This window comes from Meriones unguiculatus, assembly GCF_030254825.1.
Source record: "Meriones unguiculatus strain TT.TT164.6M chromosome 13 unlocalized genomic scaffold, Bangor_MerUng_6.1 Chr13_unordered_Scaffold_34, whole genome shotgun sequence".
Classification (NCBI taxonomy): Eukaryota; Metazoa; Chordata; class Mammalia; order Rodentia; family Muridae; genus Meriones; species Meriones unguiculatus.
Window position 1 is genome coordinate 11,466,136 of NW_026843646.1, and position 144,179 is coordinate 11,610,314.

The 144,179-nt window shown below is 40.5% G+C and overlaps 1 protein-coding gene across 1 annotated transcript; it reads right to left on the minus strand.

Annotated features, from left to right (window-relative positions):
• Nucleotides 1-3,455: 3,455 nt before the first annotated feature.
• LOC110543785 (neurocalcin-delta) lies at nucleotides 3,456-84,775 on the minus strand. Its single transcript, XM_060376252.1, is given in 8 exon segments — nucleotides 3,456-6,246; nucleotides 9,479-9,584; nucleotides 23,371-23,483; nucleotides 23,486-23,778; nucleotides 69,755-69,996; nucleotides 71,996-72,445; nucleotides 73,147-73,437; nucleotides 83,384-84,775. Coding segments are annotated over 4 exon segments (591 nt in total). The 5' UTR covers nucleotides 23,760-23,778; nucleotides 69,755-69,996; nucleotides 71,996-72,445; nucleotides 73,147-73,437; nucleotides 83,384-84,775; the 3' UTR covers nucleotides 3,456-6,148.
• Nucleotides 84,776-144,179: the final 59,404 nt, after the last annotated feature.

A 144,179-nucleotide genomic window follows, 5' to 3' on the forward strand; every position in this document is an offset into this window, starting at 1 on the left:
GCTCTTCTCTCCGGTTTCTGGAAAACTGCCCATCTCCCCCGAGGCAGAGGACCAGCTGGAGATGGCTTTGCCTTTGTCCTGAGTCACTACAGTCCTTGTGGTAGCCAGAACAAGGGACATGAAGCCAGGACCACAAATAGGGGTACAGCGGCAGGTCCAGGAGTGTCTGTTGGTGGACTTCTCTGCATCCGTCCCTTGCTGCATTAGCAGAGCTTTGCTGCACACCCAAACTTTTTTTTTTTTGTAATCCATGAAAGGTTGGGGAACACATGAAGCAGGTGTTTTCATTCTATGACCCCACTGAAACTTCCTCAGTGTTTAGAAATTGGAACCAACAACAACAAAAATACACAATGGGCTGCCATCTTGAAATCAGTTCCTAAAAGACTAAGGCATGTCCCAAAGCAGAAACCTGGGAAGCATGAAATGAGTTAAAACATTTATTTTTCATGCAACAGGAAAAGAGGGTTTGTGCCAAATTCTAAAAATGGCCCTTTCTGAAAGACAAACAAGGGGAGACTGATTTGTATACAATCTACTCCCACGTAAAAAAAGAGTAAATGTAACTTAATAGTTTTGTAAATGGGAGAGGGGAATCTATAAACTATAAATATGTTATTTTATTTTTTGTACATTTTTAAGAAGAAAAAAAATAAATATTCACAATATGCGTCAAATAGCTGTGTCTGCTGCTTTCTGGGCAGTGGCTGCTGGTGTGGGGAAGAGTCACCAGCCTGGGGTCTTGGCTGTCCCTGCCCCTTCAGTCCTTCATACGGTGGAGACTTGCCTACCAGTGCTCTCCCTCCTCCTTACGCCAGGCTTGCAAAAGAAGAGGGCCAAAGGGCAACAAGAGGCCTCCAGGGTGGCTGCCAGCACAGCTGCCCTTGACTGGCCTCTCAGGTGGGTTCTTTCCACTCCCTTCTCTCTGGCACTTTGTGGTTATTTCTGCTTCATTAGATCTGTGCCAACCGCTACGGAGAGGCTGAAACCGCACGGCTCCTACTTCAGTTCCGTCTCCACACGCTCTGACCCTTGAAATCCCATACTGGGGCTCCTGTGCTAGCCACCTCATTATGCAGCATTCACACTGCTCCAGCTGGTATCGTCAATGATCTCCAGGAGCAGCCATTCCAAGAGGCAGAATGCTAGCATTTTCTACAGCACCCTTCTCTAAGGCACAGTACTAAAATCTTGCCTCAAAAAAGCCTTCCCTGGCCTCACCCCCAATGGGATCCCTGTCCTTTGTGCTCAGATCAGTGCTAGGGAAAAACAGGCCTGGGGTGGATGGAGAGTGTTTATTATGGAAAGTTCTGGAAAGATCATGTAATTAGAAATGGGCCATGGTCTTTTTTTATTGCTACCCATGTCCTTCCTCATCTTTGGGTCTGATTGTTCTTCATACCTGCCTGAATGGGTCGTTTGGGAGGATGTGAGTGTTATCACGTCTTCCTTTCCCTGTGGACATCAGTGAACTGTGCTTATCCCCTCCTCCCCCCTCCCCTAGCTCCCCAAACTGGGGGAGATTTTTGGTGACATATTCCATCTATTCCAAAGGGTTCTTCAGCTCTGTGCTCCTAAGCAACTCTAAATGGGTCCATGGTTAATACTGGGAAGTCAAGAATTTGAGGAAAGACGGTGGGGGCCTCTGATGAGCCAGAGGCAGAGAAGAGAAATGTGAAAAGACACCAAGGGTGAGCACCACCCATGTTCATTGGGCATCAGTATCCATCACGTGGTACTTGGGAAAGAACATTTCCCATTCGCCATGAAGTGTTTGTAGTGGTATTTGATCCTGAGTTAGGTATTCCCCTCCGGCCACCTCCTTTGCTAACAAGGCCTCTCTAGCTCACACATACACTTCCAAGCCTGCCACACTTATGCTGACTGGCAGCCCCATCAAACACTCAGTATGAGTCCAGCCAAATGATGAGATGTTGCTATTGAGGTTCAGCGAGAGGTCTGACTGGCCATTTGCCTGTCTTCCTGGGGGTGGTGTGTACTGGTGAGGATTTTTATTAGCATATACTAATTTAGATATTTACACACATGTCTGATTTGGTCATTTTCATACCTCATTACTCTGGTTTGTTCCCCTTCCACTCTTGTTGATCCCTTCATTTTTCCTAACCAGGCTCCTTTCACATGTATCCCACATTTCCATGTGCACCGTGTGTGTGTGTGTGTGTGTGTGTGTGTGTGTGTGTGTGTGTGTAGACTCAATGAGTTTAGAGTTGCTTATGTGAGCATGGGGAGAAAGTTATTTAGAGCATGGGCATGGGCAACTTAGTATCACTGTTACACCAAGTTACACCGCTAAGGAAAATGTCTCCCCTTCCTCCTCAGGGAGGGGTGGAGTCTCTTCCCTGTCCCTACCCCCTACCCCAAACCCCACCCGTGTTAGAATGTCCATGGGCCCAATCTTGGGCATAGGAGGGAATATTTAACTAAGTGGGGTTGGCAAGTCCAGCTGCATTGTACCTTAGAGTGTTTTTACTGTTTGTCACAGAGAAATACTAAAATATCAAATATTCCCTGGAAATTCATAGAGCTAAGCCTTCCCATGGCCTGGGTGTTCCAAGCTACCCCCTAGTTAGCTCCTGATGGTCACTATCTCTGCACCCGAGGAAGGTCTGGAACTCTGCACCCGACGTTAACACTCAGTACAGAAAGTCCTAGGCAACAGGCATATTGATGCTACAAAAGTGGGGAAATGGTTGAGTTGTTGGTATACAGGCTCCTCAGGGCTCTGGCCACATTCCCATCATCACCTCATCATCACGTGTTGTGTTTCAGATATTGCTTACACACAGAGACTAACTGTGGAGGAGGAAAAGAGTCTCCTCCACATCTGCACCCCAAAGGTCTAGCTGGCCTGTGAGGAGCCTATTGTACCTCCTAATCTAGGGAGCAAGTTAGTAGCTCTTGTTCATACAGCATTAGCCTTTGGGGCTGTAGTCAAGGCCAGTGATAGGAACAAGACGAGAAAAGCTTGATGTGATGGCTTTGGGGGAACATTTAGTTATCTCTCCCACTAAATCTCCAACAGAGTGGGAAGGGAAAGGATTATATTGCTGTTGTATTTTTAGTTTGGTTGGTTTTTGAGACAGGATTTCTTTGTGTACCCTTGGGTGTTCTAGAACTCACTACATAGACCAGCCTGGCCTTGAACTTACAGATCTGCCTGCTTTGCTTCCTGAGTGCTTCCCTGATCCTACTGAGGAGTTTTTCTGAGTTTTGCTTTGGTGCTTCATGTTTGGAGAAGCACAAAGTGGGAGGGAGTGAAGGCCAAGCTGAGAAGGAAGTAAGGAAGCCACACATGGACCAGAACTGCTTTCAAACTCTTCCACCCTCAAACCTGGAAGACACAAGCTTCCACACTGTCACACACACTGACACACTGACACACACTGTCAGCTGAGGCAGCTTAGTAAGAAAAAAATCTCATGGTCCAGACAATGATATTAAATAATAAACATGCTTTAATGCCAGGCAAGAGCTATACAATCAACTGAGAATGGGACCACTTCACATAATATGACATATATATATAATTAAATCCATTTCCAGAAAGTCCCCCTGGGGAGTACCACACCGCCCCTTCTCCATCCTGAGCGAGGTATGAACAGTCAAGCACTCTGAAATGTCCTCCAGTCCTGTGGACAGCACAGACTTCCTTTACTTGGAACAAAACAGGCTCTACCTCCACCAGAGGCCCCTGAACACAGCACAAACACTGCCTGGCCACAGGAGTGACAGATGTCTTCAGACACTCGGCCCTCCTGATGCTGTGACGTTCGTTGGTCAAACATGCATGCATAAAATGACACCCAATGCCTTCCTGGGAGAGGTGGAGAAGAGGAGGAAACATACAGATAGGTCTGTTATGTCTGTGTGTCTAGCTGGTCTGGAGCTCTCCAGGCCTTCTGGGGACCACAGGGTTCATAACCTGTGCATCTGGCTCTTGAATTCTGAAGAGCTGGAGGCCACCTCTGGTTTCCATCCCAACTTGGGTTAATTTTGCTTTCCAAAAACAGACTTTATCATTTGGCTCACAGGATTTGCAAGCCTTGCTACAAAAGGTAAGGAAATGACACTAGGAAAAATTAAGATTACAAAATCTAGGTCACAAAATTTCAACCTATGGAGACACCATTAAAGTTTGAACTTCTGCCAGTTAAGAGTATCGCCATGGGTGTGGGGGGACCTTCAGCCAGCAAAAATTGCCTGGGCATCATTTCTTATAGCTGTGTTTAACTTTTTGCGGGTTTGTTCTACAGGAAGTGGCTACAGGCAGCAGAGACCTTCCTGACTCCTCTTAGGCAGGCTCTGCCACCAACATCCTTGAGTGTCTGGGCCTTGTTGATGCCACTGTGTGTGAGGCTTTGGTTGCCTGTAGCCAGAAGTTTTTGCTTCCAACCCTTATTTCAAAGTAGTGTATATGAGGTGACCAGCCCAAGCAACAACTCAGCTTTGCTAGATTCAAATAACACGGTGAAAGGGAGTGCTGTTGGGACCCACGGTGGCCTCAGACACTGCAGGCTCCCTAGCCGGCACCTACAGTGGGTGGGTGAACTGCCTGGCTGGCCCACACCTCACTACATGAAAGATACCCGGGGGCAGAAAAAGAAGATTCTAGGCGTGGCTCCCCCACTGAGGATATAGGTTTACACTGTTAGGACCAATCTGCTTTTCCAAGTCTAAGGAACATTCTTCTGCTTAGAAAGACAGCACACCTGCACCTGCCAGTGCGCTGCTGGACCTTGGCCCCTTCTCAGAGCTGCTGGTGGACAAGACGCTTGGAAACTGCCTTCCTCTGGCCACCTTGACTCTGTAAAACCATTCGAAATCAAAGCTGGGCCTGAGAAATGGGACCATCCCAAATTAGAAAGAAAAACAACTGGATCTTGAATAAGGGCCAGCTAAAAAGAAAGAGCAAGTCAGGCAATTTAGGGGAGGACTGTCCTTGAAGCTATGAGTTCCCCGCTACAGCTGCCAACCACATAACTGCTATCTTTTCTGCTAACTAATCAATGTAAAGGCCTGAAATAAAAACTCTGTGCTTTGTATGCTCGGGGTCGTCTCCTGCTTTGAAGGGACGACCCCCATCGCGATCGGAATAAACTGCCTCTTGCTTTTGCATGGAACCGCGGTCTGTGAGTCACTTTGGGGGAGGGAGCGGTACGGACCCTGCACCGGGAGTGCAGGTTTTGCAGGCCCTTGTCATCATTCTTTTGTAATTTTATGGAGTATATAAAATACACTTGTTGACTGGTACATTTGTGCAAAGACAGGACTTTAAAACAAGACACTGACATTCGTTGTAGTTGGCTTCACAATAAACTGCTAAAACAAGTCTTCTGTAGTAAGATTGCATTAGCGCTCACTAAACATGCATTTATAAGGCAAAACACTTAATTTGGTCTGCAATACCCAATATTTTATATACAGCAGTCTTTTTATGAATCACAAGTAGGTAGCAAGATGGGTCTGGTTTTAGAATGTTACCATCTGTGTTTGATTTTTCAAAGGACCTCATATTAGCTCACCTCTGTAAACCTGTGGGGTGGGAAAACCGCTGAGTCATCTTTCCCCATCTCTGTTAATTTACCTTGTAATGTTCACAGCTTGGAAACTACAGCCTGCTGGGGTGGAGGGGAATGTCCCAGCTGGCTTTAATAGCTTTACCCCAGGGGGTAACCTGCTGTTAGAAAACCTAGCCTCCGGGTGCCTGCCATAGCCCTGAGGGCATGCGTGACAACACACCCAGATTAGGAGTTTTGTCTTTCAAACAAAACCCCTCAAAGCTTGCTGAAGGATCTCAGGGGCAGAATGGAATTCTTTTCTCTGGCCCCACCAGTCTTGGGTTTTAAGACAGATACATTAGAATCAAAGGGGAAAAAGTAATGATGATTAAAAAGTCATCCAACAGGGAACACCACGAAGTCTGTTCATGCTCTCCACAAGCGCTCTGGGCATTCACGTCCACGACGAAAGAAGCAAGGGGCAAGGGTGTCACAGCAGAGCGCGTCTGACTGAAGAGGGGACAGCTTCACCATCAATATTGTTTGGCAAAAAAATACAAATAAAATAAGTTTAAAAGCCAACTGGGAGAGACCCAGGCAGCTGTAGCGTCCTTAGGGTGCGGGGCTCAGAACTGGCCGGCGCTGCTGGGGTCACACTGCAGGAGACGCACTATGGATGGATCTCTTTTGGCCCCTTGGATGAATTCTTCCAGGGAGAGTTTTCCTAGAAGGCAAGAGGACCAGTGAGTGACGGCCTGTGGTCCTTTGCACTGCACACGGGGCACAGCAGAAGCCCACAGCTTCACCCACCAGAAGCCAGGAGACCATGAGGCAGAGACCCCAATTCTCTGTTTACCATGGCATTCCCCCACCTCGCTCAGTGCACAGGGCCATTTAACAAGACCTCCAGGACAGGACCCAGGGCCTGGGGAGGGTACTGGCTTACCCTGACCTGAATCTTTGCCCTAGTGGCTCTTCTGCCTCTACCTATACCGGGGCCTCACCCCACTCCTCGAGCCCCTGTGCTCATGCTCAGCTTCTGAGGACTGAGTAGCCCTAGCTCATTTGCGTGTGCCAGGCTCAGGCCCTTCAGCCCCTGTGTACTGCTGTATTCTGGTTTGCAGAAGACTCCTCCCCCCACCCCGCTCCCAGTGGGCAGAGCAGGAGTGTAGGTTCTTTTTAACAACTTTTGAGGATAGCACCACCGTCATCCAAAGTCGGGAGGATAAAGGAGTGTGTTCTAGACAGAAGGTGATACACTTCTGTCAACCCAGGCGGCTTGAGAAGGAAGCCAAAAACCTGGATCTCTCACCAGACGGCTTTCTTTCTTCTTTTTTGATATGGACTCTACTGTGTAGCCCAAGCTTCCTTTTTTTACCTCAGGCTCCTCAATTTCCTGGATCTTCAGTATCCTTCCTCCTCAACTCTCTGCCAGTAAAGGTCTCTGTCACTATCACTTTGGAGAAATGGGGGTGGGGGTGGCTTTCCTCATTCCTGGCACTTCCATGGTGACCATTTGATTGAAGTGACTCATTGACTGATAGTTGGAAATAGAACTGTTGGGAGCCGTTACCTAACTACCTAACTTTGCCCTCTCACCTTCCCTGCAGACTTAGCCCCATCTGTTTTTCCAAAGACAGATACGAGGCTGCCAGGCTCCTCCAGGCCTGTGCACTTCAGTACCTCCTTAGCTGCTCTTCCATGCTACCTGCTCAGCCCCTGCAGGATGAGAATGAGGGGATGGGATTGGAAGCAGCATCTTCTAAACACTTTAAAGCTGCAGGCACAAGCACAGGCATCGGGCACCACAAGCTGTAGAGCATTTGGTACCCCATATGAACTCTGCCTCTTGCACAGACTCCCAGATTGACTTGCTTGTAGGTGCAGACTTTCCATGGCAGAGGCCAGCAGTGGGATGCAAAGACCCTTATCTAAGGAGACTCTGGTGGCAGCAGGCTTCACACCACGCCGGCTCTGCTCCAAGTGAGGAGGGACAGGAGGCTCATGCCCGAAGCACTGAAGCCAAGCCCTGAGCTGAAGCAGTGTGTTTTTCGGGTGCTCATCAGTCCCTGCCCTCCTGCCCTCACTGCCTCCATCCCCATAGCTTTCCTTGTTTAAACAAATCTTTCCTTCTCAAAGCCCAGGGCAGTAGTACTCGGCTGTGCATTGGGCAAGGGCCCAGGCAGAGCTCTTTGATCCCATAGAAACAGTCCCAGTGGAGAGGCTCTGCCATTGCCTTGAGCCAGATATCCAGAAGTGTCTTTCCCCCCATCATTTAGTCCTCTAAGGAAGAGGCTGGGTCTTAAAGCCATCATGTTCCCCAGATGACCAAAACCTGTGGTTCAATATCATAAAAACAATCCCATGTTTGTTTAAACTTGTGAAACAAACTATGTGCTGTGAATCAGGGCACATGAGGGAAAACAGCTCTCAGAGGATGTCAGGCAGCTTCATGGAGGCAACTTCTAGCAGTGAACAAGCTGGCTGTGCCACCAAACCAAGATTCTCAGGGAGCTGGCGCCCCACGTATGGGGGGAAAAGGAGGCTTATTCTATGCAGAACATGCTATCATACACACCACGAAGGACCTGGTATATTTGTACACAGCTCACTAGAATTATTAAACATCAGGTGTGAGGGTCTGGGGCTAGTGAGCTGTCTCAGTGAATAGAAGTATGTGATAGGTAAACCTGATGACCTGAATTTGATTCCTGGAAACTATGTAAAGGAAAGTGGGGGAAAACGAACTTCATAAACATGTCTTCTGCATGTGTGCACCATGGCACACTCATACATGTCATGTAATAATACTTGCAAAATTCTACACTGTAATATTAAAATGAGTTTTATGTTTTAAAAATGAGTTGGCTGGAGAGATGGCTCTGCAGTCAAGAGCAGAGGACCAGTTTGATTTCCAGCATTCATGTTGAGTAGATCACAACCACCTGCAGCTCCAGTTCCAGGGAACTGTATATCCTCTTATGCTCTCTGCAGATTTCTGCATGCGTGTGATGCATATAAACTCACACATGTGTGCAGGTACAAACATACATGCATGTAAATAATAAAGAAATACATGTTTGTTTAAAGAGCTGTGAAGCTTTTGGCAGCATTGGGTCATCAATGGTAGGCCTTGACTTAGCACTGTAAACTCAGGAACTATTTCTGAATAGCATTTCAAGATTTGGCAATAAAAATAATGATTCTAAAATAACTTTAAATTTCAGTTGAATAATGATCAATTACTTAGCATACGTATGCCCCAAATATTGCACAGATAGAGATGCTATAAAGAAGTCATTATTTTTCAATTGCCTGGGGATCCTGTATCTTACTTGGTAGCCCAACATGCAGAAACCATATCTATTTATTTGATTTTGCAGATAGCTTCAGACTTGTGGTCCTCCTGTGTCACCAAGCGCTCTTTGGTTTGTGCACCTGCTGGCTGCATCCAGGCAGCACCCTCACCCAGTGGAACCAGCAGACCACTCCAACCTGCTTCCCACTACCTGAGCTTTCACTTGGACGCAGCATTGTAGAGTCTGCTCATAAGATCACTCAGGCAGGCTGGGATAAAAGCTGTTGGGGTCTTTAAGAAACAGCAGGCACATCCCCATACTCTGGCCTATTGGCCACAAGGATCCAGACTTCTAGAAAAGGCCCATCCTACCTCAGTGGCTTCTTGGGTCCTTTTATTTCTGCTCCACAGGACCCATTCTATTCTGGGGAAGGCTAACTTAGGAGAAAGCTAGAAGGGCCTAGAAAATAAGGCCTTTGCTCTAGACTGGGACCAGCTCCAGGGTCTACCCACTTCTATTCCTCCCCACCCAGCATAGGTGGTTGTCACATATCACTGTGCATAAGGTCCCTGTGGTTGACATTTGGTCCTTTTATAAAGCCACCCTGCCCGGACTCCACCAGAAGCTTGACCCAAGCAAAGTCCTTTAGCCTCTTACCATCTCTATTGGTGTCCATCTGGCAGAAGATCTTCTCTGTCCTTTTTTCTGGGGTTGATTCATCTTCAGGCATTTTCATGACAGAGGAAACCATTTTGTAGATAGCCTAGGGAAAGAAGCAGCCGGGTTGTGATATGGAAACAGTTCAAGCCAACAGTAGCTCTATCAAGAGTCAGATGCTGGAGTAAGGGGAAGGGCCCTTTGCTCTGCTGGAGTGCCGTCTGTCCCTGAGCCTTTTACAGGACAGAATGTGAAGTCTGTGGTAGAAGCCAGGCCCTCAAACTTGCTCTCCACCAACGACACCCTCGGTAGTGCCAACTGGCAGAAAAGCCCATCCTGCTGCCTCTGATGTGTTATACGTGTAAAGGAGCTCTCAGCAGTTGTGTCTCAGAGTCATTATTACAGGAACTGGGGTGAGGGTGGCCATGTGTATGTCATTATCTTTCCCCTGGCAGACCCTATCAGTCCTCTCAACCTGTGCAGCACTGTTTTCTCCACAGTGCGTGGCTATGGGCTCACTCATTCTCTGAAGATCCAAGTAGCTCTGAGAGGGAAGGCAGGTGCTGTTAGAGTTTTGGATTATAATAACTTTGCAATCTCAGGCTGAGATAGACTTCTGTGAAATATGATAGAAGAAAAAGAGATTTGACTGAAGGACTGAGTAAGTGGAAGTGAAGATGCACAGGAAAGGTTCGAGGGCCTCACTCATCAAAGGTACTTTGTATTTAGGAAGAGCAAGATGAAGTCATTGTTTAGATCATGACATTGTTAATCAATTTTACTTTGGGCACTTCAGCATGGTAAAAACGTTTAAAAAAATAGATTTTGTCAGAAAGTTCTGGAACTTTCTGGAGTTCTAGGTACATCAGTGTAACTGGGAAAAACAGGGAAATAAAGACAACTAAAGAGAAGAGGAAATGCCAGGCGAAGGTGATAGTAAGGGTTAAATTTCCCTGCTTTACATTCTTGTTTAGGATCAATCCTATCAGAAATACCTAAAATATTGTAGACATGTTCTAATCCCAGCCAACAAAATAAGAATGAAGGTAGATTCACCCAGTAGAGGTCCCCTTGGGCAGATACCATCCCTCAGAGACCCCTGCGGCAGACTTCCACATCCCTTGCTGAACTCCAGGGACACCCCATGGTCAGTCACTCTAGGCCAGCACCGTGGCCCAGTTTAGAGTAATGGCCAACACTGGATAAACTCAGCCACATCCAGCTTTCCTGAAAAGTGCTTGCTAAAGAGTTCCTGCAGGCAAGAATAGGGCTGTAATTAGTTCTTGTCCCAGACCCTGTCGGCTGTTCTCGGCTGTTCTCGCAAGCCTCCATCTGTGTCTCCACCTGTGCTATGGGTTTAGAACCACAGGCCAACCTGTTGGCCATAGAGGTAGTGCTCTTTTTAAAAGTGGGAAAGCTTTCCTGCTAACTCCAGAACAAGGCAAGATGGGACCAGGCAACACACACACACACACACACACACACACACACACACACACTTCGAGCTTCTTTGTGTTCTGTGAGTTCATAATCTCAGGGATCTCAGAACAGCAACAGCAGTGCAGTGTCTGGACCCCACCGGTTCACCCCAGCACAGCCTCTGTCCAGGGCAAGCACTGCTCCGTCAGCATGCGTAGAGGTGTCAGCTGAGGAATATTTACAGACAACAGAGGCATTTATTTTTTGCCTCAAGACTTCAGCATACTGTGATTGTCTTTCCCCAATCTCTTTTGGACCCAGTTGTTTCTCTCCTGAGTCTTTTTGCCTCTTGGGGGCTCCTTCCTGGTTTGTGTTTGTGACTGTCTTGCAGTCAGGTGCTCTCCTGTTTTCCTAGATGAGTGGCTTCACTCGCACTCATTTCTTATCTGAGTGTTCACCTGCTCACCCCCAAGCCTGGCCCATGTACTAAGGATAAAAGAAAACGGGACCCTACCACAGGAAGCCACCTATGCCTTCCCTTCCTTCCTCTTCAGCGTGCACTCTCCCTTCCTCTGCACAAACAAATGGCTCTATTGCAACGTCTCTGGGAGCATTTCATTCCACTTACCCTCAATTATAGTTGGCCAGGACACCCTCCTTTTGTGACGGGCGATCATGCCTGGCTACTCATCAGGCTACTGGCAGTGGCTACTGCAAGGTCTTGTATAGCACCAGTGTAAAGAATTTGTTCCAGAGTGAGAGCCCCACCTCACTTGTCTTCTTTCATATATACATTTTTAAGATTTATTTATTTGTGTATTTTATGTATATGAGTACACCAGAAGAGGGTTCAGACAGGTGAAAGCTGCCATGTGGGTGCTGAGAACTGAACTCAGAACCTTTGGAAGAGCAGAGAGAATCTTTGCCACTGAGCCATCTCTCCAGCCCAGCTCTCATATTCTTCCTCTCTTCTCCTTTACTCTGCTTCTCTATATAAGGTTCCCTCTTTGTCTCACAGTTTTTGTTTCCCACCCTTTGTTTCCCACGTCTCTCTCCCTCTGTAAATGTGTATTTATACATAAAATCTAATTCTTGTAAGCTCCCTACACTCTCGGAGTCTGCCAACAGCTGCAGCTTCCCCCTTTGGCGCAAATGTTTGTGGATACATATCTATCACTGCAGACAACTATGCCGACCTGCGGATTTAGGAGCATATCCACCAACACCCCAACCCTGTAAGCCTCTGCTCCTGACTATCCCCTCCACAGGTCTCAGTTACCATTCATTTTCCCAACCCACTCATTCACCTGTCATTTTCTGTCTTGAGTCTGACACACCAGGATACTGCGCCCAGCCCTGCCTTTGTCCTGAGGGGTTTACCAGGAAGCAGGCAGAAGGATGAGATGCCCACTGTGGGATGGGCAAAGGGACTGTGTGGCATGATGACAAGAGGTGTGGGACTCTGGGTCTGAAAGGAGGCTAGGGCAGGCCGCCCTGAAGGCTGACTATGAAGCAAGACATGAAAAGAGCACAGACCTTCCAAAGAAAAGCAGTTGGCGGGGTTTGTCCTCTCACATCTCATCTGCCCTTTAGAAAGAGCTTGGATGCTACCACACTGAGAAAAGTATCCCACTTTCCAGAGACCACCCTTTAGATGGGCTTAGGCACACCGGCAACGCCTTAGTAGTTGTCATGAAAGCCTTCACTTCCGTTCTTCTCAGTCCCTAGTGCTCCCTTAGAAACCCACTGACCCTTTAAGAACCCTGGGCCTGGAAGGCTAGGGCTAAATGGAATCCTCCTTCTTGGGACTTTGATGACAACGAGCAGTAGCAGTATGGAGGTCAGTCCTTTAACACTTCTGCTAGAGTGGAGGCGTGAAAGCTGACACAAACACAGGGCGTAAGAGGAGACTACCTCTACAGCCAACAGGTTGGCCTGTGGTTCTAAACCACAGCACAGGTGATGACACAGATGGAGGCTTGTGAGAACAGCTGAGAACAGCCGACAGGGTCCTGAACTGTTACAAAGGAATAGAACTGGCTCAGAGAAATGAGGGCTCTACAAACAGCTCCCTCGCCACATCACCAGCCCACAAAGAACAGAGTCACTGAATCCTCCACAAGACGATGCATTAGTAGCAGTTGCAAACTGGGCACCTGGATGTCTGGATGGTTAGGTTTCCTTTAAGAGGCTGGTCTTTGGCCAAGCATAATGGCTTTGTTATGGCAATTAGATTAGATTTGTTCTTTGTGCATCAATTAGCCAATAGGATGAATGCAGTGATCCCCAAACCAAGTTTGTAATGTGGTTGGCCCCAGGGCAGAGCAGACAGGGGTGGCTTCAGGACCCAGGGCAGTGCACAGACAGTGGTGTGGGGGGACTTCAGGCCCCAGGACAGAGAAGATAGGGCAGGTGGGGCTTCAGGCCCCAGTGGTGTCAGTCTCACAAGCTTAGCTTGGAGGGATGATGGCTTCCTTCTGTTCCCCAGAGCAGGAACAACCAAAACTGACTACTGTTGAGCTTCAGTCTAGGGCTCTAGAGCCTCAAGAGAAAAGACACAGTCCCAACCAGTGCTCTGAGGCAAACCATGTCTTTTATTATCACCATTTCCCCCAAACTTAATGGGATTAAGCCATAGAGAAACCAAGCTGCTTCCGCATGTTAGTTTTAGCAATGTCAGTGAAGACCTGGCAGAGGTAGCCTATTTTTAAGTCCTGTTAGAAGGACGCTGTCCCTGGGTATATGTGTACCTTTGGGACACTCAGAAGCCCAGTAAGGTTGTTCCCTGTTAGGCTCACTGTGGCCTTCCTCTTTGTGGTCTTTCCTCACTCCTCCTTACTTTCCCTCCTTCCTCCCTCCCTCCATTCCTTCCATCCTGAAAGAACAAACTCTTAGAAACAGTCACATCTGGATTGACAGGGCTGTGGATCGACCAAGGCCAGGCACAATTTTAAGAATCAAGGCGTTTTCTCTGAAAGACACCAAAGCGACTCTTTTCACCAGAGAATTTAGACTCTTCCTATAAAGCACCAGACATTCAGTGCTCTCTGATGGCAGCGGAGGTTAGCTGAGCAGTGCTGTCTGTGGATTGCAGATAAGGAAAAGCATCCTACTTAGAAAGATTTCTACACCAGGATAAGAGACCCTGAAAACCTTTTCTGGTAATAATTTTAAACTGCAGTCGGTGTCTACATGCTGGAATGATATGTCATTCAGCTGGAAAGGTAAACTACATCAATGTCCATCACCATGTCCTGCTGAGGTATTTGAGTACCATTTCTGACAAGAGAACAGCATTCCCATCTCCTCTTTTATTTTATTATTTGAAACATTTTTTATTTATGTGCATGAGTGTTTGCCTGGTGACCACGAAGGCCAGAAGAGGGCATCAGATCCATTGGAAGTAGAGTTAGAGAATGCTGTGAGCTGCCATGTGGGCTGGGACTCCATCTCTACCCTCTGAAGAGCAGTGATCTTAACCAGTCAGTTATTTCTTCAGCCCCTCTTGCTCCCTCTCCATAAATGACATCTCATTCTTATACTACATTTCATGAAGGTTTTTACTTAGGAAAAAATAAACTATCAGTTTTTCCTGTTCAAAATAGGGTCTGTCCACTTTGCATATTTTTCCCCATACAAGCCTGAGAACTTTGAAGATCTTAAGTACAGATTTATAAACTGACTCTTCCTTCCTACACAACAGATTACTATTTAAAAGGCCAGCACGATGCCTTTTTATCATTTAAAGGTGATAGACATTAGATAATCTATAGAACCAAGTGTGTGGAAATTAAAGCTATACACACATAAGCGGGACAAACTCTGCGATACAGTGCTTTCACTAAAGTTTTTTGTTTTGTTTTGTTTTGTTTTTTCTTCTCTCCCAAGATTGTATTTCTCTGTGGAGCCCTAGCTGTCCTGGAATCCTCTCTGTAAATCAGGCTGGCCTCAGACTCTGAGTTCTGCTTGCCTCTTCCCTCCAAGCCCTGGGATTAAGGTGTGAGCCAGTGCCAACGTGCCCCTACAGCTCTTTTTAAGAAATGTGTCTTTCAAGATGCCCTAAGACCACCATCACCCAAACAAGGTGAGAAACACTGGTTTATGCTGACTGAAATGTATTAGGACAGAGAGAATTAACTGGAAAATTACTGAGTGCTGGTGGTCCCTAGCACCACCCCAGGGGCTTCTGTGCCAGCACCCTTCGATGCACTGTGTGCTAGTTTTGACTGAGTCCGTAGCTCATATTTATCTTGAAATACTTCAATTCTACCTATCTGTAGCTTTTCAAATATAATAGCAGACAACACTGACTTTTAGTTCATGTAGAAAGTAGAGTACTTAGGGGCTCAAGTGCAGAGATAGGCTACCTTTCCACTTCTGATTACAGAGATTGAACAATGTATATTTCTTATACTTTAAATAAAATCAAGTTTTAATAGAAGAATAATGAGAAAGTCTCTGACTTGACCAGAGTCAATTTTTTTGTAAAATTAATATATTATAAAATGTGAACAAATGAATGAAATAGAAATGAAGAGAGATCTGTGAAAATGAAGCTTACAAGTATTAAAGAAGGGTAAGAATACCACAGCGCAAATGTTAAAAAGGCCCTTAGAATCTCTGCACTGAAGATGCCCACTAAGTTGAATCCAGCACTTCCCAAACTGGTTTGACCAATCCTTTTGTTACAAAGCATTGGTAAAATCAGCACCCCAAGGAGAGTCTCTCTGAGCCAAGACCAAGTCTGATGCTAACACCTTCTCCTGGAATCCTCTGTTCTTTTCCCTCTTCTTCTTGGCAGAACTAATGATCCAAGACCCATGATGCTTCTCCATGAGTTTTCTCTTCCCAGTGGAATCTACATTGCTTCATAGGATGTTTATTCATCTGTGTATGTTTTGTGGCTTAGTATTTGCTTTGGTTGATGAATGCATGCTGGCTTTGTGATAAGCACAGGGACCGTACAATATCTTTCAGATTTAGAAAAGGAAAGCATGGTCCAGGTCAAGAAACTCACAGGGGGCAGAGAGACAGGCATTCAGACTGAATGTGAAAATGGAAACAGAGAAGGTTACTTCCAACCAGGATTCTCAGGGACTGGACTACCCTCCGAGTTAAAGCCATCACCAACAGAAACCAAACATGTTCCATAGATGGCACTGGTTAAAGCCAACGGGTCACAAAGCAAAAAAACCATGAAAATGGGAAAACAACTTACATGGGGGGAGGGTAGGTATGAGGACAGGAAGGAGGTAATAGAGATCGAGGTGTGAGTAATCAGAATGGATCATCTACACACAAGAAATGGTTGAAGAATATTTTGATTTGACAAAGACCAAATACATCGAACCTGATGTATAAGCTTATAAGATCTGTAAATTAGGCAGCCAATGACAGTGATTCCTGAGAAACTAGAACCAGAAGAAGTAAGCCCTGGACATCTCCACTGTGATGCTGTGACAGTTACTGACTCACCCCTATGGAAGGAGCTTTATAGACTCACTGGCGGGTGGACAGACCAAGGTGTTTAGTCATTCAAAGACAGTGTAAAGGAGAAAACCACACAGGCAGGAGTCCAGAGCACTGTTGAGGCTCCCCATGTGTGTCTGGCTGAGTTCCTGTGCAGAGGAATGAGAACTAGCAAAAAACAGGGTTGAAAGAATCAAATGGGAAGATGGATGAGGAGAGCCTGACCGTCAGCTGTGGTCAGGAAGAATGTCACCATCCATGGAAAACCTCCTGATTTGTGGGGTCTGTCTACTGGGAAATAGTTAGTCCCGGTGATCCCTGCTCAAATTTTAAAACCAAGATCTGGAAAGTTCGAGCCATTTCCTAGAAACTTAACTACTTCTCCGAACAAAGCATAAGGACATTAAAAAGCTGGACAGAATTTATATTTACAAAATATACCTCTCAACGGGTAAAATTCACAATGTCTTGTGCCCTCCCACCCAAAGCTATCAGTCTCCTAAGGAAGCAGTATCATCCACACAGAAGGAGGAGTAACTCCATCCAGTGGCCCAGAACTGCCACAGATGTTATAATTAGCAGAAAGCCATTTAAACCCATACAAAAATGTGCTCCATCTTTCCCCAAAAGAGATGGGAGAAGACATTACAAAGAACCCAACTTGAATTTTTAGCAATGAATTCTACAATGTTTGAGGTGGAAAATGCACAGAGTGAGATTGATGGCAAATCAGATCTACTAGTAAAACAAGTACTCATGTAGACATGAGGCTAAGTTACCCAAGATCAAAGGGAGAACAGTTAGCATCTGCAATGCTGGTGGATTGTGTGTGGGCTTCAGGCTGTACAGTATGTCCATAATTAAAGACTGAAGGAGGGAAGAAAGAGAGCCAAAAGCATAATTACTAAAAACATTCCAAATCTGATAAAAACCATAAGTCTACAGATCAAAACTTTGATAGACAAAAACATAGCATCCAGAAGGAACTAGATGGTTTGTGCATTCCACTAGTCAAGAAAGTAGACTCATGGTTAAATTTCTTCTTAAGGGACCTGCAAGGAGCACATAATAGATGCAAAAGGAGGATAGGGGAACCTGAAGTTTTAAAAAGAAGGGGACATTGGCCTGCTTTCCTCAAGATGCCTAGCCATCATCTTTACTTTGGGTAAAGGTGGCTGTTGCCTGCACTTGTTTGTTGCTCACGTTGAGTTATGAGGCTGACGCCTGTCCCTGTAACCAATGACAGTCCTGCCGTCACATCGGCCTTGCTCAGTGACTACTTGCAAACAGACGGGAGGCAAGCGTCACTCCATCTCTTACACTGGATGCTGTATTCCCATCCCAGCTTCTGTCTCTGACAGCTCCAGGAAGTTCTAGGCCACAGGAGAACTGGTGATGTCTTTCAGGTATCACTTGGCCCTTTCCATAGACTCAGCCTGTGCCATGGCGGGTGTGTGGGCATTTAGACTGCCCCCAAGCAGGGCAGGGAGCTGGAACTATGAGAGGAAGAAAGGAATTTCCTTCCTCATAAAGTGACAGGCAGCTGTTCCCATGGAGAGCAGAGAATCCAGAGTATGGTGGGGAAAGGTCCCCGTTTCAGCCTGCTTTAAGCTGCAGGAAGTGCTTCTGTACAATACTAAAAACCAGCCTAAATCAGGATCCTAAATTTGTAACTAACAGGAAATCAGACACATAACTGTAAAAAAGAAGTGTTCATTTAAGGTTCTAAACCAAATTCACAGATGTTTTAATTTATTCATCCAGATGATGGTACATCAAAAAATAGTGAAAATAAATAGTTTTCTTTAAAAAGAGCCACAACTGTCCTCCAGCATATGTGGTAGACTGAGTAATGAACCCCCCCCACCCCCTGTGGATGTCTGTGTCCTGACGCTTGAAGCCTGGAGCTGTCTTACCTTACATAGCAAAGAGACTTCTCAAAACTGGATGAATCAATCACAGATCTGGAGATGGGAGGGTACACCTGGATTCCACACATGGCCCCGGAAAACACAGGAACCAATGATTAACATTCATAACTACACAAATGCATGCATGAACGGAAGAGACGATCAGGGTTGCAGTCCCAGGGAGCCAGCATCTGTGCAGCTGGATTTGAAGGTGAATGAGCAGGCCTGGGAATGTAAACTTCTTCTAAGAACTGGGGCAGATGAGAAATCTTTTCTCCAAATAGCTCCAGAAGGGGACACAACCATAAGCACACTTTAATTTTAGTCCAGTGAAACTGAGGTCAGACTTTCAGAACTATAAGATAATATATTTGTGGGCTTGTAAGCCATGAGCTTTGGGGCTCCTTGCTGTAGCAGCCATAAAGACTAATTCAGCTGGCTTCAGCACAGAATTCATGGTAGTGTGGTAAATTCTAGTCTTTCATACCAATATCCGGAAATGAATTCTAGCCTTTTTGTCACTAATGCTATTCCAAAACTAAGTCGAGGGAAAGATCTAAGTACAACAAATGGATGATTTCTGAACAGCGTACGTCCCTCCATCTCTATGCAAAGCCTAATTAAAGACTCACTTTCATCCTGGTCTACGCCCTGACCCTGTCAGCATTTGTAGGTAAATGATCATAAATTTTCCTCCCCTCATTCCCCATTAAATGGCTTGAATTGCTGAGTCTTGAAGGGATGGTGATTCAGCTAGGAAGTTGCTTTCAGAGATTGTTATTAAGCTACAAGTGTTCCTTCAACAATGAGACCCTCAGTCCGCTTATGGTGCTCCCTAGCATAGCTGGCCCCGCCTCCCTGCTTCCAAACAGCTGTTTGCCCAGCTTACCACAGACACTCAGCAGACAGTGACTGCTTTGAAGTAAATCAATGTTTTCCTAAGTGGTGCAGACCAGCTAGGACAAAGACAAGAATATCCCCACAAATAGCTTCCTGTGACAGGGCTTAGAGAGTGTAGGCTTTCAAAAAGGGAAGGAATAAAAGATTAAAAAACAAAAAACAGAAACAAAAACAAAACCAGACCGTGGAGCTCAGTGAGGTACACTGAATTCCAGTTCATCCCAAATAACTGATGATAGGGATCAGCCTAAGAATGTGATGGACTGTGTGGACTGTCAGCTTGCAAAATAGCCCTGGGTATGAAAATGGTTTGAGATTTAATTTAATCTCTTCGATGATCTAAAGTCACTTCAGGTGCTTGTGGTGTTCGCAGCCATGAGTATTAACCATCAAAGGCATGGGGGTGTCCAACGGTTGAAGAATTTGAGTCTTCTATTGACAGGCTTCTTAAGAACCTCAGCCTTACACACACATGTCTGAAGTTCAGGTCTGGACACTTATGAGGGCCTGGGAGTGGCCTAGGGCACTTTACAGTGAGGGGCAGGCCTCCATCAGGTTGAGCACACCTTCATGTTTCTCACCAGGCTTGAACATGGTGGAAGACCCTTCAGGGTCTGGGGTCTGCTGTCGTGTTCTGCATGTCCCAGCGTTCTCCTACCTGCTCTTCCAAGCCACATTCCAAAGCACGGGGCAATGTGACCTTCCTGAACACTGTTCCCCTTGCCAGGGCCTTTGCTGAGCTATGGATAGCAGATGAGTGCATAGCTGCATCTCCATTCTCGTAAGCTCCTTACAGTCTTGCTATCTACAGGTTCATCAACAATGGCTGCAAAAACCTCCAGGAAAATTGGGCAAAACCAAACCAAAACAAAAAACAAAACATTAGAAGATAACACCATGGCTCTTGGGCATTTCTGTTTCAGATTCCAGTTAGGAAGAAGTTTTGTCCAAAATGAGAATAGCCCTTTCCACTCTTCCAAGGGCAGAGCCCAGCGCTCTGAGATAGAAAGGCCTGGAATGCAGCAAAGTCCGTGCTGGGGTGTGTGGGAGTTTGCCTAGTACTCATGAACCCCCTGGTTTTGTTCCCAGTACCAAATAGTAAAACAACACATAATAGCAAAAAAGCCTAGTTAGGATGAAAGCTACAACTGAATGTCATGTGTTCCCGAAGCTCTGCGCCTGAAGGTCTGGCCCTGCTGAGAAGTGGTAGACTCTCTAAGAGGGGGCCTGCTGGGCTCATCTTCAGGTAGTCCGAGTGAGTCTTCAAAGGAGACTGCAGCACCTCAGTCTTTTTCTCTTTCACTGCTTGCTGGCCGTGAAGTGAATGGTTTTTCTCTGCTTCACACTCCCGACCCTGATGTAATGTTTTGCCACAGGCCCAGACTCACAGAGGGGACGAAATCTACAAAACTGTAAGTCAAAACAAACCTCCTTGTAAGTCGATTGTTTCAGGCATTCATTATAGTTACAGAAATCAAACCTTGGAATTTTAATTTTTGTTTAACTATCAAAAAATAAGGGAAATCTAAGGTGCAAAATGATAAGCAGTTGTCCTACCTCCACTTGTGGGGGCATTAGAAAAACTACTTTGATAAGATGTATCAAGAGATCTTAGAAATATTGACCCAGCTTTTGGGATTCCATCCTAAGAATGGAAAGAAAAACTTTATATAGAAAAACTTTATATAGAAAGATTGACTTTTTTTTTAAGACATGATTTCTCTGTGTAGCCTTGGCTGTCCTGGACTCACTTTGTAGATCAGACTGGCCTGAAATGATCACAGGTATGCACCACTCTACCTGGCAGATTTACTTTATTTTTAAAGGATAAATCATTTATAATGAAAACTGGAGGTAACCTAAATATCCAACAGTAGAAAATTAAGTAATTTTAATATACTGTAGGATTATTATGCATTTTATTAAATATTTTTATAAGACATCATTATAAACACAGAAATACTTGTGTTACTCTGCAAGATGAAAATGGCAAGGTAGAAAATAACATATACCTTACAGAAGTAACTGAATATTTTTAATGCATGGTAAGAGGACCAGGAAATATATAATTTAAAAATCATCATATTAAAAATTATCAAGAAATATATCATTTAAGAAACTGTCCTACCCACAAAAAATTTTTAAAAATAAAAAAAAATTGAGGGTAGGATGGAATAATGAATACTTTTCTCTTAATATTCTGCTTTATTGTACAATATGGGTGCTTTGGGTGCATGTATGTCTTGTGCTTGCAGTACCTGTGGACGCTAGAGGAGGACAGTGTATCTCCTGAGCCTGGGGTGACAGACTGTTGGGAACCACCATGCTGGGAATTGAACCCTGGTCCTCTGGAAGAGCAGTCAGTGGTCTTAGCCACTAAACTATCTCTCAAGCCCACCCCTTTATCTGTCCATCTTTTACATTAGCTGTCCCCCTCTGCAGAGGAGGGGAAATGCTTAAGATCTATATCACTGAGTGATTATTTTGGTATGGCCTGTTACCCTCTGGTGGAAGGAGAGCCACTGGTGGCCATTCAGAAGAGAGAAGTGCTTGGAGAGCGATTCCTGGGTGAGGCAGTGTCACCAGAAACCCTCATCTTGCATCTTCCTAACGTTTGTGCTGTAACTGCCCATGCAGGCTCCACCTGAACATGACTACTGTTCAGTCACAGCTCTATTGTAGTCTTTTCAGCTCTGTCCAGCTTGTCATGGTCCCTTGTCATTGTCCCCAACATTCTCCGCAAGCTAGCCATCCTTTATCCTAACCCCATTCCTACAGCAGCTGACTTCTTTCATCTCCTTGTTCCATCCCTTCCTACCCAACGCTACCATTTTCCCAGGGCAGCAGCTCTATCTCAATAGGACATTTGCCCAGAAGCCCTGCAATGAATGTGACCTCTGAGCTGAGCCCTCCAAGAATCCAAAACCCACGCCCTTGACCCACCTCCACCACGTGGTTCTCTACCGAGTTTCCCTCACCTACCTAGAGGTGAACGGCAGCCAGCTCCCGTGGTCTCTGTCATCATCTAGTTCTTAGTAATGGCGGTAGCAGAAGCTCTCCAAGTCTCTCCTGAGTCCTCAGTGAATCTCCTTAGCTTTGTCCCCAGACCCCACCCACTGCTCAGCAAGCTGCCATTACCACGAGCCTACCAGCACCACCTTCTCCTGTTTGCTTCAGTGAATTTACTCAAACTGAGTGGTTTGGGGAGGCCAAACTCAGCGTTTCTTAGTAAAATGAAGAAGCTCTCTGTATTTGCATCCTGGATAGGATAAAGAGTCCAGACCCTACAAAGCTGTAAATTAAGAACAGTGATCTTGACTATGTGTTTGGTCCTGGGCATTTGTGGTGGTTTGAATAAGAATGGCACCCATAGGTTCATATGTTTGAAATCTTGGTCCACAATGGAACTGTTTAGAGAGGTTTAAGAGGTGTGGTCTTGTTGGGCTCTGAGGGTACAAAAGCCCACACCAGGTCCAGTCTCTCTCTCCCTGATGCCTATGGATCAGGATGCAAAGCTCTCAGCTACTGCCCTAGCGCCATGCCTGTCTGCTTGCTTCCTACTTTGATGATCACGGACTAACCTTCCAGAACTGTAAGCAAGTCCCCAATTAAATGCTTTCTTTTATGAGAGTTGTCTTGGTCACAGTATCTCTTCACAACAGAACGGTAACTAAGACAGCATTTCACATGGGGAGGTAAATCTAAACTTAAACGAGCCCCATGACAGGCAGTCCCACTTCACAGGTGAAGACACTGCTTGCGTTGACTGCTGATCAAAGCCACAGAGGTGGTCCCTGAAAAACGCAGGTGGGGACCCAAGCCAGGGCTTTGTTACTCACGCAACTTCAGAAGACGTGACCGTAAACTCTATGACTGAGCAGGACGTTATATTGACCAATGGGAAGACTATAACAAGGGTAGCCACCAGGGAGAGCCCTGGCTCTCTGCAGTGTGGGAGTCACCCCAAAGCCCAGGTGACTGCTGACAGGAGAGCATGTGCAGGCAGCAGAGTTGAGCTCCTGGGTTTGCAGGAAATTCTGACCAGTGGAGATTTTTATGCCATTTTTGGGCATGCAAATTCAAACTTTTCAAAAGTTAACTGCCTCAGAAACACACCAGATTACACACTCAGTCCCAATTCTCCCGGTGCCTCTTGAGTCTTTCTTGTGACACATGCTTCTCCCTCTAACATACCAGGGCCCCTCCCTGCACGATCTCCAGCATTTCTGCCTTGCTGATGTAGCCGTTACCGTCCAGGTCGTACATGCTGAAGGCCCACTTCAGCTTCTGTTCCAGCTTGCCCCTCAGGTCACACTCAGGGCTATGATGAACTCTCTAAAGTCTATTGTCCCGTCTCCATTTGCATCAAAGGTACGAAAGACATGCTCTGCAAATTTGGAAGCATCCCCATAAGGGAAAAAGTTCCCATATATTTTCTTAAACTCTTCCATTGATAAGTGTCCACTGGGGCAGTCTCTCAAGAAGCCTTTGTACCACTCCTGGATCTCATGCTCCAGGAAGTCCGTGATCTCCAGTAAGTCCTGCATGACTTCAGGGCACATCTTGCTGTTCTGCTTCACCATTCTGGCCACGAAAATTCAACTGCAGAGAGAAAAGAAAATACACATCATAGTTTGTAGAGCTGTCCTACGTGATTATCAGGTGTTGTTCCTTGGGAAGAGTAAAAAGAGCATTTTCATGCAGCCTTCCCTGACTGTGTGCGGTGGGGCTGCATGTGTGTGTGTGTGTGTATGGCAGCATGTGTGTGTGAGGCAGCATGTGTGTGTGTGTGTGTGTGTATGTATGGCAGCATGTGTGTGTGAGGCAGCATGTGTGTGTGTGTGTGTGTGTGTGCGTGGCAGCATGTGTGTGTGTGTGTCTGTGTCTGTGTGTGTGCGGTGTGTGGCAGCCTGTGTGGTGCAAAGTGCGCACATGGCACCTCCGGAGCCAATGCTACAGTGGAGTCCCATGACGCAACTCAAGCAAGCTTCACCAGGAACATCTCAGATTCACTATGTGTTTGATTTTGAGTTAATTGAAAACTATTTTTAGATTTACTTGTTTATGTGCTTGAGAGTTTAGTCTGCATAATGTGTTTGATTTCATCCTCCTGTGGTTAGTGCCTGAGGTTAGAAGAGGGATCCCCTAGAAGTGGAATTATGGATAGTTGTGAGCAGACTATCCAGGGAACTGAACTAGGGTCCTCTGGAAGAGCAGCAAGTACTCTTAAGCCCTGAGCCACCTCTCCAGACCTGGAATTAATATTGCCAATTGCTCACATCCTCCATATTCCCTGGTGGGATCTTCTGTGGAGTCCTGACCTACAGCAGAGAGCTTTGCCCTACAGTGGCCCGGGAGGCCGGGATGCTGGGCAGGTGAGATGTATTTGATGCATTTTCCACACAAATCACAGTCTCACAGCATGCATGGGTTTAGCAGGATTTATCTCCACTGTACATTAAGGAGTGTTTGTATTTTTAAATATTTTTTCATAGAAAAAGGTTTATTCACTTATGTGTACGTATATGTTTGAATATACGGAGGCCAAATGAGGGTATCACATGGTCTTTGCTGCTACCCTTCACCTATTTCTTTAAGAAAGGGTGGGGGCAGGTTTTTTTTAGGCTAGGCTGGAAACCAGCCAGCAAGTTCCAGCTGAACTGGAACCCATCTCCGCCTCTCCCAGAGATGGGGTTACAGATCTGTACTGTATGTCCACTGATTGCGTGGTGCTTGGATCTGAGCTGGGAACCTCATGGGTATACAGCAAGGGCTTAACTGCTGAGCTGCCTCCATAGCACCATGTTTCCATTTGTAAAGTAAAAGTATACACTCCCGTGTTACTCGTTCTTGGCACGGTGTGGGGGAGGAAGTGCCTTCCATGGGGGTGGAGGTGTCGCTCTCAGTACTGGCTTCCACTCACATATCCAGTTAGTGTTCATTCAGCCTTTCTCAGACTTCCAGAGATGTGGATGCCAAGAGTGAGATGTGACCTTTCCCTTAGGACACTCAGCCATTGGTACACAGGGGGTGGTGGTGGCAGTGAGGGGACCCATGGAGGCAGAAGACTGGGTCCGGTGCGGTGGTACATGGAAGAGGGACACTCTGGGGGAGGCTAGAAAGGGGCAGAGGTGCCATCACAGGACATTGCTCAGAGGGGGTAATGCCTGACTTGAGTCACGAGCTTTCGGACTGTTGTGTAGTGTTCTAGTTTCCTTTCTGTGAATGATAAAATTCTCTAACGAAAATCAGCTTAGTGGAAGAAGGGTTTGTTTCAGCTTGCAGGCCACACTCCTCCACTGAGGGAAGCCAGGGAAGGAACATAAGCAGGAACTTGAGGCAGGGACCGTGACAGACTGCTGCTTGCTGGCTTCCTTGAAGGCTCAAACCATCTTAGAGAATGGTGCTGCCCACAGTGGTGTAAGGCCTTCTATATCAATTAGCAATCAAGACAATTCTCCAAAAATATACCCATAAGCCAGTCTGCTCTAGGCAATTCCTCTCCCAATTGCCTCTAGGATGCTTGGGTGACAGGCAGTGCTCAGTAGGACTTGTAGTCTGTATATACCCCTTCACACAGAAGCGGCTCTGCCCTTTCACTTCAGACGACCTGAAGGACAACAACCTGACCTCTGATTTTTCGTTTTGGGATACTTGTCATTTGTATATGTCTCTCCTGCTGCTGTCTACTCTGCAGGCAGATCTTAATGGCTGTTAGGCTTTGCCTCTCCAAGGTCCATCACAAAACACACTGTGAACTAAAGGCACACAAACAAACAAACAAACAAACAAACAAACAAAAAACAAAACTAAAGAACAAGTAGGAAAAGCATCATGGGTAATCAGAAGGATGACTAATTACTAGATGGACACAGATGCTAGACTTGGAAGACTTGTCTCCCGGAAGCAGGCTGGCTTTCTGGTGCTATTCATCGTGCTGGAAAGCACCAGGTGCTTGGAGTTACACCTTGGTCTCAGGGCCTCTGATACCAAACTGTTTCTGAGGCCCTCATTCACGAAATTCCTACCGGGCAGCATTTGTGTGGCTCACAGGGCTCAAATTTCGTTTGTAAAATCCATAGATCAGGAAATAGGGATCGTTATCAATCACCTGACTGGTTAGTTTTGACTTTAGGTACTTGTAACTGATACATAAAATTGAACATATGTGGCTTCCAATGTGAAGTTTTTATAGAGACATGCCTAATGTGATGATTAAATTGGGCATACGCATATTCAGCCTCGCAAACACTCACCATGTCATTGTGATGAGAGCATTCATCTTCCTTCCTAGCTATTTGAAAACACAATACATTAATGATACCCCCTACTTTGCAGAACACCGGAGCCTAAGCCCCCCATCGAGCTGTGGCACACCCTATCTCACTCCTTTCTAGGATCTGAGTTCTGCATTGAGGTGGGAACCTGACTCAGCTCACATACAGGCTACCTCTGAGGGGTAGGTTGAAGAGGGTGTTCCTTCAACCTACAACAGCTGCAAGGAGACCTCATCCAGGTCCCTACATTTATACAGAGACAAATTAACTTACAGATGAAGCCCAGATTGAATAACAATCCAATAATGTTCACTTTCCTCCTCTGGAAGTGAAAATCCTCCCAAATGAAGAGGGAGTGGTTTATGAGAATTTAAAAACCCTCATTTGGTTGTGACATTGGCAATTTGCCTGAGGCCAGAATTCAGAAACAAAAGTTGATACATAATGCATAGGTTTGAAGGGAACCAAAACACTTAATGAAATTTACAAGTGATTTCAAGTTCTTTCAGGATCTCTGTAGACCTCCCCTCTTGGTGGATGCCATGGCTTCCAATCAGATTGCCACTATCCAGTTTTGTTATATGCAAATCATCCGGTACCTGAGTTAGGAGGGGATTGCTATTTTAATATTTCAATCTACCTATTTAAATAAATCATTTCTTTTCCTGTAGAAACAAAGTTCTATTTCTTAAAAACCAACTTAATGTCCTTTTCCAACCTTTACAGAGTACTTCTCACTTATTAGCTGCTTTATACAAGGAACAAATTGCCTCAACATTTTGGCTAAGTCTCTCACAAGACTAATCTGTGTGCAGCTATTTTTCAGTAAACACTAATTAAAGCACATTAACAAACTCATTAACACAGAAAGACCGTAACACAAAGAAAAGAGCATAGCTTGGCTGTTTGGGAAGCAGGTGTTTGCAGCTTAGTCCAGTCTTCATCTCTGTAGTTGTCAACAAATACTTGACTGAGGACTGGTGTCTCAACCTGAGGAAGCCATCTACCCTTGCTTAGTCGGACACACGACAAAAGCCTGAGAGACCCATGACAGGCTTTCGTTCACTGGGTAGAGAGGCCTGAAGGTTGTTTGCTTGTGGGAAACAGGACTATGTGCCTATTTGAATCCAAAGAAGGACACAGAGAATACTGTCAGGGAAATACTATATTAAATAACAGTCGGGGAAAAAAACTGCAGAAGCAACAGTTTCACTTGGGTCAAATCCTCTTCATCTCTGCACACAGTCATTAACTGATTTTGAGCATAATGGGACAACTGCTCAGGACATAGAAGTGAAGTGCTTGTGTTCAGGGACTGGAGAGAGTTCATTAGGAAGAAGCACTCCCCTTTCAGAGGACGTGAGTTCCATTCCCACCACCCACAGTCCACATTAGGAAGCTCACAATTGCCTGTACCTCCATTCCTAGGATATCTGCCATGAACAACGGCACACACATGCACATATATAGACATAAACAAAATAAGATTCTTTTAAAAAGAAAACATTTAGGTTCAAAGGCTAGTTCTGTTGTTTAATGGTTGAACAAACCATTTAATTTGGGGGTGCATCTCAGTGAAATGAATTCAATACTGCAATTTCACTGACTTGATATGAGAATTCAACGAGGTGGTCACACATATAAAGTTATAGTATTGAATTAGGAATGGTTTTCATCATAACCATAAAGACTGGTGTGTTGCGAGTTTGGTCCCCAGTGGTACTGAAATGAAAGAGCTGTTAAAAGTGAGGTCCAGTAGAAGGTAGGTAGGTAATGGTATTCCTCCATCACAAATGATGTAATGCTCCTTTGAAGGAGAGAGGGTGAATCCCATGGATTACTTCCTGAGACAATGGGTTATTACAAAAGAGCTGGCCTGGCCTCTTTCCCAGATCCCGGTTTCTCACCTTGCCATGTGACCTCCCTCTCTGTCATATGTGTTTCTACCATGTTGTGATATGATCTGAAGGCTCTAACCAGAGGTCAAACAGACAGAATCTGAGAATCTGCCCAGGTGAAGTCCTCAACTCTAGACTTATAAAAGTCTCTGTGTCAATATTTACCATCTAATCGTAGTCTTCCAACCTCTAAAACTATGAAGTAAATGTCCTTTCTGTGTGAATACAGCCCCAGATATTTGTTTTTGCAAAATAAGAGACTAAGACAATGGTCCCTCACACATTACTCTGTAGCATCTTAGCCACCTGTGATAGGCAGGGCAGGCTTTCTCCATTTTATAGGCAAAGAGATCAAAACTCAGAAAAACTAATTGACATGACCTAGGTCAAACAGCTTGTGGAGAAGCCATGAGCCTAGACTGCTGTCCATTGGCTTTCACTCTGCCCTATATCCTATATGAACATGCAGAAATTACAACAGTTTAATAAAAAGTTAGAAGGAAGCAGATGAAAAGGAGCAGACAGTCTCCTGTTGTAACCCCTTTACACCACAAATAGGTACTGAGTATCTGTCGGGAGAGACACAAGACAGGGGACAGGTAGGCAAAGAGCCTTTTATGGAGTTTATAGTTGGCGGCAAGAGACATACAGAAAGAAAAAAACAGTAAGAGAAGTGTTGGGTGTACATGTGCAGTGGAGAAGGTAAAGAGTAGAGGGGGGAGTACCCGGAGGGTTAGAATTTCAAATGAGAAGTCAGAGAAGACCTCACTGAGAATGTGCCATGGCCAGAGCAGAGCAGTGAGAAGGTCACGTGGGTAGTGAGAGCAGCTAGCTAAATTGTTCTGAACAGGGTCTTAGCATGACCCAGAATGTGGCAGAGTGGAAACATGAGAATTGAGAACAGTGGGGCCATTGGGCCAGTGCTATGGACATTGTGCTGAGACAGACTAAAAAGAGAAAAACCGAGGGGGGCCAGTGAGGAAGGCCCTGTGTTGGAGTAACCTTCCTTCACATTGTGTGAGGAAACGTCTCTGGACTGTTCTGACAGAGAACTCAGTGCTGGCAGGATACTGCTATTGTCAATTCTGTGTCCCACCACTGGGTGTTCTAGTTTGTGAATGTTTGACTTTCCTCATTTACCTAGAGGCACTCTAAAAGATGTTCAAGTGTTCTCTTACTGCTGTTTGGTTATAATAAAGAGCTAATGACCAATTTCTGGAGCAGGAAGTAGAGGACAGAGCTTCGAGAGAGAGAGAGAGGAAGTCTGGGATAAGAAGGCAAATATGAAGGTTTTGGAACAGACACAGAAGAGAGCAGAAGGGCAGAGCGGAGCAGAGGTCATAGGCAAGAATAGTTGGGTCAAGTCTAGATGGTAGATGAGAATCTGCCCAGGTAAAGTCCTCAACTTTAGACTTATAAAAGTCTCTGTGTCATTATTTACCGCTGGTGGGTTGGAGGAAGTCCTATAGCCCTTCAGTGACCTAGACACAGGCTGTGCTGGCTGGAAGGGTGGTTACAGCAGGAGAAGGGACATGTAGCTGGATTCCAGGCAGCGGCCTTGGGTTGTAAGGTAGAGAACAATAGCAACAAACAGAACTTCAGCTGGATGCTGAGTGTCTGGCCTCAGTAGCTCCAAGGATTGACACAAAGTTGGGGAAAATACAGAAACAGGGCTTTTCAGTGAGTCAGGGCACATGGTAATCCCTAGATGTCTACTAAAAGTGCAGCTGCAGAAGACGAGCTGCTGAGAGCCCAGAAGTCTGGAGTCAGGAGTCCATGGAGCCAGCAGCAGACAGAGCTTACAACACTCAGTCTCGGAAGCCAATTCTCCTGAAGACTGGGTCCTTATCACTGTGACATTCGGACCTTAAACAATGGGATGGAACTGGCAAAGGAGAGTGAGGAGGCAGAGCTAGTGGGAACATACAAAGAGTCTGAGTCCTACCCCTCAGTGGGCATGCTTCACACCCAGTTCTGCCCATCAACCCTAGTTCAAGGCTGCCCTGAAAGCTCCTGGCTTCCTACTGAATCTTGTCAGCTTTCCCAGATTCCCATCTGCTCCATCTCAGTAAAGGCCTCCCCCCTGCCTCCAGTTGCTCACCCCAGGACTCAAGGATCGCCTGTGACTTTCACTTTAATTCCATTGGCATGGGACATTGATTTTCTAATCAAAATTTCAAATCCACCTTGCCTACCATCTTCATCACCACCCCAGTGAAGACGACAGTGGTCCTCATTGGTCCTCTAAGACCTTCCTTGCCTGAGCTCTTTTCATCTAATTTCCTTTCTTCTTATCCCAGTTCTCATCTATTTTCCACTCAGCGCCTACGATGACTTTCTAAAAACACAAGCCATACTATGTCATACCACTGCTACGTTCTCTCTCTTGCTTGCTTTGGATTTCAAGATAGGGTGTAGGAGCAGAAGTTGGCTTCAAATTTGAAATGTTCTCTGTGCCACATGCCTGTCTTCTCAAAATCCTACAGGGCTCCCCATTACCCTCAGATTGTGTGGTCTGTACTCCCTCTGCTTGCCCACAAGCTGTGCAGATCCTGAGTAGACTCCTGCAGTCTTTCCACTGCAGACGCCTGGCTCACTTAATGATCTTTGTTTCAGTTCCGCTTTTCCCCAGGTGGGTCCATGTCCCGCAGGTGCTTCATTAAACACTGACATCCTATTTTCAATAGTTTCCTCCAAGAAGGGTAGTGTGGAATTTCTTAACTTATTTTGGGCTACACCCAATCTTCCAGGGGGAAGAGAAAGAGATGAAGAAAGAAAGAAGGAAGGAAGGAAGGAGGGAGGGAGGGAGGAAGGAAGGGAGGGAAGGAAGAAGAAGAAAGAAAAAAGTGTAGAGTTTGGTCAGAGATGGAAAAGAAAAACATGTGAAGCCAGTTTTTCCATCAAAGAAGAAAAGAAATCACAACCCCAAACAAAATAAACAAAAACCCCACCCCTCCTCCACTAAAGGCAATGGTGACTAGCCGATGTTCTTTCAAGGGCAAGACCTCCCTTCTTCCCTTCTGCATCTGTGCAGGGAAGGAGGAAGCCTTGCACTTCTGTGATTCCCCAAAAGGTTTTGAAAACTCTGTAGCTTCATTCCTCAGCTCCCAGAATTAGATTTTCCAGGGAAAAGCCCATAACTTACCCTAGACAGCCTGGCTAACTTTGGAGGGGAAGTCTCAATGTAAGCTGCACTGTGGTCTCCTAAAATGGTATTTGTAAGGTGCTAGTGGCTGAAGTCAAGTCTGCTGCATCCAAAACAAAGAATCCCCAGAAAAGAGCAAGGTGATTAAAAATGTCTGTCCCCCGTGGAAGCTTCATCCTGTCCACTAAGCATGGTTTTGACTCTTCTGTTTCAACTACAAAAACACAACTAGAAAAATGTCAGGAAAATTATAAACGCTATGGATGAATGGAGAGGTGTGCTGTTTTTCATGACTTGTTTTAGATGCCATCTGACTGATGGTTAAAATCCTCAAATTCATTTCTAGGCTGTCTGTCTATGGTTCTCAGTGGAGAAAAGCATGACTGGGCAAGAAGCCGAGGGACCTCTGTTCCCTCAGAACTTCCCTTCAATAAACTCAGCGGAGTGTGACAGGAGGCCACCCAAACCAACACAAGGACACAGGCAGATTAGGAAATTAAACAGTGATGCCTCAAGGAAGAGGTGAGGTATGAAAGGAGGACTGGGGAGCTGTGTGATAGCCCTCGACCACATTTTTCTCCTCCAGCCTGTGGTATGGGCATAGGACTCGCAGCTTGCTGAAGAGGTTGGCGAGATGGCACCACAGTTAAATGAGCTTGCTGCTCTTGCAGAGGACCATTTCAGTTTTCACTGAAAAGTGGACCATTCAGTTTCCACACCCAAATGGCAGCTCACAGCTACAGTTTTAGGGGACCTCTTCTGGCCTCTTTGGACCCGTGCACACAGGTGATACACATAAATTCACACAGGCTGGCACACAAAAATGATAAAGAAAAAGAAAACTTATGTGGCTTGCTGAAGTCATTTGAACAAATGTACAAAGCCACTGCTTACAGTGAAGTCTCTTTCCCAGGAGAATGGCCCGTATGTCTTGAGTGATGTCACACGCCTGCGCCCACTTTCCCTGCAAAAGGACATCAGCTGAACTGGCACAGAAAATGCTCTTGCCCTGGAGGCTTGATTGATAGTTTTTTTTATGTCCCCTGAGGCATGAGATGAGGCCCAGGTTTGCTCTGGGTGAGCTCAGGGGTAACAGTTTCTAAGGCATTGGAGACCTTGCATTTTAGGCTAGGCAAGGATTGGCCTTTGGCTCTTTCCAAAGTTTTCTTTTTTACATTAATGTCAATAAAACATGTATTTTGATAAAAAAATCTAAATAAAGCATTGTCTAACAATATTCTAACCTCCTCTTAAAATATAGAAACATTACTTTTAACTAAGCTCATCACCAAAGACTGCATCATTTTGGTAGTTTCTTGCTATCTGCATGGGATACATTCTGAGATCCTGTGTGGATGCCTAAATCCAAAGAGAGTACCAATCCTATTCATAGCTATGCTGGTTTTCATATACATATATATCAATGATAAAGTTTAATTTATAAGTTGGAAACAAGAGATTAATAAAAACTTACAAGAAAATAAGGCAATTGTACTGCAATAAAGACCATTGAATTGTTTGTTGCTAGAGTTTTCCATGAAGCAGTTTTGGATGTAGGTGGACATAGGTAACAGACACTGCCAGCAGGTGAGGTGGAGGAACAATGTGACTGGCTGTAAAACATTTCACAACCTGTGCTTGGTGGCTCACGCCTTAACCAGCACTCAGGAGGTGTGTGTGGGGGGGAGAGGGCTCTGCAAGCTCAGACCAGCTTGGTCTACTAGTGCATTCTCGGCCAGCTGGAGTCATATGGTGAATAACTTTCTTTGAAAAAAAAATCTAAGGAATAAGAGGCTGTAAAAAATGAGAAACCAACTAGCCTGAAAGCACATTAGAGAAAACAGCCAGCTTCTCAGGCATCCCTTCTGCCGTCAGCTGGTCATCCAGCTCATGTCTGGTTCTACCCTTCCTGCATAATCCATGGTCAGCATTTGGAGGCTCATTTACCCCGTCCATGTAAATGAGCCATGAGTTAGTGGACAGGCCCCATGAGATGGTCACTGTCCAGGCCTATTCGTACTATACAGCTGACCCAGCACAGAGACCGTGTGAGTGTCAGAAGTCAAGAGCTTTGGAGAAAGTCCCTATGTCCATGGCCACTTGACTGCTGTGGCAGACTTGACTACAGCCACATTATGGGGTAAGGCTGGGGGTACACTGTGGCCTCAATAGTCTCTCAGGGTTGCCGCAGTCCAACCAGATGGAGTTGCTTAGAATTCTGATCTCAAGCAATGTCTGCTCAGCTTAAGGCACTAAATATTCTTATTTTTAATCACAAACTATGGCTTAACAGTAATCACTGTGACAGCAGACAGGGCACGGAGCTTCCTAGACCAGGGGAGCAAACAGTTCAGTTTCAGCCATCCAGGCCAATTTGCTTACCAGCAGCTGGAGAACCAGAGGCTCATGTCCCCAATTTTAGACTTCCTCTGGGGGCCACAAATGCATTTAGTAAATGGCTCCAGGCCCCATAGAGTCCAAGAATAGTTCATAATTTTTAAAATTTATTTGGCATATGGCTTCCGGGCTTAGAAGGGATAGTTCTATAAAAATACTCCTACATGGGGTAAGGAAGTAGCAAGAGTCTGTGGTTTGGGACATAGTTCATAGAAGTTTTATTAATATTTTTCTTTGAAAGTCTGTGATTTCACTCCAAGGATGAGAGTTATGAAGCAATGAACAGCCGTGACATGCAGCTGTGGTCCCAGGGGAGGGTGACCTATCTGCTCCCACCTCCACCCCTGCTGTTTCCCCTGGCTGGGAGGTTTCTGTTGTTTGAATGGCTGATTATGCTAAAATGTATTCTGGGATTCCTCATCCTGACTAGCATGGCAGGATATACTATCTATCTACAAAACACATACAACAGTTGTGTTTTGGATGTAGAGCACGAGACACCCATTGACCAGATAGGAGAAGTTATGGAGTGCCTTATGTGATGCTCCTGCAGGGTAGGTGACAACTAAATCAGAGTCACTATTGTAGCAGTGTATCATGTGGCCCTGGGGACACGTCTCCTCCTCTTAGTTACTATACAGTAATTAGGCACAATTGACACCTATGTCCTCATGCTGTCCAGAGGACTGAATGAGAGAAAGAGAACCTCCTGCTGCTGAGCAATGGAAAAAAAAATCAACATCATGCCTGGCTCCAGCAGATGTTCAATAAACACCATTAACCTAAGTAAGATAAGGGTACTGTCCCATTGGCATACTTATAGAAACAAGTGCTCCAAGGGTGTGAAGGAATTCTCCCTCTTGCCCAGTGTCCAGGAAGGTGATGCACAAAGAAAAAGAGCAGGAGCCATTTCTCTCTAGCCTGACTCCCATTTGGGTCATTACCTAGCTATGAAAAATCTTTGTGGGTCTGTAGTCCAGGAGGCTAGCCCCTAGGTCAATGTTTTCCATGTGGTGGTCATTATGACAACCAGAAATGAAGCGCACAGGTCCCCTGGGAGTTGTAGCTGATGAGAAGGGCTCTGGATTTCATCCTGCCTTCCTCTCTGGTTCTGGGGAGGCTATGGCTCTGTAGCAAGATACCATGGATGCTTGATGAGCGCCACAAAACAATGACTTTAGCCATGTGACTCTGGAGTTACAGAGCAAAAGTGGTGCTGAATACCTTCTGCAGGCAGAGCCTTTAGCTCCCTGACACCAGTGGTGCCCCCCACTGGCTTTCCTGGATGCTCCTGTTCCATCAGATCTCCTTTATATATGGTAGCCATGTTCTGTACCCCAAAAGGCTGCTCTTTCTACCTAGTCGCCTCCATTTTCTAAATGCCCACTGACCCAACTCACACATACTCAACCCAAATAGAACAGCTCTTTCTCCAGAGACCTCTGGTCATCCAGAGGGCTTCCTTTACACACTGCAGTCACATCTTGCATTTAGCTACATCTGGAATTAGTTATTTACATTTTGTTCCAGATCAGCTTCTCCAGCCAGATGTTAAACCAATTGCAGGAGAGTCTGTCTTGTTTTGTGTTTTCTTTCTCATACTGTGAGAGGAAGTAGTGAGGCAGGCATGATGAGCAGGAGGGAAGGGGTGTCATGTAGATAGGTCCTTTTTGTTGTTCAGTACATCCTGACTAGGCGGGCAGAGAATAACACACAAGGTAATCAGGGAAACTACTGTCTCCTGGTAGGTAAAATACTGCTTTGTGGCTTGACATCTTGAGGTGAAGTAGTTTTGTGCCACCATCTTAGAAATGGAAAGGATAGGGCACTTTCTTGTGGCCCACATAGGCCCACCAGAGAAGATCCCAACAACCAAGGGAGGAAAAGCCACAGTGAGCAACATCTTAGCTCCAGAGCATGCTGAGTGCAATGGGGTGAAATGAAGGTGGTACCCAAGAGGAAGAACTAAGCACTGATGTCAAAGGAGGTAGGGGCCTATAAGAAACTTCTTAAATGTCCACACTGGAGAACTCACTTGTGTAATTTGCTTTGCTTAAACCATGTGTCTCTCAGCTGAAGTCTTTCTTTGAAGAGACAAGAAGATGATGCCTGCTTAGGAGGTATCTGCTGTCACTGACAAGCTGATGACTGTTGTCATGGACAGGCATTTCTTCTGCTGTGGCTCCCTTATTCCACTCAAGGTTGGGCTCTTTGCCCACCTGGACAAAGGCATACAGTACTCTGTTCTTACATAGCTACGGAAAAAGAGATGCATTCCTTGAAGAACCCAGTCCACACTAACAAGGAACCAACACTGTACAGGCAGGACCACACCACAGCTCTTCTACTCACATGACAAGAAAAATACATAGTGTTTCTAATCTTATCCTTTATGGTCTTCTCCGAGAAGACTCAATATTGGCTACATGTCCCATCGTGAGTTTGCTCTCAGTTCAAAGCAGCTAGAAGAGAACCCATCTTCACTACCCATGCCTCGCCTCTTTCACGATAACCCCAATATCACCTTTCCAGCGGTGTTTCTCCTCAGATCCCTAGTTAAAATCGTAACGACAGGTCTTCCTTGAGTACTTTACTGTCTGCCTTAGTACTTTCAACCTCCAGCACACTAACAGCTTTATTATGTTTATTGCTTAGCTTTCTCTACTAAAATGGAGGCTTCATGAAGTCACAGATTTGGTTTTGTTTTGTTCACAGTCCCCACAATCCCAATACTGAGGGACAAGATTCAGAACAAACTAGTTACTCAATAAAAACCTATTGATTGACTTATAACTCAGTTTGCTCAGTTTTCATTTGATTTGTTCTTTCTTGCTTCTCAGCCTTCTGTTCAGCTTATAAAAATTCTTAGTAAAACAGAGAATACTACTTTTACAATCAAACCAGCTGATGTTTTAAATACACTCATTCTTACACCAACATTGACTGACTCAGAGCACATGCCTATCAGTGCCCTGCGTAACAAACTCAAGTGAAATATAGTACCTTCTTGTATAAATTTACAGAATGTTCACACTATTTTTTCAGTAGATCACTGAAATATTGTGTGAAAGAGAATCTCCATATTAAAGAATCAGAGTAAAGATTTAAGTATTAGCCTAAGGTTAGGTAGCCGAGGGTCAGTGGCAGAGGCAGAATGCTTTGCACTCTCCTTTGTCAGCACAGGGACTGGAAGAAATCAGAGTAGAGGCTTAGGGAGGATGGTGTGTGTGCGCGCGTGTGTGTGTGTGTGTGTGTGTGTGTGTGTGTGTGTGAACATTTTTTAAAGGACATTAACTTGAATGGTAGTGGGAACGGAATCTGGGAAGAGTTGGGAGTAAATATGATCAAACCTTAAATAACTGTTTTCAAAGAAAACCAAAGCTTCACATCAGGTAATTCAAAGTTCACTTGGGAATAACCGCAACATAACCAAGAAGTCTCTCTCCCCAGCTAACAGGCAGTTAGACTAGGCAGAACTTTCAGTGGATTTTCCTTCTCCCTGACTTTGTTTTTGGGTGCTGGGACTGAGCCCTGGGCTTAGGCATGCTTAGCCCAAGATCAGCCACATTCTATGGGTTGGCCCCTGCCCACAGGGTCTCGTCCTCAGCCCTGGTGCGTGGTTTAAAGCTTCTGCTGCTGAAGCTTGAGAACATCTTTCCATTCGGAACTTTGGGTAGGCCGGGCATCCTGATTTGATGTTAGTTTATCTGCCATGTGTCTTCACTGTCAAGGTCAAACTCAATCAGGAAACAGCCTATGAGAATGTCCGCTAACTTGTATCCCCACCGTGGGAGCAGGAAACAATCAGACTCACCCGGCATCCACAGCTAGGCCTCCTGCCTTTTTTATAGAGAGGAAAGGGGCTCTGTTTATGCAGTACCCTGCGGTAAGTGGAGGGGGTCGGGAGGGGCTTGAGAAAGCCAGGCCTTCCTGGCTGCCCAGGGAAACGGAGGGACACAGCTCACTCCCAGCTCACTAGGAGTCCTCACCAGCACGATGAGAAGACCTGACTAGAAGCAGCAAAAGAGGAAACAGCTCAGCAGTTGGTAGTGAGCAAACACCGCTCCTCGGAAGGACCCTCCTTTCCGAGCACCCAGATTGGGTGGATCATAACCCCATGTGACTAAGATCCAGGGGGTAATGACACCTGTGAGTCCCAGGGGACACCTGCACTCATGTGCACACACACTGTCACAGGCACATAATAAAAAATAAGAAAAATAAATCTGAAGAGGAGAAAATTTAGTAATTAAAAGAGGAGAAAATACCTCAAATTTATTATTCACGCTCCTCCATCAATTCAGAATAGTTTATGTTTTCTCTTTTGCATAAAGATGCACTTCACTATTTCAACCTGTCACCTTGGCCGTCCATGAGACCACATCTGGAATCAGCTCTGTGAGGGACATTCCTGAGGGATCATTTGACGTGGGACTGCCGACCTAGGTCACACCTTCTGGTGACAGCCCACGTAAAGGACATGGAAAAAAGAAAGCTTTGCTTGTTTGCATGCTCATCCTACCCTCTGTGACGAGTTCATCTGCCTGTTGCTGAGGCAGGCACTCCTCCACTGTGTTAGAACCTAGCTCATCTGGGTTCCAGCAGAGACTGAAGACCCGCAACTCCTTAGGAATACTTGTAGGACTCCTCTAGGACTCCAGCACCAGACTGGACAAACAGCCTTGGGGACTGAACAACCCCTGTATTCTCAGCCTTCCTGTCAGGAGACAGCCATTATGGAACTAGCTGGGTCTTAGAGTTTAAGACACTCTAAGAAATTATATATATTAAAATGACCATATTCATTAAATATTAAGTTGAAATCATTTGTTAAATACTAAAATGAAAATACACATGTATATTCATTTTATCTCTACACACACATACACACATTTATTTTATTAGTTCTACTCCTTTAGAGAACCCTAATACACATCTCTTGCTTAAAATATACATAAGCCTTGACTGAAAAGGGCCCAGGCAGTTTCTGACGGTGTGGAAATGGGTACTGAAACGCAGCTGAGACTCAAGTGAGGAGAATCAGCCAACACTTTCTTTCCAACACAGTTTATACAAACTCTGCAAAGATTTTTTTAATACAAAATTAGGATTTGGGGAGATGGTCCCATCAGCCTTACAAGCTTGAGGACCAGAGTTCAATCCCCAGAACCTACACTAAAAAAAGCCAGGCACCATCAACTGCCCATCACAGATGTGGGGCGCTCACGAGGCCCCACTGCTCCCTGAATGGTTTTCTGAAGTTAATGGTTGCTGAAGGAGGGACAGTGATGTCTTCAGTGATGCAGACAGTGGTAAGTGCTCATAATCTAGTAAATAACCTTCACACGCCTATAAATAATCCCAAGAAGCTCAAGTGGGTCACAAACAAGAAGAGGACTGGTGTGCTGGGAGTATTGATGTGGAGGAAGGGGCTCCCCTTTTTTGAAGGGAAGGGAGAGGGGAAAGGGAAAGGAGGGAAGGTGGGGCTGGGAGGAAAGGAGGGATGGGCACCCTTGGGATGTAAATATACTGAAACCAAAAAAAAAGAAGAAGAAAGAAAGAGAGAGAGAGAAAGCAGAAGAAGACGTTTTGGGAGAAAGGGTCCACAGGAGTGGGAGGGGGATGAGGGCAGTGGGGAGTGGTACAGCCTATTCTTTCTTGGCTACCTGCCCTTACCAGCATGACCTGCTGTGCAATGCATCTCTATGACCCCAAGCCTAAGAGTCACTCTCGCTTCGTCACCTTTCAACGTCCTGGCAAATGCTAAATGTTTTCTGTACACTGTGTCATTTAATCTCCATGACAACCCTGCGGGGAAAGAATAGCACACCTCACTACACAGAAAGGGTACCAAGGCTTAGGGAAATGAGATAATTTCTTCAAGACTGGACAGAGTATGAGCTGAGGGCAGAGTTGAATTCCAGTCACAGGGAACTTGAAGTTCCTGCTTTGTTCACTATGGCACACCATGCCACATATAAGTGAAATGAATGGAACTCGAGAATCTTTGTAATCCTGTGCAATTTATCAAGAATCCCCACACCCACCTTTTAGCTAACCTCCCTGAGTCTGTGACCTACTTATCTCATGTTACAGCAAAGACACTGATGCTCAGAGAGGGAACATCATTGAGGAGGATTTTGGTTTCTGGTGAAAACACAGAATTCAGAAATACTAAGAGTCAAGAAGGGTGGTTGGTGGTGAGCAAAAGATATGGGTTTTGAGGTTAAAGGTGTAAGTTTTAATTCTTGTTCTTTATTTTTTTCTAATTAAATGTATTCATTTATTGTGTATATACAAGCCTGTGGAGGTCAGAGACAATTTGTGGGAGCTGTTTCTCTCCCGTCATGTGAATCCTGGGGGTCAAGCTCAGGTCATCAGGTGTAGTGGTCCCTCTTCTGTCATATACTCACTTGATCCCCTGAGCATGTCATTTAGCTGGTTGGGCCACAAATTCACGTATGTAAAACAATACCTTATGCAGTATGGGTCAGATGAGGTGTGTGGTGAGGCTGAAAACTACCCCAAACACGATCAAGCAACAGCACTGACAATGACAGTTATGGTCCAAGGATCTGTGTCTTTATTTCACGTCCACTTCAGACCTCACAGGGTGCAAGCCACAGAGGCAGGCACAGAGCAGCTCATGCTGACTCAGTCTGGTGATGAGATTAGAGTTTCAAGTCTTTCAGTGCAAAGCAAACTGCTTTCCCTCACTTTTGCTGGCTGGACTTCTGAGTTATTTTTCCTTCTACTCACCTATGTCACCCACATGGTTACCACATACCTCTTAAACATAGTTTCTGGCATATAATGATATAACTTTTAATTGACTAAATCCTTGAAGAACATGACTTTGTAGCTAGCTAAAGACTCACTTTTCTTGTAAAACTCTACCAGGAAGACTCCATGACAGCTAAATGGTGTGCGATCTAGATGATCCTCTTCATTTCCGGTGCTAGGAGAAAGCTGACTGAAGACAACATGAACAGCTGAGGAACCGACAGGCGTTCTCTCAATAGGTCTAGTACTGACACTACACCCCAGAGATTGAACTGTACCCTGTTCAGTCACAGTGACTCGACCAGGAAACCCAGTCCAAATACCCACTGCCTCTGAAAGTCGACGCAGCACACACCAAATGCACACCCAACAGCGATTTCCCTGTTCACACTGACATCCGCAGAACTCTGACATCATCTTGTTGTCTTCTCTCATGATGCAGAGAAGTTGTAATGGGGCTCAGCCAGTGCTGAGGACTGTGTCTCCCTTGCCAGGAACTGGGGTGGGGAAGGTAGGAGCCCCAGTCTGGGCAGTAAATCACAAAAAGAAGACTACAAGAAGCCAAGAGAGATGTTCTCATTGCTAATCAAAACAGGCAACAAAGGATTGTATTTAAGAGCTATGCAGGAGACCTGTGAATTTGCCACAGCCAGTGTGGGATGCAGAGCTCACTTCCAGCATGACATCTTAGTAAGACCCTGACTCCCCCTGGTCCCCAAAAGGTCTGGATGTGTAGCTCGGTGGTAAGGTGGTGACCTAATGCATGGGAGTCCCTGCATTTAATCCCCGGTAGTAGGGAAAAAAAAGAGACCAAATAAATAAAAACGAGAAATAATGAAAGAGAAACAAAAGAATGAAGGAAATAAAGATACATTCATATTTTTTCAGTCTTTATATTTCTTCTCAAAAATCATCCAAGGATCTTTGTTTCCAACAGAGTCCTTTCATTTAATCTCATTTTTCTCAATAAAATGGTATTCTGACACTTCTTTTTGTCATACTTAAATTTTTAAAAGATAAGAAATACTTGGTGCATCCTAGACCTTTTATTCATAAACTACTAAATTGAATTTTTCAAGTTCCCAGTAATTTTCAGATTTTCATCCAAGAAAAGCAGACAATGCTCACAAACAGAGATGATCTGGTGGCCACAGGTCTGGTTTGCATTGCCACTGAGCACATGACAAGAGAGACAGGAGGGAGCCAGAGAGATGGCTGAGTGGTTAAGGGTGTTTGTTGCTCTTCCAGAGGACCTGGGTTCGATTCCCAGCACTCACATAGCTACTCACAACTGTCAATAACTTTAGTTCCAGAGGATCTGGAGCCCTCATACAGACATACATGCATGCAAAACATCACTGCACATAAAAGTAAATCTTTAAAGAGAGAGAGAGAGACAGGAGAACGGCTGCTGACATTAAGGTGCCCGCAGGTTCCTCCCACAGCTTCAGTGGTGTGAAAGAACTCAATGGTGCAGGCCAGGGGTGCAGTTTTTGAGGCTTGTGCTTGAAAACATTCCAACAAGGGAATCATGGCAACTGCCATGGTTCCCCAGCCATGCAGCCCATCCCTCCCCTCAGCTTACCAGAGTTGCTCTTCTGTGCAGAGCCCTGGAGAATGACAGTTCCATGTGCGGAGAGTGCCTCTCTGAGCCACTTGCCACCACCCACTCACCCCTTCCCGCCATGACTACACAAGCTTTGCTTACTTTAGAAAACATCCCAAAGGCTTGAGCTCAAGGGGAGCCTGGCTACCACATTGTTGGCTTATTTTTAAAAAAGTGAAAAAAAGTCAGATGTATAAAAATTATAAGTATGGGGAGCCAAGATGGCAGCGCCGGGAGAGCACCGCGTTTGAGAAGCAGGACAGCACTCACCATGCAGAGACCAGGAGACTGAACTCTGGGCCCTGAAACTGCATCAATCCTGTTTCCCAGGTGAGGGGAGGCTCCCACGGTGTGGGAATCGGTCGGGTCCACTCACGGCTACCCAGCCAGAACCTGGAAGAAATCCCGGGTAACACAGGCTTTGTGTCTCCGGGCTGGAGCTGCAAGTGTCCCTGCCGCAATCACTTTCTCAGGCTGATCTGTGAGCACAAGGGTGCCTGAGGCTGGGAGTCCCAGCCTCAGGGGGACCCCACTGGGAAGCAATCTTGCCAGACTGATCACGGGTCACCCAGTCTATCCCCGGAAGGTCGCTAGGACGGCGGGTACCCACCGCCAACACAACTGAGCTCCTGCCTCGCAGAGAGCTGCACGCTCAGCTCAGCAGTACAGACAAGCTGCGCGCCCCAGTACAACAGGGACTGGGAACCCCTGTCCAGAGAGGACCCCACAGGGAAGGAAGAAACCGTGCTGCTGGGGTCACCTAGGGAAAGTCTAGCAGCCTGCAGATCGCAGACAGGTGAGTACTCCCAGCCATCACAGATCTGGGCCCAAACAGGGAGCACAGAGTGATCAGAAACTCAGCTTCCACAGACTAGCAGGCAGGCGCACACTCCACCAGCCCAGAGGCCTGCATTGTACCAAATACACCTTACAGGCAGAACTGTGCACCCCAAGACACCAGAGCAGTACTCACCCGCCACAGATTACCTCTTGGGTTCTGGGGCACAGAGCCCCAACCTCAGACCTACAAAAGACTGGGAACCCTGAGATCAACCCCCCAGATACTGCTCCAAGGGGCAACCAGTTATCCCTAACAAAACCGACCAAACCACGGGACACACAGGTTACAGCAGTTGATCACTCAATTTACAGCAAGAAACCCAGAAGGAGGGCAACTGTCTCCAGGACTTCTCCCAGTGAGAGGAGAGCCCGCTCAACTAATAAGGACCACAGTTACTACCCAGGTCTCTAGGCCTGAGGTGAGCTGTAGCAACTCCTGAAAAACACCAGACATCCAGTGACTATACCCAAAAAGTTGGAAAGGCTTCCTTCAGGAAAAACCATCTTCCTGCCAAAGGGATTCTCTCTACTACAAGAGTCCAGGAACAACCAGAAACTAAATTCAAACAACTAAGATAGCCCAATGGGTAGAGGACAGCGTAAAAGTCCAACCAACAAAAGCCAGAGCAATATGGCATCTCCAGAACCCAGTTATCCAGGGGCAAATAGCCCTAGACACCCCAGCATAAATGAAATTCAAGGAGATGACCTAACATCTATGCTCATGAAGAAGATAACAGAGGAAACAAATAAAATACGAAAAGAATTAGAGGAAGATAAAAACAAACAGATCATGGCTATCCGTAAAGAAATGGAGGAAATTAAAGACAAGGAGATTATGGCCATCCGTGAAGAAATACGGGAAGCTGCAGCCAAACAGTCTGTGGCCTTTAGAGAGGAAATGCTTAAATCACTGAATGAAATAAAAGAAACAGTGGATTGTTCAAACAAACAGCCGAAGGAATTGACGGAAAACATGAAAATGCAGTCAGACAGGGGAAGGAAACCAACTCAAGACCTGAAGATAGAATTGGAAAAATTAAAAAAAACACAAATGGAAGAAATTGTGGAGAGAAAGAACTTAGGGAAGTAAGCAGGAACTACAGAGGTTAGCATAACCAATAGGATACAAGAAATGGAAGAAAGAATCTCAGGTGTGGAAGATATAATGGAAGAAATAGATGTATCTGTCAAAGAAAATGTTAAATCTAAAAAATTCCTGACACAGACCATCCAAGAAATTCAAGACAACATAAAAAGACAAAACCTAAGAAGAATAGGAATAGAAGAAAAAGAAGATTCCCTGCACCAAGGCCCAGAAAAGATTTTCAACAAAATCATTGAAGAAAATTTCCCCAACTTAAAGGAGAGACCAATAAGAATACAAGAGGCCTATAGAACACCCAATAAATTACACCAGAAAAGAAAATCCTCCCGCCACATAATAATCAAAACCGTAAGTATACAGAACAAAGAAAAAATACTAAAAGCTGCAAGAGAAAAAGGCCAAGTAACATATAATGGCAAACCCATTAGAATCACACCTGACTTTTCAACAGAGACTATGAAAGCCAGAAGGGCCTGGACTGATATCATGCAGACCCTAAGAGAACACAGATGTCAGCCCAGGCTACTATACCCTGCAAAACTCTCAGTCCTCATAGACGGAGAAAACAAGATATTCAATGACAAAAACAAATTTCAACAATACCTACAAACAAATCCAGCATTACAGAAGACACTGGAAGGGAAAATACAACCCAAGAAAGCTAGCTACATTCAAGAAAACACAGAAAATAAATAACCCCACTACAGTAAAACAAAAAGCAACCAAGCACACAACCGTATGACCACAGCCAACGTCAAACTCAAAGGATCTAACAGCCACTGGTCATTAATCTCTCTCAATATCAATGGACTTAATTCTCCAATAAAAAGACACAGACTAACAGAATGGATGTGTAAACAAAACCCAGCAATCTGTTGTATACAAGAAACACACCTAAGATAGACATTACCTGAGGGTAAAGGGATGGAAGACGGCTTTTCAAGCAAATGGACACAAGAAGCAAGCAGGAGTAGCCATTCTAATATCTGATAAAATAGTCTTTCAACCAAAATTAATCAAAAGAGATGGGGAAGGACACTTCATACTCATCAAGGAAAAATTCCACCAAGAAGACATCACAATCCTGAACATCTATGCCCCAAATACAAGGGCACCCAGATTTGTGAAAGAAACATTGATAAAATTTAAACCACACATAGATCCCCACACACTAATAGTGGGAGACTTCAACACCCCACTCTCAACAAAGGACACGTCAACTAAACAGAAATTAAACAAAGAAACAATATCTCTAACAGAGGTCATGAATCAAATGGACCTAACAGACATTTACAGAACCTTACACCCAAACACAAAAGAATTTACCTTCTTCTCAGCACCTCATGGAACCTTCTCCAAAATAGACCACATAGTTGGTCACAAAGCAAGCCTCAACAGATACAAGAAGATTGAAATAATCCCTTGTATCCTGTCTGATCACCATGGAATAAAGCTGGACCTCAGTAACAACAAAAATAGCAAAAAGCCTACACATACATGGAAACTGAACAACTTGCTACTAAAAGACAGCTGGGTCAGGGAAGAAATAAGGAAAGAAATTAAAATCTTCCTAGAACTCAATGAAAATGAAGACACAACATACCCAAACTTGTGGGACACAATGAAAGCAGTGCTAAGAGGAAAGTTCATAGCACTAAGTGCCTTCAAGAAGAAATTTGAGGCAGCGCATTCAAGCAACTTAATGGCTCACTTAAAAACCCTAGAAAAAGAAGAAGCAGACACACCAAGAAGGAGCAGACGGCTGGAAATAATCAAACTCAGGGCTGAAATCAATCAATTAGAAAGAAATAAAACAATTCAAAGAATCAATGAAACCAAGAGCTGGTTCTTTGAGAAAATCAACAAGATATACAAACCCTTAGCCAAGCTAACTAAAAGGCAGTGAGACACATCCAAATCAACAAAATCAGAAATGAAAAGGGGGACATAACTACAGACACTGAGGAAATCCAAGCAATTATTAGGACTTACTTCAAAAGTCTATATGCAACAAAATTTGAAAATTTAAATGAAATGGACAATTTTCTTGATCGATTCCACTTACCAAAGCTAAATCAGGACCAGGTAAATCAATTAAATAGTCCTAAGGAAATAGAAGCAGTCATCGAAAGTCTCCCATCCAAAAAAAGCCCAGGACCTGATGGTTTCAGCCCAGAATTCTACCAAACATTCAAAAAAGAGCTAACTCAGTTCTCTTCAAACTATTCCACAAAATCGAAACAGAAGCAACATTACCAAACTCATTCTATGAAGCCACAGTCACCTTGGTACCTAAACCTCACAAAGACCCAACCAAAAAAGAGAACTTCAGGCCAATCTCCCTTATGAACATTGATGCAAAAATACTCAACAAAATACTCGCAAACCGAATACAAGAACACATCAAAGATATCATCCACCATGACCAAGTAGGCTTCATCCCAGGTATGCAGGGGTGGTTCAATATATGGAAATCCATGAATGTGATCCACCATATTAACAAACTGAAAGAAAAAAACCACATGATAATCTCCCTAGATGCTGAAAAAGCATTTGACAAAATTCAACATCCATTCATGTTTAAAGTATTGGAGAGATCAGGGATACAAGGCACATATCTAAACATAGTAAAGGTGATATACAGCAAACCTATAGCCAACATCAAACTGAATGGAGAGAAACTTAAAGCAATCCCACTGAAATCAGGGACAAGACAAGGTTGCCCACTCTCTCCATATCTCTTCAACATAGTGCTGGAAGTCCTTGCTAGAGCAATAAGACAGTTGAAGGAGATCAAGGGGATACAAATTGAAAAGGAAGAAGTCAAATTATCACTATTTGCAGATGATATGATAGTATACGTGAGTGACCCCAAAAACTCTACCAGGGAACTCCTACAGCTGATAAACACCTTCAGCAAAGTGGCCGGATACAAAATTAACTCAAAAAAATCAGTAGCCCTCCTATATACAAAAGACAAAAGGGCTGAGAAAGAAATTAAGGAAACAACACCCTTCACAATAGCCACAAATGACATAAGGTACCTCGGAGTAACCCTAACCAAGGAAGTCAAAGACTTGTATGAAAAATATTTCAAGTCTCTGAAGAAAGAATTAGAAGAAGATAAGAGAAGATGGAAAGATCTCCCATGTTCATGGCTTGGTAGGATTAACATAGTAAAAATGGCCATTTTACCAAAAGCAATCTACAGATTCAATGCAATTCCCATCAAATTACCAACACAATTCTTTACAGACCAGGAAAGAAAAATTCTCAACTTCATCTGGAATAACAAGAAACCCAGAATTGCTAAAACAATCCTCTACAATAAAAGATCTTCTGGAGGTATCTCCATCCCTGATCTTAAGTTGTACTATAGAGCAACAGTTTTAAAAACTGCATGGTACTGGCATAATAACAAAATAGTGGATCAATGGAACCGAACAGAGGCCCCAGAAATAAACCCACACACTTATGGACACCTGATCTTTGACAAAGGCGCCAAAACCATACAATGGAAAAAGGATAGCATCTTCAACAAATGGTGCTGGTCCAACTGGATGTCTACATGTAGAAAAATCAAAATAGATCCATACTTATCACCCTGCACAAAACTGAAGTCCAAGTGGATCAAAGACCTCAACATAAAACCTGACACATTAAATCAGCTTGAAAAAAAAAGTGGGGAATACCCTAGAACTCATTGGTACAGGAGAAAACTTCCTGAACAGAACACCAACAGCACAGGCTCTAAGAGCAACAATCAATAAATGGGACCTCATGAAACTGAAAAGCTTCTGCAAAGCAAAGGAGACCATCACCAAAACAAAGTGACTGCCTACAGATTGGGAAAGAATCTTCACCAACCCTTTATCTGACAGAGGACTCATATCCAGTATATATAAAGAACTAAAGAAGCTGAAAAGCAGCAAACCAAGTAATCCACTTAAAAAATGGGGAACAGAGCTAAACAGAGAATTCTCTATAGAGGAATACTGAATGGCAGAGAAGCACTTAAAGAAATGCTCAACCTCACTAGCCATTAGGGAAATGCAAATCAAAACAACCCTGAGATTTCACCTTACACCCATGAGAATGGCCAAGATCAAAAACTCAAGTGACAACACATGCTGGAGAGGTTGTGGAGAAAGGGAAACCCTTCTCCACTGCTGGTGGGAATGTAAACTTGTACAACCACTCTGGAAATCAATCTGGCGCTTTCTCAGACAACTAGGAATAGTGCTTCCCCGTGATCCAGCCATACCACTCCTAGGCATATATCCAAAAGAGGCTCAAGTACACAAAAAGGACATTTGCTCAACCATGTTTGTAGCAGCTTTATTTGTAATAGCCAGAAGCTGGAAACAACCCAGATGCCCCTCAACTGAAGAATGGATGCAGAAATTGTGGTACATCTACACAATGGAATATTACTCAGCAATGAAAAATAAGGAAATCATGAAATTTGCAGGTAAATGGTGGGATCTGGAAAGGATCATCCTGAGTGAGTTGTCCCAGAAGCAAAAAGACACACATGGTATATACTCACTCATATAGACATACAACGTAGGACAAACCCACTATAACCTGTGAATCTAAAGAAACTAAGCAAGAGAGAGGACCCTAACTAAAATGTCCAATCCCCATCCGGAAAGGCAAAGAGGATGGACATCAGAAGAAGAAGAAAACAGGAAACAACCTAGGAACCTACCACAGAGGGCCTCTGAAACCCTCTGCCCTACAGACTATCAAAGCAGATGCTGAGCCTGATGGGCAACTGTTGGGCAGAGTGAATGGAATTTTATGTAAGAACTGGGAAATAGTAAGAGCTAGAGAGGACAGGGTCTCCACAAGGAGAGCAACAGAACCAGAAAATTTGAACACAGGGAACTTCCCAGAGACTCATACTCCAACCAAGGTCTATTCTTGGAGATAACCCAGAACCCCTGCACAGATGTAGCCCAGGGCAGTTCAGAGTCCAATTGGGTTACATAGTAATGTGAAGAGGGACTGCCTCTGACATAATCTGATTGGCCTGCTCTTTGATCACCTCCCCCTGCAGGGGAGCAGCCTTACCAGGCCATAGTAGAGGACAATGCAGCCACTTTTGATGTGAACTGATGGACTAAGATCAGAAAGGAGAGGAGAACCTCCCCTATCAGTGGACTTGGGGAGTGGCATGCATGCAGAGGGAGGCGGGAGGGTGAGTTTGGGAGGGGAGGAGGGTGGGGCTTATGGGGGGATGCAAAAAAAAGAAAAAAAAGAAACATGTGAAGACTACACTGACAGAAATCACCGAAACAATGTAACTATAACTTTGGAGATGTTACCAGGAGAAGGCTTGTATAGTAATGATACATGTAATGACACATTACATATCCAGAGGCTTATGGGCAAATAAATGCTTTGGCACTGCATGCATGTTGTAAGTTAATAGATTCTGAAAGAAAGACAGAGCGTTCTAAAATTAGACAGGGGTCTGATGAGCCAAATCAAGAGTCTTTTTTTCTCATCTTTTGTAGGCTCTCAGTCACCTAATGGTTGATGGACAGAGAGCAGTAATTATTTTCAAGCAACTGATGTATTAGAATTTTAATTAAGACAGTCAGCCATGTGTCCCTTTGGAAATAAAGAAGGTATTAATGATTATATTGTCTCTGTACTAATATAGGGCCTTTATATACTCAAGGCTGAATATATTTCTTACTGTAGCCCTCTTGGGGGAAACAGTAATGTAATATGGGCAGTCAAACAACAGGAAGAAAAATCAGTCATGACAGTGGCTGTATTTTAAAAACACATCAGGCTTCAGAGGATACTCTCCACACAAAGTAGTATTTGTAGATGTCACCAAAGATGATTCACTGATTTTTTTTTCATATAAGTGCTTCTGTACAACAAATGGAATTACACATGATTGCATTGCCTTAAAATATTACCTTCAACCTCCCAACTTATATTCTGACACACAGTACCAGTGATGGCAGTGCAGCATCTAGAATAAGGGTGGATTTCTTCACCGGGCACCTCCACTCATGATTTAGTAAAATTGATTCAACAGAAATTAAGAACACAGGAATGTCCAGTTTTTTTTATTGTCATATAAGATCACATTCTAATCTTTCAGGACTTTCATCAGTGAGAAATGCAAAGGAATATTCCCTTTTGACACTGCCTGTTTTCCTAGGAAGTAACAAACCACAGGAAGCACAAGAATCCCAGGAATAATTTCATCAGAATGTTTCAGGATTGAAATATCACTTTTCACTAACTAAAGTGCAGGCTCCCTTGATTGTGAACAAATGTCCTTTATGTGTAAGAGTTAATATAAAACTTCTACCTTCTTGTGATGTAAACTCCCAGAGGATTACTGCCAAATCATATGTGTGGAGATGTTAATTTTGTCCCCAGTTTGTGGAAATTAAAATATGCTCATGAATGGGGTAATGGAGTCATGGAGCCCTGAAAAACAGTCTTTCTACCAACTTCTCAGATGTAGAAACTAGTGACTGAAGGAAGATAGTTGGTGAAATCTAAGGCTGAAGGGTGTGACTGATAAATTGCTGTTTTTTGCTATATTGTCTCTTTTGAATAAGTTACTGATGATCATATGGTTTCGTTGGCAGAGATGGTCACACGACAACATTGATGTTCATGCTTGGGTGATAAAATATTAGCTATTCAACACTGAAATTTAGATGAATCACCCTCCTTTATTGCTGGGCAAAAACTAGCAAAAACTTTTGTTCATTATTTTTTCTGATTCTAGTTGGACTTCTAAAATGTGGTGCACAGCAATGTCTCTGGAAATTTTTTTTTGTTGATTATGCTGGACAACATTATAGCCTTGAGGTTGATTGGCTACTCCATGCTTGCTTTGAAGTTTGAATTCCATACTTTGAAATTAAAAAATAAAAAAAGAGATAACTCTGGGGAATCATGGAGTTGGTCTGATCTAGATGCCTTGAGAAGCATGTGCCATGGGATTTTCAGTTTATAGTCAGGAGCTCCTAAGACACTGTCCATTTCAGTTCCCAAGACCTGAAGCACTCCCTCAGGCTTTGAAGCATTCAGGACACCTGTGTATCTGTGCATCTCCTAGAAGTCAGAAAAGCATATTGAAGCTTGAAAGAACTTTTAGTCTTATATACTAATCCTGTGTGCCCTGTATAGTTTGCAAATGTCAGCAACTATGACTGTATTCTTCAGGGGAGCTGCAATTACATTCTGTTTCTGATAAATATGTAAAAATCTGATTTCATGCAATAAATTTGTCAATCATCAATCTTACTTTGACTGCACTAACCTTTGCTAGATAGACAATGTTCCCTCTGACCTAATTCAGGTAACCCTGGATTGGCACATAAGTACATCAAGCCAAGTACCTTCTACAAAGGTTGGCTGAAATCTGATTCTACATTGAAACCCCAGCCTCTTCACATTCACTGCCCTTGCCTAAATCAGTCATCCATTCCAACATGCATTATGGTAGTCAGGACAAGACAATTTCCAAATATATAATAGATAACATGTCCCAGGAAGACAGAAATGTCTGAGGAGGTAGAGACTAGCATGAAGGCATCTGAATCTATATTTAAATCTGCATCTGTACCAAAAAAAACCCCTACATAAACTCTATGTGAATCCATCCCTGTTCAAAAATACCCCTTTTCCCACTGAAAAATGTCTTATCTCTGTTATTAAAAACAAACAACCACTTCTGCTGAGGGAAGACTAGTCACTTTCTGTAGTCTCACTTACTAAATTGCCTCAGATTCTTGAAGTTAAAACTATCTAACAAACCTCTGAAAACTTACCTCTAAATCATACCACAAAGATAACAAAGCTTCAAACAGAAAACCTGTAAGGGATTTCACATGTCCAAATGCTTCAGCTACTGTTCATTCATATTTTCGGCATCAAGGATGTTACCAACATAAGAGACTCTAACACCCCTGTTTTTAGAGACATGAGTTTTCTTCAGATATTTTGAATATCCAAATGTGGTTTCTATGATCATATTCAAAGAGGTCATTTAAAATGATATTCCCATTTCCATTGCCCATTATCCACAACTTCTACTCCTCTAAGAAAGACGTTTAATTTTTTACAATGAAGAATATACCCTCCATATTATTCTGCTGTAGAGTGTTAATAATTCCATCTTCCATAGTTCCTACTGCTCTGCTTGCCTCTACTCCAATGCCTTGTTCTCATAACACAATATGAACCACCTGATCAGTCAGTCATATCTCTTTTCTGATCTCTGTGTATCTAAACAACTACTAGTTACAAATCAGGCATCCGGTGTAGTTCCCCATAGTAAGAGCTTTTATTTTCCCTAATATGAGAAAATAGGATCTTATACAGTCATGCTAAACTATAAAATTTCTTCTGAATTTCATTGAAAATAACCTGTGAAAAAACAGAATCTTCTGGAGTTCAAAAATGAAATAATTACACAAAATTTAATGGTTTGTTTTTAACGAGAGAAGGATAAAACAAATACATCATGGCTGACACACGGTGACACAACTTCAAAACTAGCACTTTGTAGCCAAAGGAAATCATCTATCCATGAGTTTATGCCACACTGTTCTAATTATGGGGATTCAGCTAAAAGAAAGAAACATAAAGAAATTTTATTAGTGAAAAAGTGTAAAACATAAATCTCAAACATAAGATTAAAATAATGGTTCCATTTCAAGAGATTTTAGTACAATTAATTAAATATTCACATGGTATTATACATAATTAAAGATTTATAATAGTGTAGCACTGGTTTTATTTTTTGTTTATAATTTACTAACAGATTAATTTTCATTTTAACTAAATTTTAAGTTAAAATTCCTTTTTGAATGGGTTTTGTGCCTGATATCAAGATGGGAGTTCTTATCTGGTCTTAACAAAATTATGTAGCACTTGGAGACAAAGATCAAACCAAGGAGTGCTGCACTGGAAGCCAACACAGAAAAGACTTCCATAGCCACCATAATCTTCTCCTTTGTGCTGTGGTAGACAGGGAGGAAGGTGACCCACACACAGAAGAATACCTGCATGCTGAATGACAGGAACTTGGCTTCACTGAATGTGTCAGGCAAATTTCTAGACAAGAAGGCCATGGCATAGCTCCCAAGTGCCAAGGAGAAGAGGTATCCCAGGACACAGTGAAAGGCAACTGCTGATCCTTTGTTGCACACAATGATGATGTGGCCATGTTCAGCATGAGCATCATGATCAATGAATGGTGTAGAGGTAACCAGCCAGATTCCACAGAGAACAAGTTGGATCAGTGTGCAGATGGGAATGATGAAGTTAGGGGTCCTTGATACCATTAACCACCTCACCAATCTAGCTGGAACAGTGACCTTGAATACAATAACAACTGTGATAGCTTTGGCCAGTACTGTGGAGAGAGCCACAGTGAGCAGAATTCCAAATGCTGTCTGCTGCAAGATGCAGGTGGCTGTGTTGTGTGGGCTAATGAAGAGCAAGGAACTGAGGAAGTAGATGATGAGTGTCAATAGCAGGATATAACTGAGAGCCTGAATATTGGCCTTGAAAATGCATGTGTCTCTGTGCTTCACAAAGACTACAAGAACCACAGTTGTGAGTGCAGAGAAGCACAGTGCTGCAGTGGTGAAAGCCATACCCAAGAAGTCTTAGGACAAAAAGGTCACAGATTTCTGGAGGCAGTAACTCTTCTCTGAGTTTGCATAGTGACTTTCTGGACACATCACACACTGGTCGATATCTGTTCAGAAATAAAGGTGACTGTGAATCAATCCTCAGGTGTTCCCTTTTCCCCTAAGTTGTTACTCAGCCTCAGCTCATCAAAATGTTTCCTGATTCACCTCCTTTATTGTTTATTGTTTCAGAAAGAAATACCAGGTTGCCTGTGAATCATCTCAAATCTATGAAGCCATTTTTGTCTATGGTGACAAAAATCAAAGAATCCCAATGATCTTTGCTGTTTTTGTATGTTTGGCTTGAATTTATGGCTTCATGCATCTATTTTTTTTTCAATGCAGTTTATTCAGGAACATTGAACAATCCTCGGACCCCGGGGAAAGCCAGCCCACAGCTTAAATAGCCTCTGTGTAGCCAACCCAGGCGTGCCACGGGGGCAATGCAGATAGGTCCACATACATGGAAGCAAGCCAGCATCTATTTTATAAGTCATAAGATGACAGAATAATATTGTACAATGCTAATTTTATTCATACTTCACTTTATGAAGAAATTGCTAATTTCTAGGTGTATACTTTGTACAGTATGGACAATAGGCTTTGAAATTAATTTCTTATATACTGTTCTAAGATTCAGGACCCATATTAAATTATTTTCCCCAAATCCCCTGGATACACCCAATTTGGTTCATATTATGTATGATTTTGAAATAATAAATACCATTATATCCTTGAAGCTTAAAACCTTCACTAATATATGTTTTTACATTTAACTATAGCCTTATGTTTAACATAAAAGAAGAAAATTTTTGAAGTATTTCTATATATTCAAAAAAGAAGTTTGAAATACTCTGCTTCTAACATTTGTGTCATTTATCTTGAATTAATAACATATACTCCTTGGTTTGCAATGAAATATTTTTATTATATTAAACCTTTCTGTATTTCTAAAAATTATCACTTCATCAAATAATTTTCTGTTTTACATTTTGAACTAAACATTATCAAGTTTATTGTCAGAAAAATCAAATCTGTATTTTGATATATGTTTTCTTTAGTGATCTTGAATAGTAATTTTTTCTCAAGATAATTTCACACTCAGAGCTTATTCCTTTGCTTCTGTTATGAGTGTTTTTTGTTGCTTTTCTATTGTACAATGTATGCTTTAAGCTTTTATTTATATGTTTCATTAACTAATATATATATGTGGATAACATCTTTTTTTAAAAAATAAGTTTTTCATATTCTGCAATATTGAATCATTGTTAGTTTGAAATTTTAATTTTGACCATGTATGTGTTCACTCATATTTTACTGTATTTCAAAATATAGTCACAAAGACAGGATATTGCATTCATGACTGACGTGTTCCTACTCTGTGCATATTGAATATATTTATGCACTTACCATATATCTGAAATACAGGGAAGGACATTTATCAAAAAAGTATTACATACCTGGTCCTATAGACCACACACAATTTCAGGAGGTGGGAGACCATATCATAAGAGGAGGAACTTGATGCAGCCAATTAGTTTAATGTACTTATTGTCAAACAAACTTCTAAATGTTCTTGTTTATGCACATGGAAAAGTAATACTCTCATTCTTACTCTAAGAAGCCTCTCTTTGCTGTGATCTATGAAGAAGGCCAAGAAATATGACTGTGAAAGATCCTGAGAATGAGTGATGCATTAATGCCCATCCATAAAGAATGACTTTTAAACCATCTATTCCAACATTCAAGAAATATAATGGAAATAAATGCAAAATGTACACAAGATGATGGTTGCTAATTGTGTCTAGGCATCATATGTATTGCACTAAAGAACTCTCAATAATTACGGATAATGTCGCTGGTTGATTCTTCATAAGGATGAGATGAAGAATGAGAGAATTACTGTTCCCTTCCCTGTTAAAGTATTGCTTGTAAAGATACTTTTAAAAAGGAGAGGTAAATGTGTAACAAGTGATGACTGTATCTGGCTCCAAGGCACATTCTGAATCCAAAGGTCATGAAGATTAAACCAAATATGTCACAGAAAAATGAAAAAAAAATTCGTGCAACTGGTAAAGGGACAGTTAAGGATGAGAAGAGTAATAAGCATTAGTAGGGTGGAGCATACCTGGGATATACTGAATACATTTCAGAAATTTTTCCATCTTATGAACTATTCTAAATCAATTTAGACTTTAAAATTGAAAGTTTCAAATTTAGGCTATAAATAGCCATTGTTCAATGTATATTGAAGTCACAATAGGACTGAGAGACATGCAAATATAACCAGTCTGAGGTTTACCAAATGGAGCTTTGTTGGCTTAGCCCATAGACAAAGAGTGAAGAAATAAGGTAAAACTGGGTGTCAAAATCACTGAACTGGTACTTCCTTTTAGTTTTGGATTGACAAAACAATACTGGATATCATGCAGGGCATTCCCAGACTATATTTTGAAGAGTCGGTAGTTCGTTTGTCTGTGGAAACTATCTGGAATGTTTGACCTATTGGGTTCCTGCAAATAGGCATGAGGACTTTCTGGTTGTATATAGGATTTTCTTGGAAAACTGGGAAGTTAAATGCAGTTTTGGGGGCTATATGCCCCTCTGCACTTCCTGGACTGTTTGTCTACACAAGGCCATTTTATTTTTAAGAAACTGCTTTGACCTGGCTATCAACATACATGTTTTGGAAGGTAACTGAGTTAGACAAGTGCAGTGTGTAAGAAAAGGCTAGAGTTTTAACACCTCACTCCCATCAGAATGGCTAAACTCAAAACCTCAATGGATGACACATGCTGGAGAGGTTGTGGAAGAGAATGAACCCTCCTCCATTGCTGGTGGGAATGTAACCTTGTACAACTGCTTTGGAAATCAATCTGGCATTTCTGAGAAAATAAGAAGAGTGTTACTTCATGATCCACCTATACCATTCCTGGGCATATATTCGAATGATGCTTAACCATAAAACAAGGACATTTGCTCAAAATATATTCATAGCAGCTTTGTTAGTAATAGCCAGAATCTGGAAACAACCCAGATTTCCCACAACAGAGGAACGGGTACAGAAAGTGTGGTACATTTATGCAATGGAATACTACTCAGCAATTATAAACAAGGAAATCATGAAATTTGCAGGCAAATGCTGGGAACTAGATAATATCATCCTGAGTGAGGTAACACAGAACAAAAAGACAAATAAGGTATATGCTCATTTATAAGTGGATATTCTTCACATTATATAGAATAAACATAGTAAAATCTCTAGCCCTAAAATGCTAAACAAGGAAGACCCTAGGGAAGAGATTGACACCTCATTCAGAAGGGCAAACAAGACTGAAGTAAAAGAAGACAGGGAACAGGACAGAAGCCTGCCAGGGAGGCCCTCTTAAAGACTTTACCCATCAGGTTGTCAGAGGAGATGCTGAGACTCATATCCAAACTTTGGGCAGAGTGCACGGAAACTTATGAAGGGGGAGTTACAAAGATGTGGAGACAGGAGCTACACAAGGAGACCAACAGAGCCAAAAACACCTGGGCCCATAGTGGACATGCAGAGACTGAAACTCCAACCATTGGCCTTGAATGGAGATTTCTTAGACACCTTGCTCAGATGAAGTCCGTAGGTGCTCAGCTTCAAAGTGATTTCCAAGTACAGGGCTGTCTCTGACTTGAAGTCAGTGGCCATCTCTTTAATCACCTCCTTCTAGGGGATGCAGTCTTGCCAGGCCACAGAGGAAGATGATGCAGCCAGCCCTGGTGATACCTGATAGACTAAGGTCAGATAGAAGGGGAGGAGGTTCTTCCCTGTCAGTGTATTAGGGGAATGGGAGAGGTAAATGGGTAGAAGTGGGAAGACAGGTGTGACTCAGAGGAGACAAGGTAGAAGCTATATCAGGGATACAAAATGAATAAATTGTAATAAATAATAAATAAATAACTTAAAAATTAAAAGAGAGAAGCTTGTGTAGACATTTCAATATCTAAAGAATAGACTACACAGCAAATCTAATCAAAAGAGATGGGTAATATTACATATTAACACAAATAAAATTCCATGATATTTCACAATAGCCTCAAATAATATTAAATTTCCTAGTGTAACTATAAGCAAGGGAAATAATTATGTGGTAAAACTTCAAGTCTTTGAAGAAAAAAAATTTGAAGCAGCTATGAGAAAATGGAAAATTCTTCCATGGTTATGAATCAATAGGATAACAAAGTAAAAATGACCACCATACCAAAATCAATCTACCGATTCAATGCGCTCCCCTTAAAATTTCCAACACAATTATTTACAGATTATGCAAGGATAAATCTTGACTTCATACGTGAAAATTACAAAGCCAAAATACTCAAAACAGTCTTGAACAATACAATAACTATAGGAGATATCATTACCTCTGACTGGAATTTGTACTAAGAGATATAGTATGAATGGTGTTGGCATAAAAACAGAAATATTGACAGACATATTGGTAATTGAATAGATCTCTATCTATCTATCTATCTATCTATCTATCTATCTATCTGAGAGTTCCAAGATGGTGGCAACCAGTGCACACCATTTCTGAAGGGCAGAACACCAAAAACTTGAAAACTTGTGAGTGGATGGTTAGCTGAAGCCAGAGCATTGACTTTGAGGTTTCCAGGGCTAGACCCATGTGCTGGGACACCCTGGATCCATCCTCTTCGTGGATGTCTCCGGGTCTGAAAAGTGGCCAACTATGGAACCCTGCACTCCCAGCTGCACCTTCACTTGCTCAGCTTGCCCTGGTGGTGCAACAGAGGTGGGGAGTGCATAACCCCAGGTATGGGGCACCTCCTTACTCTAAAAGCCAAACAGGGACCCAAATCTGAAAGTAGAAATCTGTGGGCTCTCTGTGCTTATCACATACACCTGTGAGTGAGTGTGCTCAGGACTTCTGTGCTTCCCACACAAGCCTGAAAGTGAGTTCATGGGCCCTTTATGCTTTGCACACCCACCTGCAAGTGAGTGTGCATGGGCCCTAGTGCTCCCACACATGCCTGTGAGTGAGTTCGCAGGTCCTCAGCACTTTCCACACAGCCTGCCAGTGAGTGCTTCTGCAAGAGAGTGCATACAGAGCCTGGAAAATGGGTCTTTCTGCACTCGCAGCCAGACATCAGATACCTCTGACACACACCCCCATTATGGGCAACATAGGGATGTCTGGGACAACAACCTCAACACTGAAGCCCCTGTTCTCTGGGTTTCCCAGTGGAGTCCAGACAAACATTTCCTAGAACCAAGACAGTGCAGCTTAGGCAGATCTGAGGGATTGAAGCACAATGCTTGGACAGGCCTGTGGGCCACTGAGCCATTCATGGCACCTGGACATGCACACTGAGCCTGCAAAATATGCCAGAACCCTCACCTGTACTTAAGCTTTGTCCTTATACTTCACTTCTCCAGGCAGACACACCTACACCCACACTCCTGCACTTGCACATTTGCACCTGCAACCTTCCTCGATTAGCAGCATTTGAAACACCAACACCCACTCTCAAACCAGTGGACCTCTCTAATCTTCCTGAAGAATTCCCTGGACTCCACAGAAAGACAGACACAGTCTGCAGTATGGGCTCTAAGGAACAAACAGAAAAGGCTACTGATCATCAAATGGCTAGAGGCAGGCTTAAGAACACATCCAACATAAATTAGGACATCACGGATTCACCAGCAACCTCCAAAAAACATAGGTATTTTAATTCATTGGAATCACAGGAAAATTATTGTAAAGCTATGCTTATTGAATTATTAGAGGCACGTGAATAAGAAATGAACAAAACTCTTAAACAGCTACACAAAAATAGAGGCACATAAAGAGGAAAGAAACAAAGCTCTCAAAGAAATACCAACAAAAAATAGCAACCCAAATATAGACACATAAAGGGGAAACAAATTTAAAAATGGATGCCATCATAGAAAGATAGGAATTCACATTCAAACAGATGAAGGAAATGGTGCAAGACATGAATTAGAATCAATTAGAATTAGAATCAATGAAAAAATACAAACAATGAAAACTCAGGAGCTGGAGAACTTAGAGAAAAGACCAGGAGCCAAAAAAGGTAAGCATCACCAACAGAATACAATAGATGGAAGAAAGAATCTCAGGCACTGAAGATACAATTGCAGAAATTGAAACTTCTTTCAAAGAAAAAGTAAAATCAGAAAAGTTCCCAACACAAAACATCCAAGAAATCAAGGACATCATGAAAAGAAAAAAAATCTAAAAATAATATGAATAGACCAAAAAAAAAAAAAAAATCCCAGGCTCCAAGGTCAAAACACTAAATCTACAGAACAAAGAAAAATATTAAAAGCAGCAAGGGAAAAAAGGACAAGTAAAATGTAAAGGTTGATTTAGCAGAATCACACCAGATTTCTCAACAGAAAGCATGATAGCCAGAAGGGCCTAGGAAGATGTCGTGCAGACTCTAAGAGAACACAGATGCCAAACCAGACTACTATACCCAGCAAAAATTTCAATCACCAAAGATAAAGAAAACAAAATATTCCATGACAAAATTAAACTTAAACAACATCTTCATAGCAACCCAGCCCTACAGAAGATACTAGAATGAAAACTTCAATCTAGCGAAAACAACTACACCCAAGAAAATAAAGAACATAGATAACCTCACAACAACAACAACAAAGTCAAAAGAAAACAAGCACACAAACACACTATCACCACCAACTCCACAATAAAGGAACTAGCATTTATTGGTTTATCTATCAACATCAATGGACTCAACTCGCCCATAAAAAGACACAGACTAACAGAATGGTTGCAGAAACAGGATCCAACATTCTGCTGCATCCGAGAAACACACCACTGCAAGAATGAGAGAAACTACCTCAGAATAAAGGGCTGGAAAAATATTTTTAAAGCAAACAGACCCAGAAAAAAAAGCTGGGGTAGCTATTCTAATATATAATAAAATAAACTTTCAAACAAAATTAATAAAAAAAATGAGGATGGAAACTTCATACTCATCAAAGGGGAAATTCCACCATGAGGACAACACAATCCTGAACATCTATGCCCCAAATACAAGAGCATTGGTATTTGTAAATGAAACAGTACTAAAGCTCAAATTACATAACCATCCCAACACCTTGATAGTGGCAGACTTCAATACTCTACTCTCTCCATGGGACAGATCATCAAGACAGAAGCTAAATAGGGAAATAATGACACTTACAGAGGTCCCAAATAAAATGGGCCTACAGAAATTTTCACCCAAACTCAAAAGAGTCTACCTTCTTCTCAGCACCCCACACAACCTTTTCCAAAGTTGACCATTCTCCATAGTCAAACACAAAGCAAGCCTTAACAGATACAAGAAGATCGAAATAATCCTATCAGAACACCATGGCCTAAAACTAGACCACAACAACAACAACAGAAATAACAAAAAGCCTACACATGCATGGAAACTAAACAACTCTCTACCTAATGACAGTTTAGTCATGGAAGAAATAAAACAAAGAAACTCAATGTAACTCAATGAAAATGAAGGCACAACTTACCCAAATTTATGGGACACAATGAAAGTAGCGATCAAAGAAAAATTCACAGCACTAAGTGCCTTCAGACAGAAGTTGGAGATATCTCATAGAAGGAACTTAATGGCACTTGAAAGCTCTAGAAAATAATAAGCAGACACACCCAAGAGGAGTAAAGGGTTGGAAATAATCAAATTCAGGGTGAAATCAATACATTAGAAACAAGTAAACAATTCAAAGAATCAAGCAAGAGCTGGTTCTTTGAAAAAAATCAACAAGATAGACAAACCCTTAGCCAAACTAAGTATATGGCAGAGAAAAACTATCCAAGTCAGCAAAATCAGAAATGAAAAGTGGGTTATAATGACAGACACTGAGGAAATTTAGAGAATCATTAGGTCTTACTTCAAACGCCTATGTCACAAATTTTGAAAATATAAATGAAACGGACAATTTTCCTGATAGATTCCATTTAGGAAAGTTAAACCAAGATCAGGTAAATAGATTAAACAGTCCTACATGGCCCAAAGAAATGGAAGAATTCTACCAGACCTTCAAAGAAGACCCAAAGCCAATACTCTTCAAACTATTCCAGAAGATAAGAAGAGAAGTAACATTAACAAACTCATTCTATGAGGACACAGTCACATTGATACCTAAACTACACAAAGATCCAACAAAAAGTAGAATTTCAGACCCATCTCTTCTTATGAACATGACACAATAAAAGAAAAAAAAAGTCTCAATAAAATACTCGCAAACCAAATCCTAAACCACATAGAAGATATCATCAATGATGACCAAGTAGGCTTCATTCCAGGTGTGCAGAGGTGGTTCAATATACTGAAATCCATTAATGTAATCCAGCACATAAGCAAACAGAAGGAGAAAACAAAACAAAACAAAACAAAAACATGATCATCTTCTGAGATGCCAAAAAAGCATTTCACAAAACCCAACATTCATTCATGTTTAGACTTTTAGAAAGATCAGTTATACAGGCACTTACTAAACATAGTAAAGGAAATATACAGCAATCCTAGAACCAACAAAAAACTAAAGAGAGAGAAACTTAAATCAATCCTAATGAAATCAGGACAAGGCAAGGCTGCCCCCTATTCCATATCTCTTCAAAATAGTACTCGAAATCCTAGCTAGAGCATTCAGACAACTAAAGGAGATAAAGGGAATAGACACTGGAAAGGAAGAAGTCACAAAAATTCTATCAGAGAGCTCCTTCAGCCAATAAACACCTTTAGCAAAGTGGCTGTATACAAAATTAACTCAAAAAAATCTGAAGCCCTCCTATATTCAACAATCAAATGGGCTGAGAAAGAAATTAGGGAAACAACACCCTTCACAATAGCCACAAATAACATAAAGTGTCTTGGTGTGACTAATCAAGCAAATGAAATACCTATATTAAAAAGTACAAAACTCTGAAGAAAGAAATTGAAGAAGACTATCCAGCAGGGTATTAAAGCAGATGCTGAGGCTCATAGCCAAACTCTGGACAGAGTGCAGGGATTCTAAAGAAGGGGGAGAGCAAAAGATGTAGAGGAGACAGGAGCTCTACAAGGAGAGTAGCAAAGCCAGAAAATCTGGGCACAGGGATCTTCTCTGAGACTGATACTACAACCAAGGACCATGAATGGTGTTAACCTAGAACCTCTGCACAGATGTAGACCATGGCAGCTCGGTCTTCAAGTGGTTTCCCTAGTAATGGGAACTGGGGCTGTCTCTGACATGAACTCAGTGGCTGGTTCTTTGATCACCAACTCCCCCTGAAGGCAGGGACAGTCTAACCAGGCCACAGAGGAAGACAATGCAGACAGTCCTGATGAGACCTGATAGACTAGGGTCAGATGCAAGGGGGGACATGGGAGGAGAAGAGAGAGGGAGGGCAGTATTAGCAATAGATGAGGGAAGGGGCTAACAGCTGGAATTCAAAGTGAATAAGTTGTAATGAATAAAAAATAAAAAAATAAATTGAAGATATCAGAAGATGCAAAGAGCTCCCATTCTCATGGATCTGTAGGATTAACATGAAAATGGCCATCCTACCAAAAGCAGTCTACAGATTCAACTCAATTCCCATCAATACACCAACATAATTATTTACAGAACTTGAAAGAACAAGTCTCATATGGGGAAAAAAATTCAGAATTGCTTAAACAATCCGGTACAAACTGTTTTCAACATGTGCTATAGAGCAATAGTAATAAAAACTGCATGGTACTGACATAGAAACAGACTGGTGAATCAATGAAATAAAATAGAAAAAACCCAGAATAAACCCATACACCTATGGATACTTGATTTTTGACAAAGATGCCAAAACAATACAATGGAAAAAGATAGCATATTTAACAAATGGTACTGTCCTAATTGGAAGGCTACATGTAGAAAATGCAAATAGATCCATTTTTATTACCCTGCACAAAACTAAAGTCCAAGTGGATCAAAGACCTCAACATAAAACCAGACACACTAAACCCATTAGAAGAAAAAGTGGGGAAGAGCCTTGAACTCATTGTTACATGAGACAACTTCATGAAGAGAACACCAACAGCACAGACTCTAAGATCAATAAAAGGGACCTCATGAAACTGAAAAGCTTCTATAAAGCAAAGGACACTGTCATCAGAACCAAATGACTACAGACTGGGAAAAGATCTTCACCAATCCTACAGCTGACAGAAGGCTAATATCCAGAATATATAAAAAACTTAAAAAGTTAAACACCAACAAACCAATTAATCCCATTAAAAATGGGGTACAGAGCTAAACAGAGAATTCTCAATAGAGCAATATCAAATGGCAGAGAAACAGAGAAATGCTCAACATACATAGTCAACAGGAAAATGCAAATAAAAAACCCTGAGATTTCACCTCACACCCATCAGAATGGCTAGGATCAAAAACTCACATGCTGGAAAGGATGTGGAGAAGGGAACATTTCTCCATTGCTGGTGGGAATTTAAACTTGTTCAATCACCTTGGAAATCAATTTAGTGCTTTCTCAGAAAATTGGGAATAGTGCTGCTGCAAGATCCAGCTATACCACTCCTAGGCATATATCCAAAGTAAATTTAAGTATATCACCTACCCCTGCAGGGTTCAGTCATGCTAGACCACAGAGGAAGGCAATTCAATGGTCCTGATGAGACCTGATAGTAGAGTCAAAAGAAAAGGGGAAGAGGACCTCCCTTATCAGCATATTAGATGAGCATATATTCTGAAGTAAACAACAAGGACATTTCTTCAACCATGTTTGTAGCAGCTATATTATTAAAAATAAAAAGCTTGAAACAACCTAGATGTCCTTCAATGGAGAAATGGATACAGAAATTGTGGTACTTTACACAATGGAATACTACTCAACAATTAAAAACAAGGAAATCATGAAAATTGCAGACAAATTGTGGGAACTAGAAAAGACCATCTTGAGTTAGGTAACCTAGAAGCAGAAAAACACACATGGTATATACTCACTTGTAAGTGGATATTAGCCATATAATATAGGATAAACATACTAAAATCTATACTCCTAAAGAAAGTAAACAAGAAGGAGTACCCTAGGGAAGATGCTCAATATTCATTCAGAAGGTTAAATGTGATAGACATTGGAAGCAGGAGAAACCAGGTAACAGGACAGGAGCCTACAATTGTAGGCCTCTGAAAGTCTGTACTGATCTAGGTATCAAAGCAGGGGCAGAAACTCGTAGCCAAACTTTGGGCAAAATGCCTGGATTAAATAGAAAGACCAGGAGGGGAAAGAAGCTCCAAAAGGAGACCAACAGAGCCAAAAAATCTGAGCCCTGGAAGGGGGCCTGCAGAGACTGATAACCTAACCAAGGACGTGTAGAGGACATTTAACCCACTCTCATATGTAGCCCATAGACTCAGCATCCAAGTGGAGTCCCTAATAAGGATTGCAGGGACTTTCTATGAAATGAACTCTGTGGCAGGCTCTCTGATCACCTACCCCTGCAGGGTTCAGTCATGCTAGACCACAGAGGAAGGCAATTCAATGGTCCTGATGAGACCTGATAGTAGAGTCAAAAGAAAAGGGGAAGAGGACCTCCCTTATCAGCATATTAGATGAGGGGCATATGGCAAGAAGAGGGAGGGAAGGTGGAACTGGAGGTAGACAAGGAAGAGAACCACAACTGTGATACAAATTGAACAAATTTTAATAAAAGATAATTAAAAATTTTTAAAGAAATAAATATAAATCCAAACACATATTACTACCTGATATTTTTATAAAAATATCCAAAGTTACCTACAAGGATAAAAAAACAGCATCTTCATCAAATGATAGTACTAAAACTAGATTACTATAAAATATATATAATATATATAATAATATATAATAATATAATAATGCAAATAACAAATTCATCACCTTGCACAAAACCCAACTATCAGTGGATAAAAGATCTCAAGATAAAAGAAGATACACTGAACTGTATAGAAGATAAAGTTTGGAATAGCCATGAATGCATTGGAACAGGCAAAGCTTTTCTGACTAGAACACTGAAAGGAAAGGCACCAAGGTGAACAATTAATAAATGGCATCTCATGGAATTGAAAATTTCTGTAAGGCAAAGGACACAGTTATTTAAGCCAGGCAGCTTCCTACATAAAGAGAAATTATTTACACAAACTTCACATCTGATAGAGTACTAATTGTAAAGATTATATAAAGGACTTAAAAAACCTGATTTCAAAAAAACAAAAATAAAATTGATGTGCAGACCTAAACAATGAGTGTGTAATAGAGGTATACAAATAGCTGGAAAAAAAAAACCTTAAAGAAGTGTTCAATATTTTTAGGCATCAAAATATCTAATGCAAATCAAAAATACTTTGACATTCCTATTTCTACCATAATGGACACCTCATGTTGGCAAGGATGTGGAGTAAGAACATCTCTTAAATGTTGATGTGAATACAAAAATAGCTCTAAGTAAATGAATACCGCAGTTCCTCAGAATGTTGGGAATTGATCTATCACAGTATCTAGACATATAACTTTTGGGCATATAACCAAAGAATGCAACATCCAACCACAATAACACTTGTTCAACCATGTTCATTGTAGCTTTATCCATAATATCTAGAGACTAGAAATATTCTAGATATCCCTCAACAGAAAAATAGATAAAGAAATCTGGTACACTTACACATTAGATTATTACTCAGCTGTTTTTTTAAAAGACATTATGAAATTAGCAAAAAGATGGATATTACGAGAAAAAAAAAACATCCTGAGTGAGATAATCCAGACCTATAAAGACAAGTTTGTTGAGTACCACTTCAAAGTGGAGAGTAGCCCTTAGATTAATAACAACCAAACAACATTCCATTGACCACACACACAGGGATCTTTTCTGAGACTGATACTGCAACCAATGACCATGCAAGGAGATAAACTAGAACCCCTGCATAGATGTAGCCCATGTCAGCTCAGTCTCCAAGTGGCTTCCCTAGTCAGAGAAGAGGGACTGTCTCTGACATGAACTCAATGACTGCCTCTTTCATCATCTCCTCCTGATGGGGGAGCAGTCCTTCCAGGCAACAGGAAAAAAAAAACAACAAAAACCAATGCATCCAGTCCTGATGAGACCTGATAGGCTAGGGTCAGACTGAAGGGGAGGAGGACCTCCCCTATCAGTGGACTGGGGGAGGGACATAGGGGGAGAAGAGAAGAGGGTGGGATTGGACAGGGACAAGGGAGACAGCTACAGCTGGAATACCAAGTGAAGAAACTGTAATAAATTAAAAATAAATAAATGAAAAATGAAAAAGAAGTCATGGAAGTAGCCAAGAATTATTTGATCTGATTTAAGGACCACTCAAGGAGAAGCAGAGCATGAATGACACTTCTTGGGTAACCAAGAGCAGGAGATTGGATATTCCAGAACCTAGGGTAAAATGAAATATAACTGATCTAAGAAAACCTCAATAAAATGATGCCTAATGATTAGGAATATCCTAATTAGAATATCCTAGTGATATTCTACTACATTCATAGTTGAATGCCTTATCCAATCATCATCATCAGAAGTTTCCTCTGGCAAGAATTCAGAGTGGATTCAGAAATCCACAGCCAGACTGTGTGAAGAGTGTCTAAATTGGAGGTCTCCATCAAAGCCCTCCCTGCAGAGCTCAGGGATTCCACTGAGAGCAGGAGGTGGGAGGATTATAAAAGTTGGGGGGATGGAAGGCACCAGGAAAACAAAGCCCTCTGAATCAACTACAAAAATGGTGCATATGAACTCACAGAGACCGAAACAGCAAGCATAAGGCCTACATGAGTACACCTGGTCTTCTGCATGTATTTTAGCTTAGTATGACAATGAGACTTCTGACTTTGAGGATGAGTGTGTCTCTGACTCTTTTGTTTCCTCTTGGGAAACTTTAAATTTCTAATCAAGGAACAAAAGTCTATATCTTCTCGCTAGTCCTTTTCCTTTGGCTTAGGTATTTCAGACTTCTATGGACAAGTTGGGAAGTTCTCTATCAGCCTGTATTTATCTGTCTCATTGGAAATCTTATTTTCAGCACAAGGAGTACAATCAAAGCAGCAAGCAGCCTTGCCTTCCTGGGCAGACTTCCTTAATCCAGGCATACAGCTCTCACTGCACACAGACTGTGGAATCTAAGAGAAATGAAAACTATTAGCAAATGTTTGGATTTTTGTGAAATTTTTGAGTGAGTGGCATGTTTCTAAGTATTATCAAATATTAATCTGGAAATGCTTACACATAAAATGAAAGGTAATGGGTATTAGTGATACTAATTTTAGAACATTTTGCAATACAAAACCCACATATTTAAACCTTGGTTCAATATATGAAGCTGTTGTCATTAAAGTAGTGTTCTAGAAGGTCACAGTATGACTTCAGATTTAAACTGTCTCAATTTTACTGGCTACTAGGGAACTTTAATATCCAATGTAGTTGTGAATGTTGATTGACAACTCTATAGGGCTTGGATTCATCATGGAAACAAGTCTTTGGGCATTTCTGTGAGGAGTTGTAGAGAAACATTTACCTGATGTGGAAAAAGCTACCACAAAATGGGGGTCAATAATTAATTGGCTACTGTGAGTTTAGTGTCATCACATTCTCTGGCTCCTAAAACATTATTTTCCCACTAGGGTAAGACTGATTGCTCACAGAGTCAGCAAAAACAAACCTGCTCTCCCTTCAGTTGTTTTGTTGACTATTTATTTGAGGTAGCAAAGCAAACACACACACACACACACACACACACACACACTTGTCATCCTAATCTATCTTTTTTAAAGGCTGACAATAAAAATGCCACTTTACCCCTTGGTTTGCCTGTGGTATATATGCAAGATTAGAGTCTCACAACAGTGTGAGGCAGCCATGATCATTCAGGCCTTTACAGCCATTGAAGCAGGACATTCTCCCCAAGCATGGTTGGATACCATAAAAAGCTAAAATGGTACGCTCAGGATGCGAGGCTAAGCACTGCACTCAGGGTCAGCCGCTTTGGACCCAGAGAAGAGCATGTCTGATTGCATGCGGGTTGATGCCCCAGGTCCCGCCTCTGAGAAAAAGGTATTGGAAGGGTATGATGCTCTTTGGGTGGATGACACCTAAATGAACATCTGTACAAAGTCCCAATATATTTCTAATATCAGAGATCAGACCTCTACTCTTGCCTGATGCGTCTAAAACAAAAAGGGGGAACTGTAGAGAGCTGCGGAATGCTATGCCTTAAAGATGGAGCTGGTTTCTGCCTTCCACCTTCCCGATGGTGAGTGCTCTCTGTCACGAACAACTCCACATTTGGCTAAGGCCGAGGATCTGGCTTGCTTCCATGTATGTGGACCTATCTGCATTGCCCCCGTGGCACGCCTGGGTTGGCTACCCAGAGGCTATTTAAGCTGTGGGCTGGCTTTCCCCAGGGTCCGAGGATTGTTCAATGTTCCTGAATAAACTGCATTGAAAAAAAAAATGCCACTTTACTTCTCACTAAAATTTCTAAGGCTCTGTCACTAAATAAATCTTCTATCAGTGTTTTCAGGCTATGACAGAAACTTAACTTATTCATAAGAAATATGTTGGCATACTAAGATTTAAAAACAAACTTTTCCATTGATCAGAGTCAGGAAATGAGAAAACAGTTTATGTTGGCTGTTTAACTGCCTAAATGGTTGCTGAATAATAATTGGTACTGAATAAGTGTCAAAAGATCATAACATCCTGAAAACTACTTTTGTTTTTATTAAAGATCAAAATGAGATAAGTCATGACTCACCTTTATAAACTTTGTAGGCCATTGAATCATCTGCTCACATAGACAACTGTTGACCAAGAGGAGCATCTGAAGAAAATGGTGCATATGAAAATGGTGCATACTTTAACCTTTAATCCAAGACCCTTTGGAAAATTCCAAAAATTGAGAATGTCATACTCTGAATCTAGGCATTTTCTCCCATCCAGTATTTTGTGACCTCTCAAGAGATTTTTCAGTAGGTCATTCTTTAGGAAATAAAGGAACTGAAAGAGATGTAGGAATATAGTTTGAAGTACATCTAAGATACTAAAAACATTTTATTTAAAAAGTAGTACAAAGAATCATTATAAAAGGATAATTTTTAAAATTTATTTTTTATTTATTACTATTTATTCAATTTGTATCCAAGCTGTAGGACCCTCCCTCATTCTCTCCCAAACCCCTGCTATGTCCCTCTTTTAGTCCTCTGCGCCTTCCCTAGTCCACTGATAAGGAAGGTCCTCCTTCCCTTTCATCTGACCCTAGCCTATCAGGTTTCATAAGGACTGTCTGCATTGTCTTCCTCTGCGGTCTTGTAAGGAAGTCCTTTCTCAGTGGGATGTGATCAAAGAGCCAGCCACTGACTTCATGTCAGAGACAGCCCCTGTTCCCCTTACTAGGGAACCACTTGAAGACTGAGAAGGGGTACTAGGTTATCTCCTTGAATGGCCCTTCTTTGGAGTATCAGTCTCAGAACAAACCCCTATGGCCAGATATTCTGGTTCTGTTGCTCTTCTTGTAGCTCTCCTGTTCACTCCATATCTTTTTATCTCTCCCTTCTTTCATAAGATTCCCTGTACTCTGCTCCAAGTTTGACTGTGAGTCTCAGCATCTGCTTTGATACCCTGCCGGTTAGAGTCTTTCAGAGGCCCTCTGTGGTAGGCTTCAGTCCTGTTCCCTGTTTTCTCCCTCTTCTAATGTATTTCACCTTTCCCTTTCTGCATAAGGATTGGTCATCTTACCCAGAGTCCTCCTTCTTTCTTAGATTCTTTAGGTATAAAGATTTTCATATAATTTATCTTATATTATTTGTCTAATATCTACTTTTAAATGAGTCTATACCATGTGTGTCTTTCTGCTTCTGGGATACCTCACTCAGGATGACAGGCTACAGACTGGGAAATGATCTTCACCAACCCTATAACTGATAGTGGGCTAATATCCAGAATATATTAAGAACTCAACAAGTTAAACAGCAACAAATAAAGTACTCCAATAAAAATTGGGGTACAGAGCTAAACAGAGAATTCTCAATACAGGAATATCGAATGGCAGAGAAACACTTAAAGAAATGCTCAATGTCCTTGGTCATCAGGGAAATGCAAATCACAAAACCCTGAGATTTCACCTTACATCCATCAGAATGTGTAAGAACAAAAACTCAAGTGACAATATATGTTGGAGAGGATGTGGATAAAGGGGAACCCTCCACCATTGGTGTTTTGAATGTAAACTTTTACAACCACTTTGGAAATCAATCTGATGCTTTCACAGACAATGAGGAATAATGCTACCTCAAGATCCAGCTATCCAGCTATACTTCCTCCTAGGCATATATCCAAAATGTGCTCAAGTATACAACAAGGACATTTGCTTGCCAATGTTCACAACAGTTTTATTCTTAATATCCAGAATCTGGAAACAACTCATATTTCCCTCAACTGAGGAATAGATACAGAAATTGTGGTACATTTACATGGTGGAATACTACTCAGCAATTAAAATAAGGAAATCATGACATTTGCAGGCCATCGGTGGGAACTAGAATAAAAAGCACCTTAAAGGAGGTATCCGTGTGGCTGAGTAAATGAACAATACTTGGACTGAAATGCATTAAAATTTGGAAACCACATTTTCTTCAAGATAAAACCTTGCACTAGGAACAACTAAGTCAGCAATAAACAACGTAATGTGGATTCTGCTGATTCAAGTTCCTTTGGAAAGCTAACCAACTTTCAGAATATATACAAAGCTGCCATCCTTAGACGAGGGCCCTGGGGTGGAAAGTACACATTAAAGTGATCCTTAACTTCATAATCCTGTGGTAGTGCTCAGAAGCATTTTAAACCTTAAGGATCTACTGCTACTACCTCTGCTCTGAGGAATACATCCTTGCTTGTTGACAATGTATTCTAAAAACCCTGTGATACCTAATTTAAATGCCTAAATGCCTAAAAATACCTCACATTGCTGATGTTAAAACAACACAGGAAGGGATATTACCTGCCAGGGGAAGAATTCCTTTCCATCTCCATTAACATGTGGTTATGTCTGTATTTGCTGAAGATTCATCTCATGGAGACTGTAGGCCACAGCATGCATAGCACTGTATATATTGAAGCTCTCTGCATTCATAACTGGGTCAAAATAGTGTCTTGGCAGTAACTCCAAAGTAGCATTGGGTTGGCAGTTTTCTAAAAGTTGACAATCGAACTCAGAAAATGAGCACTTGAAGAACAGAAACCAAAACTTAGGAAGATAAGTGTCTTCTGGATATTTGTAGGGATTAACTGTTTAAATAAAATTTGTAAAGTCAACCATCTCTTCATGGTGGTGTGAAAAAATGAGACTCCCATGAAATGACTCTACCATAATTGTGATCAACATCCCATTGAGAGTTCAAGATCCAGACTTTCCATGTCACTAACTGCTGCTCAATATGTCGCATTAAACCTTGCAAAGAAACAACATCCCCATAAATATCACATTTGCTGATGATTCCGGAATCATTACCAGATCCTTCCATAATGCACTGGAATATGAATTCCAGGAACCACAAATCATTTTCAAAAAGGCTATGCAGATGCCAGTACTCTCCATATCTTCTCTCAAGTCTGAAAGAATCTGATTCTCTCTGGTGGCCATCGGAGAATCAGACCAACCCAGGACCATTTGAAACGATGCATCAAAGAAACTATGGTAAGTGACAGAAATGTGTCCTTGGGGGCCATCTGATAGAATTAAACTGACCTCTGTTATTTAAGCTAGAATCAAAAAGTCCAAAAGTGAGCTGTAGAAAAAGAAAATTGAAAAAAAAAAGAAGAAAAACATTGGCATCAAACAGATTATCAGTCCTGAATCAACAAGCATAAACAGTTGGTATGAAGATGGTTTTGTCATATTTTAAAAGGCAAACCCAAACGGAGACTTTTCCAAAAAAATTACTGACTATTCTCAAGTTTCAGTAAGGTAGCTGTTCTCATCAACTTCTCCTTCTTTATATTTCAAGTAATGGAAATGTGGATCTATCATGAAGCACCTTTGTACTTTACTTTGTTAGATGACTTATTCTAGACCTCCTATTTTACATTTTCAATCAACCAATACTATCAAAACTGACATTTGACCCTGAGTTCCAACACCCCAGCCCTCACCTGTGGTATTTTGTAAATTTGAAACAGTTTCCCAAGGTGGGAAGATATTTTCCATGATGTTCCTGTGAGTGCAGCAGATGACATTCTCTTCAGTCCACTGTTGAAATTAGCTAGAGGTACCCTCAACGTGTGAGCCAAATAAAGGGAGCATAAAGGATACTCGTTTCCAAAGGTGCAGCATTATACAGAGCGAAGCCCAGAGTTGTGTTGGGAAGAAGAATACGGTTTCTGTTCATTTCCTCAATGGCAAGTACCAGGGCCAGAACAAACTGGTAGTTCTTAAACTCATACCTGAACAGATTAAAACAAAACAATACAAAAACATATAGGAAAAAGACATAGAATATAAACCCACATATTTAGTGCAATGGCTTTTATAACTCAAAAGCCCATGTTTCTATACAACACTTTTTTAAGTATATTCTCATGAATGATTGGAATTAACATGGGCAATTTAAGTAGATAAGACTAGGTAAGATCCTACATTATTAACCTTTATTATTTATGGTCTCAGGAAATATAATTTTTTATTACATTGCTTTATTTATCTTTTATGTGCAGAAAAATAAACTTAAACTGTCCATGAATAAGAAATTGGGTTCTGACAAAACATCACAACTTTTGGTGTCTGGAATTTGGCCCTTCTACTTTAACAATTAAGAAATGTCATTATGTCTTGATACAATCACTCAGGTTTTAGAAAATAACTTACTTAAAGTATAGCACAAAGTTAATTCAAATAATATATTGCTGCAGTTGCCATTTCTATGATATTTTCTCAATAGTGTGGCCTGGAACACAGCATGTAGACAAGGATGCCCTTGATCTCATGGGAATATTTCTTGTCTCTGCATTCAATTACTGGGATTAATTCATGTGAATCCATATTTAAATTTATGTTAACATTTTGTGTATTGATGAACTGTGCAACACTATTGTAGATGTGAGTCTCTCTGTGCATGTACAGGTTTATGAGTGTCAATAACTATTAGTGCAAGGCAGAAAGAATATCCAGGGTCAGTCCTAGCTGTCCACATTATTTCACAGTGGTTCTTTATCATTTGTTAATTATTCACTTACTGACTGACTGACTTATTTGATTGACTGAGACAGAGTCTGACCATGTAGCACTGGCTGACCTGGAACATACTCTGGCCTTGAAATCACTAAGATTCTTTCTGCCTCTCCTTACCCACTGCTGTGCAGAAGGCAGAGTACCACACTAACTGACTTCATTGTTTTCACCACATAAGCCTGCCACTGTGAACAGCAAACTTGTAGAGGGTCTCCTCTCTTGGGTTCTTCCTGCTATGTGATCATTGGATTATAATAGTACATTTATGTTTGGGGGGAGATCTGAACTTAGATCCTCACACTTGCACCTGGAGCAATTTATCTTATTATGTAATAATAATGCTAACAATAATATGGTGAGGAAAGATTTCACATTCTTCATGATGCCAAAAGTCCCACACACCAGGAATAGCATTTCATTTAGTGTCAAAGTGTGCTGTTCACAAAAAAAGTTTTCTTAACTTTCTATTTAGTAAATTGATCTTCTATAGAAATGCTACATATTAATATATTTTCAGAGTTTTCTGGAAAAGTAATATTTTTTTATATTTTGGAAAGATCTATAGGAAAGAAGATTAATTCTACATTAAAGAAGATTAAATTCTACATACTTGAAAAGAAACAAAGAGTGTACCCTTAGATGTAGAATTTTTGCGTAATTATGTTTTTCTAGTCACAGTTTTTTCTGTTGCTGTTTTTCTACATTGTTTGTATTGCTGATTCTTTGTGCTTTCTTTTTTTAATTTTTATTTTTTAATATTAGTTACAGTTTGTTAAATTTGAATCTCTGCTGTATCCCACTCCCTCTTTCCCTCCCAATCCCACCTTCCCACCCTCATCTCCTCCCTGCCCCTTTCCAAGTCCACTGATAAGGGAGAACCCCTTCCCCTTACATCTGATACTGATTTATCAGGTGTCTTCAGGACTGGCTGCAAAGTCCTCCTCTGTGGCCTAGCAAGGCTGCTTCTCCCTGGGAGGCAGGGAGGTCAAAGAGCCCACAATCGAGTTCATGTCAGAAACAGTCCCTGTTCCCCTTATTAGGGTACTCACTTGGATACTGAGCTACCAAGGGCTACATCTGAGCAGGGGCTCTAGGTTGCATCCATACATCGTCCTTGTTTGGAGAATCAGTCTCATAAAAGACCCCTGTGCCCAGATATATTTGGTCCTTGTGGAACTCCTGTTCTTTCCAGGTCGTATTAACTCCCCCCCTTTTTTTGGTTTCCTGCATTCTGCCAGAGGTTTGGTTATGAGTCTTAATATCTGTTTTGATACACTGCTAGGTAGAGTCTTTCAGAGGCCTTCTGTGGTACAACTCCTGTCCTGTTACTTGTTTGCTCCTACATCCAACGTCCATCCCATTTGTCTTCCTAAGTGAGGATTGATCATCACACCCTGGTTCCTCTTTCTTGTTTATCTTCTTTAGGTGGATAGATTTCAGTATATTTATCCTATCTTATAGGTCTATAAAAGTGAGTATATACCATGTGTGTCTTTCTGCTTTTGGGATACCTCACTCAGGATGATCATTTCTAGGTCCCACCATTTGCCTGCAAATTTCATGATTTCCTCATTTTTAATTGCTGAGTAGTATTCCATTGTGTAAAAGTACCACAATTTCTATATCCATTCCTCAACTGAGGGACATGTGGGTTGTTTTCAGGTTCTAGTTATTACGAATAAAGCTGCTACAAACATGGTTGAGCAAATGTCCTTGTTGTGTACTTAAGCCCCTTTTGCATATATGCCTAGGAGTGGTATAGCTGGATCTTGAGGAAGCACTATTCCTAATTGTCTGAGAAAGCGCCAGATTGATTTCCAAAGTGTTTGTACAAGTTTGCATTCCCACCAATGATGGACGAGGGTTCCCCTTTCTCCACAACCTCTCCAGCATGTGTTGTCACTTGAGTTTTTGATCTTAGCCATTCTGGTGGGTGTCAGGTGAAATCTCAGGGTCGTTTTGATTTGCATCTCTCTGATGGCTAAGGACATTGAGCATTTAAGTGTTTCTCTGCCATTCTGTATTCCTCCACTGAGAATTCTCTGTTTAGCTCTGTACCCAATTTTTTAATCGGATTGCTTGATTTGCTGCTTTTTAACTTCTTTAGTTCTTTATATATTCTGGATATCAGCCCTCTGTCAGATGTAGGGCTGGTGAAGATCCTTTCCCAGTCTGTAGGCTGTCATTTTGTTTTGATGACTATATCCTTTGCTTTACAGAAGCTTTTCAGTTTCATAAGGTCCCATTTATCGATTGTTGCTCTAAGAGCCTGTGCTGTTGGTGTTCTGTTTAGGAAGTTGTCTCCTGTGCCAATGAGTTCCAACGTCTTACCCACTTTTTCTTCTAACCGATTTAGTGTAGCTGGATCTTTGATCCACTTGGACTTTAGTTTTATGCAGGGTGATAAATATGGATCTATTTTCATTTTTCTACATGTAGACATCCAGTTGGACCAGCCCATTTGTTGAAGATGCTGTCTTTGTGATTTCTTATTCCTTTTCTAAAAAAATTTTCCTTTGAAAAACTGCATTTCTCTCACATATCTGACATGCACACAGGCTCCAAGTACATTGTATTTTTTTTTCTTTCCAAACCTAAAGCCCTTTTCTATGAATCTGCTCTGATGTACAGATTGTGTTTCTGAGTTATGTTTCTTATAAATCTAATAAATTTGTCTAGGAACTTCACAAAAATATGAAACAAAATGAAAATATTGTGATGTCATAATTTAAAAGTAATAACTACTATCAGAGATAATCAAACTCAGAGGTGAAATTAATGAATTGGAAACAAAGAAAACATCCAATAATAAGTAAGTATATACCATGTGTGTTTTTATGCTTGTTAACTACTTCACTCAGGATGATCTTTTCTCGATTCTAACATTTGCCTGCACATTTCATGAATTCTTTGATTTTAATTGTTGAGTAGTATTCCATTGTGTAAATGTACCACAATTTCTGTATTCATTCCTCAGTTGGGGGACATCTGGGTTGTTTCCAGGTTGTGGCTATTAAGAATAAAGCTGCTATGAACATTTGATCACCTCCCCCTAAGAGGGGAGCCAAGCCAAACAGGAGGACAAGAAGCCAGTCCTGATGAGACTTGATTGTCTAGGGTCAGATGGAAGGGGAGGAGGAACCTATAATTAATATAAAAAGTAAAAATTAAAAAAATCAAAGAATCAATGTGACCAAGAGCTGGTTCTTTGAGAAAATCAATAAGATAGACAAACCCACAGCCAGACTAATGAAAAGGCAGAAAGAAACTATTCAAATCATCAAAATCAGAAATGAAAAGGGGGACATAACAATAGACCCTGAGGAAATCCAAACAATCATTAGGTCTTACTATAAAACCTGTATACCACAAAATGTGAAAATCTAAATGAAATCTCTAATTTTCTTTTCCAAATTAAAAATTAAATCAAGATTGGGTAAATACATTAAATAGTCCTATCCACCCCAAAGAAATAGAAGGAGTCATCAAAAGTCTCTCTTAAACAAACAAACAAACAAACAAAAAGACTAGGGACAAATGGTGTCAGTGCAGAATTCTACCAGACCTTCAAAGAAGAGCTAACTCCAATTCTCTTCAAATTATTCCACAAAATAGAAACAAAAGGAATATTGCCAAACTCAGTCTATGAAGCCCTTAATACCTACACCACACAAAGACCCAACAAAAAAAGAGAACTTCAGACCTATCTCTCTTTGGATATTGATGCAAAAATACTCTAAAATACATGCAAACCATATTCAAGAAAACATAAAGATATCATCCAACATGACAAAGTAGGCTTCATCCCAGGCATGTAGGGGTGGTTCAAAATATGGAAAACCATCAATGTAATCCACCATGTGAACAAACTGAAGGAGAAAAACCACATGATCATCTCCTTAGATGCCTAAAAAACATATGGCAAAATCCAACACCATTCATACTTAAAGTCTTGGAGAGATCAGGGATAAAAATCACATACCTAAATACAGTAAAAACAATATATAGCAAGTCTATAGTCAACATCAAAATACATGGAGAGAAACTTAAATGAATCCCACTGAAATCAGGGACAAGGCAAGGCTGGCCAATCTCTTGTTATCTTTTAAACATAGTTCTTGAATTTCTAGCTAGAGCAATAAGACAACTAAAGGAGAACAAGGGATACAAATTGGAATGGAAGATGACAAAGTATCACTATTTGCAGATGATATGACAATATAATGAATGACCCAAAAAATTCTACTCAGGAACTCTTTCAGCTGATAAACACCTTCATCAAAGTGGCTGGACACAAAATTAAATAAAAAAAAATCAGTAGCCCTTCTGTATACAAATGACAAATGTGCTGAGAAAGAAATTAGGGAAATAACAACTTTCACAAGAGCCACAAATTACATAAAGTACCTTAGTCTGGCTCTAACCAAGCAAGGGAAAGACCTGTTAGAAAAAACTTCAAGTCTCTGAAGAAAGAAATTGAAGATCAGAAGATGAAAAGATCTCCCATGCTCATGGATTAGTATGATTAACACAGTGAAAAACAGACATCCTGCCAAAAGCAATCTACAGATTCAATGCAATTCCCATAAAAATACGAACACAATTCTTTACAGACCTTGAAAGAACAAGTCTCAATTTCATATGGAAAAAAAAAAACAGACTTACTAAAACAATCCTGTACAACAGATAGTCTGGAGGTATCTTCATCCGTGATCTCAAACTGTACTACAGAGCAATAGTAATAAAAACTGCATGGTATTGGCATAGACACAGAATGGTGGATCAGTGGAATAGAATAGAAAACTCAGAAATGAACCCACACACCTATGGATACTTGCTTTTTGACAAAAAACCCAAAACCATACAATAGAAAAGGGCAGTATCTTCAACAATTGGTGCTGGTAAAACTGGATGTCTACATGTAGAAAAATGCAAATAGATTCATACTTATCACCCAGGGGATCAAAGACCTCAGTATAAAAGTGGACACATTAAACCTGTTAGAAGAAAAAGTGGGGAAGAGCCTTGAAATCATTGGTACAAGAGACAACTTCTTGAACAGAACACCAACAGCACAGGTTCTAAGATCCTAAACAATCAATAAATGGGACCTCATGAAACTAAAAATCTGTAATGCAAAGGACACTGTTGTCAGAACCAAAGGACAGCCTATAGATTGGAAAAGAATCTTCACCAACCCTCTATCTGATAGATGGATAATATCCAGAATCTACAAATACTCAAGAAGTTAAACAGCAACAAATCAAGTAATCCAATTAAAAAATGGGGTACAGAGCTAAAAAGATAATTCTCTATCAAGGAATATTGAATGACAGATAAACACTTAAAGAAATGCTCGACATTGTTAGTAATCAGGAAATGCAAATCAAAACGACGCAGAGATTTCGCTTTACACTGATCAGAAAGATGAAGATCAAAAACTCAAGTGAAGACACATGCTAGAGAGGATGTGGAGAGAGGGGAACCCTCCTCCATTTCTGTTGGAAATTCTACAACCACTTTGGAAATCAATCTGGTGCTTTCTCAGACAATTTACAATAGTACTTCCTCTAGACGCAGTTATAAAACTCCTTGGCATATTCCCAAAAGATGCTCCACCATTCAATAAGAGCCTTTGCTCATCCATCTTCATAGTTTTATTTGTAATAGCCAGAATCTGGAAAACCCTACATGTCCCTAACCAGAGTACTAGATACAGAAAATATAGTACAGTTGGGAAAGGATCTTCAACAACCCTATATCTGATAGAGGGCTAATATCCAGAATAAATAAAGAACTTAAGTAGGTAAACACCAACATGACAAGTAATCTAATTAAAAAATGGCATACAGAGCTAAAAAGAGAATTCTCAATAGAGGAATATAAAATGGCACTTAAAGAAATGCTCAACATCTTTAGTCATCAGGGAAATGCAAATAAAAATGACCCAGAGATTTCACCTTACATCCATCAGAATGGCTAAGATCAAAAACTCAAGTGACAACAGATGCTGGAGAGGATGTGGAGGAAGGGGAACCCTACTCCTTTGCTGGTGGGAATGTAAACTTGTACAACCACTTTGGAAATCAGTCTGGCACTTTCTCAGACAATTAGGAATTGTGCTACCTAAAGATTCAGCCATAGCACTCCTAGGCATATATCCAAAATATGCTCTAGTATACAAAAATGACATTTGCTCACCATTTTTGGAGCAGCTTTATTTGTAATAGCCAGAATCTAAAACAACTCAGATGTCCCTCAATTGAGGAATAAATACAGAAATTGTGATACACTTACACAATGGTATAATACTCGGTTTTTAAAAACAAGGGAACCATGAAATTTTCAGGCTAATGGTGGGAAGTAGAAAAGATCATTCTGAGTGAGGTATCCTAGAAGCAGAAAGACACACATGGTGTATATTCACTAATAAATGGATATTAGACATATAAAATAGGATAATCATGTTAAAATCTGTAGACCTAAAGAAGCTAAGCAAGAAGGAGGAGCCTGGGAAAGATGATCAATCCTCACTTAAGAAAAGCAAATTTAATGGACATTGGAAGTGTGAGAATATAGGGAATAGGACAGGAGTCTAGCACAGATGGCCTTTGAAGAACTCTACCCAGCAGAGTATTTAAGCAGATGCTGAGACTCATAGCCAAACTTTGGGCAGGGCATCCTATTAATGAAGTGGGAGATAGAAAGACCTGGAGTGGACAGGAGTTTCACAAGGAGAGCAACAGAACCAAAACATCTGGGCACAGGGTTTTTTTCTGAGACTGATACTCTAAATAAGGACCATGTATGGAGGTAAGAGATGTAGTCCAAGGCAGCTCAGTCTCCAAGTGGTCTCCCTAATAATAGTAACAGGGACTGTCTCTGACATGAACTCAGTGGCTGGCTCTTTTCTCACCTCCCCCTAATGGGGGAGTAGCCTTATCAGGCCACAGAGGAAGACAATGCAGCCAGACATGATGAGACTTGATAGGCTAGACTCAAATGGAAAAGCAAGAGGACCACCCTACCAGTGCACTTTGGGAGGGGACTGGGAGGTGTTGTGGGATTGAGGGTGGGATTAGGATGGGATGAAAGAGGGAGCTACAGCTGGGATACAAAGTGTAATTTATTAAAAATAAATAAAGTAAAATTTCAAAAAAACACCTGATATGAACTCATTGGCCAGACTCTTGATCACCTCCCCTTGTGGGATTTAGCCTTGCCAAACCACAGAAGAGGACAATGAAGCCAGTCCTGATGAGACCTGATAGGCCAGGATCAGAGAGAAGGGGAGAGGGACCTTTCTTATCAGTGGACTAGTGGAGGGACATAGGGGAAAAAGGAGGAGCAAATGGGAGACTGGGAGGAGACAAGGGAGGGGACTACAGCCAGGATACAAATTATATAAATTTTAATTAATAAAAAGGTAATTTAAATATCATTCATCTTTCATATTTATTATCTATAATGTGTGTCAGGAAGATACGATATTGGAAACTTGCAAACTTGATGTCAAGACTCCACTGCTGAGGATACTACATAACTTGAGTTGCTAAACATGGAGAAATCAAGCTATTAATCACCTGGATGTTTTATCTATCTTGGCTATATTTCATAATGCTAGAAGGTTCTACACTTGCTACCAATGAAAATAAAGGTAACACCAACTCCTATTCTTCCATGAACTATGAGGTATGTAGTTATGATGGGCTTTACATCATATGTACTATGGTCCAATAATGGGCAAACATATTATATATGGAATCAACCTTTGTTTGATTTGATTTTAAGGTCTCCTCAATGGAATGGAACACACACTTGGCACCATAAAAATAGCCAGAATCGGTGACTAGATACAGCAAAGACCCAAGGATTGAACTTAATGCTGTTATTCTACAAAATGGACTATATATGAAATCAACTCATTTGTTGTTGCACCGTGGATTAGTGCATCCCTGAGCCTTCATCAGCGTAGCTTTTGTTCTTTTTGCAGTAGATGGAAAATAATGCAGAAATCAGTGACTGTTCAAGGTATAGAAACTGCTCATGGTACATATCATAATAGACTATGAAGTGCTCAGACACAAATGTGGCTTACATATCACACCCATTTCAATAAGGATGAGGGGTCATGGCTGAAGAGACCTGGGTAGATTGTAAGAGCCAGAGGCTTGGATAACCTCAAGAAAACAACATTTTCTGTCCACAGCAGGCTACTTGCACATGTAAATTCACAATAATTATGAAAAGATGTGCCAGATCATGTGTACTTAAACAAAACAAAATACCAGCATGAAGAAGGAGAGGGGAAGAAAATATCACTGCTAGCTGAAATTTGATTGGGATTTGATAGTTACTGGGAAAGAGAGTTACTGAGATTTGCGAGTTACTGGAAAAGTGAAGAGAGTTTCTTCACTGTTATGATCACTAGGTGGCCATCCACACACACAAGAAGGCTCCAGTTAAAATAGTACTTATAGAACACTCACTGCCCTTGACTGGGAGAATAAAGGAAACACAAAGTCAGATAGGTAGGGGGCTTAATGTAGGCGGATATGGAAGTGGTGGTGTTGGTGAATATGACCAAAATGTTTGCACTAAAATATTAAACAATATATATTTAAAGACCAAAATAAAATTAAATGTGTGATGGAAGGGCATTGTTGAAATTGTGAGAAACAAGAAAAATAAATAGTAGTTCTTGCCAAAGGACAGCATAGATCCAAATGTATATCTACATACATATGATATATATCATTTTACACAACTTTATGCATGTAAGTAAAGGATTGCAAACACATTATAGACTGCAATCACTACTTCATAGTTCATGATAAAGTAGCAGAGGGGCTCCAATCCTCCACACACACAGCAGTGATAAAGAAATGGAAGACTTCACCACTTTATTTTAGATTCATGTTTTGAAAACCATAGTATGTCATAAACTTGTACACCACTTGAGTCTATGACCTACCTAGTCACAGATTATGGCGATTTTGAATGCCAAGCATGTGTTCTATATCATGAGGGGACCTTAAAAATCGAATCAGAGAAAGATTAATTACACATAAAATATGTGTGCCTATTACTGAACCAGACTGTATATCATATAAGGCCCATCATAACTGTATCCCTCTTGGTTCACAGATAAAGTGATATTACCTTTATTTCCTTTGGTAGGATATATAGCACCTTCCAGCACTATGAAATATAGCCAGCAAAGATAAAGCATCCAGGTGATTAATAGCTTGATTTCTCCATGTTCATTAACTCAAGTTTTCTGGTATCTTCAGCAATGGAGTCTTGACATTAAGTTCTGTAGTATACAATCTTGTAGCTTCCTGATACATATTATAGATAATAAACATGAAAGATACATGATATTTATATTTGTTAATGTGACTCAGAATGCACATATTAAATGTATACAATTTCTCTGAAATGTACAGAATTCTGGTCTGGTTAATTTTGGTGCCTGGTGTTTTGATTTAAGATTTCTTCATAATAGAATTTTACTTAAAATATTTTTATTGTTAGTCTCTACAGTCCTACTTTAGTCTTTGTAGACTGTCACAGTGCTCCTCAATTTTGTGGTTTTCATGATCTCATCCTGCTAAATACAATTGCATTCTTACTTACCACTTTTAAATTATGATATATACAATATCTCTTGTTCCGATTCATTTTGTGTGAAGTTTCTAGACAAATCTATTAAGTTTAAAAGTAACAAATATTCTGTTTTTATTTTGTGGAATTGTTTGAATTGGTGGCAGCTCTTCTTTGAGCATCTGGTAGAATTATGCACTGAAACCATCAGACTCTGGCATTTTTTTTGACAGGAAGACATTTGATGACGGCTTCTATTTGCTTGGAGGGATATAGGACTGTTTAATTTATTTACCTGATCTTAGTTTAGCTTTCGTAAATGGAATCTATCAAGAAAATTATGTTTCATTTAGATTCTCAAGTTTTGTTGTGTAAAAGCTTTTGAAGTAAGACTTAATTACTCTTTGAATTTCCTTAGTGTCTGTCATTATATCTTCCTTTTTGTTTATGATTTTGCTGATTTGGATATTTTCTTTCTGCCTTTTTGTTAGTTTAGCTAAGGGTTTGTCTATCTTGTTGATTTTCTCAAAGAACCAGCTCTTGGTTTCATTGATTCTTTGAATTGTTTTATTTGTTTCTAATTGATTGATTTCAGCCATGAGTTTGATTATTTCCAGCTGTCTGCTCCTACTGGGTATTCCAGCTTCTTCTTTTTCTAGGGCTTTCAGGTAAGCCTTTAAGTTGCTTATATGAGATGTCTCAAACTTCTTTCTGAAGGTACTTAGTACTATGAACTTTCCTCTTAGCACTGCTTTCATTGTGTCCCATAAGTTGTGTGAATTTTGCCTTCATTTTCATTGAATTTCAAGAAGTGTCTAATTTCTTTTTTTTTCTTCCCTGACCAATCTGTCATTGGGTAGAGAGTTGTTTAGTTGACATGCATGTGTAGGTACATTGCCAAACTCATTCTATGAGGCCACAGTAACCTTGAAACCTAAACCACACAAAGATCCAACAAAAAAAGAACTTCATACCTATCTAGCTTATGAAAATTGATGCTAAAATACTGGCAGGAGCAGTGGGCTTGGATCTGACCCGGAAGCACAGGAAACCATTGGAACCCCTCCCCCTATCAGTGAGTACTTTTCTGGGACAAGCAGCAAGCACACTGGGGTCCAACCCTACAGCCTTAGGCCACCCACCTGCCAAAACACTCCATCTGTGGATAACTTGCCTCCCACTGCCTAAGACCACTTTCTGTGGATATCTTCCTAGAATCAGAGTAAGACAGCTCTGACCTTGGGCACTCACTGCCTGTATTGTGGGTGAGACTCCAAACCTGGATGCTTACCATCACAGTACTGTGGACACCTTCTCGGTAATAAAGGCTCCTGATTCCAAACCCGGGAGACCACACTCAACATTCTTTGGACACCTTCCTAGTCACAGCAGTTAGTGTAACTGACTCTCTCTGCCCATTGGAGGGGATACATTCTGGTGCTGTGGAGAACGTACAGCTCCTTTATGCCTAATCCTCTTCTGTGTGGCTCACCCAGGTCAGAATCAGCCAGCACAGCACAGACAGTGAACACAGCAGAGCTAACCTAGGCTTTGGACTAAGGTTCTATTCCCCACCATCTAAGTGAAGCCTGTGGGACACTGGGGCAGTTCTAGGCAAAGAGATCTACCTGCCATTGCTCCAACACTTTGGCTCACATATGACAAAATCAGCAAGCCCAAATAAGCTAGACCAGAAAAGAAATTCCTCCTGTCACATAATAATCAAAACACTAAATCTACAGAAAAATGAAAAAAAAATTATTAAAAGTGGCAAGGGAAAAAAGCCAAGTAACATATAAAGTCAAACCTATCAGAATCACACCAGACTTCACAACAGAGTCTATGAAAGCCAGAAGGGCCTAGACAGATATCATGCAGAGATTAGAGATCATAGATGACAACCCAGACTACTATATCCAGCAAAACTTTCAATCAACAAAGATGGAGAAAACAAAATCATCCATGACATAACTAAATTTAAACAATATACATGCAGCAATCCAACCCTACAGAAGATACTAGAAGGAAAATTTCAACCCAATGAGATCAAGTACACCCAATACAGAGAATAAACACACCTCACATCAAAAAACAAAAGAAAGCAAACACACAAACACAAAATCATCAACAACTCAACAATAAAAGGAACTAAAAATCATTGGTCACTAATATCTATTAACATTGATAGTCTCAACTCTCCGATAAAAAGACTCAGACAAACAGACTTGTTGCAGACACAGGATCCAACATTCTGTTGCATTTAAGAAACACCTCTGCAACAAAAGTCGCCACTACCTCAGAGTAATGAGTTGGAAGAAAGTTTTCCAAGCAAATGGACACAAGAAGGAAGCTTGTGTAGCCATCCTAATATCTAATAAAATAGGCTTTCAACCAAAATTAATCAAAAGAGATGAAGAAGGATACTTCATTCTCATCAGAGGAAAAATACATCAGGAGAACATCACAATCCTGAACATCAATGCACCAAAACACAAGGATATGTCAAAAAAACTTTATTAAATCTTAAATCACACATTGATCCCAATACTTTATTAGAGGGAGACTTCAACACCCCACTCTTGCCAAAGGATAGATCATTGTGATAGAAGTTAAATAGAGAAATAATGACACTTGCAGAGGTCTTAAATCAAATGGACCTAATAGATGTCTATAGACACTTTCACACAAACACAAAAGAGTATACATTCTTCTCAGCACCTCGTGGAACCTTCTCCAAAACTGACTATACAGCCAGGCACAAAGCAAGCCTTCACAGATATAGGAAGATTTAAACAATCGTTTGTATCCTATCAGACCACCATGGCCCAAAACTAGACCTCAACAACAACAGAAATAACAACATGCCTACATATGCATGGAAACTAAACAACTCTCTACTCAACAACAGCAAGATCAGATAAGAAATAAAAAAGAAGAAATCAGAGAATTCTTAAAACTCAATGAAAATGAAGGCACCCAAATTTATGGGATACAATGAAAACAGTACTAAGAGGAAAGTTCATAGCACTAAGTGCCTTCATAAGAAAATTCAAGGCATCTCAAACAAGCAACTTAATGGCACACCTTAAAATACTAGAAATAAAGAAGCAGAGCCACCTAAGAAGAGTATACAACTAAAAATGATCAAACTCAGGGATGGAATAAATACATTAGAAACAAAGAGAACGAGTCAAAGAATCACCAAATTCAAGAACTGGTTCTTTGAGAAAATGAACAAGACAGACAAACCCTTAGCCAAATTAACTAAAAGGCAAAGGAACATTGTACAAATCAACACAATCAAAAGTGAAAAGGAGAAGATAACAACAGACACTGAGGAAATTTAAGGAATCATTAGGTCCTTCTTCAAAAGGCTATATGCAACAAAATTTGAAAATGTAACTAAATGGAAAATTTGCTTGACAGATTCCATTTACCAAAGATGAATCAAGATCAGGTAAATAAATTAAACAGTCCTATATCACATAAGGAAATAGAAGGTTTCATCAAAAATCTCCGATCCATAAAAGACCCAGGGCCATATTGTTTCAGTGCAGAATTTTACCAGACCTTCAACTATGTGCTAATACAAATACTCTTCAAACTGTTCCACAAAACAGAAACAGAAGGGATGTTGCCAAACTCATTCTGTGAGGCCACAGTCATGCTGATAGCAAAACCACACAAAGACCCAACAAAGTAAGAGAAATTTAGACCAAATTCACTTAGGAACATTGATGCAAAATTACTCAATAAAATACTTGTAAACTGAATGCAAAGCATATTAAAGATATCGATCACCACAACCAAGTAGGCTTCATCTTAGCCATGCAGGAGTAGTTAAACATAAAAAAAAATCAATGTAATCCACCATAAAAACAAACTGAAAAAGTAAACAAACACATGAGCATCTCCTTTGATGCTGAAAGAACATTTTACAAAGTTCAACACCCATTCATGTTTAAAGCTTTGGAGAGATCATGGATACAAGGCACATACCGAAACATAGTAAAAGCAGTGTACAGCAACCCTACAGCCAACATCAAATTAATTGGACAGAAATTTAAATCAATCCCACAGAAATCAGGGACAAGGGAAGGCTGCCCACTCTGTATCTTTTCAACATCGTACTGGAAGCCCTAGATAGAGCAATAAGACAACTAAAGGGGATTAAGGGAATTTCAAAGGAAGAATTAAGATTAAGATTAAGGAATTGCAAATTGCAAAGGAAGAGGTCAAAGTATCACTATTGGAAGATCATCAGTGACCCCAAAAATTCTACCAGAGAACCCCTTCAGCTGATAAATGCCTTCAGCAAAGTGGCTGGATAAAAAATATCTCAAAAAAAAATCTGAAACCCTCCTTATACAAAAGACAAAAGGCTGAGAAAGAAATTAGGGAAACAACTCCCTTCACAATAGCTACAAAGAACTTAAAGAACCTTGGTGTAACTCTAACCAAAAAAATGAAAGAAGCACAGGGGAAAAAAAACTTCAAGTGTCTAAAGAAAGAAATTGAAGAAGATATCAGAAGATGAAAAGATCTCCCATGTTCATGAAGCTGTAGGATTAACATATTGAAAATGTCTATGCTTCCAAAAGCAACCTACAGATTTAATGCAATTCCCATCAAAATACCACAAAATTTTCTACAGACATTGAAAGAACAATTTTCAATTTCACAAAACAAAATAAAAAAAACCTACAGAATTCCTAAAAACAATCCTGTACAATAACAGATTTAAAAATCTCCCATGCTCATGGAACTGTAAGATTAACATAGTGAAAATGTCCATGCTACCAAAAACAATCTACAGATTTAATGCAATTCCCGTAAAAATACCACAGAATTTTCTACAAACATTGAAAGAACAATTCTCAATTTCACAAAACAAAACAAATTAAAAAGACAAAAAACAACCATAGAATTCCTAAAACCAATCCTGTACAATAACAGAAATTCTGGAGGTATCTCCATCCCAGATCTCAAGCTGTACTATGGAGCAACACTAATAAAAATGGCACGGTAATGGCATACAAACAGATTGGTAGATTATTGTACTCAAACAGAAAACCCAGAAATAAATCCACACATCTAAGAAAACTTAAATTTTGACAAAGAACCTAAAACCACACAATGGAAAAGAAACAGCATTTTCAACAAATTATGCTAGTCTAATTGAATGTCTAAGTAGAAAAATGCAAACAGACCCATATTTATCAACCTGCACAAAACTAAAGTCTAAGTGAATCAAAGAACTCAACATGAAACCAGACACACTAAACCTGTAAGAAGAAAAAATTGGGAAGAGCCTTGACTTTATTTACACATAAGACAATGTCCTGAAGAGAACACCAACACTACTAGCTCCAAGATTAATAATTAATAAATGGGATCTTATGAAACTGAAAAGCTTTTGTAAAGCAAAGGACACCATCAATCAGAACAAAACGACATCCTACAGAATGGGAAAAGAGCTTCACTAACCCTGCATCTGACAGAAGGCTAATATACAGAATATATAAAGAACTAAAGAAGTTAAACACCAACAAAACAAGTAATACAATTAAAAAATGAGATACAGAACTAAACAGAGAATTCTCAGCAGAGGAATATAGAATGACAGAGAAACACTTAAAGAAATGCTCAACATCCTTAGCCATCAGGGAGATGCAAATCAAAACGACCCTGAGATTTCACCTTACACCCATCAGAATGGCTAAGATCAAAAACTCCAATGACAACACATGCTGGAGAGGTTGTGGAGAAAGGGGAACCCTCCTCCATTGCTGGTGGGAATGTAAACTGGTACAACCACTTTGGAAGTCAATCTGGTGCTTTCTCAGACAATTAAGAATAGTGCTTTCTCAAGACCAAGCTATACCACTGCTAGGCATATACCCAAAATTTGCTCAAGTACACAACAAGGACATTTGCTCAACCATGTTTGTAGCAGCTTTATTTGTAATAGCCAGAACCTGGAAACAACCCAGATGTCCATCAACATCAACGGAGGAATGGATACAGAAATTGTGGCAATTTTCACACAATGGAATACTACTCAGCAATAAAAAAACAAGGAAATCATGAAATTTGCAGGCAAATGGTGGGATGTAGAAAATATCATTCTAAATGAGGTATCCCAGAAGGAGAAAGACACACACGGTATATACTCACTTATATAGACCTACAAGATGATAAAACATACTGAAATCTATACACTCCTCACTTATAAAGACAAATGGGATGGGCATTAGACATAGGAGAAAACAAGTAACAGGACAGGAGCCTACCACAGAGGGCCTCTGAAAGACTCTACCTAGCAGTGTATCAAAACAGATATTAAGACTCATATCCAAACCTTTGGCAGAGTGCAGGGAATCATATGAAAGAAGGGAGTTTTTATGACGTGGAAAGGATAGGAGCTCCACAAGGACCAAATATATCTGGGCAAAGGGGTCTTTTCTGAGACTGACACTCCACCCAGGACCATGTATGGATATAACATAGAACCTCTGTTCAGATGTAGTCTGTGGTAGCTCATTAACCAATTGGTTTCCCACAGTAAGGGGAACAGGGACTATTTCTGACAGGCACTCAATGGCAGGCTCTTTGACCTCCCCACCCCACAAGGGAGGAGCAGTCCTGATAGGCCACAGAGGTGGACTTTGCAGCCAGTCCTGAAAATACCTGATAAAACAGGGTCAAATAAAAGGGGAGGAGGTCCTTCCCAATCAGTGGACTTGGAAAGGGGCAGGGAAGAGATGAGGGAGGGAGGGTAGGGTTGGGAGGGAATGAGGGAGTGGAATACAGCTGGAATACAGAGTTAATAAAATGTAACTAATAATAAAAATAAAATAAATTAATTTTTTTTTCAAAAACTCAAACTGAAACAATGCTAAATAGGAAAACCCAGTCAAGGAAATACAAATCTCAGTGTAAAGTCACACTAACAGAATTGATCTTGTTGAAAAGAGAGAGTTTAGGAAAGAAGACCAAGTAGAGGAACCAGAAGACTCAATAAAAGAAAATGAGAAACTTAAAAGCATATATGAATGGAAATGACAGAGTTTGGGGATACAAAGAAAATATCAAACACCTAAAGTATATTTATAAAAAGAGGAGCATAAAAACATTAGCAAAGTCATATAAAGTATCTTCAGTAAAGGTATTGAAGAAAATTTCCAAAAGCTAATAAAAGGGATGCCTACCAAGTTGTGAGAGAACTACAGAATGCCAATTACATAAGACTAGAAAACAAATTCTCCATGACGTATTGTCAGGAGCCCTTCTGTAAAAGGAGCTCTTTAGGAATGTGAGCCTTCTGGAAGGTTGTCCAGTATTTTGCATCTGTACTGTGATGCAGCCACAGAAATGCTTCCAGCATCTGAAATGATGTCAAGAGCCACTGATTTGGGAAAATTCAGTAGGTAGGAGAGCTCTCTGGAAGGGAATCCTGTATTTTGCAAGGACTGTACTGTCATGCACCACAGAACTGATTCCAACCTCTAACAACACCATCATTTGTGCACTGCTGCATCTCCCTAAAACCTGGCATGGTTTGAACCATCACTTTCTGGGGATTTACCCACTCTAATTGAACAATCTTATTGAAGATGTACTGCTTTTTAACTGGATTATTTCCTAATTATGGAATTCCTGATTTGATTCAAATAATTTTAAAGTTAAATTGCTTTCAAACTTCTAAAACAACTTTAGAATGTTTATGACTGCAATAAACAGCTTTGTGAACCTCCAGATACATTACTAGGAGACAGATATGAGGCACATTTGTGACCTCTCAGATAGCCTTTATTCCAGATGATGCCACGAACCCTGGTATACACCATAGGTACAGGCAAGTCATTTTAAACTTCCCATGAACCCAAAATATAATAGAGCTACCATAAAATGTCTAAATCAAGTACAAATATTGATGCCATTAAATATAAACTATTTTGTTGTAATTTCTTATACCTTGTCAACTAATGGCATACTATCATTTTAAATAAACGTTGTTTCTTAGAATTTGAAGCAAAAAAGAATTATTATCTTGAACTCAGTATAAACTTAGAGAGAGCTGAAAGGTGTAGCCAGGTTAGTCCTAACTGAAAATACATATATTCTTGGAACTTTGAGACCCTTTTCAGCCTTTGTCATTCTAAACTATGAACACATGTAAAGGATACATAAATAAGAAATGTTTAGTTTTAAAATGTGTAAACTGTTGTATTTTAGAATTCATCTTATTTTGTGATCAATTGTCTTATTGACTATGAGGTAATTCCTTTGCCTCAGAAATATAAAAGTATAAATAGATAATAAATGAGTTTTTTATGGCCAGTGATTTTATATGAGTGTATGTCAATTGTTTGCAGGTCAGGAGCTCCACTTTTATCAACCATGGAATGTGTCTAGTAATATGTACAAATCCATATGTCTGATTGTTTGTCTATATGTATATATGGGTGTGTACTGTGGGACCAGAAGCCTGACGCAGTTTCTACAGAGGAGTTGCTAGCTAAAAGCAACAACATCATCACATGTAAACTCTTGAAAATTTGTTTAAGATGAACTATAAGGTTTTAATTTCATCTACCCTTTCTGTTGAGCATGTGTATAGGAACAGTCTGTGCTTACTTTCCTTTTTTTTCTTCCTTTTCCTATCGATCCACAAATAAGTGAATAGATTCAGAACCTAACTGAGTAGGACTCTTCCAGTTTGGGCCAGAGCAGATTTTGACAAGTTCAATCAGTGAAAACAAAACAGGTGGCCAAGTTAAGTTTTCTGCCTTAGCAACAGTGTATCCAGTCCCTTTTACCTGACCACTCAAGAGATAAATTGAACAGGGATTCTTCATCCTGTCACAAGTCATATCCTGAACATTGGAACCCTGCCAAACAGAGAGAGAAAGAGGGAGATTGGCATAGAGATTTTAACAATGTAGTATAGTTAAAATACTAGAAACACAAAATTTAAAAATGGTATTAAATTTTACACTGAGGAAGATAAAGTAACTTAAAAAGGTAGCCCACTTATTAGAATAATACAAAAGAGTTTCACATAAACTTAACCACAGAAGGAAATCAAAGGATATACTCTAACCCCTGAAACATCGTAACTGTTAGACAAGAAGTTATACTCAACAAAAATATGTATTAAAACTGCAGGAGGAATAAGCTTTTACAGTAAACACTCATTAAAAGAATTCATGTGTACAAAACAGCACTATGAAAAAAATTAGGAGGAATATATCAATGTAAAAAGAAGAATGACCAAGATATCACAAGGTACTAAAAAATATTGCATGTACAATGTTTAATTGTCAAATATATTCAAGAAAAAAGCATGAAATCAAGAAAATAACAAAAATCAATACACAGCTTTCATAATAACTATATTACTGGTCTCAATTTCTCAATAAATACGCATGAACTACCAGACTGGATAAGAAACAGGATACATCTGTTTTCTGCCTCTAAGAACCTTACATCAACGTTAAATACAGACACTTACTTGTGGAAATAGATTTGATAAGATTCCAATGAAATGGAACCAGAAAACCACCATATATATAGGTATTTTATTGTCTGACCAAATGTACTTCAAGACAAAAGTAGTTAGGGGGGCACTTCATACTCATTCAAGAAAAATCCACCAAAAGATATTACAATCAGTTTGGTAGTGGTGGCAGTGTGCACTTGTAATCCCAGCAATCCTGGAGGCAGAGGAGGCTTGGTCACAGTGAGTTCAAATCCTCCCTGGCCTAAAATGCAAGTCCAGGAGAGCCAGAGCTACACAGAGACACCTGTCTGGGAAAAAAAAAACAAACAAAAAGATATTACAATCCCAACACACAGACATCAAAAACAAGTGTACTCAGTTTCCTAAAAGAAAAAATTACATATGAAACAACAGATTTGCTCCAAAACAGTGATAATCAATAATTCCTTCTGCTAATAAACTGGTTATCTGGAAACAAACTAATCCAAGGAACTGTGGAATTTAAAGACACCATAAATCAAATGCACCTAACAAACACAAGGCAAATTTTAAGACATTAGATAAGAAACCAGAAGATGGAAAGACTGCACATGCTTAGGGTTTTATAAGAATAATGTTGTGTAAATGCCCACTCTACCAAAAGCTATTCATATATTCAATGCAGTCTCCACCAATTTCCAATATAGTTCCTCAAAGAAACTGAAAATGTTCTTGAAATCCATTTGTAAGAAAAAAAAATCCAAAACAACAAAAACTGTCTTTAACATCAAAAATACTTCTGCAGGTATCTCCATTTCATGTGTCAGGTTACATTACAGAGCTATAGTAATAAAAACAGCATGGTACTGTCTTAAAAATGGGCTTACTGACCATTGGAATAGAATTGAGGACCACCACACAAAGCTGCACTCCTACAGCTTTTGAAAATTAGGGAAAAGAGCACCTTCAGTAGTACTTGCTGAACTATTTACCTCCACATAAAAATGAAACTGTCCATATCTCTCACCATGCACAAAACAATTCCAGAGGTATCATAGAAGAACTGCAATCTTTTTCATGATATCCTGAAACTAACAAAAGAAAAATAAGAGATACGTTGGAATTTTCAGGAAAGAATTTTCTGATCAGGACTAAAATGGAACATGCAAAAAACATGAAGACCATCAACTAATAAACGGGAGGGGATCAGAGAGACTGCCACTTGGTTCATGCCAGAAAAGTTCCAAAGAATCCAAAACCATGCAATGGAAAAAAGATAGCATCTTCAACAAATGATGTTGTTCTAACTGGATGTCTACATGCAGAAAAATGCAAATAAACCCGTATTTATCAGCCTGCACAAAACTAAAGTCCATGTGGATCAAAGACCTCAACATAAAACCAGACACACTAAATCTATTAGAAAAAAAAGAGGGGAAGAGCCTTGACCTCACTGGCACAGAACATCGAGAACACAGGTTCTAAGATCATCAATCAATAAATGAGACCCCAGGAAAAAAAAAAGCTTCTATAAGGCAAAGGACACTGTCATCAGAACAAAATGACAGCCTACAGATTGGGAAAGGATCTTCACCAACCCTATATCTGACAAAGGGCTAATATCCAGAATATATAAAGAACTCAAGTAGTTAAACTCCAACAAACCAAGTAATCCAATTAAAAAATGGGGTAGTTACACATTTTCTTATTTTTGTTGACTTTATAAGTATATAATTGACTCTGAATTATTTGTTTAGAGTGTTAACTATTAAGTTTAGAGTGAATTAACACTATTAACTGATGCAGATTCCAGCGTAACTAAGAAAAATATTTTTTAGATGTTTATAATTTTCTGGTTTCAGATAATCAAAAGCTGTGCTAATTTAAACAAAAGAGAATGCTGATAACTTTTTGTTTCTTTATTGAAGCAAAAATATTAATATGTATTTTTTAAAGTGCCTTATTAACAACACTTCATCCATGTATTTAAACTTTATGTTTAGTTGAAATGTAGTTGTTGTCATAAAAAAGCAATCTTCTTATATCTGTTGAGTCTTGCTTTGTGACCCACTATATGGTCTACTTTGGAGAAGGTTCCATGAGGTGCTGAGAAAAAGGTAATTTTTTTTTTGTTTGGGTGAAAGGTTCTGTAGATGTCCACGAGGTCCATTTGATTCATGACCTGTCAGAGTTATTGTTTCTTTGTTTAATTTCTGTTTTGTTGACCTGTCCTTTGTTGAGAGTGGGGTGTTGAAGTCTCCCACTATTAATGTGTGGGGGTCTATGTGTGGTTTAAGCTTTATTAAAGTTTCTTTTACAAATGTGGGTGCCCTTGCATTTGGGTCATAGATGTTCAGGATTGTGATATCTTCCTGGTGAATTTTTCCCTTGATGATTATGAAGTGTCCTTCTCTATCTCTTTTGATTAATTTTGGTTGAAAATATCTTTTATTAGATATTAGAATGGCTTACTTACTCCTGCTTGCCTCTTGGGTCCATTTGCTTGGTAAACCGTCTTCCAGCCCTTTACTCTCAGGTAATGTCTATCTTTGTGATTTAGGTGTGTTTCTTGTATGCAACAGATTGTTGGGTCTTGTTTACGCATCCATTCTGTTAGTCTGTGTCTTTTTATTGGAGAATTGAGTCCACTGATGTTGAGGGAGATTAATGACCAGTGGCTCTTAGATCCTTTGATATTGATGTTGGCTACGATAGTGTGTTTGGCTACTTGTTTTTGTTTTGCTGTAGTGAAGTTATTTATTTCCTGTTTTGTTTTTGTTTTGTTTTTGTTTTGTTTTTGTTTTTGTTTTTTTTGAAAGTAGTTCGTTTTCTTGGGTTGTATTTTTCCTTCTAGCATCTTCTGTAACACTGGAATTGTGTGTAGGTATTGTTGAAATTTTTGTCATTGAATATCTTGTTTTCTCCATCTATGAGGACTGAGAGTTTTGCTGGGTACAGTAGCCTATGCTGACATCTGTGTTCTCTTAGGGTCTGGATGGATACATCCAGGCTCTTCTGGCTTTCATAGTCTCTGTTGAGAAGTCAGGTGTGATTCTAATGGGTTTGCCATTATATGTCACTTGGCCTTTTTCCCTTGCAGCTTTTAGTATTTTTTCTTTGTTCTGTATACTTACTGTTGTGATTATTATGTGATGGGAAGATTTCCTTGTCTGATTTATTAGGTGTTCTGTAGACCTCTTGTATTCTTATTGGCCTCTCCTTTAAGTTGGGGAAATTTTCTTCAATGATCTTGTTGAAAATATTTACTGGGCCTTGGAGGAGGGAGTCTTCTTTTTCCTCTATTCTTATTCTTCTTAGGTTTTGTCTTTTTATGTTGTCATGAATTTCTTGGATGGTCTGTGTCAGGAATTTTTAATATTTAACATTTTCTTTGAGGGATACATTGATTTCTTCCATTTTATCCTGCACACCTGAGATTCTTTCTTCCATCTCTTGTTGGAAGTCTATTAGTTATGCTTACCTGTGTAGTACCTATTTTCTTCCCCAAGTTCTTTCTCTCCATGATTTCCTCCATTTGTGTTTTCTTTAATTTTTCCAATTCTATCTTCAGATCTTGAGCCATTTTGTTGATTTCCTTCACCTGTCTGACTGTATTTTCCTTCAATTCCTTCAGCTGTTTGTTTGAACAATCCTCTGTTTCTTTTATTTCTTTCAGTGATTTAAATATTTCCTCTTTAAAGGCCACAAACTGGCTGCAACTTCCCATCTTTCTTTACAGATGACCATAATCTGTTTGTATTTATCTTCCTCTATTTCTTTACAAATGGTCATAAGCTGTTATGTCTTTATGTTCTTCTAGGTCTTTACACATTTTGTTTCCTCTATTTTCCTCTTCATGAGCATAGATGTTAGGTCATCTTCTTGAATTTCAGTTATGCTGGGGTGTCCAGGGCTACTTGCCTTTGTATAACTGGGTTCTGGAGATGCCATACTGCTCTGTCTTTTGTTGGTTGAGCTTTTACCTTGGCTCTACCCATTGGGCTATCTTCGGTGTTGGGTGTTAGTTTTTGGTGGTTCCTGGAATCCTGTGGTGGAGAGAATCCCATTGGCAGGAATGTTTCTTTTTTTCTGAAGGACGCCTCCTCAGCTTTTTGGGTATGGTCACTGAATGGCCGGTGTTTTTCAGGAGTTGCCACAGATCACCTCAGGTGTACAGACCTGAGTGGTAACTGTGGTCCTTGTTAGTGGAGAGGGCTCTCCTCTCACTCGGAGAAGTCACAGCTGCCCTGCTTCTGGGTTTCTTGCTGTAATTTAGTGAGCTGTTGCTGTAACCTGGGTAGCCCGTGGTATGGTTTGTTTAGGGATAACTGGTTGCCCCTTGGAGAAGTATCTGGGGGTTGATCTCGGGGATCCCAGGCTTCTGTAGGTCTGAGGTTGGGGCTCTGTGCCCCAGTACCCAAGTGGTAATCAGTGGCAGGTGAGTACCGCTCTCCTGGGAGCAGCAGGCTAGCTGGTGCACAGCAGGTCCCTGGCTTGGCAGGCACGCTGGTCTGTGGGACCTTTTTCAGGGATATATTGGGTGGCCTCCATCCATCTGCATTTGCTTCCTTCCCTGTAAGTTTTTTTCCCTGACAGGGACTCCAAGTCTCTAGTGCCCTGGGGCACACAGTTCTGTCTCTACTGAACAACTGTGCACAGCAGGTCTCTGGGCTGACAGCACGAGTGCCTGCTAGTCTATGGGACCTTTTCCAGGGATATACTGGATGACCTAATTCAGTCCCCATCTGCTTCCTTCCTGTGGGGTTTTCTCCCAACAGGGACTCCCAGCCTCTGTTGCCCTGCAGTGCACAGTTCTGTCTGTGATGGAGAGTTGGGCATGCAGCAAGTCTCTGTGCTCACAGCTGGAGCCCAGTTCAGTGCTGGTGGTGCACACCCACCATTCTGTGAGATCTTTTCCAGGGAAAGACTGGCTGACCGGAGGCTAGATCCTTTTCCTTCCTTCCCTGTGGGTTTTTCTCGCAACTGGGACTCCCATTCTCTGGTGTTTTTGTACCCACCATTCAGCCTGGGAAGGTGATCAGGATACACAGGCATGTGGCTCTGGTCTGGCAACCTAGTGGCTGCACGACCTGGGATCTCTTCCGGGTTCTGGCTGGGTGAGCTGAGAGTGGACCTGACTGATTCCCACACTGTGGGGGTTTCCTCTCACCTGGGAAACATGATCACTATTGTTTTAGGGCCCAGAGTTCAGTCAATTGGTTGCTGTACAGAAAATGTTGTCCTGGTCCTCAGAAGTAGTGTTCTCCTGGCGCTGCCACCTTGGCCAGTGAGTCTTAAGTGACATGTGCACCTGCCTTGGGATTACAGTGTACTGAAGGGACGGGCTCAGTGATTTCTGGCCTTGGATTTCATTTGGGGGCCACACCTTTTCCAGATCTTCAGAGATTTTTATTTCAGTATCATTTACGCCTGTCGTTTCATAGCCTACCTTTTGTCTTCCAGCACTCAGTAGGCAATTTCCCTCCTCCTCCTGGAATTAAGGTGAATACCGTACAGCCTTAGTCAACATGTGGCAAAGTGAACAATCTGTCCCACAGGTGGAAGGGTGCCAAGAGTATTAAAGATTAAAGAGAGGTTTTAGAAAATGCAATGAGATTATTTTTTTCTGTGACTTCACAGAAAAAAAATGGCTGGGGATGGAACTCAGTTGGCATGGTGCTTGCCTAGCATGCATGAAGCTATGGGTTCATGCCCAACACCACATAAAACTTGACACAGTGGTATTACCTGTAATCAGTGCCCTTAGGAGGTACAGGTGGAACAATCAGAAGTTCAAGGATATCCTTGGCTAGTGAGTTTATGACTATCAATGGCTAAAAGAAGTCCTGTCTGAAAATATAAAGCAAAACAAAACAAGCATTTTTTTTTTTTTGCAGCATGGAGGATGAAATCTTTGCTCTCATACATGTAGAGCATGCTTTCTTCTATTGAGCTAAATCCTCAGATTCCCCAAATTTACTTATATCAACTTAAAAAAAACTGAGAGGGCTAAAGGAATGGCTCAGTGGATAAGAATACTTCCGGCTATTCCAAAAATAAACCTAAGTTTAATTCACAGTATCCACTTAAGCTGGCTCACGGCACCTGGTCCACCTCTACAGGATCCCATGAATTCTTCTGATCTCCTCAGATGACAAACATAGGAAAGGAACTAAAACAAACAAATAAACAAAAAAATACAGTCTTTAATCCCAGCCCTGGGGAAAAAGAGGCAGACAGATACCTGTGAGTTCAAGTTCAGCCATGGTCTACAGAGTAATTTCAGGACAGCCAGGACTACATAATGAGACCCTGTCTTGAAAAACAAAAACAAACAAATAAAAAAATAAATGAATATGATAATTTAAATTAGTTTTCAAAATAATTACCCTGCATTGGATACCCTAAACCTGGAGTTAGAGGTGGCCATGAGCAATGAGATATGGTTGCTGGGAAGCAAACTAAGGTACTGTGCAAGAGCCACTATCAGTTTAAACTCATGACCCATCTGGTCAGGTGCTCCTCCCCTTTGTAGACATGGTTCCATGTAACCTAGACTGGCCAAAATCTCTCTATGTAGCTGAGGATGACCTTAAATTTCTGTCTTGCTGCCTCCACCTCCCCTGTGCTGGAAACTACAGGTGTTTACTATCATATCTCTCTTACAAAAGTGCAGAGGATCAGACCCAGGGCTTCATGAATGGTAGTTAGTCACTCTACCAACTGAGCTACAGTCTCAGGAGGAGGTCTATTTCATCTTGATGCTGTTCAACAGAAGCCAGCACACAAACTGGCAGTAGAAGAACATCTTTTTAAAAATGGGGTAAAAGAATAGAGGGATGTGGATGCCAGGAGCAGTTCATTGGGTTTTTATCAAATGAGATTTTAGTAATGGTTTAGATTTTCTTGACAGCTTCGGAAATTTAATGAGTGCAATGCAGAAAGAGAGAGTATTTGTAAGCTCAGTATTACACACTAGTTTTCCCTGCACTCTGTAAGATGAGGTAGGAAAATTCAGAGTTTGATGCCAGCCTAGGCTACCCTGTTAGCTGGAGGACAGCTTGGGCTGTGTTAAAACCATGTCTCAACAGAACACCAACAGCACAGGCTCTAAGAGCAACAATCAATAAATGGGACCTCATGAAACTGAAAAGTTTCTGTAAAGCAAAGGATACCGTCATCAAAACAAAACGACTGCCTACAGATTGGGAAAGAATCTTCACTAACCCTTTATCTGACAGAGGACTAATATCCAGTATATACAAAGAAATAAGTAGCAGAAAAGCAGCAATCCAAGTAATCCAATTAAAAAATGGGGAACAGAGCTAAACAGAGAATTCTCCACAGAGGAATATCGAATGGCAGAAAAACACTTAAAGAAATGCTCATCCTCATTAGCCATCAGGGAAATGCAAATCAAAACGACCCTGAGATATCACCTTACACCCATCAGAATGGCCAAGATGAAAAACTCAAGCGATAACACATGCTGGAGAGGTTGTGGAGAAAGGGGAACCCTCCTCCACTGCTGGTGGGAATGTAAACTGGTACAACCACTCTGGAAAGCTATCTGGCGCTTTCTAAGACAAATAGGAATAGTGCTTCCTCCAGACCCAGCTATACCACTGCTAGGTATATACCCAAAGTTCGTTCAAGTACACAAAAAGAACACTTGCTCAACCATGTTTATAGCAGCTCTATTTGTAATAGCCAGAACCTGGAAACAACCCAGATGTCCATCAACGGTGGAATGGGTACAGAAATTGTGGTATTTTTATACAATGGAATACTACTCAGCAATGAAAAAGGAGGAAATCATGAAATTTGCAGGCAAATGGTGGGATCTAGAAAAGATCATTCTGAGTGAAATATCCCAGAAGGAGAAAGACAAACATGGGATATACTCACTTATATAGACCTATAAGATATGATAAACATAATGAAATCTATACACCTAAAAAAGATAATCAATTGAGCGGACATGGGGTAAGATGATCAATCCTCATTTAGAAAGACAGATGGGATATGCATTGAACGTATGACAGGAGTCTACTGAGCGCATCTGAAAGACTCTAACTAGCAGTGTTTTCAAAGCAAAGACTCATGACCAAACCTTTGGCAGAGTACAGGGAATCATAAGAAAGAAGGGGAATTAGTCTGATGGGGAAAGGATAGGAGCTCCACAAGGACCAAATATATCTGGGCACAGGGTCTTTTCTGAGACTGACATTCAACCAAGGACCATGAATGGATATAACCTAGAACCTCCACTCAGATGTAGCCTGTGGTAGCTCAGTAACCAATTGGTTTCCCAAAGTGAGGGGAACAGGGACTATTTCTAACAGGAACTCAATGACTGGCTCTTTGGTCTCCCCACCCCCGAAGGGAGGAGCACTCCTGTTGGGCCACAGAGGAGGGCTTTGCAGCCAGTCCTGAAGATACCTGATAAAAAAGGATCAGATGAATGGGGAGGAGGTCCCCCCTATCAGGTGGACTTGGAAAGGGGCACGGTGGAGATGAGGGAAGGAGGGAGGGACCGGGAGGGAATGAGGGATCCGGACACGGCTGGGATACAGAGTTAATAAAATGTAACTGATAAAAAAATAAAAAAAAGAAACAAACAAAAAAAAGGAATACAGGAAAACTGAAAAGTGTTATCTCCAACTGTAAGGCACAGTAACAAGTTTCCAACGAAAGAACAGAAAAGCAAAGCACTACTTTGTAAACTAATTCATATACGTGTCACCTGTTCAATTATTATAACAGGAAAACTGAAAAGTGATATAACCCTAACCCTAACCCTAACTTGTTCCAAACAGGAACAAGTTTCCAACAAAAGAACATAAACGAAAAAGCACTACTTTGTAACCTCAATCACATATGTGTCGCTCGCTCAATTAGGAAAACAGGAAAAATGAAAAGTGATATATCGCACTGTACAGCACAGGAACAAGTTTCCAACAAAAGAAGAGAAAAGCAAAGCACTACTTTGTAAAGGGAATCACATGTGTGTCGCTCACTCAATTAGGAATACAATAAAACTGAAAAGTGATATCTCCCACTGTATGGCACAGAAACAAGTTTCCATCGAAAGAACAGAAAAGCAAAGCATAACTTTGTAAGCTAATTCACATATGTGTCGCATGTTCAATTATTATAACAGGAAAACGGAAATGTGATATATAGCACTGTACAACAAAGGAAGAAGTTTGTAACGAAAGAACAGAAAAGCAAAGCACTACTTTGTAAACTAATTCACATACGTGTCACCCGTTCAATTATTATAAGAGGAAAACTGAAAAGTGATATATCACACTGTACAGCACAGAAACAAGTTTCCAACAGAAGAACAGAAATGCAAAGCACAACTTTGTAAACTAAATCACATTTGTGTCGCTCGCTCAATTAGGAATACAGGAAAACTGAAAAGTGATATATCGCACTCTACAGCACAGGAACAAATTTGCAATGAAAGAACAGAAAAGCAAAGCACTACACTGTAAAAAGAATCAAATATGTATCACTTGCTCAATTAGGAATACAGGAAAACTGAAAAGTGATATATTGCACTGTACGGCACAGAAACAAGTTTCCATCGAAAGAACAGAAACGCAAAGCATAACGTTGTAAACTAATTCACATATGTGTCGCCTGTTCAATTATTATAACAGTAAAAATGAAATGTGATATATCGCACTGTACAACACAGGAACAAGTTTCAAACGGAAAAACAGAAAAGCTAAGCACTACTTTGTACACTAAATCACATGTGTGTCGCTCGCTCAATTAGGAATACAGGAAAACTGAAAAGTGATATATCGCACTCTACAGCACAGGAACAAGTTTCCAACGTAAGAACGGAAAAGCAAAGCACTACTTTATAAACGGAATCACATGTGTGTCACTAGCTCAATTAGGAATACAGGAAAACTGAAAAGTGATATATATCGAACTGTACGGCAAAGAAAGAAGTTTTCATCGAAAGAACAGATAAGCAGAGCACTACTTGGTAAACATTCACAGAAATAAGTTTCCATTGAAAGAACAGATACGCAAAGCACAACTTTGTAAACTAATTCACATGTGTCGCCTGTTCAATTATTATAACAGGAAAACTGAAAAGTGATATAACCCTAACCCTAACCCTAACCCTAAGTCCCTAACCCTAACCCTAACCCTAACCCTAACCCTAACCCTATCCCTTACCCAGCCCTAACCTAACCCTAACCCTAACACTAACCCTAACCCTAACCCTATCCTTTACCCAGCCCTAACCTAACTCTAACCCTAACCCTATCCGTAACCCTAATCCTAACAGGAACAAGTTTCCAACGAAAGAACGTAAATGAAAAGCACTACTTGGTAAACTGAATCACATGTGTGTCACTCGCTCAATTAGGAATACAGGAAAACCGAAAAGTGTTATCTCGTACTGTATGTCACAGAAACAAGTTTCTATCGGAAGAACAGAAACACAAAGCACAACTTTGTAAACTAAATCACATACGTGTCGCCCGTTCAATTATTATAACAGGAAAACTGAAAAGTGATATATCATACTGTACAGCACAGAAACAAGTTTTCAACAGAACAACAGAAATCCAAAGCACTACTTTGTAAACTAAATCACATGTGTGTCGCTTGCTCCATTAGGAATACAGGAAAACCGAAAACTGTTATCTCGCACTGTAAGGCACTGAAACAAGTTTCCATCCAAAGAACAGAAAAGGAAAGCACAACTTTGTGAACTAAATCACATACGTGTCGCCCGTTTAATTATTACAACAGGAAAACTGAAAAGTGATATATCCCTATCCCTAACCCTAACCCTAAGCCCCTAACCCTAACCCTAACCCTAACCCTTACCCCTAAACCTAACCCTAAACCTAACCCCTAACCTTAACCCTAACCCTAACCCTAACCCTAACCCTAACCCTAACCCTAACTTGTTCCTAACAGGAACAAGTTTCCAACGAAAGAATGTAAATGAAAAGCACTACTTTGTAAACTGAATAACATGTGTGTTACTCGCTCCATTAGGTATACAGGAAAACCGAAAAGTGTTATCTCGCACTGTAAGGCACAGAAACAAGTTTCCATCGAAAGAACAGAAACGCAAAGCACAACTTTGTAAATTAATCACATACTTGTCGCCCGTTCAATTATTACAACAGGAAAACTAAAAAGTGATATATCAAACTGTACAGCACAGAAACAAGTCTCAAACAGAAGAACAGAAATCCAAAGCACTACTTTTTAAACTAAATCACATGTGTGTCACTCGCTCAATTAGGAATACAGGAAAACCGAAAAGTGTAATCTTGCACTGTATGGCACAGGAACAAGTTTTCAAAGAAAAAACAGAAATACAAAGCACAACTTTGTAAACTAATTCACATATGTGTCGCCTGTTCAATTATTATAACAGGAAAACTGAAAAGTGATATAACGCCCTGTACAGCACAGTAACAGGTTTCCATCGAAAGAACAGAAACGCAAAGCAAAACATTGTAAACTAATTCACATACGTGTCGTCTGTTCAATTATTATAACAGGAAAACTGAAAAGTGATATAACGCCCTGTACAGCACAGTAACAAGTTTCCATCGAAAGAGCAGAAACGCAAAGCACAACATTGTAAACTAATTCACATACGTGTCGTCTGTTCAATTATTATAACAGGAAAACTGAAATGTAATATATCACATTGTACAGCACAGGAACAAGTTTCAAATGAAAGAACAAAAAAGAAAATCACTAATTTGTAAACTAAATCACATGTGTCGCTCGCTCCATTAGGAATACAGGAAAACTGAAAAGTGATATATCTCACTGTACAGCACAAGAACAAGTTTCCAACGAAAGAACAGAAAAGCAAAGTACTACATTTAAACAGAATCACCTGTGTGTCGCTCGCTCAATTAGGAATACAGGAAAACTGAACAGTGTTATCTCGCACTGTACCTCACAGAAATAGGTTTCCATTGAAAGAACAGATACGCAAAGCACACCTTTGTAAACTAATTCACATATGTGTCGCCTGTTCAATTATTATAACAGGAAAACTGAAAAGTGATATAACCCTAACCCTAACCCTAACCCTAAGCCACTAACACTAACCCTAACCGTAACCCCTAACCCTAACCCTAAACCTAACCCTAACCCTAACCCCTAACCCTAACCCTAACCCTAACTCTAAACCTATCCCTTACCAAGCCCTAAACTAACCCTAACCCTAACCCTAACCCTAACCCTAACCCTAACCCTAACCCTGTCCCTTACCCAGCCCTAAACTAACCCTAACTCTAACGCTAACCCTAACCCTAACCCTAACCCTAACCCTAACCCTAACTTGTTCCTAACAGGAACAAGTTTCCAACGAAAGAACATAAATAAAAAACAATACTTTGTAAACTGAATCACCTGTGTGTCGCTGGCTCAATTAGGAATACAGGAAAACCGAAAAGTGTTATCTCGCACTGTAAGGCACAGAAACATGTTTCCAAAGAAAGAACAGAAATGCAAAGCACAACTTTGTAAACTAATTCACATACGTGTCCCCTGTTCAATTATTCTAACAGGAAAACTGAAAAGTGATATAACGCACTGTACAGCACAGGAACAAGTTTCAATCGAAAGAACAGAAACGCAAAGCACAACTTTGTAAATTAATCACATACTTGTCGCCCGTTCAATTATTACAACAGGAAAACTAAAAAGTGATATATCAAACTGTACAGCACAGAAACAAGTTTTAAAAAGAAGAACAGAAATCCAAAGCACTACTTTGTAAACTAAATCACATGTGTGTTGCTCGCTCAATTAGGAATACAGGAAAACCGAAAAGTGTAATCTCGCACTGTACGGCACAGAAACAAGTTTCCATTGAAAGAACAGAAACACAAAGCACAACGTTGTGAACTAATTCACATATGTGTCGCCTGTTCAATTATTATAAGAAGAAAACTGAAAAGTGATATAACCCTAACCCTAACCCTAACCCTAACCCCTAACCCTAACCCTAACCCTAACCCTAACCCTAACCCTATCCCTTACCCATCCCTAACCTAACCCTAAGCCTAACCTAACTCTAACCCTAACCTTAACCCTAACTTGTTCCTAACAGGAATAAGTTTCCAACCAAAGAACGTAAATGAAAAGCACTACTTTGTAAACTGAATCACATGTGTGTCACTCGCTGAATTAGGAATACAGGAAAATCGAAAAGTGTTATCTCGCACTGTAGGGCACATAAATAAGTTTCCATCGAAAGAACAGAAATGCAAAGCACAACTTTGTAAATTAATCACATACTTGTCGCCCGTTCAAATATTACAACAGGAAAACTGAAAAGTGATATATCAAACTGTACAGCACAGAAACAACTTTCAAACAGAAGAACAGAAATCCAAAGCACTACTTTGTAAACTAAATCACATGTGTGTCGCTCGCCTAATTAGGAATACAGGAAAACCGAAAAGTGTTATCTCGCACTGTATGGCACAGAAACAAGTTTCCAAAGAAAGAACAGAAATGCAAAGCACAACTTTGTAAACTAATTCACATACGTGTCCCCTGTTCAATTATTCTAACAGGAAAACTGAAAAGTGATATAACGCACTGTACAGCACAGGAACAAGTTTCAATCGAAAGAACAGAAACGCAAAGCACAACTTTGTAAATTAATCACATACTTGTCGCCCGTTCAATTATTACAACAGGAAAACTAAAAAGTGATATATCAAACTGTACAGCACAGAAACAAGTTTTAAAAAGAAGAACAGAAATCCAAAGCACTACTTTGTAAACTAAATCACATGTGTGTTTCTCGCTCAATTAGGAATACAGGAAAACCGAAAAGTGTAATCTCGCACTGTACGGCACAGAAACAAGTTTCCATTGAAAGAACAGAAACACAAAGCACAACGTTGTGAACTAATTCACATATGTGTCGCCTGTTCAATTATTATAAGAAGAAAACTGAAAAGTGATATAACCCTAACCCTAACCCTAACCCTAACCCCTAACCCTAACCCTAACCCTAACCCTAACCCTATCCCTTACCCATCCCTAACCTAACCCTAAGCCTAACCTAACTCTAACCCTAACCTTAACCCTAACTTGTTCCTAACAGGAATAAGTTTCCAACCAAAGAACGTAAATGAAAAGCACTACTTTGTAAACTGAATCACATGTGTGTCACTCGCTGAATTAGGAATACAGGAAAACCGAACAGTGTTATCTCGCACTGTAGGGCACATAAATAAGTTTCCATCGAAAGAACAGAAATGCAAAGCACAACTTTGTAAATTAATCACATACTTGTCGCCCGTTCAAATATTACAACAGGAAAACTGAAAAGTGATATATCAAACTGTACAGCACAGAAACAACTTTCAAACAGAAGAACAGAAATCCAAAGCACTACTTTGTAAACTAAATCACATGTGTGTCGCTCGCCTAATTAGGAATACAGGAAAACCGAAAAGTGTTATCTCGCACTGTATGGCACAGAAACAAGTTTCCAAAGAAAGAACAGAAATGCAAAGCACAACTTTGGAAACTAATTCACATACGTGTCCCCTGTTCAATTATTCTAACAGGAAAACTGAAAAGTGATATAACGCACTGTACAGCACAGGAACAAGTTTCAATCGAAAGAACAGAAACGCAAAGCACAACTTTGTAAATTAATCACATACTTGTCGCCCGTTCAATTATTACAACAGGAAAACTAAAAAGTGATATATCAAACTGTACAGCACAGAAACAAGTTTTAAAAAGAAGAACAGAAATCCAAAGCACTACTTTGTAAACTAAATCACATGTGTGTTTCTCGCTCAATTAGGAATACAGGAAAACCGAAAAGTGTAATCTCGCACTGTACGGCACAGAAACAAGTTTCCATTGAAAGAACAGAAACACAAAGCACAACGTTGTGAACTAATTCACATATGTGTCGCCTGTTCAATTATTATAAGAAGAAAACTGAAAAGTGATATAACCCTAACCCTAACCCTAACCCTAACCCCTAACCCTAACCCTAACCCTAACCCTAACCCTATCCCTTACACATCCCTAACCTAACCCTAAGCCTAACCTAACTCTAACCCTAACCTTAACCCTAACTTGTTCCTAACAGGAATAAGTTTCCAACCAAAGAACGTAAATGAAAAGCACTACTTTGTAAACTGAATCACATGTGTGTCACTCGCTGAATTAGGAATACAGGAAAACCGAACAGTGTTATCTCGCACTGTAGGGCACATAAATAAGTTTCCATCGAAAGAACAGAAATGCAAAGCACAACTTTGTAAATTAATCACATACTTGTCGCCCGTTCAAATATTACAACAGGAAAACTGAAAAGTGATATATCAAACTGTACAGCACAGAAACAACTTTCAAACAGAAGAACAGAAATCCAAAGCACTACTTTGTAAACTAAATCACATGTGTGTCGCTCGCCTAATTAGGAATACAGGAAAACCGAAAAGTGTTATCTCGCACTGTATGGCACAGAAACAAGTTTCCAAAGAAAGAACAGAAATGCAAAGCACAACTTTGGAAACTAATTCACATACGTGTCCCCTGTTCAATTATTCTAACAGGAAAACTGAAAAGTGTTATAATGCACTGTACAGCACAGGAACATGTTTCCATCTAAAGAACAGAAAAGCTAAGCACAACTTTGTAAACTAATTCACATACGTGTCCCCTGTTCAATTATTATAACTGGAAAACTGAAAAGTGATATATCTCACTGTACAGCACAAGAACAAGTTTCCAACGAAAGAAAAGAAAAGCAAATCACTACTTTTAAACGGAATCACCTGTGTGTCCCTCGCTAAATTAGGGATACAGGAAAACTGAAAAGTGTTATCTCGCACTGTACGGCACAGAAACAAGTTTCCATTGAAAGAACAGAAACACAAAGCACAACGTTGTGAACTAATTCACATATGTGTCGCCTGTTCAATTATTATAACAGGAAAACTGAAAAGTGATATAACCCTAACCCTAACCCTAAGCCCCTAACCCTAACCCTAACCCTAACCCTAACACCTAACCCTAACCCTAACCCTAACACTAACCCCTAACCCTAACCCTAACCCTAACCCTGACCCTTTCCCTTACCCAGCCCTAACCTAACCCTAACCCTAACCCTAACCCTAACCCTAACCCTAACCCTAACTTGTTCCTAACAGGAACAAGTTTCCAACGAAAGAACCTAAATGAAAAGCACTACTTTGTAAACTGAATCACATGTGTGTCACTCGCTCAATTAGGAATACAGGAAAACTGAAAAGTGTTATCTCGCACTGTACGGCACAGAAACAAGTTTCCATCGAAAGAACAGAAACGCAAAGCACAACTTTGTAAACTAAATCACATACGTGTCGCCCATTCAATTATTACAACAGGAAAACTGAAAACTGATATATCACACTGTACAGCACAGGAACAAGTTTCCAACCGAAGAACAGAAATCCAAAGCACTACTTTGTAAACTAAATCACATGTGTGTCACTCACTCAATTAGGAATACAGGAAAAGCGAAAAGTGTTATCTCGCACTGTATGACACAGAAACAAATTTCCAAAGAAAGAACAGAAATGCAAAGCACAACTTTGTAAACTAATTCACATACGTGTCCCCTGTTCAATTATTATAACAGGAAAACTGAAAAGTGATATAACGCACTGTACAGCACAGGAACAAGTTTCAATCGAAAGAACAGAAACACAAAGCACAACTTTCTAAATTAATCACATACTTGTCGCCTGTTCAATTATTAGAACAGGAAAACTAAAAAGTGATATATCAAACTCTACAGCACATAAAGAAGTTTCAAACAGAAGAACAGAAATCCAAAACACTACTTTGTAAACTAAATCACATATGTGTCGCTTGCTCAATTAGGAATACAAGAAAACCGAAAAGTGTAATCTTGCACTGTATGGCACAGGAACAAGTTTCCAAAGAAAGAACAGAAATGCAAAGCAAAACTTTGTAAACTAATTCACATATGTGTCGCCTGTTCAATTATTATAACAGGAAAACTGAAAAGTGATATAACCCTAACCCTAACCCTAACCCTAACCCCTAACCCTAACCCTAACCCTAACCCCTAATCCTAACCCTAAACCTAACCCTAACCCTAATCCTATCCCTTACCCATCCCTAACCTAACGCTAACCCTAAGCCCCTAACCCTAACCCTAAACCTAACCCTAACACCTAAACCTAACCCTAACCCTAACCCTAACACTAACCCCTAACCCTAACCCCTAACCCTAACCCTATCCCTTACCCAGCCCTAACCTAACCCTAACACTAACCCTAACCCTAACCCTATCCCTTACCCAGCCCTAACCTAACGCTAACCCTAACCCTAACCCTAACCCTAACCCTAACCCTAACCCTAACTTGTTCCTAACAGGAACAAGTTTCCAACGAAAGAACGTAAATGAAAAGCACTACTTTGTAAACTGAATCACATGTGTGTCACTAGCTCAATTAGGAATACAGGAAAACCGAAAAGTGTTATCTCGCACTGTACGGCACAGAAACAAGTTTCCATCGAAATAACAGAAACGCAAAGCACAACTTTATAAATTAATCACATACGTGTCGCCCGTTCAATTATTACAACAGGAAAACTTAAAATTGATATATCACACTGTACAGCACAGAAACAAGTTTCCAACCGAAGAACAGAAATCCAAAGCACTACTTTGTAAACTAAATCACATAAGTGTCGCCTGTTCAGTTATTATAACAGGAAAACTGAAAAGTGATATATCACATTGTACAGCACAGGAACAAGTTTCAAATGAAAGAACAGAAAAGCAAAGCACTACTTTTAAACGGAATCACCTGTGTGTCGCTCGCTCAATTAGGAATACAGGAAAACTGAAAAGTGTTATCTCGCAGTGTACGTCAGAGAAATAAGTTTCCATTGAAAGAACAGAAACGCAAAGCACATCTTTGTAAACTAATTCACATATGTGTTGCCTGTTTAATTATTATAACAGGAAAACTGAAAAGTGATATACTACAAAAGCCTATATGCCACAAAATTTGAGAATCTGAATGAAATGGATAATTTTCTTGAAAGATTCCATCTACCAAAACTAAGTCAAGATCAGGTAGAAAGACTGAATAGCCCTATATCTCCCAAGGAAATCGAAGCAGTTATTAACAGTCTCCCCTCCAAAAAAAGCCCTGGACCAGATGGCTTCAGCACAGAATTCTACAAGACCTTCAAAGAAGTGCTAACTCCAATTCTTCTCAAGGTATTCCACAAAATAGAAACAGAAGGAACACTACCAAACTCATTCTATGAAGCCACAGTCACCTTAATACCTAAACCACACAAAGACCCAACAAAAAAAGAGAACTTTAGGCCTATCTCTCTTATGATCATTGACGCAAAAATACTTAATAAAATACTTGCAAACCGAATCCAAGAACACATCAAAGATATCATCCACCATGACCAAGTAGGCTTCATCCCAGGCATGCAAGGGTGGTTCAACATACGGAAATCCATCAATGTAATCCACCACATAAACAAACTGAAGGAGAAAAACCACATGATCATCTCCTTAGACGCCGAAAAAGCATTTGACAAAGTTCAACACCCATTCATGTTTAAAGTCTTGGAGAGATCAGGGATACAAGGCACATACCTAAACATAGTAAAGGCAATATATAGCAAGCCTATAGCTAACATCAAACTCAATGGAGAGAAACTTAAATCAATCCCACTGAAATCAGGGACAAGACAAGGCTGTCCATTGTCCCCATATCTCTTCAACATAGTACTTGAAGTCCTAGCCAGAGCAATAAGACAACTAAAGGAGATCAAGGGGATACAAATCAGAAAGGAAGAGGTCAAAGTGTCACTATTTGCAGATGATATGATAGTATACATGAGCGACCCCAAAAATTCAACCAGAGAACTCCTTCAGCTGATAAACACTTTCAGCAAAGTGGCAGGATACAAAATCAACTCAAAAAAATCAGAAGCCCTCCTATATACCAAAGACAAAAAGGCTGAGAAAGAAATTAGGGAAACAACACCCTTCACAATAGCCACTAATAACATAAAGTACCTTGGTGTGACTCTAACCAAGCAAGTGAAAGACCTGTTTGAGAAAAACTTCAAGTCTCTGAAGAAAGAAATCGAAGAAGATATCAGAAGATGGAAAGATCTCCCGTGCTCATGGATTGGTAGGATTAACATTGTGAAAATGGCCATACTGCCAAAAGCAATCTACAGATTCAATGCAATTCCCATCAAAATACCAACTCAATTCTTTACAGACCTCGAAAAAAAGATTCTCAGCTTCATATGGAGAAACAAAAAACCCAGAATCTCCAAAACGATCCTGTACAACAACAGATCATCTGGAGGTATCTCCATTCCTGATCTCAAGCTGTACTACAGGGCAACAGTAATAAAAACTGCATGGTATTGGCATAGAAACAGAAAGGAGGATCAATGGAACCACATAGAAGACCCAGAACTAAATCCACACACCTATGAATACTCGATATTCGACAAAGAAGCCAATTCCATTCAATGGAAAAAAGACAGCATCTTCAACAAATAGTGCTGGACCAACTGGATGTCTACATGCAGAAAAATGAAAATAGATCCATATTTATCACCCTGCACAAAACTAAAGTCAAAGTGAATCAAGGACCTCAACATAAAACCAGATACGCTAAATCAATTGGAAAAAAAAGTGGGGAACAGCCTAGAACTCATTGGCACAGGAGACAACTTCCTGAACAGAACACCAACAGCACAGGCTCTAAGAGCAACAATCAATAAATGGGACCTCATGAAACTGAAAAGTTTCTGTAAAGCAAAGGATACCATCATCAAAACAAAACGACTGCCTACAGATTGGGAAAGAATCTTCACTAACCATTTATCTGACAGAGGACTAATATCCAGGAAAACTGAAAAGTGATATAATGCACTGTACAGCACAGGAACAAGTTTCCATCGAAAGAACAGAAACGCAAAGCACAACTTTGTAAACTAATTCACATACGTGTCGCCTGTTCAATTATTACAACAGGAAAAGTGAAAGGTGATATAACCCTAACCCTAACACTAAGCCCCTAACATTAACTCTAACCCTAACCCTAACACCTAACCCTAACCCTAACCCTAACCCTATCCCTTACCCACCCCTAACCTAAACCTAACCCTAACCCTAACCCTAACCCTACCCTAACCCTAACCCTATCCCTTACCCACCCCTAACCTAACCCTAACCCTAACCCTAACCCTAACCCTAACCCTAACCCTAACTTGTTCCTAACAGGAACAAGTTTCCAAAGAAAGAACGTAAATGAAAAGCACTACTTTGTAAACTGAATCACATGTGTGTCACACGCTCAATTAGGAATACAGGAAAGCCGAAAAGTGTTATCTCGCGCTGTACGGCACAGAAACAAGTTTCTATTGAAAGAACAGAAACGCAAAGCACAGCTTTGTAAACTAATTCACATACATGTCGCCTGTTCAATTATTACAACAGGAAAACCGAAAAGTGTTATCTCGCACTGTATGGCACAGAAACAAGTTTCCAAAGAAAGAACAGAAATGCAAAGCACAACATTGTAAACTAATTCAAATACGTGTCCCCTGTTCAATTATTATAACAGGAAAACCGAAAAGTGCTATTTCGCACTGTATGGCACAGAAACAAGTTTCCAAAGAAAGAACAGAAATGCAAAGCACAACTTTGTAAACTAATTCACATATGTGTCGCCTGTTCAATTATTATAACAGGAAATCTGAAAAGTGATATAACCCTAACCCTAACCCTAACACTACCCCTAACCCTAACCCCTACACTAACCCTAACCCTATTTCTTACCCAGCCCTAACCTTACCCTAACCCTAACCCTATACCTTACTGAGCCCTAACATAACCCTAACCCTAACCCTAACCCCTAACCCTAACCCTAACCCTATCCCTTACCCAGCCCTAACCTAACCATAACCCTAACCCTAACCCTAACCCTAACCCTAAACCTAACCTTAACTTGTTCCTGACAGGAACAAGCTTCCAATGAAAGAACGTAAATGAAAAGCACTATTTTGTAAACTGAAGCAAATGTGTGTCACACGCTCAATTAGGAATACAGGAAAACCGAAAAGTGTAATCTCGCACTGTACGGCACAAAAACAAGTTTCCATCGAAAGAACAGAAACGCAAAGCACAACTTTGTAAATTAATCACATACGTGTCGCCCGTTCAATTATTACAACAGAAAAACTGAAAATTGATATAACGCACTGTACAGCACAGGAACAAGTTTCCATCGAAAGAACAGAAACGCAAAGCACAACTTTGTAAACTAATTCACATACGTGTCGCCTGTTCAATTATTACAACAGGAAAAGTGAAAAGTGATATAACCCTAACCCTAACACTAAGCCCCTAACATTAACTCTAACCCTAACCCTAACACCTAACCCTAACCCTAACCCTAACCCTATCCCTTACCCACCCCTAACCTAAACCTAACCCTAACCCTAACCCTAACCCTACCCTAACCCTAACCCTATCCCTTACCCACCCCTAACCTAACCCTAACCCTAACCCTAACCCTAACCCTAACCCTAACCCTAACTTGTTCCTAACAGGAACAAGTTTCCAATGAAAGAACGTAAATGAAAAGCACTACTTTGTAAACTGAATCACATGTGTGTCACACGCTCAATTAGGAATACAGGAAAGCCGAAAAGTGTTATCTCGCGCTGTACGGCACAGAAACAAGTTTCTATTGAAAGAACAGAAACGCAAAGCACAGCTTTGTAAACTAATTCACATACATGTCGCCTGTTCAATTATTACAACAGGAAAACCGAAAAGTGTTATCTCGCACTGTATGGCACAGAAACAAGTTTCCAAAGAAAGAACAGAAATGCAAAGCACAACATTGTAAACTAATTCAAATACGTGTCCCCTGTTCAATTATTATAACAGGAAAACCGAAAAGTGCTATTTCGCACTGTATGGCACAGAAACAAGTTTCCAAAGAAAGAACAGAAATGCAAAGCACAACTTTGTAAACTAATTCACATATGTGTCGCCTGTTCAATTATTATAACAGGAAATCTGAAAAGTGATATAACCCTAACCCTAACCCTTACAATACCCCTAACCCTAACCCCTACACTAACCCTAACCCTATTTCTTACCAACCCCTAACCTTACCCTAACCCTAACCCTATACCTTACTGAGCCCTAACATAACCCTAACCCTAACCCTAACCCCTAACCCTAACCCTAACCCTAACCCTAACCCTAACCCTATCCCTTACCCAGCCCTAACCTAACCATAACCCTAACCCTAACCCTAACCCTAACCCTAAACCTAACCTTAACTTGTTCCTAACAGGAACAAGTTTCCAATGAAAGAACGTAAATGAAAAGCACTATTTTGTAAACTGAAGCAAATGTGTGTCACACGCTCAATTAGGAATACAGGAAAACCGAAAAGTGTAATCTCGCACTGTACGGCACAAAAACAAGTTTCCATCGAAAGAACAGAAACGCAAAGCACAACTTTGTAAATTAATCACATACGTGTCGCCTGTTCAATTATTACAACAGAAAAACTGAAAATTGATATAACGCACTGTACAGCACAGGAACAAGTTTCCATCGAAAGAACAGAAACGCAAAGCACAACTTTGTAAACTAATTCACAGACGTGTCGCCTGTTCAATTATTACAACAAGAAAAGTGAAAAGTGATATAACCCTAACCCTAACCCTAAGCCCCTAACCTTAACTCTAACCCTAACCCTAACACCTAACCCTAACCCTAACCCTAAACCTAACCCTAACCCTATCCCTTACCCAGCAATAACCTAAACCTAACCCTAACCCTAACCCTAACCCTAAACCTAACCCTAACTTGTTCCTAACAGGAACAAGTTTCCAATGAAAGAACGTAAATGAAAAGCACTACTTTGTAAACTGAATCACATGTGTGTCACAGGCTCAATTAAGAATACAGGAAAACCGAAAAGTGTTATCTGGCACTGTACGGCACAGAAACAAGTTTCCATCGACAGAACAGAAAAGCAAAGCACAACTTTGTATACTAATTCACATACGTGTCGCCTGTTCAATTATTATAACAGGAAAAGTGAAAAGTGATATATCACATTGTACAGCACAGGAACAACTTTCAAATGAAAGAACAAAAAAATCACTAATTTGTAAACTAAATCACATATGTGTCGCTCACTCCATTAGGAATACAGGAAAACTGAAAAGTGATATATCTCACTGTACAGCACAAGAACAAGTTTCCAACGAAAGAACAGAAAAGCAAAGCACTAATTTTAAACGGAATCACCTGTGTGTCGCTCCCTCAATTAGGAATACAGGAAAATTGAAAAGTGTTATCTCGCACTGTACGGCACAGAAACAAGTTTCCATTGAAAGAACAGAAACGCAAAGCACAACTTTGTAAACTAATTCACATGTGTCGCCTGTTCAATTATTATAACAGGAAAACTGAAAAGTGATATAACCCTAACCCTAACCCTAAGCCCCTAACCCTAACCTTAACCCTAACACTAACACCTAACCCTAACCCTAACCCTAACCCTAACACTAACCCCTAACCCTAACCCTAACCCTAACCCTAACCCTAACCCTAACCCTATCCCTTACCCAGCCCTAACCTAAACCTAACCCTAACCCTAACCCTAACCAAAACCCTAACCCTAACCCTAACCCTAACTTGTTCCTTGTTCCTAACAGGAACAAGTTTCAAATGAAAGAACGTAAATGAAAAGCACTACTTTGTAAACTGAATCACATGTGTGTCACACGCTCAATTAGGAATACAGGAAAGCCGAAAAGTATTATCTCGCACTGTACGGCACAGAAACAAGTTTCCAAAGAAAGAACAGAAATGCAAAGCACAACTTTGTAAACTAATTGACATATGTGTCCCCTGTTCAATTATTACAACAGGAAAACTGAAAAGTGATATATCACACTGTACAGCACAGAAACAGGTTTCCAACCGAAGAACAGAAATCCAAAGCACTACTTTGTAAACTAAATCACATGTGTGTCGCTCGCACAATTAGGAATACAGGAAAACCAAAAAGTGTTATCTCGCACTGTATGGCACAGAAACAAGTTTCCAAAGAAAGAACAGAAATGCAAAGCACAACTTTGTAAACTAATTCACATACGTGTCCCCTGTTCACTTATTACAACAGGAAAACTGAAAAGTGATATATCACATTGTACAGCACAGGAACAAGTTTCAATCGAAAGAACAGAAAAGCAAAGCACAACTTTGTAAACTAATTCACATACCTGTCGCATGTTCAATTATTACAACAGGAAAACTGAAAAGTGATATATCACATTGTACAGCACAGGAACAAGTTTCAAATGAAAGAACAGAAAAGCAAAGCACTACTTTTAAACGGAATCACCTGTGTGTCACTTGCTCAATTAGGAATACAGGAAATCTGAAAAGTGTTATCTCGCACTGTACGGCACAGAAATAAGTTTCCATTGAAAGAACAGAAATGCAAAGCACAACTTTGTAAATTAATCACATACTTGTCGCCCGTTCAAATATTACAACAGGAAAACTGAAAAGTGATATATCAAACTGTACAGCACAGAAACAACTTTCAAACAGAAGAACAGAAATCCAAAGCACTACTTTGTAAACTAAATCACATGTGTGTCGCTCGCCTAATTAGGAATACAGGAAAACCGAAAAGTGTTATCTCGCACTGTATGGCACAGAAACAAGTTTCCAAAGAAAGAACAGAAATGCAAAGCACAACTTTGGAAACTAATTCACATACGTGTCCCCTGTTCAATTATTCTAACAGGAAAACTGAATAGTGTTATAATGCACTGTACAGCACAGGAACATGTTTCCATCTAAAGCACAGAAAAGCTAAGCACAACTTTGTAAACTAATTCACATACGTGTCCCCTGTTCAATTATTATAACTGGAAAACTGAAAAGTGATATATCTCACTGTACAGCACAAGAACAAGTTTCCAACGAAAGAAAAGAAAAGCAAATCACTACTTTTAAACGGAATCACCTGTGTGTCCCTCGCTAAATTAGGGATACAGGAAAACTGAAAAGTGTTATCTCGCACTGTACGGCACAGAAACAAGTTTCCATTGAAAGAACAGAAACACAAAGCACAACGTTGTGAACTAATTCACATATGTGTCGCCTGTTCAATTATTATAACAGGAAACCTGAAAAGTGATATAACCCTAACCCTAACCCTAAGCCCCTAACCCTAACCCTAACCCTAACCCTAATACCTAACCCTAACCCTAACACTAACCCCTAACCCTAACCCTAACCCTAACCCTGACCCTTTCCCTTACCCAGCCCTAACCTAACCCTAACCCTAACCCTAACCCTAACCCTAACCCTAACCCTAACTTGTTCCTAACAGGAACAAGTTTCCAACGAAAGAACCTAAATGAAAAGCACTACTTTGTAAACTGAATCACATGTGTGTCACTCGCTCAATTTTCCTAATTAGGAATACAGGAAAACTGAAAAGTGTTATCTCGCACTGTACGGCACAGAAACAAGTTTCCATCGAAAGAACAGAAACGCAAAGCACAACTTTGTAAACTAAATCACATACGTGTCGCCCATTCAATTATTACAACAGGAAAACTGAAAACTGATATATCACACTGTACAGCACAGGAACAAGTTTCCAACCGAAGAACAGAAATCCAAAGCACTACTTTGTAAACTAAATCACATGTGTGTCACTCACTCAATTAGGAATACAGGAAAAGCGAAAAGTGTTATCTCGCACTGTATGACACAGAAACAAATTTCCAAAGAAAGAACAGAAATGCAAAGCACAACTTTGTAAACTAATTCACATACGTGTCCCCTGTTCAATTATTATAACAGGAAAACTGAAAAGTGATATAACGCACTGTACAGCACAGGAACAAGTTTCAATCGAAAGAACAGAAACACAAAGCACAACTTTCTAAATTAATCACATACTTGTCGCCTGTTCAATTATTAGAACAGGAAAACTAAAAAGTGATATATCAAACTCTACAGCACATAAAGAAGTTTCAAACAGAAGAACAGAAATCCAAAACACTACTTTGTAAACTAAATCACATATGTGTCGCTTGCTCAATTAGGAATACAAGAAAACCGAAAAGTGTAATCTTGCACTGTATGGCACAGGAACAAGTTTCCAAAGAAAGAACAGAAATGCAAAGCAAAACTTTGTAAACTAATTCACATATGTGTCGCCTGTTCAATTATTATAACAGGAAAACTGAAAAGTGATATAACCCTAACCCTAACCCTAACCCTAACCCCTAACCCTAACCCTAACCCTAACCCCTAATCCTAACCCTAAACCTAACCCTAACCCTAATCCTATCCCTTACCCATCCCTAACCTAACGCTAACCCTAAGCCCCTAACCCTAACCCTAAACCTAACCCTAACACCTAAACCTAACCCTAACCCTAACCCTAACACTAACCCCTAACCCTAACCCCTAACCCTAACCCTATCCCTTACCCAGCCCTAACCTAACCCTAACACTAACCCTAACCCTAACCCTATCCCTTACCCAGCCCTAACCTAACGCTAACCCTAACCCTAACCCTAACCCTAACCCTAACCCTAACCCTAACTTGTTCCTAACAGGAACAAGTTTCCAACGAAAGAACGTAAATGAAAAGCACTACTTTGTAAACTGAATCACATGTGTGTCACTAGCTCAATTAGGAATACAGGAAAACCGAAAAGTGTTATCTCGCACTGTACGGCACAGAAACAAGTTTCCATCGAAATAACAGAAACGCAAAGCACAACTTTATAAATTAATCACATACGTGTCGCCCGTTCAATTATTACAACAGGAAAACTTAAAATTGATATATCACACTGTACAGCACAGAAACAAGTTTCCAACCGAAGAACAGAAATCCAAAGCACTACTTTGTAAACTAAATCACATAAGTGTCGCCTGTTCAGTTATTATAACAGGAAAACTGAAAAGTGATATATCACATTGTACAGCACAGGAACAAGTTTCAAATGAAAGAACAGAAAAGCAAAGCACTACTTTTAAACGGAATCACCTGTGTGTCGCTCGCTCAATTAGGAATACAGGAAAACTGAAAAGTGTTATCTCGCAGTGTACGTCAGAGAAATAAGTTTCCATTGAAAGAACAGAAACGCAAAGCACATCTTTGTAAACTAATTCACATATGTGTTGCCTGTTTAATTATTATAACAGGAAAACTGAAAAGTGATATACTACAAAAGCCTATATGCCACAAAATTTGAGAATCTGAATGAAATGGATAATTTTCTTGAAAGATTCCATCTACCAAAACTAAGTCAAGATCAGGTAGAAAGACTGAATAGCCCTATATCTCCCAAGGAAATCGAAGCAGTTATTAACAGTCTCCCCTCCAAAAAAAGCCCTGGACCAGATGGCTTCAGCACAGAATTCTACAAGACCTTCAAAGAAGTGCTAACTCCAATTCTTCTCAAGGTATTCCACAAAATAGAAACAGAAGGAACACTACCAAACTCATTCTATGAAGCCACAGTCACCTTAATACCTAAACCACACAAAGACCCAACAAAAAAAGAGAACTTTAGGCCTATCTCTCTTATGATCATTGACGCAAAAATACTTAATAAAATACTTGCAAACCGAATCCAAGAACACATCAAAGATATCATCCACCATGACCAAGTAGGCTTCATCCCAGGCATGCAAGGGTGGTTCAACATACGGAAATCCATCAATGTAATCCACCACATAAACAAACTGAAGGAGAAAAACCACATGATCATCTCCTTAGACGCCGAAAAAGCATTTGACAAAGTTCAACACCCATTCATGTTTAAAGTCTTGGAGAGATCAGGGATACAAGGCACATACCTAAACATAGTAAAGGCAATATATAGCAAGCCTATAGCTAACATCAAACTCAATGGAGAGAAACTTAAATCAATCCCACTGAAATCAGGGACAAGACAAGGCTGTCCATTGTCCCCATATCTCTTCAACATAGTACTTGAAGTCCTAGCCAGAGCAATAAGACAACTAAAGGAGATCAAGGGGATACAAATCAGAAAGGAAGAGGTCAAAGTGTCACTATTTGCAGATGATATGATAGTATACATGAGCGACCCCAAAAATTCAACCAGAGAACTCCTTCAGCTGATAAACACTTTCAGCAAAGTGGCAGGATACAAAATCAACTCAAAAAAATCAGAAGCCCTCCTATATACCAAAGACAAAAAGGCTGAGAAAGAAATTAGGGAAACAACACCCTTCACAATAGCCACTAATAACATAAAGTACCTTGGTGTGACTCTAACCAAGCAAGTGAAAGACCTGTTTGAGAAAAACTTCAAGTCTCTGAAGAAAGAAATCGAAGAAGATATCAGAAGATGGAAAGATCTCCCGTGCTCATGGATTGGTAGGATTAACATTGTGAAAATGGCCATACTGCCAAAAGCAATCTACAGATTCAATGCAATTCCCATCAAAATACCAACTCAATTCTTTACAGACCTCGAAAAAAAGATTCTCAGCTTCATATGGAGAAACAAAAAACCCAGAATCTCCAAAACGATCCTGTACAACAACAGATCATCTGGAGGTATCTCCATTCCTGATCTCAAGCTGTACTACAGGGCAACAGTAATAAAAACTGCATGGTATTGGCATAGAAACAGAAAGGAGGATCAATGGAACCACATAGAAGACCCAGAACTAAATCCACACACCTATGAATACTCGATATTCGACAAAGAAGCCAATTCCATTCAATGGAAAAAAGACAGCATCTTCAACAAATAGTGCTGGACCAACTGGATGTCTACATGCAGAAAAATGAAAATAGATCCATATTTATCACCCTGCACAAAACTAAAGTCAAAGTGAATCAAGGACCTCAACATAAAACCAGATACGCTAAATCAATTGGAAAAAAAAGTGGGGAACAGCCTAGAACTCATTGGCACAGGAGACAACTTCCTGAACAGAACACCAACAGCACAGGCTCTAAGAGCAACAATCAATAAATGGGACCTCATGAAACTGAAAAGTTTCTGTAAAGCAAAGGATACCATCATCAAAACAAAACGACTGCCTACAGATTGGGAAAGAATCTTCACTAACCCTTTATCTGACAGAGGACTAATATCCAGGAAAACTGAAAAGTGATATAATGCACTGTACAGCACAGGAACAAGTTTCCATCGAAAGAACAGAAACGCAAAGCACAACTTTGTAAACTAATTCACATACGTGTCGCCTGTTCAATTATTACAACAGGAAAAGTGAAAAGTGATATAACCCTAACCCTAACACTAAGCCCCTAACATTAACTCTAACCCTAACCCTAACACCTAACCCTAACCCTAACCCTAACCCTATCCCTTACCCACCCCTAACCTAAACCTAACCCTAACCCTAACCCTAACCCTACCCTAACCCTAACCCTATCCCTTACCCACCCCTAACCTAACCCTAACCCTAACCCTAACCCTAACCCTAACCCTAACCCTAACCCTAACCCTAACTTGTTCCTAACAGGAACAAGTTTCCAATGAAAGAACGTAAATGAAAAGCACTACTTTGTAAACTGAATCACATGTGTGTCACACGCTCAATTAGGAATACAGGAAAGCCGAAAAGTGTTATCTCGCGCTGTACGGCACAGAAACAAGTTTCTATTGAAAGAACAGAAACGCAAAGCACAGCTTTGTAAACTAATTCACATACATGTCGCCTGTTCAATTATTACAACAGGAAAACCGAAAAGTGTTATCTCGCACTGTATGGCACAGAAACAAGTTTCCAAAGAAAGAACAGAAATGCAAAGCACAACATTGTAAACTAATTCAAATACGTGTCCCCTGTTCAATTATTATAACAGGAAAACCGAAAAGTGCTATTTCGCACTGTATGGCACAGAAACAAGTTTCCAAAGAAAGAACAGAAATGCAAAGCACAACTTTGTAAACTAATTCACATATGTGTCGCCTGTTCAATTATTATAACAGGAAATCTGAAAAGTGATATAACCCTAACCCTAACCCTAACACTACCCCTAACCCTAACCCCTACACTAACCCTAACCCTATTTCTTACCCAGCCCTAACCTTACCCTAACCCTAACCCTATACCTTACTGAGCCCTAACATAACCCTAACCCTAACCCTAACCCCTAACCCTAACCCTAACCCTAACCCTAACCCTATCCCTTACCCAGCCCTAACCTAACCATAACCCTAACCCTAACCCTAACCCTAACCCTAAACCTAACCTTAACTTGTTCCTAACAGGAACAAGCTTCCAATGAAAGAACGTAAATGAAAAGCACTATTTTGTAAACTGAAGCAAATGTGTGTCACACGCTCAATTAGGAATACAGGAAAACCGAAAAGTGTAATCTCGCACTGTACGGCACAAAAACAAGTTTCCATCGAAAGAACAGAAACGCAAAGCACAACTTTGTAAATTAATCACATACGTGTCGCCCGTTCAATTATTACAACAGAAAAACTGAAAATTGATATAACGCACTGTACAGCACAGGAACAAGTTTCCATCGAAAGAACAGAAACGCAAAGCACAACTTTGTAAACTAATTCACATACGTGTCGCCTGTTCAATTATTACAAAAGGAAAAGTGAAAAGTGATATAACCCTAACCCTAACACTAAGCCCCTAACATTAACTCTAACCCTAACCCTAACACCTAACCCTAACCCTAACCCTAACCCTATCCCTTACCCACCCCTAACCTAAACCTAACCCTAACCCTAACCCTAACCCTACCCTAACCCTAACCCTATCCCTTACCCACCCCTAACCTAACCCTAACCCTAACCCAAACCCTAAACCTAACCCTAACCCTAACTTGTTCTTAACAGGAACAAGTTTCCAATGAAAGAACGTAAATGAAAAGCACTACTTTGTAAACTGAATCACATGTGTGTCACAAGCTCAATTAGGAATACAGGAAAGCCGAAAAGTGTTATCTCGCGCTGTACGGCACAGAAACAAGTTTCTATTGAAAGAACAGAAACGCAAAGCACAGCTTTGTAAACTAATTCACATACATGTCGCCTGTTCAATTATTACAACAGGAAAACCGAAAAGTGTTATCTCGCACTGTATGGCACAGAAACAAGTTTCCAAAGAAAGAACAGAAATGCAAAGCACAACATTGTAAACTAATTCAAATACGTGTCCCCTGTTCAATTATTATAACAGGAAAACCGAAAAGTGCTATTTCGCACTGTATGGCACAGAAACAAGTTTCCAAAGAAAGAACAGAAATGCAAAGCACAACTTTGTAAACTAATTCACATATGTGTCGCCTGTTCAATTATTATAACAGGAAATCTGAAAAGTGATATAACCCTAACCCTAGCCCTAACACTACCCCTAACCCTAACCCCTACACTAACCCTAACCCTATTTCTTACCCAGCCCTAACCTTACCCTAACCCTAACCCTATACCTTACTGAGCCCTAACACAACCCTAACCCTAACCCTAACCCCTAACCCTAACCCTAACCCTAACCCTAACCCTATCCCTTACCCAGCCCTAACCTAACCATAACCCTAACCCTAACCCTAACCCTAACCCTAAACCTAACCTTAACTTGTTCCTAACAGGAACAAGCTTCCAATGAAAGAACGTAAATGAAAAGCACTATTTTGTAAACTGAAGCAAATGTGTGTCACACGCTCAATTAGGAATACAGGAAAACCGAAAAGTGTAATCTCGCACTGTACGGCACAAAAACAAGTTTCCATCGAAAGAACAGAAACGCAAAGCACAACTTTGTAAATTAATCACATACGTGTCGCCCTTTCAATTATTACAACAGAAAAACTGAAAATTGATATAACGCACTGTACAGCACAGGAACAAGTTTCCATCGAAAGAACAGAAACGCAAAGCACAACTTTGTAAACTAATTCACATACGTGTCGCCTGTTCAATTATTACAACAGGAAAAGTGAAAAGTGATATAACCCTAACCCTAACACTAAGCCCCTAACATTAACCCTAACCCTAACACCTAACCCTAACCCTAACCCTAACCCTATCCCTTACCCACCCCTAACCTAAACCTAACCCTAACCCTAACCCTAACCCTACCCTAACCTTAACCCTATCCCTTACCCACCCCTAACCTAACCCTAACCCTAACCCTAACCCTAACCCTAACCCTAACCCTAACTTGTTCCTAACAGGAACAAGTTTCCAATGAAAGAACGTAAATGAAAAGCACTACTTTGTAAACTGAATCACATGTGTGTCACAAGCTCAATTAGGAATACAGGAAAGCCGAAAAGTGTTATCTCGCGCTGTACGGCACAGAAACAAGTTTCTATTGAAAGAACAGAAACGCAAAGCACAGCTTTGTAAACTAATTCACATACATGTCGTCTGTTCAATTATTACAACAGGAAAACCGAAAAGTGTTATCTCGCACTGTATGGCACAGAAACAAGTTTCCAAAGAAAGAACAGAAATGCAAAGCACAACATTGTAAACTAATTCAAATACGTGTCCCCTGTTCAATTATTATAACAGGAAAACCGAAAAGTGCTATTTCGCACTGTATGGCACAGAAACAAGTTTCCAAAGAAAGAACAGAAATGCAAAGCACAACTTTGTAAACTAATTCACATATGTGTCGCCTGTTCAATTATTATAACAGGAAATCTGAAAAGTGATATAACCCTAACCCTAACCCTTACAATACCCCTAACCCTAACCCCTACACTAACCCTAACCCTATTTCTTACCCACCCCTAACCTTACCCTAACCCTAACCCTATACCTTACTGAGCCCTAACATAACCCTAACCCTAACCCTAACCCCTAACCCTAACCCTAACCCTAACCCTAACCCTAACCCTATCCCTTACCCAGCCCTAACCTAACCATAACCCTAACCCTAACCCTAACCCTAACCCTAAACCTAACCTTAACTTGTTCCTAACAGGAACAAGTTTCCAATGAAAGAACGTAAATGAAAAGCACTATTTTGTAAACTGAAGCAAATGTGTGTCACACGCTCAATTAGGAATACAGGAAAACCGAAAAGTGTAATCTCGCACTGTACGGCACAAAAACAAGTTTCCATCGAAAGAACAGAAACGCAAAGCACAACTTTGTAAATTAATCACATACGTGTCGCCTGTTCAATTATTACAACAGAAAAACTGAAAATTGATATAACGCACTGTACAGCACAGGAACAAGTGTCCATCGAAAGAACAGAAACGCAAAGCACAACTTTGTAAACTAATTCACAGACGTGTCGCCTGTTCAATTATTACAACAGGAAAAGTGAAAAGTGATATAACCCTAACCCTAACCCTAAGCCCCTAACCTTAACTCTAACCCTAACCCTAACACCTAACCCTAACCCTAACCCTAAACCTAACCCTAACCCTATCCCTTACCCAGCAATAACCTAACCCTAACCCTAACCCTAACCCTAACCCTAAACCTAACCCTAACTTGTTCCTAACAGGAACAAGTTTCCAATGAAAGAACGTAAATGAAAAGCACTACTTTGTAAACTGAATCACATGTGTGTCACAGGCTCAATTAAGAATACAGGAAAACCGAAAAGTGTTATCTGGCATTGTACGGCACAGAAACAAGTTTCCATCGACAGAACAGAAAAGCAAAGCACAACTTTGTATACTAATTCACATACGTGTCGCCTGTTCAATTATTATAACAGGAAAAGTGAAAAGTGATATATCACATTGTACAGCACAGGAACAACTTTCAAATGAAAGAACAAAAAAATCACTAATTTGTAAACTAAATCACATATGTGTCGCTCACTCCATTAGGAATACAGGAAAACTGAAAAGTGATATATCTCACTGTACAGCACAAGAACAAGTTTCCAACGAAAGAACAGAAAAGCAAAGCACTAATTTTAAACGGAATCACCTGTGTGTCGCTCGCTCAATTAGGAATACTGGAAAACTGAAAAGTGTTATCTCGCACTGTACGGCACAGAAACAAGTTTCCATTGAAAGAACAGAAACGCAAAGCACAACTTTGTAAACTAATTCACATGTGTCGCCTGTTCAATTATTATAACAGGAAAACTGAAAAGTGATATAACCCTAACCCTAACCCTAAGCCCCTAACCCTAACCTTAACCCTAACACTAACACCTAACCCTAACCCTAACCCTAACCCTAACACTAACCCCTAACCCTAACCCTAACCCTAACCCTAACCCTATCCCTTACCCAGCCCTAACCTAAACCTAACCCTAAACCTAACCCTAACCAAAACCCTAACCCTAACCCTAACCCTAACTTGTTCCTTGTTCCTAACAGGAACAAGTTTCAAATGAAAGAACGTAAATGAAAAGCACTACTTTGTAAACTGAATCACATGTGTGTCACACGCTCAATTAGGAATACAGGAAAGCCGAAAAGTATTATCTCGCACTGTACGGCACAGAAACAAGTTTCCAAAGAAAGAACAGAAATGCAAAGCACAACTTTGTAAACTAATTCACATACGTGTCCCCTGTTCAATTATTACAACAGGAAAACTGAAAAGTGATATATCACACTGTACAGCACAGAAACAGGTTTCCAACCGAAGAACAGAAATCCAAAGCACTACTTTGTAAACTAAATCACATGTGTGTCGCTCGCACAATTAGGAATACAGGAAAACCAAAAAGTGTTATCTCGCACTGTATGGCACAGAAACAAGTTTCCAAAGAAAGAACAGAAATGCAAAGCACAACTTTGTAAACTAATTCACATACGTGTCCCCTGTTCACTTATTACAACAGGAAAACTGAAAAGTGATATATCACATTGTACAGCACAGGAACAAGTTTCAATCGAAAGAACAGAAAAGCAAAGCACAACTTTGTAAACTAATTCACATACCTGTCACATGTTCAATTATTACAACAGGAAAACTGAAAAGTGATATATCACATTGTACAGCACAGGAACAAGTTTCAAATGAAAGAACAGAAAAGCAAAGCACTACTTTTAAACGGAATCACCTGTGTGTCACTTGCTCAATTAGGAATACAGGAAATCTGAAAAGTGTTATCTCGCACTGTACGGCACAGAAATAAGTTTCCATTGAAAGAACAGAAATGCAAAGCACAACTTTGTAAACTAATTCACATATGTGTCGCCTGTTCAATTATTATAACAGGAAAACTGAAAAGTGATATAACCCTAACGCTAACCCTAACCCTAATTCCCTAACCCTAACCCTAACCCTAACCCTTTCCCTTACCCAGCCCTAACCTAACCCTAACCCTAACCCTAACCCTAACCCTATCCATTTCCGAGCCCTAACCTAACCCTAACCCTAACCCTAACCCTAACTTATTCCTAACAGGAACATGTTTCCAACGAAAGAACGTAAATGAAAAGCACTACTTTGTAAACTGAATCACATGTGAGTCACTCGCTCAATTAAGAATACAGGAAAACCAAAAAGTGTTATCTGGCACTTTACTGCACAGAAACACGTTTCCACCGAAAGAACAGAAAAGCAAAGCACAACTTTGTAAACTAAATCACATACGTGTCGCCCGTTCAATTATTACAACAGGGAAACTGAAAAGTGATATATCACACTGTACAGCACAGGAACAAGTTTCAAATGAAAGAACAGAAAAGCAAAGCACTACTTTTAAAAGGAATCACCTGTGTGTCGCACGCTCAATTAGGAATACAGGAAAACCGAAAAGTCTTATCTCGCACTGTACGGCACAGAAACAAGTTTCCAATGAAAGAACAGAAAAGCAAAGCACAACTTTCTAAACTAAATCACATACGTGTCGCCCGTTCAATTATTACAACAGGAAAACTGAAAAGTGATATAACCCTAACGCTAACCCTAACCCTAATTCCCTAACACTAACCCTAACCCTAACCCTAACCCTAACTTGTTCCTCACAGGAAAAAGTTTCCACCGAAAGAACGTAAATGAAAAGCACTACTTTGTAAACTGAATCATATGTGTGTCACTCGCTCAATTAAGAATACAGGAAAACCGAAAAGTGTTATCTGGCACTGTACGGCACAGAAACAAGTTTCCACCGAAAGAACAGAAAAGCAAAGCACAACTCTGAAAACTAAATCACATACATATCACCCGTTCAATTATTACAACAGTTAAACTGAAAAGTGATATATCACACTGTACAGCACAGAAACAAGTTTCCAACCGAAGAACAGAAATCCAAAGCACTACTTTGTACACTAAATCACATGTGTGTCGCTCGCCCAATTAGGAATACAGGAAAACCGAAAAGTGTTATCTCGCACTGTATGGCACAGAAACAAGTTTCCAAAGAAAGAACAGAAATGCAAAGCACAACTTTGTAAACTAATTCACATACGTGTCCCCTGTTCAGTTATTATAACAGGAAAACTGAAAAGTGATATAACGCACTGTACAGCACAGGAACAAGTTTCCATCGAAAGAACAGAAACGCAAAGCACAACTATGGAAACTAATTCACATACGTGTCACCTGTTCAATTATTACAACAGGAAAACTGAAAAGTGATATATCACACTGTACAGCACAGGAACAAGTTTCCATTGAAAGAACAGAAACGCAAAGCACATCTTTGTAAACTAATTCACATATGTGTCGCCTGTTCAATTATTATAACATGGAAAACTGAAAAGTGATATGACCCTAACCCTAACCCTAACCCTAAGTCCCTAACCCTAACCCTAACCCTAACACTAACCCCTAACCCTAACCCTATCCCTTACCCAGCCCTAACCTAACCCTAACCCTAACCCTAACCCTAACTTGTTCCTAACAGGAACAAGTTTCCAACAAAAGAACGTAAATGAAAAGCACTACTTTGTAAACTGAATCACGTGTGTCACTCACTCAATTAAGAATACAGGAAAATCGAAAAGTGTTATCTGGCACTGTATGGCACAGAAACAAGTTTCCATCGAAAGAACAGAAAAGCAAAGCACAACTTTGTAAACTAAATCACATACGTGTCGCCCGTGCAATTATTACAACAGTAAAACTGAAAAGTGATATATCACACTGTACAGCACAGAAACAAGTTTCCAACGGAAGAACAGAAATCCAAAGCACTACTTTGTACACTAAATCACATGTGTGTCGCTCGCACAATTAGGAATACAGGAAAACCGAAAAGTGTTATCTCGCACTGTACGGCACAGAAACAAGTTTCCATTGAAAGAACAGAAACGCAAAGTAAACTTTGTAAACTAATTCATATATGTGTTGCCAGTTCAATTATTAAAACAGGAAAACTGAAAAGTGATATATCACATTGTACAGCACAGGAACAAGTTTCAAATGAAAGAACAAAAAAGAAAATCACTAATTTGTAAACTAAATCACATATGTTTCGCTCGCTCCATTAGGAATACAGGAAAATCGAAAAGTGATATATCTCACTGTACAGCACAGGAACAAGTTTCCAACGAAAAAACAGAAAAGCAAACCACTACTTTTAAACCAAATCACCTGTGTGTAGCTCGCTCAATTAGGAATACAGGAAAACTGAAAAGTGTTATCTCGCACTGTACGGCACAGAAACAAGTTTCCATTGAAAGAACAGAAACACAAAGCACAACTTTGTAAACTAATTCACATATGTGTCGCCTGTTCAATTATTATAACAGGAAAACTGAAAAGTGATATAACCCTAACCCTAACCTTAAGCCCCTAACCCTAACCCTGACACTAACACCTAACCCTAACCCTAATCCTAACCCTAACCCTAATCCTAACCCTAATTCTAACTTGTTCCTAACAGGAACAAATTTCCAATGAAAGAACATAAATGAAAAGCACTACTTTGTAAACTGGATCACATGTGTGTCACACGCTCAATTAGGAATACAGGAAAGCCGATAAGTATTATCTGGCACTGTACGGCACAGAAACAAGTTTCCATCGAAAGAACAGAAAAGCAAAGCACAATTTGTAAATTAATTACATACGTGTCGCCGTTCAATTATTACAATAGGAAAACTGAAAAGTGATATATCACACTGTACAGCACAGAAACAGGTTTCCAACCGAACAATAGAAATCCAAAGCACTACTTTGTAAACTTAATCACATGTGTGTCGCTCGCTCAATTAGGAATAAAGGAAAACCAAAAAGTGTTATCTCGCACTGTATGGCACAGAAACAAGCTTCCAAAGAAAGAACAGAAATGCAAAGCACAACTTTGTAAACTAATTCACATAGGTGTCCCTTGTTCAATTATTATAACAGGAAAACTGAAAAGTGATATGACGCACTGCACAGCACAGGAACAAGTTTCCATCGAAAGAACAAAAAAGAAAATCACTAATTTGTAAACTAAATCACATGTGTGTCGTTCACTCCATTAGGAATACAGGATAACTGAAAAGCGATATATCTCACTGTACAGCACAAGAACAAGTTTCCACCGAAAGAACAGAAAAGCAAAGCACTACTTTTAAACGGAATCACCTGTGTGTCGCTCGCTCAATTAGGAATACAGGAAAACTGAAAAGTGTTATCTCGCACTGTACGTCAGAGAAATAAGTTTCCATTGAAAGAACAGATACGCAAAGCACAACTTTGTAAACTAGTTCACATATGTGTCGCCTGTTCAATTATTATAACAAGAAAACTAAAAAGTGATATAACCCTAACCCTAACCCTAAGTCCCTAACCCTAACATTAACCCTAACCCTAACCCCTAACCCTAATCCTAACACTAACCCTAACCATAACCTATACCTTACCCAGCCCTAACCTAACCCTAACCCTAACCCTAACCCTAACCCTAACCCTATCCCTTACCGAGCCCAAACCTAACCCTAACCCTAACCCTAACCCTAACCCTAACCCTAACCCCAACGCTAACCCTAACTTGTTCCTAACAGGAACAAGTTTCCAATGAAAGAATGTAAATGAAAAGCACTGCTTTGTAAACTGAATCACATGTGTGTCACTCGATCATTTAAGAGTACAGGAAAACCGAAAAGTGTTATCTTGCACTGTAGGGCACAGAAACAAGTTTCCATCGAAAGAACAGAAAAGCAAAGCACAACTTTGTAAACTAAATCACATACGTGTCGCCCATTCAATTATTACAACAGGAAAACTGAAAACTGATATATCACACTGTACAGCACAGAAACAAGTTTCCAACCGAAGAACAGAAATCCAAAGCACTACTTTGTACACTAAATCACATTTGTGTCGCTCGCACAATTAGGAATACAGTAAAACCGAAAAGTTTTATCTCGCACTGTATGGCACAGAAACAATTTTCCAAAGAAAGAATAGAAATGCAAAGCACAACTTTGAAAACTAATTCACATACGTGTCCCCTGTTCAATTATTATAACAGGAAAACTGAAAAGTGATATATCACACTGTACAGCACAGTAACAAGTTTCAAATGAAAGAACAGAAAAGCAAAGCACTACTTTTCAAGGAAATCACCTGTGTGATGCTCGCTCAATTAGGAATACATGAAAACTGAAAAGTGTTATCTTGCACTGTACGGCACAGAAACAAGTTTCCATTGAAAGAACAGAAACGCAAAGCACAACTTTGTAAACTAATTCACATATGTGTCGCCTGTTCAATAATTATAACAGGAAAACTGAAAAGAGATATAACCCTAACCCTAAGTCCCTAACCCTAACCCTAAACCTAACCCTAACCCTAACCCTAACCCCTAACCCTAACCCTAACCCTAACCCTAACCCTAACCCTAACCCTAACACTAACCCTATCCCTTACCCAGCCCTAACCTAACCCTAACCCTAATCCTAACCCTAACACTAACCCTAACCCTAACCCTAACCCTATCCCTTACCGAGCCCTAACCTAACCCTAACCCTAACCCTAACCCTAACCCCAACGCTAACCCTAACTTGTTCCTAACAGGAACAAGTTTCCAACGAAAGAACGTAAATGAAAAGCACTACTTTGTAAACTGGATCACATGTGTGTCACACGCTCAATTAGGAATACAGGAAAGCCGATAAGTATTATCTGGCACTGTACGGCACAGAAACAAGTTTCCATCAAAAGAACAGAAAAGCAAAGCACAATTTGTAAATTAATTACATACGTGTCGCCGTTCAATTATTACAATAGGAAAACTGAAAAGTGATATATCACACTGTACAGCACAGAAACAGGTTTCCAACCGAACAATAGAAATCCAAAGCACTACTTTGTAAACTTAATCACATGTGTGTCGCTCGCTCAATTAGGAATAAAGGAAAACCAAAAAGTGTTATCTCGCACTGTATGGCACAGAAACAAGCTTCCAAAGAAAGAACAGGAATGCAAAGCACAACTTTGTAAACTAATTCACATAGGTGTCCCTTGTTCAATTATTATAACAGGAAAACTGAAAAGTGATATGACGCACTGCACAGCACAGGAACAAGTTTCCATCGAAAGAACAAAAAAGAAAATCACTAATTTGTAAACTAAATCACATGTGTGTCGTTCACTCCATTAGGAATACAGGATAACTGAAAAGCGATATATCTCACTGTACAGCACAAGAACAAGTTTCCACCGAAAGAACAGAAAAGCAAAGCACTACTTTTAAACGGAATCACCTGTGTGTCGCTCGCTCAATTAGGAATACAGGAAAACTGAAAAGTGTTATCTCGCACTGTACGTCAGAGAAATAAGTTTCCATTGAAAGAACAGATACGCAAAGCACAACTTTGTAAACTAGTTCACATATGTGTCGCCTGTTCAATTATTATAACAAGAAAACTAAAAAGTGATATAACCCTAACCCTAACCCTAAGTCCCTAACCCTAACATTAACCCTAACCCTAACCCCTAACCCTAATCCTAACACTAACCCTAACCATAACCTATACCTTACCCAGCCCTAACCTAACCCTAACCCTAACCCTAACCCTAACCCTATCCCTTACCGAGCCCAAACCTAACCCTAACCCTAACCCTAACCCTAACCCTAACCCTAACCCCAACGCTAACCCTAACTTGTTCCTAACAGGAACAAGTTTCCAATGAAAGAATGTAAATGAAAAGCACTGCTTTGTAAACTGAATCACATGTGTGTCACTCGATCATTTAAGAGTACAGGAAAACCGAAAAGTGTTATCTTGCACTGTAGGGCACAGAAACAAGTTTCCATCGAAAGAACAGAAAAGCAAAGCACAACTTTGTAAACTAAATCACATACGTGTCGCCCGTTCAATTATTACAACAGGAAAACTGAAAACTGATATATCACACTGTACAGCACAGAAACAAGTTTCCAACCGAAGAACAGAAATCCAAAGCACTACTTTGTACACTAAATCACATTTGTGTCGCTCGCACAATTAGGAATACAGTAAAACCGAAAAGTTTTATCTCGCACTGTATGGCACAGAAACAATTTTCCAAAGAAAGAATAGAAATGCAAAGCACAACTTTGAAAACTAATTCACATACGTGTCCCCTGTTCAATTATTATAACAGGAAAACTGAAAAGTGATATATCACACTGTACAGCACAGTAACAAGTTTCAAATGAAAGAACAGAAAAGCAAAGCACTACTTTTCAAGGAAATCACCTGTGTGATGCTCGCTCAATTAGGAATACATGAAAACTGAAAAGTGTTATCTTGCACTGTACGGCACAGAAACAAGTTTCCATTGAAAGAACAGAAACGCAAAGCACAACTTTGTAAACTAATTCACATATGTGTCGCCTGTTCAATAATTATAACAGGAAAACTGAAAAGAGATATAACCCTAACCCTAAGTCCCTAACCCTAACCCTAAACCTAACCCTAACCCTAACCCTAACCCCTAACCCTAACCCTAACCCTAACCCTAACCCTAACCCTAACCCTAACACTAACCCTATCCCTTACCCAGCCCTAACCTAACCCTAACCCTAATCCTAACCCTAACACTAACCCTAACCCTAACCCTAACCCTATCCCTTACCGAGCCCTAACCTAACCCTAACCCTATCCCTAACCCTAACCCTAATCCTAACCCTAATCCTAACAGGAACAAGTTTCCAACGAAAGAACGTAAATGAAAAGCACTACTTTGTAAACTGAATCACATGTGTGTCACTTGCTCAATTAAGAATACAGGAAAACGGAAAAGTGTTATCTGGCACTGTACAGCACAGAAACAAGTTTCCTTCGAAAGAACAGAAAAGCAAAGCACAACTTTGTAAACTAAATCACATACGTGTCGCCATTTCAATTATTACAACAGGAAAACTGAAAAGTGATATATCACACTGTACAGCACAGAAACAAGTTTCCAACCGAAGAACAGAAATCCAAAACACTACTTTGTACACTAAATCACATGTGTGTCGTTCGCACAATTAGGAATACAGGAAAACCGAAAAGTGTTATCTCGCACTGTATGGCACAGAAACAAGTTTCCAAAGAAAGAACAGAAATGCAAAGCACAACTTTGTAAACTAATTCACATACGTGTCCCCTGTTCAATTATTCTGATAGGAAAACTGAAAAGTGATAAAACGCACTGTACAGCACAGGAACAAGTTTCCATCGAAAGAACAGAAACGCAAAGCACAACTTTGTAAACTAATTCACATACGTGTCGCCTGTTCAATTACTACTACAGGAAAACTGAAAAGTGATATATCACACTGTACAGCACAGGAAAAAGTTTCAAATGAAAGAACAGAAACTCAAAGCACAACTTTGTAAACTAATTCACATAAGTGTCGTCTGTTCAATTATTAAAACAGGAAAACTGAAAAGTTATATAACGCACTGTACAGCACAGGAACAAGTTTCCATCGAAAGAACAGAAACTCAAAGCACAACTTTGTAAACTAATTCACATAGGTGTTGCCTGTTCAATTATTATAACAGGAAAACTGAAAAGTGATATAACCCTAACCCTAACCCTAGCTCTAAGTCCCTAACCCTAACCCTAACCCTAACCCTAACCCTAACCCCTAACCCTAACCCTAACCCTAACCCTAACCCTAACCCTTACCCAGCCCTAACATAACCCTAACCCTAACACTAACACTAAACCTAACCCTAACTCTAACACTATCCCTTACCGAGCCCTAACATAACCCTAAACCTAACGACTAACTTGTTCCTAACGGGAACAAGTTTCCACCGAAAGAACGTAAATGAAAAGCACTACTTTGTAAACGGAATCACATGTGTGTCACTCGCTCATTTAAGAATACAGGAAAACCGAAAATTGTTATCTGGCAATGTACAGCACGGAAACAAGTTTCCATTGAAAGAACAGAAACGCAAAGCACAACTTTGTAAACTAATTCACATATGTGTCGCCTGTTCAATTCTAATAACAGGAAAACTGAAAAGTGATTTAACCCTAACCCTAACCCTAACCCTAAGTCTCTAACCCTAACCCTAACCCTAACCCTAACCCTAACCCTAACCCTAATCCTAACCCTAACCCTATCTCTTACCGATCCCTAACCTAACCCTAACCCTAACCCTAACCCTAACACTAACTTGTTCCTAACAGGAACAAGTTTCCAACGAAAGAACTTAAATGAAAAGCACTACATTGTAAACTGAATCACATGTGTGTCAATCTCTCATTTAAGAATACAGGAAAACCGAAAAGTGTTATCTGGCAATGTACAGCACAGAAACAAGTTTCCATCGAAAGAACAGAAAAGCAAAGCACAACTTTGTAAACTAAATCACATACGTGTTGCCCGTTCAATTATTACAAGAGGAAAACTGAAAAGTGATATATCACACTGTACAGCACAGAAACAAGTTTCCAACCGAAGAACAGAAATCCAAAGCACTACTTTGTACACTAAATCACATGTGTGTCGCTCGCACAATTAGGAATACAGGAAAACCGAAGTGTTATCTCGCACTGTATGGCACAGAAACAAGTTTCCAAAGAAAGAACAGAAATGCAAAGCACAACTTTGTAAACTAATTCACATACGTGTCCCCTGTTCAATTATTCTAACAGGAAAACTTAAAAGTGTTATAACGCACTGTACAGCACAGGAACAATTTTCCATCGAAAGAACAGAAAGGCAAAGCACAACTTTGTAAACTAATTCACATACGTGTCGCCTGTTCAATTATTATAACAGGAAAACTGAAAAGTGATATAACCCTAACCCTAACCCTAGCTCTAAGTCCCTAACCCTAACCCTAACCCTAACCCTAACCCTAACCCCTAACCCTAACCCTAAACCTAACCCTAACCCTAACCCTTACCCAGCCCTAACATAACCCTAACCCTAACCCTAACCCTAACCCTAACCCTAACCCTTAGTCCCTAACCCTAACCCTAACCCTAACCCTAACCCTAACCCTAACCCCTAACCCTAACCCTAACCCTAACCCTAACCCTAACCCTATACCTTACCGAGCCCTAACCTAACCCTAACCCTAACCCTAACCCTAACCCTATCCCTTGCCGAGCCCTAACCTAACCCTAACCCTAAACCTAAACCTAACCCTAACCCTTACCCAGCCCTAACCTAACCCTAACCCTAACCCTAACCCTAACCCTAACTTGTTCCTAAGAGGAGCAAGTTTCCAACGAACGAACGTAAATGAAAAGCACTACTTTGTAAACTGAATCACATGTGTGTCACTCGCTCAATTAAGAATGCAGGAAAACCGAAAAGTGTTATCTGGCAATGTACAGCACAGAAACAAGTTTCCATCGAAAGAACAGAAATGCAAAGCACAACTTTGTAAACTAATTCACATACGTGTCCCCTGTTCAATTATTATAACAGGAAAACTGAAAAGTGATATAACGCACTGCACAGCACAGGAACAAGTTTCCATCGAAAGAACAGAAACGCAAAGCACAAAGTTGTAAACTAATTCACATATGTGTCGCCTGTTCAATTATTATAACAGGAAAACTGAAAAGTTATATAACGCACTGTACAGCACAGGAACAAGTTTCAAATGAAAAAACAGAAAAGCAAAGCACTACTTTTAAACGGAATCACCTGTGTGTCGCTCGCTCAATTAGGAATACAGGAAAACTGAAATGTGTTATCTCGCACTGTATGGCACAGAAACTAGTTTCCATCGAAAGAACAGAAACTCAAAGAACAACTTTGTAAACTAATTCACATACGTGTCGCCTGTTCAATTATTATAACAGGAAAACTGAAAAGTGATATAACCCTAACCCTAACCCTAACCTTAAGTCCCTAACCCTAACCCTAACCCTAACCCCTAACCCTAACCCTAACCCTAACCCTAACCCTATCCCTTACCCAGCCCTAACCTAAACCTAAACCTAACCCTAACCCTAACCCTAACCCTATCCCTTACCGAGCCATAACCTAACCCTAACCCTAACCCTAACCCTAACCCTAACCCTAACCCTAACCCTAACTTGTTCCTAACAGGAACAAGTTTCCAACGAAAGAACGTAAATGAAAAGCACTACTTTGTAAACTGAATCACATGTGTGTCCCTCGCTCAATTAAGAATACAGGAAAACCGAAAAGTGTTACCTTGCACTGTACGGCACAGAAACAAGTTTCCATCGAAAGAACAGAAAAGCAAAGCACAACTTTGTGAACTAAATCACATACGTATCGCCCGTTCAATTATTACAACAGTAAAACTGAAAAGTGATATATCACACTGTACAGCACAGAAACAAGTTTCCAACGGAAGAACAGAAATCCAAAGCACTACTTTGTACACTAAATCACATGTGTGTCGCTCGCACAATTAGGAATACAGGAAAACCGAAAAGTGTTATCTCGCACTGTACGGCACAGAAACAAGTTTCCATTGAAAGAACAGAAACGCAAAGTAAACTTTGTAAACTAATTCATATATGTGTTGCCAGTTCAATTATTAAAACAGGAAAACTGAAAAGTGATATATCACATTGTACAGCACAGGAACAAGTTTCAAATGAAAGAACAAAAAAGAAAATCACTAATTTGTAAACTAAATCACATATGTTTCGCTCGCTCCATTAGGAATACAGGAAAATCGAAAAGTGATATATCTCACTGTACAGCACAGGAACAAGTTTCCAACGAAAAAACAGAAAAGCAAACCACTACTTTTAAACCAAATCACCTGTGTGTAGCTCGCTCAATTAGGAATACAGGAAAACTGAAAAGTGTTATCTCGCACTGTACGGCACAGAAACAAGTTTCCATTGAAAGAACAGAAACACAAAGCACAACTTTGTAAACTAATTCACATATGTGTCGCCTGTTCAATTATTATAACAGGAAAACTGAAAAGTGATATAACCCTAACCCTAACCTTAAGCCCCTAACCCTAACCCTGACACTAACACCTAACCCTAACCCTAATCCTAACCCTAACCCTAATCCTAACCCTAATTCTAACTTGTTCCTAACAGGAACAAATTTCCAATGAAAGAACATAAATGAAAAGCACTACTTTGTAAACTGGATCACATGTGTGTCACACGCTCAATTAGGAATACAGGAAAGCCGATAAGTATTATCTGGCACTGTACGGCACAGAAACAAGTTTCCATCGAAAGAACAGAAAAGCAAAGCACAATTTGTAAATTAATTACATACGTGTCGCCGTTCAATTATTACAATAGGAAAACTGAAAAGTGATATATCACACTGTACAGCACAGAAACAGGTTTCCAACCGAACAATAGAAATCCAAAGCACTACTTTGTAAACTTAATCACATGTGTGTCGCTCGCTCAATTAGGAATAAAGGAAAACCAAAAAGTGTTATCTCGCACTGTATGGCACAGAAACAAGCTTCCAAAGAAAGAACAGAAATGCAAAGCACAACTTTGTAAACTAATTCACATAGGTGTCCCTTGTTCAATTATTATAACAGGAAAACTGAAAAGTGATATGACGCACTGCACAGCACAGGAACAAGTTTCCATCGAAAGAACAAAAAAGAAAATCACTAATTTGTAAACTAAATCACATGTGTGTCGTTCACTCCATTAGGAATACAGGATAACTGAAAAGCGATATATCTCACTGTACAGCACAAGAACAAGTTTCCACCGAAAGAACAGAAAAGCAAAGCACTACTTTTAAACGGAATCACCTGTGTGTCGCTCGCTCAATTAGGAATACAGGAAAACTGAAAAGTGTTATCTCGCACTGTACGTCAGAGAAATAAGTTTCCATTGAAAGAACAGATACGCAAAGCACAACTTTGTAAACTAGTTCACATATGTGTCGCCTGTTCAATTATTATAACAAGAAAACTAAAAAGTGATATAACCCTAACCCTAACCCTAAGTCCCTAACCCTAACATTAACCCTAACCCTAACCCCTAACCCTAATCCTAACACTAACCCTAACCATAACCTATACCTTACCCAGCCCTAACCTAACCCTAACCCTAACCCTAACCCTAACCCTAACCCTATCCCTTACCGAGCCCAAACCTAACCCTAACCCTAACCCTAACCCTAACCCTAACCCTAACCCCAACGCTAACCCTAACTTGTTCCTAACAGGAACAAGTTTCCAATGAAAGAATGTAAATGAAAAGCACTGCTTTGTAAACTGAATCACATGTGTGTCACTCGATCATTTAAGAGTACAGGAAAACCGAAAAGTGTTATCTTGCACTGTAGGGCACAGAAACAAGTTTCCATCGAAAGAACAGAAAAGCAAAGCACAACTTTGTAAACTAAATCACATACGTGTCGCCCGTTCAATTATTACAACAGGAAAACTGAAAACTGATATATCACACTGTACAGCACAGAAACAAGTTTCCAACCGAAGAACAGAAATCCAAAGCACTACTTTGTACACTAAATCACATTTGTGTCGCTCGCACAATTAGGAATACAGTAAAACCGAAAAGTTTTATCTCGCACTGTATGGCACAGAAACAATTTTCCAAAGAAAGAATAGAAATGCAAAGCACAACTTTGAAAACTAATTCACATACGTGTCCCCTGTTCAATTATTATAACAGGAAAACTGAAAAGTGATATATCACACTGTACAGCACAGTAACAAGTTTCAAATGAAAGAACAGAAAAGCAAAGCACTACTTTTCAAGGAAATCACCTGTGTGATGCTCGCTCAATTAGGAATACATGAAAACTGAAAAGTGTTATCTTGCACTGTACGGCACAGAAACAAGTTTCCATTGAAAGAACAGAAACGCAAAGCACAACTTTGTAAACTAATTCACATATGTGTCGCCTGTTCAATAATTATAACAGGAAAACTGAAAAGAGATATAACCCTAACCCTAAGTCCCTAACCCTAACCCTAAACCTAACCCTAACCCTAACCCTAACCCCTAACCCTAACCCTAACCCTAACCCTAACCCTAACCCTAACCCTAACACTAACCCTATCCCTTACCCAGCCCTAACCTAACCCTAACCCTAATCCTAACCCTAACACTAACCCTAACCCTAACCCTAACCCTATCCCTTACCGAGCCCTAACCTAACCCTAACCCTATCCCTAACCCTAACCCTAATCCTAACCCTAATCCTAACAGGAACAAGTTTCCAACGAAAGAACGTAAATGAAAAGCACTACTTTGTAAACTGAATCACATATGTGTCACTTGCTCAATTAAGAATACAGGAAAACGGAAAAGTGTTATCTGGCACTGTACAGCACAGAAACAAGTTTCCTTCGAAAGAACAGAAAAGCAAAGCACAACTTTGTAAACTAAATCACATACGTGTCGCCATTTCAATTATTACAACAGGAAAACTGAAAAGTGATATATCACACTGTACAGCACAGAAACAAGTTTCCAACCGAAGAACAGAAATCCAAAACACTACTTTGTACACTAAATCACATGTGTGTCGTTCGCACAATTAGGAATACAGGAATACCGAAAAGTGTTATCTCGCACTGTATGGCACAGAAAAAAGTTTCCAAAGAAAGAACAGAAATGCAAAGCACAACTTTGTAAACTAATTCACATACGTGTCCCCTGTTCAATTATTCTGATAGGAAAACTGAAAAGTGATAAAACGCACTGTACAGCACAGGAACAAGTTTCCATCGAAAGAACAGAAACGCAAAGCACAACTTTGTAAACTAATTCACATACGTGTCGCCTGTTCAATTACTACTACAGGAAAACTGAAAAGTGATATATCACACTGTACAGCACAGGAAAAAGTTTCAAATGAAAGAACAGAAACTCAAAGCACAACTTTGTAAACTAATTCACATAGGTGTTGCCTGTTCAATTATTATAACAGGAAAACTGAAAAGTGATATAACCCTAACCCTAACCCTAGCTCTAAGTCCCTAACCCTAACCCTAACCCTAACCCTAACCCTAACCCCTAACCCTAACCCTAACCCTAACCCTAACCCTAACCCTTACCCAGCCCTAACATAACCCTAACCCTAACACTAACACTAAACCTAACCCTAACTCTAACACTATCCCTTACCGAGCCCTAACATAACCCTAAACCTAACGACTAACTTGTTCCTAACGGGAACAAGTTTCCACCGAAAGAACGTAAATGAAAAGCACTACTTTGTAAACGGAATCACATGTGTGTCACTCGCTCATTTAAGAATACAGGAAAACCGAAAATTGTTATCTGGCAATGTACAGCACGGAAACAAGTTTCCATTGAAAGAACAGAAACGCAAAGCACAACTTTGTAAACTAATTCACATATGTGTCGCCTGTTCAATTCTAATAACAGGAAAACTGAAAAGTGATTTAACCCTAACCCTAACCCTAACCCTAAGTCTCTAACCCTAACCCTAACCCTAACCCTAACCCTAACCCTAACCCTAATCCTAACCCTAACCCTATCTCTTACCGATCCCTAACCTAACCCTAACCCTAACCCTAACCCTAACACTAACTTGTTCCTAACAGGAACAAGTTTCCAACGAAAGAACTTAAATGAAAAGCACTACATTGTAAACTGAATCACATGTGTGTCAATCTCTCATTTAAGAATACAGGAAAACCGAAAAGTGTTATCTGGCAATGTACAGCACAGAAACAAGTTTCCATCGAAAGAACAGAAAAGCAAAGCACAACTTTGTAAACTAAATCACATACGTGTTGCCCGTTCAATTATTACAAGAGGAAAACTGAAAAGTGATATATCACACTGTACAGCACAGAAACAAGTTTCCAACCGAAGAACAGAAATCCAAAGCACTACTTTGTACACTAAATCACATGTGTGTCGCTCGCACAATTAGGAATACAGGAAAACCGAAGTGTTATCTCGCACTGTATGGCACAGAAACAAGTTTCCAAAGAAAGAACAGAAATGCAAAGCACAACTTTGTAAACTAATTCACATACGTGTCCCCTGTTCAATTATTCTAACAGGAAAACTTAAAAGTGTTATAACGCACTGTACAGCACAGGAACAATTTTCCATCGAAAGAACAGAAAGGCAAAGCACAACTTTGTAAACTAATTCACATACGTGTCGCCTGTTCAATTATTATAACAGGAAAACTGAAAAGTGATATAACCCTAACCCTAACCCTAGCTCTAAGTCCCTAACCCTAACCCTAACCCTAACCCTAACCCTAACCCCTAACCCTAACCCTAAACCTAACCCTAACCCTAACCCTTACCCAGCCCTAACATAACCCTAACCCTAACCCTAACCCTAACCCTAACCCTAACCCTTAGTCCCTAACCCTAACCCTAACCCTAACCCTAACCCTAACCCTAACCCCTAACCCTAACCCTAACCCTAACCCTAACC